Raw genomic sequence first — 135873 nt, 5'->3', positions numbered from 1 at the left:
TGAAGCGCTCAGGACCTCAGACTGGGGTGAAATTTCACCTTCCAACAGGACAACGACCCTAAGCACACAGCCAAGACAACGCAGGAGTGGCTTCGGGGCAATTCTCTAAATGTCCTTGAGTGTCCCAGCCAGAGTTCAGACTTGAACCCGATCGAACATCTCTGGACCTGAAAGTAGCAGAGCTTGAGATAATCTGCAGAGAAGAATGGGAGAAACTCCCCAAATACAGGTGTGCCAAGCTTAAAGTGCCATACCCAAGAAGACTCGAGGCTGTAATCGCTGCCAAAGGTGCTTCCACAAAGTATAGAGTAAAGGGTCTGAATACTTATGTAAATGTGATTAAAAAATATATAAGAATAATTGGTTACAAATCAAATCAAATCAAATGTATTTATATAGCCCTTCTTAAATCAGCTGATATCTCAAAGTGCTAGAGAGGAACCAGGCTATGAGGGGTGGCCAGTCCTCTTCTGGCTGTGCCAGGCGGAGATTATAACAGAACATGGCCAAGATGTTCAAATGTTCATAAATGACCAGCATGGTCAAATAATAATAATCACAGTAGATTTCGAGGGTGCAACAGGTCAGCACCTCAGGAGTAAATGTCAGTTGGCTTTTCATAGTCGATCATTCAGAGTATCCCTACCGCTCCTGCTGTCTCTAGAGAGTTGAAAACAGCAGATGGGGACAGGCAGCACATACGGTGAACAGGTCAGGGTTCCACAGCCGCAGGCAGAACAGTTGAAACTGGGACAGCAGCACGGCCAGGTGGACTGGGGACAGCAAGGAGGCATCATGCCAGGTAGTCCTGAAGCATGGTCCTAGGGCTTAGGAAAGAAAGAGAGAAAGAGAGAATAAGAGAGAGGATACTTAAATTCACACAGGACACTGGATAAGACAGGAGAAATACTCCAAATAACAGACTGACCCTAGACCCCTGACACATAAACTACTGCAGCATAAATACTGGAGGCTGAGACAGGAGGGGTCAGGAGACACTGTGGCCCCATCCGATGATACCCTCGGACCGGGCCAAACAGGCAGGATATAACCCCACCCACTTTGCCAAAGCAAAAACAGCAAGGGTGGTTCGTTGCTTCAGTGCCTTTCCGTTCACCTTCACACTCCTGGGCCAGACTACACTCAATCATTGGACCTACTGAAGAAATGAGTCTTCTGTAAAGACCTAAAGGTTGAGACTGAGTCTGCGTCACTCACATAGGTAGGCAGACCATTCCATAAAAATGGAGCTCTATAGGAGAAAGCCCTGCCTCCAGCTGTTTGCTTAGAAATTCTAGGGACAATTAGGAGGCCTGCATCTTGTGACCGTAGCGTACGTGTAGGGATGTATGGCAGGACCAAATCGTAAAGATAGGTAGGAGCAAGCCCATGTAATGCTTTGTAGGTTAGCAGTAAAACCTTGAAATCAGCCCTTGCCTTAATAACAGGAAGCCAGTGTAGGGAGGCTATAGCACTGGAGTAATATGATCAAATTTTTTGTTCTAGTCAGGATTCTAGTTACAAAGTTCTGCATGTGCTTCACATCGAACCACAGGGAATAGTATTTTTGTAATTTGCTATAGGCTGTTTTCAAGGACATGTTTTCAAGGACATGTAAATGTGGCTCATTTGGCCAATATCCCTAGTTTTTTGATGGAACTGTCTGCGCCAAGCAAATGGATGTCCTGTAAATTCAAATCTTCCCAGTCACGTTGTCCCGCGGCAAACTTTCCTGAAGGAAACCCAGAAATGTGCATATTGTTTTTTATGCAGGTTTGAATTTTTGCATGAAAATCTGTATCCAATTGGATGGAAACCTACAGACACCCTAAAGACTCTGGCAAGAGGCGCTAGTCCACTGTCCCTTTGATTATGTCTGCACATCATGGTTCAGAAGCAGCCCCAAACATCTAAACAATAAGCTACAGACTAGGGTTGAATATTTTCCAGGTGTTTTACAAATGTTCCATCCTGAGAAGAACCCAGCTTTGATTGGCATGAAAATTAATGTCTGATGCTAGCCTGTTGCGGTAGCATACTTTAAATGCATTTTATGAGCCCTACATTCCATACCTTTTATGAGCCTTACATTAAAGACATTTTATGACCACAAGCCCGAAAAGGCCCAAACGATTGTGTCCTTATCCAATACAGCCTACAAAAAATAAGTTGACCCCCGAAAGCCAGATGGAGATGTGTAAATTAGACATGCTTTCAGTCCTTATACTTCTGTAGCATATGCCCCAGCAAATGTAGGGACCACAATGGAAATAAGTCTGACTTTATTGCGTAATCACGGTCACTTTAAACATTTTTTTTTAGGAAATCAATAAAACAATCAATCAACCCAAATTGTGCAGAGGCAATTCGATGAATGGAAAGACATATCTGTTACAAAACACCAAAAAAGTTGAATGTCATTCAGAGATTGTCAAGCCAAACTTTCGATACTGATTAAGCCAACAAGGTAGGGAGGGATGTGTTTTCTGTTTGTCAAGATTGACATAGTCTATTTATTATGGTGTTGAAAATTTAAACCATGTCGGTATGTTTTGTTTATTGGTTGTGTGGTACATTGGCACAGAAACCTGTTGGTGTAAAATTCTTAGCATATATTTTATATAATAATTAATATAGCATCAACATGTTGAAAATCTAATTTCCCCCTTGTCTGCAACTGGCTCTGATCGTGAAGTAATGAAGCAGGCAGGGAGAGTGAGCTCCTGTGCCTTCTGACCAGTAGCCCTGTGTGGCATCGACTGTGCCACAAAAGCAAAGTAAATATCCATGTTTAAAAACACAGGGTTGCTACAGTTATTGTTACTTGTGGTCATAAAACATTATTTTGAGTTAATTCTATGAGGGGGGACGGTGTTCAATTTATTTTACAGTACAATGGGAAAATATTTTTTTAGGATGGATAGGGGGGGGGTGCATTTTTTATGACATCTTGAGTTGGACCAGCATTGTTTACATAGCAGGAGGCAAACTGTCTGCCTCGGGAGACTAACTAACAACAGGTGTTTCACAGGGCAGTTTCAAAATGTGCAGTAGAACCAAGGCCGATGAGTTTGTTATTGAAGTGAAAGACCATGCTTGGATGGATTAGCTGGATATTCCCTCGTTTCCCACAAGCAGTATATGTGTTTAATTAGATAGCTCCCTGAGGTATTATGCATCTCAGAAATGAGCTTAAGGGGGACCACAGTGACATAAAGGAAGCAAATGCTGTCTGTGGAACAACATTTTTTAAATTGTATTAAATAGGCTGTATTTTACAGTGAAATGGCAGATGGCCGGCTTGCCCAAGCACAATGCAGAAGGGGAATAAGCAGCTCTGCCCCCATCTGTTTGATATTCCACACACTTTTTTGCCACTCACTCCATAAGTCCAGCTCTGTGAAGTGTCATCTATGTGATAGTGATTATGGGCAATCCCATTTTGGCGTTGTATATTAGATGTACTTACTGGATAACTTTCAGACAAACCTATTCAATGTGAATTGTATATGCTATCATCTTGTATTCGATAGGAATACATATTGGTGAGCAAATAAGCATAGGAGGTAGTGTAGGGATAGATAGCCACACAAACTAAAAGGAGCTATACGGAAGGCAGTGCAGTGGACATTACACAATCTGCAACAGATAATAGCAGGTCAGAGGTGGACAAAGCTGCTGAATGTTAATGTATTCTGGACAGATGCTGGGTGGGAGCTTCGACTCTGCGGTCCCCAGGGGGGTGGGGGGGTCTAAGAGCAGTCTCTGAGTACATGACTCAGACGGTTCCAACTGCCAAGAGACTCCGCATATCAACAGCTTGCATTGAATGGATATCTGGCAGAACATACTACTACCGAAGTTGATTGTTCAGTTCTCTAATGCCCAATTGTACACCACCCAGGCCTATATTTCAAGCCGGAGAGTCACTTCGTCTTTGAAGAAACTGTCGGTGTACCAGTGCAATACCCATCATACCAATTATGGATGCAATTTCCTCTTTCAGATAGACCTAATCTTTTACAGCATAATACTCTCAGGTTTGTTTTGTTATTGGGAACATTTTCCTTTGTTTTGTTTGTTTTCGAGAGCTATAGCAGAGAGAACTCTATTGAATCACTTCCTATTTCACTTCATGGGTTTCAATTATAGGGAGTCACTGGGGTCGATTGCAACTGCAGTTCCTTATTATCCACTGAGTTGAAACAGAGATAGCCTAGATAAGCATTACTCTGCCCTGTCCACTCTGATTATGAACTCACTTCAGCTCAAAAATTGCAAATGGAAAATTGCATTGGGTTAAATGACCCATTGTGTCTGCAAATAGTACAGCAACAGCAAGTAATCCGTTTGAAACAAAATGGGAACATTACAGATGATGTCATTATCAAGCTGCTGCAAAGCCATTTCCAATGGCTGTAGATCAGACAGTGTGACAGGCAGTTTTTGGCTACTCTGGAACATTTTTAGTTTTTTCTTGTTAATCAGGCTGTTTAATATGCCCAATTCAACTTTAATGTCTGTTCAAATGATTACATGTTATAGCAAAACACAACTATTGAGGGGGGTAAATCCTTATCACTCATGATCCAGAGGTCAAATTGGACTTGCTTCTGATGTTAGAATGAACATGGATGAATATTAAACATGCTTCAGGCTATGTGTATGATATATTATGTGCTATATAATACATGCGTGATTCATTTATGACATTATTAATACAGACATGCAAGGAATAACATTGGGAAGCTTATGTGAATGCATATGTTAGAGACATTTTGTATGTGAAAGAAAATGTATTGAAGATATTTTGGAGCCTGCTAGATAGACTGCGAGTTAAGATACAGTTTTCAATCTTGCTTTTAATTATTTTAACTTTCTTTAAACTGTTTCATTTCATCCTTTTTATCTTGATAGTTTTTGTACCTGTTACCAATATCAGCTGGAACCTGTCTATGCATACCGGAAACCATTATTTATTTTACTACTCATCAACAAGGGACTGTGTGACAAACCTGGACATAATTTTTGCAAGAATGATTCGCTAGGATTGCAATGAACGAGTGAAGACTGAAGCCTCATTCAAATTACGCAGAAACACTGCATTACGTTGCGCCTGATGTCATGCATTTCGATGGGGACATCCACAACGGATTGGAAATGCAACGCCCCCCTTTCGGTTGAAGGCACGCCGCACACTTTTACATTTTTCAAACTGTGCGTTGTCCTCAGTCCAGCCAGAGTCCGTCGAAGAATAGGAAGTTACCAAACCACAGAAGAAAATGAAAATATGGGTTTTCGGTGATGGTTTTATGGGATAACTAACAACTTGTAAACAATTACCCATTCACCTTATTTAAGAACCCGGGAACAAAACAATGTCTGAACGTTCTGTTTTGTGGAGGGCTTCCGTTGTGGCGTTTTTGCCGTTTGCGAACGTTAGCTCGTTAGCTCAAAATTTCGTGGGATCATAATAAGAAGTTTCGCAGTTGCTCCATGTGTTTTCGAAGGTTCCAGATCAATTTGGGAGGGGATGTTGGTCAAAGTTCTGTGCAACTTCATTTGGCCATCTACACCAAAAAAATAAAATAAAGTTTTTGACCTAATTGTCACATAACAGCTAACCATACATTATTGAAATTATAACTATCAAACCTGCATTACAAAGACCACGCAGCTGAAGGTGTCCTGCTGCATTGTGGGAGTTATTTCCCCTCCTTTCCACTTTATGTCCACCCAGTTGTATTTTTCATGGCAGGATCTTCTCATTTTGAAGTATTCTCTTTTTTATGTAAACATAATGGAATTCAGATTAGTTATATGCAAATGAATACACAAGCCAAATGTGTATGCTGTTTTCCTTATTACTATAATCTGTCCAGTCGGGTCAACCAAAAACACTTGGCCTGATGGTTCATGCCGATACTGGGGAAGCAATATAGAAATGTATTGATCCCTTAAATGATTTTACTATTAAATGACCCATATCACAACCCTCATACCTCTTCACAAAAATGTACCTAAATCAATTTTGGAAAAAGGATTTTACTCACAAAAGAATTTATTTTCCCAGTTAGAAATAGTAGGCCATGCATCAAATAACTATTTTCATCAGGAAAACGAACCCTTGAATGCACTATTGCATTTTGTAAGTTGTCTGCAGGTGGCTTGTTGTGAATGCACTCAAATATCAAGTTATTTTCAGGTTATGTAAACTGCTTTCTAATACTCAACATAGAAGGATTTGTCTTAATGTACAGTATATGAAAGTGATGCTATGAAGGATTCTTTCACAATATCAAGCTCACGCTGACTGACAAATCACTGCCTATTACTGTGATTAAAAAGAGCATATGAAACATTGTTTTTCATGAGGCCTACCTGTGGGCCTTCCTTTAAGGACCTCTGTATGAACACCTCTCCTGTCCTTGATCCATACCACATAGAGCCATTTGCAGATTTTTTCAGTGTCCATGTGAAAGATAGTTATTGCGAACCTGGAACATTTGTTAACTTAAAAAAAATGTTTTTAACACCCATGTAAAATGAAGGCCTGCAAAGCTTACATATTTAAGTCCTGCAGGGCAGGGGAAGTCTTGCAGTTATTCAGCTGTAATACTATGGAAGGTTGCTAGCTCGCTGGCTTTTTATTTATCATTAACCCTTTCTATGACTGATACGTTTGACGTTAGCTAGTTACTTAGCTAGGTTGTGGATGTGTCACTGCAACCTTAAAGTTCCTAAATGATGTCACCATTGCCCTTGATTCTAATTTTTATTGACTTGGCCAAGGCTTTTGATACGGGAGACCATTCCATTCTTGTGGGCCAAAGCTTTTGATACGGTAGAACATTCCATTCTTGTGGGCCAAAGCTTTTGATACGGTAGAACATTCCATTCCATGGAGTATTTGTGTCTCTGAGGAGTCTTTGGCCTGGTTTGCTAACTACCTCTCTCAAAGAGTGCAGTGTATAAAGTCAGAACATCTGCTGTCTCAGCCACTGCCTGTCACCAAGGGAGTAACCCAAGGCTCGATCCAAGGTCCCACACTCTTCTTAATTTACATCAACAACATAGCTCAAGCAGTAGGAATCTCTCTCATCCATTTATATGCATATGATACAGTCTTATACTCAGCTAGCCGTTCCCCGGATTTTGTGTTAAACGCTCTACAACAAAGTGTTCTTAGTGTCCAACAAGCTTTCTCTGCCCATAACCTTGTTCTTAACACCTCAAAAAAAAGGTCATGTGGTTTGGTAAGAAGAATGCCCCTCTCCCCACTGGTGTGATTACTACCTCTGAGGGTTTAGAGCTTGTCACCTTATATATGTACTTGGGAGTATGGCTAGATTGTACACTGTCCTTCTCTCAGTAAATATCAAAGCTGCAGGCTAAGGTTAAATCTAGACTTGGTTTCTTCTATCGTAATTGCTCCTATTTCACCTCAGCTGACATAATAACCCTGATTCAGATGACCATCCTGGCTATGCTAGACTACAGAGACATAATTTATAGATCAGCAGGTTTTTTTTAACCTTTATTTAACTTGGCAAGTCAGTTAAGAACAAATTCTTATTTACAATGACAGCCTAGGAACAGTGGGTTAACTACCTTGTTCAGGGGCAGAATGACATATGTTTACCTTATCAGATTTGCCACCAATGCTCCTTATAGGACACATCACTGCACTCTATACTACTCCGTAAACTAGTCAACTCTGTATACCCGTCGCAAGACCCACTGGTTGATGCTTATTTATAAAACCCTCTTAGGCCTCACATCCCCCTATCTGAGATATCTACTGCAGCCCTCATCCTCCACATACAACACCCATTCTGCCAGTCACATTCTGCTAAAGGTCCCCAAAGCACACACATTCCTGGGTCGCTCCTCTTTTCAGTTTGCTGCAGCTAGCGACTGGAACGAGCTGCAAAAAAACCACTCAAACTGGGCTGTTTTATCTCGATCTCTTCATTCCAAGACTCAATAATGGACACTCTCCCTGACAGTTGTGGCTGCTTCGCTTGATGTATTGTTGTCTCAAACTTCTTGCCCTTTGTACTGTTGTCTGTGTCCAATAATGTTTGTACCATGTTTTGTGCTGCTACCATGTTATGCTGCTGCCATGTTATGTTGCTACCATGTTGTTGTCATGTTGTGTTGCTGCAGTGCTGTGTTGTGTTGTTGTCTTAAGTCTCTATTTATGGAGTGTTGTGGTGTTTCTTGCCGTGGTGTGTGTTTTGACCTATTTTTATTAACGTTTTTATTTATAATCCCAGCCCCCGTCCCTGCAGGAGGCCTTTTACATTTTAGTAGGTCGTCATTGTAACTATGAATTTGTTCTTGCCTAGTTAAATAAAGGTTACATTTTTTTTTAAGGAAACAGTGTAAACTAGTCAGCTGTGTACACCATGTAAACTAGTGTTCTGTACTGTAATTGACAATTCTAACAGTAGTATTTTGTTGAAGGTGCCGAATGCTGCGTATGGAGGATTGATAGGGGTGTCCTGTACAGATGAGCAATGCAGCGGGATTTTAGTTCCAAAAAGGTTGAGTGAGATCCGTTTCAAAGGTCACAAACCGAGTGACGAATTCTCTGACAGCACCCCAGCCACTTCTCCATCTCTACCTCCAACTCCTGCATACCACTCCCACAACACACTTTAGAATAGTTTGGATGTGGCCAAAGTTCCAGTGGGGAGCCTTCTGCACAAGTGCATCAAAGCTAAACCAAACAGTCATCAGGTTCCAGCAGCAGCCACACAGCTACAGCAGCCTCGTGGTGAACACGGCATCAACATGCAGTGTCAGAAATGCTCTCATTTTATGACGTTTATGTTAAGCCGGAGGAGTGTAAATGTGCCAGCTTGGAGGTCACTAAAGCACAGATTGCCTCCCATGCGTGGTATGGCTGTGCGCAAACTTCAGATCACTGCTAGCTCAGCAAAGAAGCTTCCTGTGCTCACCTCACTTCATCTCTTCCCCAGGTTCCATGGCAACTCTGCAACCACATATGGCAAGGAGAACGAGCAGGTGGATGGAGAGCTGTGGTTTTAGTGTGGAGAGTAGAGGCACAGTAGTGTGTCAAGGAGCCATGGCTTTCTGCAAGCCCAGATGGAGTGTTAAACTTTCAAGAACTATTAGAAATCAAATGTTCTGTTCTGAGTAAGAAGTGTGAGTCTCTGACTGAACTGTTCTCTGGCAAACTCACGGGGTTCCTCAGCGGCAACCTAATGGAGCCCGTGGGTACTACATGCAGGTGCAAATGGGCATGTTCTGGACAGGACTGGAGAGATGCAAACTGCTTGTCTGTGCTCCATCTGGGCAGATTGTTATTGATGTGCCTTTTGATGTGAAGTTCTGTGCTGATGTTATCTCTGAATTGTATTTCACACATATACTGCCAAGGACAGTAGATGAGTTCCTGTCAGGTAGTTACTGTCAGCCCCAAATATGTTAATCTATGTGGTATCTAGATGCCTAATACTTCTGTTTTTTTTAAATAGTTCATATATGTTGTGCCTTGTAAAGCTCTCTGTCAGTTCTACCTTATTATCTAAGCATAACTCTTGATTGGTGTTTTTTTAGTCTTGCACAGTTCTCTTCATATGCACATTTACCTGATTATATTTGCATAATTCTTGATGTTTTTTTAAATATCTTGCCTTGTACAGCTCTCTTCATTCATGTTTATCTAACTCCTTATGATGTATTAATATTTGTATTGTACCTTGTGTAGCTCTTTTTCATATTAAGGCACTTCATGAAATTGCACTTCATGCAACCAAATACTGTAGAGTATTGCTGGAATAATAGTGGCTTTCTGATGAGTGGTTTCAGAGCAGTCAATGATGCAAGTGGTGTTGGGGAACATCTCTTTAAAGCACTGAGGCATTGTGTTCTGGATCGTCTCCCTCTGCAGCCATGGAATGTAGTGCCTCATGGGCGGCAGCGTAGCCTAGTGGTTAGAGCGTTGGACTAGTAACCGGAAGGTTGCAAGTTCAAACCCCCGAGCTGACAAGGTACAAATCTGTCGTTCTGCCCCTGAACAGGCAGTTAACCTACTGTTCCTAGGCCATCATTGAAAATAAGAATTTGTTCTTAAGGTAAAATAAAAATAAAAGATGTGCTCTGCCATTGTGTCAATCCAGTTGGAAAGTATTCTGCTCAATACTCACTGGGACACAGTGAAGACTTCAGCAAGATCACCCTGGAGTACATTCAGATCCATCAAGGTTATCAGTATTTGATCAGTGATATGCATTTTGAAGTTAGCGGTGTAGAATTGCTGCAGAAACGCTACATGGCCAAAGACAACACTAAGAGGTAGGCCAGTATACAACTCTGAGCTAGTGTCATTCTTCAGGATGGTGTGGGTCAATGGCTCTGCACCACCACATTGGGTTTGCTTGTTGACTGGTTCTCTTGACACGTAGCTGTGATCAGTCAGTGCTGGAACCTCCCATTGAGTATCAGCATCTTTATGCTGCGGTGGCATTGGCACACAGATCAGACTCTGCATCACCACAGTTGTCTTCATCTGTCAAACAAACACAAGAGAGACCACAAGTTTAACACAATAAAATACACAGACAGCCTACTGGTCATGGTTAGGTCAAGAAAAAAGAAAATAGTTGAACATTTAATAATTTAGCTAGTTAGACATGAGCATGGCCAGTGGCATGTCAGCAATGATGGGGATACTCATGGCATGGGGGTGACATTGTCAGACAGAAGTTGTTTGATAGCTAACAATGTAGGGACTAACTAGCTAGGCTAGTTAGCAAACAAAACTGTTTCAGATGGGCTGTCCTCAAGCTAGCCAGCTCAGTGAGTAAGCTAGGCAACAGTTAGCTAGGTACAGTGTGTTTGGACTTAGGAGTGGCTACCAACTAGTAACATAATTAGCTAAGCTAGCTAACTTCTGCCCGATTCAGGACAACCATCTGTGACGATAGCTAGCGAGTAGGAGCTAGCTAACAGCTACCTATATTTGTTGATGTCCTGATGAGAGTATGTCACCTTCTGGTCTGTACTGGTCATAGCCCAGCCACTTCTCAGGGAAAGGATGCTCTTCAGTCGGCCTCTTGTCCACAAAGTGATAGGAACACACATAGGGTCGGTTTGGTGGTGTCTGTTTTAATACATAAAATGGTGAGGTATGTTATTGGTCACCCATGGCTTGCCACTGCTGTGATACGATAGTGTAAAGCAATGAATTTGAAGATCATCTGCACTGTATGTTTGTTAGCTAGCCAGCTAGCCAGACAGTTTTAGAGGAATGATTCCATACATTTTTCTAAATAATGGCCAATGTGCCAACATTGGGGGGTAGAGAGAGGAAGAAAGTGAGAAAGATAGGATGAAATTGAGAGCGGGAGAGAGAGGTGGGAAGAGAGTGGAAGACGGACAGAGAGAGAGATGAGAGAAAGATAGCAGTGCAAATGTACTTAGACTTGAGTATTTCAACAACTCTTCTCTTCCAACTTGTTAGGCAATCATATGTACCTAAGTGGGGAGGATGGCCAGCCACACAGGAGGATGATTTTTACTAAGGAGGAGAAAGAGGCCGTGCTGACCGAGATGCATGCTGGGCATTTCGGAGTGAAGCCAAAGTCAACCAAAGTCTGACAGGGAATTTTCAAGGAGTGGGACAGCTGGGAAAGTGAAATAACCTTTTGGTTATCAATCACATTCTATTATATCTGAAAATATTATGACTTCAATGAATGTCATATCAATGTTTCAATTTGTCACTTTTTGCTTAAAAGGTCAGCACCCTGTCTAGCCTGCCAGAATGTTGAGAGGGCGAAGACTGTGGCGCCGGAGTTGAAGCCCATCAAAGTTGTTTGCACGATGGCACGTGATCGGTAAGTGTCCCTGTGGTCAAAAAAATATTTGACCACAGCAGAGTTGAATATTATAGAATGTGTGTGTATGTGTGTCAGTATCCTTACAAATATGAAAATCTGCATACTGTATGACACAGATACGGGTAAGAATAACGTAATCTCTCTAACACTCTAAATGTTAGGGGTGGACTTCATCTGACCCTTCACTAAATCCAGGAATGGCAACAGCTGGTGTCTGACGGCGACCCATCACTTTACCAAGTGGATGGAGGCAACACCCATTAAGGCCAGTAAAGGAAGAGTACGTGCTTAACTCTAAATTCCCTTCTATAACCCATAAAAAAGGGTGCTTTGAACCAAAAATAGGTTTTCGTTTTGTATGAAACCCATCAAGGACAAGAGTGGCGAGGCCACCTCCAAGGCGATGATGGACTTCTTCAACACCCACAGTTCTCCTGAGGTCATGTTGAGTGACCGAGGTCATGAACGCTGGAACAAGGTACGGATGTTATAGGTTATATTCTGTCACCAGTGGTTTGTTTTATTTATTTTTTACAATTTGTTTTTGTTTTTCCATGGTACATAATCAGACATATTTCAATATTTTACTATTTTACATTGTCAATAAGTGTCGCTTTCCTAACCCCTCCTCCAGGTTTGGTGATGGACCAACCAGACTCTCAAGACTGCCATGGACAAGTCCCTTGATTGGTACCAGGAAGGGTGGGAGAACAACCTGAAGGTAATTATCTTGGCACACAACAAAAAATGTCCTGAAGCTAGTTTTAGTTTTCCTAACACTGATATTTTTGACTTTGTCTTCCTAGAGTTACCTCGGTTGAAGCCAACAATCTTCCCCAGTTGGAGCAGTTGGACGGTCGATCACTGAAAGCACTGACGCCCTACACCTCAAGAAAGCCCAATAGACAAAGTGTGTTAAGCTTCGGTTGACATTTGAGAAAGCAAGAAATGGTAGTTCTGCTGAGCTTGTAAAAATGCAATTTATCTCTCCAAATGACTTTAGGACAGACTGTCCGAGCCCCCCAGGAGGTATCCCACCCACCAGTGAGTTTAGATCAGTCTGATTCTCTGTGCTCTGAGTCGGAGGGTGACCAGCTTGAGGTAGGCTATACCTTCCAAAAGTGTTGAAAAGTACATATCTCCCATTTATAACACTGCACTAATCCATCAGATTTTCTCTTAGTAAAGTGTCATCTGTGTTTGCTTGTTTACGTCTCTGTCTCCTCCCCTGTTCCCTTTATCTCTGCTCCTGTTCTCCAGGACCTAGGGGTTCTACCCAACACCCAGACGTGGATCCACCTGATGTCCTCCATTACCAACCACCCTGCAACTTTTCATTACATCATCTACAGCTACTGTTATTGTCATGTTGTCATTATCTGCTAAGAATGTTTTCTTGCTCCATCATACTGGGCTCATCATATGTGAGATACACAGATGAATTAAAAACACTAGCACGGCAAACACTCAGAACAAAGAGAGCAGCAGTGCCTGGACTTTGCAGTCTCCCTCTTCACGTCCCCCTTCCGAGACTGGCTGCCTGTTGAAAACAAGTGACAGGCAGAACCTTCCACCCACACAGTAACCACCTCCTCCATATTCCACACACCAGAATTCAGTATTTCAGACTTTGATTGTGTACAACAAAAAAATCTGTGAAAATAAATGAATTACATAACTGTACCAAAAAATAGTTTATGTATTAAATCTTAAATATTGGCAGGTTGGTTTTCACTGCTGTTCCATATTATTCATTATTGTATCCTAGAACCTACAATATATACATATATATTCAACCACAAGAGTGTGCTAATGAGCTATGCGAGATAGGTAAAAGAAATCATAAAAGAGGCCTGCTGAAATGATATTATTTCAGTGTAGATAAGGGAATGGGAGGTTAAAATAAAAACATGACAGCCAGACAAGTCAGTGTAACTTTTACAGATGCACAACTGAGTGCATCCTGTCCGGCTATATCACCACCTGGTACAGCAACAGCACCGCCCGCAACCGCAAGGCTCTCCAGAGGGTGGTGCGGTCTGCCAAACGCATTACGGGGGGCAAACGACCACCCTCCAGGACACCTGGAGCACCCGATGTCACAGGAAGGCCAGAAAGATCAACCGGCCACTGCCTGTTCAACCCGCTATCATCCAGAAGGCGAGGTACAGGTGCATCAAAGCTGGGACCGAGAGACTGAAAAACAGCTTCTATCTCAAGGCCATCAGACTTCTAAACAGCCATCACTAACTTAGAGAGGCTGCTGCCTACATAGAGACTCATATCACTGGTCACTTTAATAAATGGATCACTTTAAACAATGGCACTTTAATAATGTTAACATATCTTACATTACTCATCTCATATGTCTATACTGTACCTTATACGGCAGGTAGCCTAGTGGTTAGAGCGTTGGACTAGTAACTTAATGAAAGGTTGCAAGATCAAATCCCTGAGCTGACAAGGTAAAAATCTGTCAATCTGGGGCAGGGGCAGGCTGTCATTGAATATAAGAATTTGTTCTTAACTGACTTGCCTAGTTAAATAAATGCCATCTATTGCACCTTGCCTATGTCGATTGGCCATTGCTTATTTATATGTACATATTGTTATTCCATCCCTTTAGATTTGAGTGTATTAGGTAGTTGTTAGGGAATTGTTAGATATTACTGGACTGCTGGAACTAGAAGCGCAAGCATTTCGCTACACTCACATTAACATCTGCTAACCATGTGTATGTGGCCAATAACATTTGATTTAATTTGATGCAGAAGCTCGGTAGAAAAACTCCCTAGAAAGGCAGGAACCTAGGAATAAACCTAGAGAGGAACCAGGCTCTGAGGGGGGACCAGTCCTCTTCTGGCTGTGCTGGGTGGAGATTATAACGGTACATGGCCAAGATGTTCAAATGTTCATAGATGACCAGTAGCGTCAAAAAATAATAGTCACAGTGGTTGTAGAGGGTGCAACAGGTCCACACCTCAGAAGTAAATGTCAGTTGGTTTTTCATAGCGGTGCATTCAGAGTTCGAGACAGTAGGTGCGGTAGAGAGAGTAGAAAACAGCAGGTCTGGGACCAGGTAGCACATCCGGTGAACAGGTCAGGCAGAACAGTTGAAATTGGAGCAGAAGCATGACCAGGTGGACTGGGAACAGAAAAGAGTCATCAGGCCAGGTAGTCTTGAGGCATGGTCCTAGGGCTCAGGTCCTCCGGGAGGGGATGGAGAGGACAAACCTGTTTCCTGTCTAACCAGTCTTCTCTTTCAGCCCAAGGACACATTCATACCCATCACCCGTTACATGAAGACCTTCACATAAATACACAAAGAAAGGGGAAACCTAGTCAGTTGCACAACTGAATGCATTCAACCCAACCCCTCTGAATCAGAGAAGTGTAGGGGGTTTCCTTAATCAACATCATTGGCAAACAGGGAGCAGTTGTTTGGGTTAACTGCATTGCTCAAGAACAGAACAGCAGATTTTTCTACCTTGCCGGCTCAGGATTCAAACCAGTAATTTTCAGTTACTGGCCCAATGCTCTTAACTGCTAGGCTATCTGCCGAAGAACATACCTTCGTTTATGATGATCCGACATTACATGGGTGACACAGTAAAAATGTAGTTTTGATCAATCTTGCTCGAGCTGCGGAAAATGTAGATATCAAAGAACACTGCTGTTTGCGGGCAGAGTGGTGGGTGAAACCATTCACTTCAGAAAAAGGTGTGATATTAATAAAGTTTCCTTTCATTATGTGTTGTCGAATTAATACAAATATTTGCTGGCATGTAGTAAGGTTGGCAATATGAGAGGTCTTCAGACGTAACATTTTTGTCTTATTTTCCTTGAAAGAACAACTAGTGGAGTTTTGAGTGCTTCTCCCCTATTTGGAAAGTTGGTCTGTCTGCTCTTCAGTCTGTGAGAGATATTCTGAGAGCAGGTTTGTATCTCCTTCTGTATGTAAAAACGGGTTTACAACTTTATAACAAAATAGTGTCTTTGGAAAACTGGTTCATATATCCCAAAGTCAATAGCGAATGTGAATATGTATATATTTATGTTCCCGTTGATGTATTTAAAGCCTATTTCGGAAAGTTAATCAAGTGTTTGCTGGCTAAGCTAGCCATGTTAATGACGAATTAACTCGCACCGTCAGTCAGTGCACTGTAATGTCACGCAAGCTATTGCTAGCAGGTGATTTATTCGTAATTCAAGACTTCTTTATTGAAATATTAAGTGAATGTTTATTTTCTTACTACCTTAAAGGGTTTTATATAAAAAGGGTTGTGCTCTGTATTTATGGATTAATGTCATTTCACATTGAGGGCATGTTACAGTGGGGGAGAGAGGCCTGTAAAATGTCATCATAGGTACACTTCAAATATGACAGACAAAATGAGAAGAAAAAAATCCAGAAAATCACATTGTAGGATTTTTAATTAATTTATTTGCAAATTATGGTGGAAAATAAGTATTTGGTCAATAACAAAAGTGTATCTCAATACTTTGTTATATACCCTTTGTTGGCAATGACAGAGGTCAAACGTTTTCTGTAAGTCTTCACAAGGTGTTCACACACTGTTGCTGGTATTTTGGCCCATTCCTCCATGCAGATCTCCTCTAGAGCAGTGACGTTTTGGGGCTGTTGCTGGGCAATAAGGACTTTCAACTCCCTCCAAAGATTTTCTATGGGGTTGAGATCTGGAGACTGGCTAGGCCACTCCAGGAACATGAAATGCTTCTTACGAAGCCACTCCTTCGTTGCCCGGGCGGTGTGTTTGGGATCATTGTCATGCTGAAAGACCCAGCCACGTTTCATCTTCAATGCCATTGCTGATGGAAGGAGGTTTTCACTCAAAATCTCACGATACATGGCCCCATTCATTCTTTCCTTTACACCGATCAGTTGTCCTGGTCCCTTTGCAGAAAAACAGCCCCAAAGCATGATGTTTCCACCCCCATGCTTCACAGTAGGTATGGTGTTCTTTGGATGCAACTCAGCATTCTTTGTCCTCCAAACACGACGAGTTGAGTTTTTACCAAAAAGTTATATTTTGGTTTCATCTGACCATATGACATTCTCCCAATCTTCTTCTGGATCATCCAAATGCTCTCTAGCAAACTTCAGACCGGCCTGGACATGTACTGGCTTAAGCAGGGGGACACGTCTGGCACTGCAGGATTTGAGTCCCTGGCGGCGTAGTGCGTTACTGATGGTAGGCTTTGTTAATTTGGTCCCAGCTCTCTGCAGGTCATTCACTAGGTCCCCCTGTGTGGTTCTGGGATTTTTGTGATCATTTTGCTCACCGTTCTTGTGATCATTTTGACCCCACGGGGTGAGATCTTGCGTGGAGCCCCAGATCGAGGGAGATTATCAGTGGTCTTGTATGTCTTCCATTTCCTAATAATTGCTCCCACCGTTGATTTCTTCAAACCAAGCTGCTTACCTATTGCAGATTCAGTCTTCCCAGCCTGGTGCAGGTCTACAATTTTGTTTCTGGTGTCTTTTGACAGCTCTTTGGTCTTGGCCATAGTGGAGTTTGGAGTGTGACTGTTTGAGGTTGTGGACAGGTGTCTTTTATACTGATAACAAGTTCAAACAGGTGCCATTAATACAGGTAACGAGTGGAGGACAGAGGAGCCTCTTGAAGAAGAATTTACAGGTCTGTGAGAGCCAGAATTCTTGCTTGTTTTGTAGGTGACCAAATACTTATTTTCCATCATAATTTGCAAATAATTTCATTAAAAATCCTACAATGTGATTTTCTGGATTTTTTTCTCTCATTTTGTCTGTCATAGTTGAAGTGTACCTATGATGACAATCACAGGCCTCTCATCTTTTTAAGTGGGAGAACTTGCACAATTGGTGGCTGACTAAATAATTTTTTTGCCCCACTGTATCATTACTGTTGCTCCTATCTAAAAGATACTGTATATTGTGTCCTACCTAACGAGTGAAGGTGTGGCTGTGACCGTCCTGTCAATGCCTGTCATCACTGTTTAAATATTTTTACTGCAGGTATGCATTTTTACACATGCACACATGAAGACTCACTCAATGACCCAAGTATTGTGCAGTGTATATCTATTGTCATTTTCTTTGGACTGTACTGAAATTGTTATTGTTTAGCTTCATGGCTGTCACAATAATGGGGGTTGTGTGTTAGAGCAATTTTGCATGTGAAAGAAGATGTATGACCTCCTCCTTTTCCGCAGCAACCAGTGATCTGGGTCAACAGCATCAATGTAACAGTATAGCTTCCATTCCTCTCCTCTCCCCTGCATGGGCTCAAACCAGGGACCCTCCGCACACAACAACTGCCTCCCACGAAGCATCATTACCCATCGCCCCACAAAAGCCGCAGCCCTTGCAAAGCAAGGGGAACAACTACTTCAAGGTCTCAGAGCGAGTGATATCACCGATTGAAAAGCTATTAGCGCGCACCCCGCTAACTAGCTAGCCATTTTACATCGGTTACACATACACTCAATTAGTATTTGGTAGCATTGCCTTTAAATTGTTTAACTTGGGTCAAATGTTTTGGGTAGCCTTCCACAAGCTTCCCACAATAAGTTGGGTGAATTTTGGCCCATTCCTCCTGACAGAGCTGGTGTAACTGATTCAGGTTTGTATGCCTCCTTGCTCACACACGCTTTTTCAGTTCTGCCCACAGAGTTTCTATAGGATTGAGGTCAGGGCTTTGTGATTGCCACTCCAATACCTTGACTTGGTTGTCCTTAAGCCATTTTGTCACAACTTTGGAAGTATGCTTGGAGTCATAGTCCATTACGAAGACCCATTAGAGACCAAGCTTTAACTTCCTGACTGATGTCTTGAGATGTTGCTTCAATATATCCACATGATTTTCCTACCTCATGATGCCATCTATATTGTGAAGTGCACCAGACCCTCCTGCAGCAAAGCACCCCCACAACATGATGCTGCCACCCACGTGCTTCACAGTTGGGATGGTGTTCTTCGGCTTGCAAGCCTCCGAGCGGCCTTTCAGGTTATGTCGATATAGGACTAGTTTTACTGTGGATATAGATTATTCTGTACCGGTTTCCTCCAGCCTCTTCACAAGGTCCTTTGCTGTTGTTCTGGGATTGATTTGCATCTCTCACACCAAAGTAAGTTCATACAGAACACGTCTCCTTCCTGAGCGGTATGACGGCTGTGTGGTCCCATGGTGTTTATTATTGCGTACTATTGTTTGTACAGATGAACGTGGTACCTTTAGGCGTTTGAAAATTGCTCCCAAGGATGAACCCGACTTGTGAAGGTCTACAATTTATTTCTGAGGTCTTGGCTGATTTCTTTTGGTTTTCCCGTGTCGCCAAACAAGAGGCACTGTGTTTGAAGGTAGGCCTTGAAATACATCCACAGGTACACCTCCAATTGACTCAAATTATGTCAATTAGCCTATCAGAAGCTTCTAACGCCATGACATCATTTTCTGGAATTTTCCAAGCTTTTTAAAGGCACAGTCAACTTAGTGTATGTACAATTCTGACCCACTGGAATTGTGATACAGTGAATTATAAGTGAAATAATCTGTCTGTAAACAATTGTTGGAAAGAGGCCCGTGTTCCTGACTTGGAATTCCGAGTTGGATGACTGTTCAAAATGTATTTTTCCAGTGGGAGCTAGTTTTTTTCTTTAACTTAATGAATTCTGAGATTTCCCAGGTCCGAGTTTCCAGTTGTTTTGAGAGCGGCAGAAGTCATGCTGGATTGACAGCATGGCCAATGTATTCAACCTTTTCTGGCCCATGGTGTTGCGTGTGAATGTTTATCCTTTTAAGCTAATATACCATTGCAATGCTTAAAAGCCAGATCAATGCCAGTGGGCTGGACAGACCATAATATTGTGACCATAACCACCAAGGTTCCAAAGAAACCCCCTAGGATTGTGGTCCAAATTTTTTTTAAAACATTTAATCATGAGTTATTTCTAAATGATTTAGCTGCTGTACCCTGGGAGCTGATTTATCTAGAGGATGATTTAAATCACACTACAGAATGTTTTATTGATTTGCTCATGGAGGTAATGGACTATCATGCCCCTGTAAGAAAGAGAACATCTTGGTGCCCGTCCATCTCCATGGATTGATGATGAACTGGGTGAAGCTTTTTCTCAAAGAAATATGGCAAAAGTCTTAGCAGCCAAGTCAAAATTAGAAATTGATGAACAGAATTATAGAACATTACGTAATTATGCAGTTAAATTGAATAAAAAGAAAAAAAAGTTTTTACAACAATGCTTTTACTGATTGTAAAAATTATTCTAAAAAGGTATGGAACACAGTTAAGGGCTTACTTGGTACATCTATCTCATCATGCCCATGTAGAGTGGAGGTTGACAGTAGAATAATAACAAAACCAGTTGATATTGCCAATCATTTTGCAGATTTTTTTTACACAGAAAATTAAAATACTAAGCAACAATGTAGACATACATTCTTCCAAACAAGCTATTGTCCAATGGATTGATGATCATATTATGAGCAATAAGATCTGCTCTTTTAGTCTACAAACGGTGTCAGTGGAGGAGGTGTTAAACCTGTTGAAGTCATTACCTGATGGTTTTCTGGGGAAAGAGAGGCGGACCAAAATGCAGCGTGGTTAGTTTTGTGCATCTTTAATAAAGATGAAAGTACAACAATCTACAAAAAAATAATCGTGAAAAACCAAAACAGTCCTATCTGGTGCCACAAACACAAAGACAGGAACAATCACCCACAAAAACCCAACACAAAACAGGCTACCTGTTATATACATATACAATTTTTTTTTACTGAACAGGTGGTGCTCAAAACACATGCCCTGAATGACGAGTCACCACTGACAATACCAGAGATATATATTTTTTCGGAGGGAATTGAATATCTTCAACTGCATTCAATGCATTCTGATCTCCAGGACTAATCAGGATGTAGATGAAAGTTACTTCAAAGCAGAAAAAAACAACTCCTCATTTCAGTGCAGCAAATCAGTAAATCACCATATAATCTGCCTGGGGGAAATCAATCTCTTTTTATTGATTGCTTTTCTGAAACTTTAGTACTTTAAATGGGTTTCATCGACGGCAGCATTAGATAGTGACAGAAGCAGTCTTTGGTCAAGGTATAACAGCAATCCATGCTTTGGTTTTGTTTCCATGGCACATTTTAGCATTTGTGGCACAAATTCATTAAAATTATCGTACCGAAATTAGCATTTTTCGCTAATATCCAAATCATTCGAAAGGGTCTAAAATTGATTTTGAAGCTCAACAAAGTCACTTATACATGATTTGAACATGATGCGCTTCAATGGGATTTGTGACACAAATGCTAAAACGTTGGCACGTGGGAACGTTGCCAGGGAAACTAAACCAAAACATGAATTACTATCATACCTTGTCCATAGACTGCTTACAGGGTAAGAAAAACAATATGAATTTTTGTAATTTGTATGAACCATCCCTTTAAAACATATTCCCTTATTTGAACACAGGGTATGGCTTGTAAAATAATGATAAAGAAGTTGTATTTCATGTTAAAGTACATAAAACAAATATTCAGTACAAATAGGCAGATATGCACATTTCATCCTGCCAGTACCAAACCTACAGTATGTTTATGGCTTTTTCTACCCTCTGCTGCCACCTCCTGGCCATGCTCATCTACTGTAGTGTGCGTGTGTGCGTGTGTGGGTGAGAGAGACGTTCCCAAAGAATTTGAGCAATGGTAAGAGTCCCTCGATAATTAACTTGTCGTACTGAGATGGACACTCTCAGCTCAACACCACTTTTCTCCACTGGATGTCACATGCTTAAAGGAGCTCTATGTGAGGCCTATCTCAAACCACTCTTAACTGGTTAGGGGTACAGACTTTGTGTCATGCATGACTAGTAATGTTAATTGGATACTTTTGCTTGAGCTTAACACTTATAGCCATTGCTTTTCCTTGACCCTAACATGACATTTCTCCCAAATCCTGGCAGACAGAGATGGGATCTGTGCTGCCACAAGAAGCCTTGCAGAGGACAGTGATTCTCCACAAAGGGTCCATGTCAAAGTCAAGGGACGCTGCACAGTAAAATAGTGAACGTTGTCTGAGAGAAAGCTCTAAGTACAGGCCACAGAATTAGGTTATATGCTATCAATCCATTCTTACTTCTGGTGGATATTAGCAATAGAGCCGACTGGATATAGACCAACAATATCAGTCAACCTATAGCTATAGATTGCATCAAATAAATTATCATTTTTAAAGTGTTCTCGTATCACTCACTCAAAAAAAATGAAGCCAACTGACATTTACTCCTGAGGTGCTGACCTGTTGCACCCTCTACAACCACTGTCATTATTATTATTTGGCCCTGCTGGTCATCTATGAACATTTGAACATCTTGGCCATGTTCTGTTATAATCTCAACCCAGCACAGCCAGAAGAGGACTGGCCACCCCTCATAGCCTGGTTCCTCTCTAGGTTTCTTCCTAGGTTCCGGCCTTTCTTGGGAGTTTTTCCTAGCCACCGTGCTTCTACACCTGCATTGCTTGCTGTTTGGGGTGTACAGCACCTTGTGACATCGGCTGATGTAAGAAGGGCTTTATAAATCAATCTGATTGATACATTGCTTTCCAATTTTACTAACACATTCACAATATAGATTATGGTGACAGTGTCAAGTGTGAATCAGGGCTATATCGAGATTCATGTATAACATTTCTATTTGCCGTCAGCGTGCCTACCTTGGTGCCAGCCAGTCTCTGTATGCGTCTCCTTTAAGAGTGTTTTATCACACGGTTGATGACGCTCTCTCGTGCTGTAAACACGACTCGCTCAGCTGCGTGGCGGAGACAGCTCATACCAAGGGCCCGAGGTAGGCTACTGTATTTAGGTAGACTGGGCTATTAAAACGCTGTTCACCTCCTCATATGATATCTGCAGAATCTCCTGTCTGAGGTGCAATGGCTCGGAAGACTGACATTCCTCCTTCATACTATGGTGAGTCGCCACGTTCGTCTTTGTTTAACGTCGGTAACCGTTCTTTCTTCAAGACATGACAAAGGATAGCCTACAACAGTATGCTTACTTTTGTTATTGGGTCGCTTCTGGCGCTTGCTCTGATTTCCAAAATCTAATATTGTAGCAAGATACAATACAATATTATGCAAATGTAACGCTCATATAAAGCGATACTTTGTTACAAAATTGGATGCCGAATTAACCATGCGTGTTGGCTACCAAAATAACATTGTTTTAATTTCGAAAGTTGGCCTACTGGATATAATAATGCCATGATATTGTTTAATTCACTCCAGCCATGCAATGTAACACAAGTGAAACTTTCTATTATAGTTTGGCTATGGAGCTCTGCTTTTGTTGATCACAGAATACAGTTCCCTCTTGGGGATTAACAGTTGGCGTGCAGTGTACACAAACACATAGGTACAAAGGTTATTGTTACAGTTTTAAACGCATACTCTGGTTAAATTCAACAATTATTATTAAACGTTTCCATTTTCCTGTTCAACCATTGACAATATGACTTAAATGTATTGTTTTGATTAAGAGAACAAGTGAATTTCATCTGAAAGCCAAGATAAACAACAATGCTCATAAACAATGTCCATTGTTATTTGGCAAATAGGCAAGCAATGTAAAGAGAATATTTGTTTCCCTTTGTCCCAAGGTGACAGTTTTCTGAATGGTTGACATATGGATATTCAATCTCTGGGCAGATTTACTGTCCATTAGCTGGTCCTCTTTGTTAGGTTGTTTATGAAAATGATATAATCCTGGACTCGTGCCAGATGCCATAGAAGCCACATAACTACAGTATTTCAAGTGTGAAATGACAGCTTTTATGAGCAATAATACGGTAATAACACAGTTTACCCCAGATTATTAGACAAAGGAGCACTGATACAGTATTGCAGGCAGAGCTATGTAAGCTCTAGCTATGGCTTATGTAATTACAGAGTAATAGTCAATACACTGAAGGCTATTTTACTCATGTCTGTTGTTATTACAGAAAGTACATGTTACAATGTCTTATAAGTCGTGATTTTACAGTCATGATTATAGGATGGCTTGACCCTCATTATAATCAATCGTTACTGTGCATGATCAATCATTATAATTGGGTCATCCTTATAATAGCTGAATGAGTCACAAAACCAGTGTGTGAGCCAGCCCAGTCCAAGCAGCTTATCGGAACACATACAGTATCGTATCCACAATGTAGTCTTTGAGACAACAGGCAAAGGTAGGCTACACTTCCCTAGTATTTATTTGGACAGTGAAGCAACATTTTTTAAATTTGGCTCTATACTCTATACATTTTAAATTTGGCTCTATACTTTTTGGATTTGAGATCAAATGTTTTCATGCATAGCTATCTGTTTTACCATTTAGAAATTAATGCACTTCATGTACTCTACATGACCAAAAGTATGTGGCCACCTGCTCGTCAAAAATCTCATTCCAAAATCATGGGCATTAATATGGAGTTGGTCCCCCTTTTGCTGCTATAACAGACTCCACTCTTATGGGAAGGCTTTCAAATAGATGTTGGAACATTTCTGCAGGGATATGCTTCCATTCAGCCACAAGAGCATTAGTGAGGTCGGGCACTGATGTTGGGCGATTAGGCCTGGCTCACAGTCGGTGTCCTAATTCATCCCAAGGGTGTTCGATGAGGTTGAGATAAAGGCTCTGTTCAAGCCAGTCACGTTATTCCACACCGATCTCGACTAACCATTTCTGTATGGACCTCGCTTTGTGCACGGGGGCACTGTCATGCTGAAACAGGAAAGGGCCTTCCACAAACTGTTGCAAACTGTTGTAACCTCTGTATATAGCCTCGCTATTGTTATTTTACTGCTGGTCTTTAATTATTTGTTACTTTTATTTCTTATTCGTATTTTTTTAAAGAAATGTTTTAAACTGCATTGTTGTTAGGGCTTGTAAGTAAGCATTTCACCTGTTGTATTCGGCAAGCCAGTCACGTTATTCCACACCGATCTCGACTAACCATTTCTGTATGGACCTCGCTTTGTGCACGGGGGCACTGTCATGCTGAAACAGGAAAGGGCCTTCCACAAACTGTTGCAAACTGTTGTAACCTCTGTATATAGCCTCGCTATTGTTATTTTACTGCTGGTCTTTAATTATTTGTTACTTTTATTTCTTATTCGTATTTTTTTAAAGAAATGTTTTAAACTGCATTGTTGTTAGGGCTTGTAAGTAAGCATTTCACCTGTTGTATTCGGCGCATGTGACAAATAACATTTGATTTGAAGTTGGAAACACAGAATCGTTTAGAATGTCATTGTATGCTGTAGCATTAAGATTTCCCTTCACTGGAACTAAGGGGCCTAGCCCAAACCATGAAAAACATCCCCAGACCATTATTCCTCCTTCACCAAACGTTACAGTTAGCACTATGCATTAGGGCAGGTAGCGTTCTCATGGCATCCGCCAAACCCAGGTTCGTACATCGGACTGCCAGATGGTGAAGCTTGATTCATTACTCCAGAGAACGCGTTTCCACTGCTTCAGAGTCCAAATGGTAGCGAGCTTTACACAACTCCAGCCGACGCTTGGCATTGCGCATGGTGACCTTAGGCTTGTGTGAGGCTGCTCGGCCATGGAGACCCATTTCATCACACTCCAGAAGAACAGTTCTTGTGCTGACTTTGCTTTCGGAGGCAGTTTGGAAATTGGTAGTGAGTGTTGGAACCGAGGACAGATGGAGGTTACGTTCTGTGAGCTTGTGTGGCCTACCACTTCGCGGCTGAGCTGTTGTTGCTCCTAGATGTTTCCACTACACAAAAACAGCACTTCCAGTTGACCAGGGCAGCTCTAGCAGGCCAGCTCTAGCATCCTATGATGGTGCCATGTTGAAAGTCACTGAGCTCTTCAGTAAGGCCATTCTACTGCCAATGTGTAACGGTTTTCATGCGGTGAAGGAGAGTCGGACCAAAATGCAGCGTGTAGATTGCGATCCATGTTTAATGAACAAACGTAAACACGGATCAAATACTACAAAACAAAGAACGTAATGAACGTAACGAAAACCGAAACAGCCTATACTTGTGTAAACTAACACAGAGACAGGAACAAGGACACTAAGGACAATCACCCACGAAACACACAAAGAATATGGCTGCCTAAATATGGTTCCCAATCAGAGACAACGATAATCACCTGACTCTGATTGAGAACCCCCTCAGGCAGCCATAGACTAACGCTAGACATCCTACAAAACCCCAAGACAAAAACACACCACAATAACCCATGTCACACCCTGGCCTGACCGAATAAATGAAGAATAAACATAATATATTTCGACCAGTGCGTGACACAATGGTTGTCTATGGACGTTGCATGGCTGTGTGCTCAATTTTTGTAAATAACAGAAATCTTGAGGTTTTGCTCACCTGAGGTAAAGTATCTCATGATAAGTTGTAGACCACACTATCTACCTAGAGTGTTTTCATCTGTATTTTTTGTAGCTGTTTACATACCACCACAGACTGCTGGCACTAAGACCGCACTGAATGAGCAGTATTCCGCCATAAGCAAACAAGAAAACGCTCACCCAGAGGCGGCGCTCCTAGTAGCTGGGGAGTTTAATGCAGGGAAACTTAAATCAGTTTTACCAAATTTCTATCAGCATGTTAAATGTGCAACCAGAGGGGGAAAAAACTCTGGGTCACCTTTACTCCACACACAGAGACGCATACAAAGCTCTCCCTCGCTCTCCACTTGGCAAATCTGACCGTAATTCTATCCTCCTGATTCCTGCTTACAAGCAAAAATTAAAGCAGGAAGCACCAGTGACTCGATCAATAAAAAAGTGGTCAGATGAAGCAGATGCTAAGCTACAAGACTGTTTTGCTAGCACAGACTGGAATATGTTCCGGGATGTTCCAGTCATTGGCTTCATCAATAAGTGCATTGATGACGTAAACCCCACAGTGACCAAAAGTACATACCCCAACCGGAAGCCATGGATTACAGGCAACATCCGGACTGACCTAAAGGCTAGACCTGCTGCTTTCAAGGAGTGGGACTTTAATGCGGAGGCTTATAAAAAATCCCGTTATGCCCTCTGACGAACCATCAAACAGGCAAAGCATCAATACAGGACTAAGATCGAATCGTACTACAGCGACTCTGATGCTCATCAGATGTGGCAGGGCTTGCAAACCATTACAGACTACAAAGGGAAGCACAGCCGAGAGCTGCCCAGTAACACGAGGCAAATAACACTGAAACATGCATGAGAGAACCAGCTGTTCCGGAAGACTTTGATCACGCTCTACGCAGCCGAAGACTTTTAAACAGGTCAACATTCACAAGGCCGCAGGGCCAGACGGAATACCAGGACGTGTACTGCAAGCATGCTGGCAACTGGCAAGGTTGAGAGCTTCAAGTTCCTTGGTGTCCACATTACCAACAAACTATCATGGTCCAAGCACACCAATAACGTCGTGAAGAGGGCACAACAAAACCTATTCCCCCTCAGGGGACTGAAAAGATTTGGCATGGGTCCTCAGATCCTCAAAAGGTTCTACAGCTGCACAATCGAGAGCATCCTGGCTGGTTGTATCACTGCCTGGTATGGCAACTGCTCGGCCTCTGACAGCAAGGCACAACAGAGGGTAGTACATACGGGGCCAAGCTTCCTGCCATCCAGGACATACCATGCAGTATCAGAGGAAGGCCCTAAAATTTGTCAATGACTCCAGCCACCCGAGTCATAGACTGTTCTCTCTGCTACCGCACGGAAAGTGCTACCGGAGCGCCAGTTCCAGGTCGAAGAGGGTTTTAAACAGCTTCTACCCCCAAGCCATAAGACTCCTGAACATCTAATTAAAAGGCCACCCCAGACTATTTGCATTGCCCCCTCCCCCCTTTACACTGCTGCTACTCACTTTGTTATCTATGCATCATCACTTTAGTTAATAACTCTACCTACATGTACATATTACCTCAACTAACCGGTGCTCCTGCACATTGACTCTGTACCGGTACACCCTTATATATTGTCTCACTATTGTAATTTTACTGCTGCTCTTTAATTACTTGTTACTTTTATTTCTTACATTTTTTTGTTATTTTTTTAACTGCATTGTTGATTAGGGGCTCGTAAGTAAGCATTTCACTGTAAGGTCTACACCTGTTGTATCCGGCGCATGTGACTAATACAATTTGATTTGATTGAGTGTTTGTTGCAGCTCGTTCCAGTCGCTCGCGACCCAGGGACGTGTCGGTGTGTCCAAACTTTTGACTAATACTGCACATATTCTATTCTTATTAACAATAAAAGTGACTCCAATATGTCACAATATCTTATTGTGCTTTGAGGACAATACAGTGCCACTGACACGGCCTGCAACGAAAACATGCGGACTCTCCTTCACTGCAGCCAAGGTGAGAAAAACATTTAAACGTGTTAACCCTCGCAAGGCTGCAGGCCCAGACGGCATCCCCAGCCGCGGCCTCAGAACATGCACAGACCAGCTGGCTGGTGTGTTTACGGACATATTCAATCAATCCCTATACCAGTCTGCTGTTCCCACATGCTTCAAGAGGGCCACCATTGTTCCTGTTCCCAAGAAAGCTAAGGTAACTGAGCTAAACGACTACCCCCCCGTAGCACTCACTTCCGTCATCATGAAGTGTTTTGAGAGACTAGTCAAGGACCATATCACCTCCACCCTACCTGACACCCTAGACCCACTCCAATTTGCTTACCGCCCAAATAGGTCCACAGACGATGCAATCTCAACCTCACTGCACACTGCCCTAACCCATCTGGACAAGAGGAATACCTATGTGAGAATGCTGTTCATCGACTACAGCTCGGGATTTAACACCATATTACCCTCCAAGCTCGTCATCAAGCTCGAGACCCTGGGTCTCGACCCCGCCCTGTGCAACTGGGTACTGGACTTCCTGACGGGCCGCCTCCAGGTGGTGAGGGTAGGCAACAACATCTCCACCCCGCTGATCCTCAACACTGGGGCCCCACAAGGGTGCGTTCTGAGCCCTCTCTTGTACTCCCTGTTCACCCACGACTGCGTGGCCACGCACGCCTCCAACTCAATCATCAAGTTTGCGGACGACACAACAGTGGTAGGCTTGATTACCAACAATGACGAGACGGCCTACAGGGAGGAGGTGAGGGCCCTCGGAGTGTGGTGTCAGGAAAATAACCTCACACTCAACGTCAACAAAACTAAGGAGAGGATTGTGGACTTCAGGCAACAGCAGAGGGAACACCCCCCTATCCACATCGATGGAACAGTTGTGGAGAGGGTAGTAAGTTTTAAGTTCCTCGGCATACACATCACAGACAAACTGAATTGGTCCACTCACACAGACAGCATCGTGAAGAAGGCGCAGCAGCGCCTCTTCAACCTCAGGAGGCTGAAGAAATTCGGCTTGTCACCAAAAGCACTCACAAACTTCTACAGATGCACAATTGAGAGCATCCTAGCGGGCTGTATCACCGCCTGGTACGGCAACTGCTCCGCCCACAACCGTAAGGCTCTCCAGAGGGTAGTGAGGTCTGCACAACGCATCACCGGGGGCAAACTACCTGCCCTCCAGGACACCTACACCACCCGATGGTACAGGAAGGCCATAAAGATCATCAAGGATAACAACCACCCGAGCCACTGCCTGTTCACCCCGCTATCATCCAGAAGGCGAGGTCAGTACAGGTGCATCAAAGCTGGGACCGAGAGACTGAAAAACAGCTTCTATCTCAAGGCCATCAGACTGTTAAACAGCAACCACTAACTTTGAGCGGCTGCTGCCAACACACTGACTCAACTCCAGCCACTTTAATAATGGGAATTGATGGGAAATGATGTAAAATATATCACTAGCCACTTTAAACAATGCTACCTAATATAATGTTTACATACCCTACATTATTCATCTCATATGTATACGTATATACTGTACTCTATATCATCTACTGCATCTTTATGTAATACATGTATCACTAGCCACTTTAACTATGCCACTTTGTTTACATACTCATCTCATATGTATATACTGTACTCGATACCATCTACTGTATCTTGCCTATGCCGCTCTGTACCATCACTCATTCATATATCTTTATGTACATATTCTTTATCCCCTTACACTTGTGTATAAGACAGTAGTTTTGGAATTGTTAGTTAGATTACTTGTTGGTTATTACTGCATTGTCGGAACTAGAAGCACAAGCATTTCGCTACACTCGCATTAACATCTGCTAACCATGTGTATGTGACAAATAAAATCTTATTTGATTTACCAGTAATTTATATTGGGCACAACAGCATCTGAAACACAACCAAAACAACTGCAAATGCATCCAATGAGTTTATAGAGTCACAAGCTTGATGTAGTCATTGCATGCTGTGAGTATGGACCCAAATACTAAACCTTTGACTAAATTGAAAACACTAAGTGAATGTGTGTATATACAGTGGCAAGAAAAAGTATGTGAACTCATTGGAAATACCTGGATTTCTGGATAAATTGGTCTTAAAATGTGATCTGATCTTCATCTAATTCACAACAAAAGACAAACACAGTCTGTAGACATTCACAGTGCAGGGTGGGAAAAGTATGTGAACCCTTGGATTTAGTAACTGGTTGACCCTGTTTTGGCCACTCCAGGAGGCATATTTTCTTTTGTTGAAGCGTATTTTCTTCTGTTGATTTACTTCTGTGATTTGGGTCGTTGTCCTGTTGCATCATCCAACTTCTGTTGAGCTTCAATTGGCGGACAGATAGCCTCCTGCAAAATGTCTTGATAAACTTGGGAATATATTTTTGTGTCGATGATAGCAAGCTGTCCAGGCCATGAGGCAGCAAAGCATCAGCAAACCATGATGCTCCCTCCACCATACTTTACAGTTGGGATGAGGTTTTGATGTTGGTGTGCTGTGCCTTTTTTTTCTCCACACATATTGTTGTGTGTTCCTTCCAAACAACTAAACTGTAGTTTCATCTGTCCACAGAACATTTTGGTAGTAGTGCTGTGGAACATCCAGGTGCACTTTAGCAAACTTCAGACGTGCAGCAATGTTTTTTTGGACAGCAATGGCTTCTTCTTGTTTAGTGTTTTACGTATTGTAAACTTGTCAACAGAGATGTTAGCCTGTTCGAGAGATTTCTGTTAGTCTTTAGCTGACACTCTAGGATTCTTCTTAAGCTCATTGAGCATTCTGCGCTGTGCTCTTGCAGTCATCTTTGCAAGACCGCCACTCCTAGGGCGAGTAGCAACAGTTCTGAACTTTCTCCATTTATAGACAATTTGTTTTACCATGGACTGATGAATATCAAGGCTTTTAGAGATACTTTTGCAACCCTTTCCAGCTTTATGCAAGTCAACAATTCTTAATTTTAAGTCTTCTGAGATCTCTTTTGTTCGACGCATGGTTCACATCAGGCAATGCTTCTTGTGAATAGCAAACTCAAATTTTGTGAGTTTTTTTTATAGGGCAAGGCAGCTCTAACCAACATCTCCAATCTCGTCTCATTGATTGGACTCCAGGTTAGCTGACTCCTGACTCCAATTAGCTTTTGGAGAAGTCATTAGCCTAGGGGTTTGCATACTTTTTCCAACCTACACTGTGAATGTTTAAAATAAGTACCCAGTATAGACAAGAAAAATACAATAATTTGTGTGTTATTAGTTTAAGCACCCTATTTTGTTTGTTGTTGGTGTGAATTAGATGAAGATCAGATCAAATTTGATGACCAATTTATGCAGAAATCCAGGTAATTCCAAAGGGTTCGGATACTCTTTCTTGCCACTGTATAGTGAATCTAGTCCCCCCATTAGAATGTGTCATATAGTGTATTCAATTGAATCAAAAGTGTAGTATTTGGGCCCATATTCATAACATGCAATGACTACAATAAGCTTGTGATTCTATAAACATGATGGATGCATTTGCAGTTGTTTTGGTTGTGTTTCGGGATTATGTTGTGCCCAATTGAAATTAATGGTAAGTAATGTATTGTGTCATATTGGTGCCACTCTTTTATTGTTAATTAGAATATAATATCTTTCTGAACTCTTCTACATTAAAGGGATACTTCGGGATTATGAAAATTAAGCACTTTATCTACTTACCCAGGATCAGATGAACTTGTGGATACCATTTTTATCTCTCTCTGTACAGTTTGAAGGAAATTGCTAACTAACTTTAGCACAATGACTGGAAGTCTATGGTAAAAGCTAGCAGGCTAGCTTTACCATAGACATTGTCATTGTGCTAACGCTAGTTAGCCTTGGCTCGCCAAACTTCCTCTAACGTGATTTATACTGGACGCAGAAACATTAACAATGTTATCCACCAATTCATCTGACTCTGGTGCAGTAGACAAAGGGCTTCATTGCCAAAATCCCGAAGTATCCCTTTAATGTGGATGCTGCCATCATTACAGATAATCATGAATGAATTGAGAATAATGATGAGTGAGAAAGTTATAGATGCAGAAAGGTCATGCCCCATAACATGCTAACCTATCACCATTACCACCAACTGGAGAGGTTAGGATTGTCTTGGTTGTATGATATTTATGCATCTGCTACTTTCTCACTCATCATTAGTCACAGTCTTTCAGGATTGTCCTTAATCATGGCAGCATCCACGTTAATGTAGAAGTGTTCAGAAACATATTCTATTCTTATTTACAATAAAGGTGACTCCAAAATGACACACAATACATTATTTGCCATTCCTTTCTATTGGGCCTAGCATCATCTGAAGCACAACCAAAGCAAGCTGCAAATCCATCCAACAAGTTGGTCGAGTCACAAGCTTGATGTCGTCATTGCGTGCTAGGAATACGGGACCAAATACTAGACGTTTGACTAAGTGCAAAACACGATAAGTGAATTTGTCCAAATACTTATAACGCCTTCAAATGGAAGGACTAGATACTTAAAGTGCTTTCATTTCTAAATGGTATAAAAAAATGATATGTATGTATGAAAATATCCTCAAATAAAAGGTGACATTATGTACCATCACCTCATAAAACAAAATGCTGGAGTATAGAGCCAAAGTATAGAGACAAGTTCTAAATAAATATGTAGGGGAGTGTATATAGTAAAACTAATTGTCATTGTTAGTGAGTGTCATGGTCCGTATATTCAGTATGACTTCATGGGAAAGTTGCAGTGTCTGTCATCTCTCTCCACACTAACCCTGTGTATCACTCGGTTCCCATGACTCCAGGCCCCTGCCAATCATGTTTCTAGCATGTCAGCTGGAGTTTGACCTCTTACCCCAAACTCAGGATTCAGCCCACACTTTAACGGGATAGTTCGGGATTTTGGCAATGAAGCCCTTTATCCGCTTCCTCGGAGTCAGATGAACTTATGGTACCATTTTTATGTCTCTGCGCCCGCTGCTAACTAGTGTCAGCGCTATCTTAACGCAAAGACTGGATGTCGTCGGGAAAAGCTAGCATGTCTTTGCGCTAAGCTAGTTAACGAAGTCTCGCAAAACTACCTCCAAATTACTTCATACTGGACGCAGAAACATAAAAACGGTACCACATGATCATCTGACTCTGGGGAAGTAGATAAAGGGCTTCACACAAAATCCTGAACTATCCCTTTAACACTGTGATGAAGCAGAGCTAGAGAGAAAGCTTTACTACGACATTCTGAACATAAAGTTTCAACATTTGATTGTATGCTTATGGTGTAAACTACCTGATCACTCCAATGCAACACGTTGCTGTAATTATCTAAAGAAATGGGAATAAGCTCCTCCATCTGAGAAGGGAATTGAGGCTCTGCGTCTTTAAATGCAACCTGGGCAGTTGGAGACTTAGTCAGTGGCGCATGGAATGGAGTTGTGCTGACTCCCCATGTTTAGGTCAGCTGATCTGTCCAAATGGCCTCTCTCTGGCGCTGTTGCTCAGTCAGCCAGCCTGTCCAAATGGTCTTTCACTGGCAGAGAGGGATACTAGGGGTAAAAAGTCTATCGTCCTCCCCAACCTGCCTTTAGCAAAATGGAAATGGATGAGATGGTCACACACACACACACACACTAGGCAAGCAAGCAACAATACACATATATTTGATACACACTTGCAGATATGCTCAGTTTGTGCACATTCTATCACACACCAACTTTCACACTTCCAGTGCTTTTTCACAGACAATCAAAAAACCGTTATTAAGTGACAATTTAGATAGAGTAGCGTTCACCGTCAAAAAATGATGAGCTGGGCACCTTGATAATTAACACATTTCTCGCATGATCAGCTTGCCTGAGTGTGGCATTTCTACACCCATGATTGGCTTTTAAGTGCCTCGGCGCTCTGCTACCACTCACTCCATATGAAGACTGATGGTATCACAGTGTGGTACTCCTACACACCTTCGTTTACTCTGTCTTGATGCTCGTACTCATTATTTTGAACGAGGTTATGTTCTTCCCCTATGAAATGCCTCAGCACTTTCCTCAGACTATTACAGTGGTGCCTATCACGGTTGCCTGAAGTTTCGGAGATGATGACAGACTTGAGTCAGTTAAAAACTTCCACAAGCACACATTGTACCAAGTCAGGCGAACATGAACTGCCTTTTCTTGACCCTGCGCAAATTGAACAGAGTTGGCTCTAAATGGACAACTATGTCTCTTTGTTTCAGGCAACGCTATGCACACAGGCATTGCTTCAATATCCAATTTGCAGCATGGATACAGTCCCTCTCTGTGTTGGACTGCTGGGCTAACTTACAACGACAGTGATTTATTAAGCACAACCCAAAGACAGAGTGAATGAGACGGCTGCAATCACAGCATGCAAACAGCTTCAGGTCTTTGTTTGAGTCTGTGATACTGTGAGGTCGGGGATCATGATGACGGTGGTGGAGCATACACTGTGTCGAATGATTCAGGTCCGACAACCGATTCCACACACAGCTGGATCATTATCCTGAGATGAAAGTCATCGATTGTTGCTCCCGTGCTATTTATTCTGTATGTGGGGCTGCAGAGGTAGGGCCTTTATGTAAAACATTTCAGGGATATGCTATTATACTGGGTTCTCAGCCAACTCCACACTGATGTGAATTAGAAAATGACTGAGAAATAGAGAGAGGAGAGCGAGAAAGGAAAAAACGCTAGAGGCATAGGCTTATGAGAATCCCTGAGCCTGAGGATAAGCACCAAGAGGTTCTAAATTAACATTAACCACATTAAGAGGCTGGCCCTCCCTCAAGGCCCCCAAATCAAGTGTTACTGTCACTTAATCAATTAAGTTAACTAAGTGATTGTTTTGGGTACTGGCTGTAACGCCACATGCAACTTTAGTCAAATTGGCAACAGACTGATATTAGAGAGTTGTTGTGCATGTCATTGAAGTGTCACATTTGATTAGATGGTCAGGATTCTTATGGCTTGGGGGGTAGAAGATGTTTAGAAGCCTCTTGGACCTAGACTTGGCGCTCTGGTACTGCTTGCCATGTGTATTGCTGTGAATTGTTAGATACTACTGCGCTGTTGGAGCTAGGAACACAAGCATTTCGCTACACCCGCAATAACATCTGCTAAATACGTGTATCACATATGATTTGATTTGATCACTGTATTAGGGAGAGAATTTAGTCTGAAATGCAATGTGTAGTGTTAATAACAATAAAGGAAGAACATTGCATGTGTTTGTGTGTGTACTTGATTTAGCATTTAAGCTGTGGTGCCTCACCCCAAACCTACATATTACACAAGCCCCCAAAGGTGAATCGAGATTAATAAACAGGCGACATTTCCCGCGTCTCACCCCTAAAATCCATATAAACCCAAACCAAAGCCAGTTGAGCCTGTCACTGGTCCAGAATGAGACTCATTTCACAGGAAAACAGGGCCACTAGTGACATGCCTAGGGACCTAGCTCCCCCCCCTCCCATCACACCCTGCTACATCAAACAAGTAGCCAAGGTCACAGTCCCCCAAACACACTGCCTGCTTGCCGCTCTTTCTCTCTACTCTGGCTCTGTCTGCTGCAGGCTAGCTGTCAGAGGCTGACACTAAAATGCTAACCCTAACCCCCTGGGGGAGCCCACCCTGTGCCCTGCTGCCTCTCTCCTCTCTACAGAGTGGATGTCAGTGTGGTGTCTTACGGTTTTGGAACAGGGGGCTGTTTAAATATTGCTCCTATGTTGAAGTCCACTCCAGATATGCCAGCCACAGTGCATCTGTGGTTCTGGTGGCTCAGTTGGTTGGAGCATGGTGGTTGTTAAGCCAGAGTTGTGGATTTGATTCCTGCATAGGCAGAGGATCTATTGGGGGGAATTGAGTAAAGCTGAGTGAGGACTCAGGAGTCTGTGATATAAGTGCAGACATTTGGGAGTTCTAGTTTGGAGAGGATGGACTTTTCCAGGTGTATGTGACATTAGTGAGAGCGAGAGGGAACAGTGCTGAGAGAGAGTGAGAGAGAGAGAGTGGTTGTGTATGCATGTCCTAATAAACTAAAATATAATACAGCCCTCTAGAGTGTTTAGACCGCTTTGATTTCTTCTGTGATGGATTCCAAATCCTTTATTTAGGTTGGGCCATAGCAGGGAGAGTGGGTAGTGTGATCAGCATGCTGCACCCAATGTGAGGCTCAGCGCGGTTTTATGTTAAGGCAGTTCTCACTGTGTGTGTGTGTGTGTGTGTGTGCGCATGCTCGCACGTTCAGTGGGGTTTACTAATATCTAATATACTAATAACACTTTGAAGCTGAAGGTCTGCCCTAAAGACCCGCTCTCTTGACCCTTGGTGTCCCAAGCTTGAGATAAGTTGGGTTTGGTGGAGTGTTATGACAGAACACAGACGGACTGGGTCGATACAGTATACAGGCCAGAGAGAAGAAGATGAGCCTTAAAAAACTGCTACGGTTTTCAAATCAAATCAAGTGGAATTGTATTTGTCACATGCACCGAATACAACAGGTGTAGACCTTAGCGTGAAATGCTTACTGACACGCCCTTAACCAACAATGCAGTTTTAAGAAAAATAAGACTTAAGAAAATATTTACTAAATAACCTAAAGTTTAAAAAAGGAACACAATAATGAGGCTATATATACAGGGTGTACCGGTATTGGCTAGCTGTCTAAATCGCCGTGACCCCCAACCAACCTCTCCACTCACTGGACCCTTTTGATCACTCGACTAAGCATGCCTCTCCTTAATGTCAATATGCCTTGTCCATTGCTGTTCTGGTTAGTGTTTATTGGCTTATTTCACTGTAGAGCCTCTAGTCCTGCTCACTATACCTCATCCAACCTATTAGTTCCACCACCCACACATGCAATGACATCTCCTGGATTCAATGATGTTTCTAGAGACAATATCTCTCTCTTCATCACTCAATACCTAGGTTTACCTTTACTGTATTCACATCCTACCATACCTTTGTCTGTACATTATACCTTGATGCTATTTTATCGCCACCAGAAACCTCCTTTTACTCTCTTTTCCAGACGTTCTAGACGACCAATTCTTATTGCTTTTAGCCGCACCCTTATTCTACTCCGCCTCTGTTCCTCTGGCAATGTAGAGGTGAATCCAGGCCCTGCAGTGCCTAGCTCCACTCCTATTCCCCAGGCGCTCTCTTTTGACGACTTCTGTAACCGTAATAGCCTTGGTTTCATGCATGTTAACATTAGAAGCCTCCTCCCTAAGTTTGTTCTATAAGTTTGTTCTCACTCTGCCAACCCGGATGTTCTAGCTGGGTCTCAATCCTGGCTTAGGAAGACCACCAAAAATTCTGAAATTTTAATTCCAAACTACAACATTTTCAAACAAGATAGAACTGCCAAAAGGGGGCGGTGTTGCAATCTACTGCAGAGATAGCCTGCAGAGTTCTGTCCTACTATCCAGGTGTGTACGCAAACAATTTGAACTTCTACTTTTAAAAATCAACCTCTCTAAAAACAAGTCTCTCACCGTTGCCTCCTGCTATAGACCACCCTCTGCCCCCAGCTGTGCTCTGGACACCATATGTGAACTGATTGCCCCCCATCTATCTTCAGAGCTCGTGCTGCTAGGCGACCTAAACCGGAACATGCTTAACACCCCAGCCATCCTACAATCTAAACTTGATGCCCTCAATCTCACACAAATTATCAATGAACCTACCAGGTACCTCCCCAAAGCCTTAAACACGAGCTCCCTCATAGATATCATCCTAACCAACTTGCCCTCTAAATACACCTCTGCTGTCTTCAACCAAGATCTCAGCGATCACTGCCTCATTGCCTGCATCCGTAATGGGTCAGCGTTCAAATGACCTCCACTCATCACTGTAAAATGCTCCTTGAAACGCTTCAGCGAGCAGGCCTTTCTAATCGACCTGGCCGGGGTATCCTGGAAGGATATTGATCTCATCCCGTCAGTAGAGGATGCCTGGATATTTTTTTTAAATGCCTTCATAACCATCTTAAATAAACATGCCCCATTCAAGAAATTTAGAACCAGGAACAGATATAGCCCTTGGTTCTCCCAAGACCTGACTGCCCTTAACCAACACAACAACATCCTATGGCATTCTGCATTAGCATCGGACAGCCTCCATGATATGTAGCTGTTCAGGGAAGCTAGAAACCATTATACACAGGCAGTTATACAAAGGCAGCCAAGACTAGCTTTTTCAAGCAGAAATTTGCTTCCTGCAACACTAACTCAAAAAAGTTCTGGGACACTGTAAAGTCCATGGAGAATAAGAACACCTCCTCCCAGCTGCCCACTGCACTGAAGATAGGAAACACTGTCACCACTTATAAATCCACCATAATTGAGAATTTCAAAAAGTATTTTTCTACGGCTGGCCATGCTTTCCATTTGGCTACTCCTACCCCGGTCAACAGCACTGCACCCCCCACAGCAACTCGCCCAAGCCTTTCCCATTTCTCCTTCTACCAAATCCATTCAGCTGATGTTCTGAAAGAGCTGCAAAATCTGGACCCCTACAAATCATCCGGGCTAGACAATCTGGACCCTTTCTTTCTAAAATTATCTGCCGAAATTGTTGCCACCCCTATTACTAGCCTGTTCAAGATTGGAAAGCAGCTGCGGTCATCCCCCTCTTCAAAGGGGGGGTCACTCTTGACCCAAACTGCTGCAGACCTATATCTATCCTACCATGCCTTTCTAAGTTCTTCGAAAGACAAGTCAACAAACAGATTACCGACCATTTCGAATCTCACCATACCATATCTGGTTTCAGAGCTGGTCATGGATGCACCTCAGCCACGCTCAAGGTCCTAAACGATATTTTAACCGCCATCGATAAGAAACATTACTGTGCAGCCATATTCATTGATCTGGCCAAGGCTTTCGAGTCTGTCAATCACCACATTCTCATCGGCAGACTCGACAGCCTTGGTTTCTCAAATGATTGCCTTGCCTGGTTCACCAACTACTTCTCTGATAGAGTTCAGTGTGTCAAATCGGAGGGTCTGCTGTCCGGAACTCTGGCAGTCTCTATGGGGGTGCCACAGGGTTCAATTCTTGGACTGACTCTCTTCTCTGCTGGTGAGTCTCTGATCCACCTCTACGCAGACGACACCATTCTGTATACTTTTGGCCCTTCTTTGGACACTGTGTTAACAACCCTCCAGGCAAGCTTCAATGCCATACAACTCTCCTTCCGTGGCCTCCAATTGCTCTTAAATACAAGTAAAACTAAATGCATGCTCTTCAACCGATCGCTACCTGCACCTACCCGCCTGTCCAACATCACTACTCTGGACGGCTCTGACTTAGAATACGTGGACAACTACAAATACTTAGGTGTCTGGTTAGACTGTAAACTCTCCTTCCAGACCCATATCAAACATCTCCAATCCAAAGTTAAATCTATAATTGGCTTCCTATTTCGCAACAAATCATCCTTCACTCATGCTGCCAAACATACCCTTGTAAAACTGAACATCCTACCAATCCTCGACTTTGGCGATGTCATTTACAAAATAGCCTCCAATACCCTACTCAACAAATTGGATGCAGTCTATCACAGTGCAATCCGTTTTGTCACCAAAGCCCCATATACTACCCACCATTGTACGCTCTCGTTGGCTGGCCCTCGCTTCATACTCGTCGCCAAACCCACTGACTCCATGTCATCTACAAGACCCTGCTAGGTAAAGTCCCCCCTTATCTCAGCTCGCTGGTCACCATAGCATCTCCCACCTGTAGCACACGCTCCAGCAGGTATATCTCTCTAGTCACCCCCAAAACCAATTCTTTCTTTGGCCGCCTCTCCTTCCAGTTCTCTGCTGCCAATGACTGGAACGAACTACAAAAATCTCTGAAACTGGAAACACTTATCTCCCTCACTAGCTTTAAGCACCAACTGTCAGAGCAGCTCACAGATTACTGCACCTGTACATAGCCCACCTATAATTTAGCCTAAACAACTACCACTTTCCCTACTGTATTCAATTAATTTATTTAATTTGCTCCTTTGCACCCAATTATTTTTATTTCTACTTTGCACATTCTTCCATTGCAAATCTACCATTCCAGTGTTTTACTTGCTATATTCTATTTACTTTGCCACCATGGCCTTTTTTTGCCTTTTACCTCCCTTATCTCACCTCATTTGCTCACATCGTATATAGACTTGTTTATACTGTATTATTGACTGTATGTTTGTTTTACTCCATGTGTAACTCTGTGTCGTTGTATGTGTCGAACTGCTTTGCTTTATCTTGGCCAGGTCGCAATTGTAAATGAGAACTTGTTCTCAACTTGCCTACCTGGTTAAATAAAGGTGAAATAAAAAAAATAAAGAATTGTAATATGTACATGTAGGTAGGTAGGGGTAAAGTGACTATGCACAGATAATAAACCGTGAGTAGCAGCAGCGTAAAAAAACGGGGGGGGGGGTCAATGCAAATAGTCCGGATAGGCATTTGATTAGCTGTTCACCCATCTTATGGCTTGAGGGAAGAAGCTGTTGAGGGGCCTCTTGGACCTAGACTTGATGCTCCGGTATCGTTTTCTGTGCGGTAGCAGAGTAGCTGGATTCTTTGGCAATTTTTAGGGTCTTCCTCTGACACTGCCTGGTATAGAGGGCCTAGATGGCAGGAAACCTGGCCCCGATGATGTAATGGGCCGTACGCACTACCCTCTGTAGCGCTTTGCAGGATAGAATTATGGTAAGGGCAACGGAGAGCTTTGTACACGTCTCTGTGTGTGGAGTAAAGGTGGTCTAGAGGTTGTTATTTTTCAGCAATCTACACACAATAGCCCATAATGACCAAGAGAAAACTTTTTTTTTTTTTTGAAATGTATTAAAAATAAAAACAGATACCTTATTTACATAAGTATTCAGACTCTTTGCTATGAGACTTGAAATTGAGCTCGGATGCATCCTGTTAACCTTGATTGTCCTTGAGATGTTTCTACAACTTGATTGGAGTCCACCTGTGGTAAATTCAATTGATTGGATATGATTTGGAAAAGCACACACCTGTCTTTATAAGGTCCCACAGTTGACGGTGCTTGTCAGAATAAAAAAGAAGGTGACCAAGAATCCGATGGTCACTTTGACAGAGGTCTAGAGTTCTTCTGTGGATATGGGAGACCCTTCCAGAAGGACAACCATCTCTGCAGCACTCCACCAATCAATCAATCCATCAATCAAATGTATTTATAAAGCCCTTCTAACGTCAACTGATGTCACAAAGTTCTGTACAGAAACGCAGCCTAAAACCCCAAACAGCAAGCAATGCAGATGTAGAAGCACGGTGGCTAGGAAACACTCCCTAGAAAGGCCAGAACCTAGGAAGAAACCTAGAGAGGAACCAGGCTATGAGGGGTGGCTAGTCCTCTTCTGTCTGTGCCGGGTGGAGATTATAACAGAACATGGCCAAGATGTTCAAATGTTCATAGATGACCAGCACGGTCAAATAATAATAATAATCACAGTGTTTGTCTAGGGTGCAACAGGTCAGCACCTCAGGAGTAATTGTCAGTTGGCTTGTCATAGCCGATCATTCAGAGTATCTCTACAGCTCCTGCTGCCTCTAGAGAGTTGAAAACAGCATGTCTGGGACAGGTAGCACATCCGGTGAACAGGTCAGGGTTCCATAGACGCAGGCAGAACAGTTGAAACTGGAGCAGCAGCACAACCAGGTGGACGGGGGACAGCAAGGAGTCATCAGGCCAGGTAGTCCTGAGGCATGGTCATAGGGCTCAGGTCCTCCGAGAGAGAGCATTAGAGAGAGCATACTTAAATTCACACAGGACACCGGATAAGACAGGATAAATAGTCCAGATATAGCAAACTGATCCTAGCCCCCCGACACATAAAGACAGGAGGGGTCAGGAGACACTGTGGCCCTGTCCAACGATACCCCCGGACAGGGCCAAATAGGCAGGATATAACCCCACCCATTTTGCCAAAGCACAGCCCCCACACCACTAGAGGGATATCATCAACCACCAACTTACCATCCTGAGACAAGGCTGAGTATAGCCCACAAAGATCTCCCCCACGGCACAACCCAAGAGGGGGCGCTAACCCGGACAGGAAGATCACATCAGTGACTTAACCCACTCAAGTGACACACCCCTCCTAGGGATAGCATGGAAGAGCACCAGTAAGCCAGTGACTCAGCCCCTGTAACAGGGTTTGAGGCAGAGAATCCCAGAGGGGAACTGAAGAGAGGGGAACCGGCCAGGCAGAGACAGCAAGGGTGTTTCGTTGCTTCAGTGCCTTTCCGTTCACCTTCACACTCCTGGGCCAGACTACACTCAATCATAGGACTTCAATAAAATAAAGACTTAAAGGTTGAGACAGTCTGCGTCTCTCACATGGGTAGGCAGACCATTCCATAAAAATGGAGCTCTATAGGAGAAAGCCCTGCCTCCAGCTGTATGCTTAGAAATTCTAGGGACAGTAAGGAGGCCTGCGTCTTTTGACTGTAGCGTACGTGTAGGTATGTACCGCAGGACCAAATCGGAAAGATTAGGCCTTTATGTTAGGCCTTTATGGTAGAGTGGCCGGACGGAAGCCACTTCTCAGTAAAAGGCTCATGACAGCATGCTTGGAGTTTCCCAAAAATCACCTAAAGACCCACAGACCATGAGAAACAAGATTATCTGGTCTGATGAAACCAAGATTGAACTGGAGGAAACATGGCACCATCCCTACGGTGAAGCATGGTAGGGGCAGTATCATTCTGTGGGGATGTTTTTCAGCGGCAGGGACTGGGAGACTAGTACGGATCGAGGCATAGATGAATGGAGCAAAGTCAAGAGAGATCCTTGATGAAAACCTGCTCCAGAGCACTGAGGACCTCAGACTGGTGTGAAATTTCCCCTTCCAACAGGACAACAATCTTAAGCGCACAGCCAAGACAACAAGGCAGGAGTGGCTTCGGGACAAGTCTCTTTATGTCCTTGAGTGGCCCAGCCAGAGCCCGGACTTGAACCCGATCGAACATCTCTGGAGACCTGAAAATAACTGTGCAGCAACGCTCCCCATCCAACTTGACAGAGCTTGAGATGATCTGCAGAGAAGAATAGGAGAAACCGAAAAAGACTCAATGCTGTAATTGCTGCCAAAGGTGCATCAACAAAGTACTGAGTAATGGGTCTGAATACTTATTAAAAGTGATATTTCAAATGTCTAAAACCTGTTTTTGCTTTGTCAATATGTGGCATTGTGTGTAGATTGATGAATAAATAAAAACATCTAATTTAGAATAAGGCTGAAACGTTGAGACACCTATGGATCTGCTGAGGGCTTTGCCTCATCAAATATGAATGAAAAGAGAAGTTCTCTCAAACCTGCACGCTGTGCTTGCTTTGCTAAGCTGTTGATATTTGCAATGCGGAACGTTGAAGATTGTTTTTCTGCAAGCCACCATGCTGAAAAAAGGGTGAAAGGGGTTGAGAAACACCCGACCCTCAAAGATGAGAAACACCCGACATTCTGCAGCCAGCCACTCCGTCTAATTATGTTCATGAATGGGCAGAATGGAAAAGGCCAACTGAAAGGCGTCTCAGCTCCAACCCAGGCGCTGCACCTGCAGTAGTGGAGCCGTTTGCCTGGCCACCCTATGAAAGAAGCCTGTGTTACATAGTGGAACATGAGGACACTGGTGCCTGTGTCCGCCTGTGTTGTTGTGTCTGTGTACTGGATGTGTTTATGGGGAAAGGCTGAGAAAGTCAGAGGAGGAGGAGGGGAGAGAGATGAGAGCAGGGGGAAACAGTGTCATACTGTACTTGGGTTGACATTGACAACAGTGTATATGAGGACAACCAAAAATACAAAAGCCCAATATATATCTCCATAAAGAGGCATTTAATCAAGGAATATACTGCTGTTTTTGTGGCCTTAACTCATCCCTGAATAATGATTTTATAACAGACACAAATACACTGTCTGGCATCCCTTTCTAGCCTTTTTACAAAGCCTCTTCAGCCCTATCACAGCCCTCTACCAAGGACATCCAGTCCGACCAAGGATAATGACACAATTCAGTTCAGTAAAAGGTCACATTTACAGTGATTTGAAAAGATCTTCGCCAAGTAGTTTTTTCTCTCTCCCAGTAATAAGATGCATTTTATTGTCTGCTATATCTACGTCGCTCTCACATGGAACTAGACTAAGAACTGACTGAATGAATTGTTATATTATCCAGAATCAGACAGACTATTTGCCTTGTGAATCAGTTTGGGCACGAACTGTCTCCATAACTCATAAGTCTACACTATTCCAACCAGCCCCATCAGGAGGGCTCCAGTAGAGGGATAACAGCATTATATGTTCTCTTCCACCAAAAAACTTGAAATACAACATGATGAAAAACACCCTCAAATTATTTTCCCTGAAGCGCTGAGCTTTATCACTCCACGCCGGGCTGTTATGTTTGGAAAGGCTCCAGCACAGGCATTTTGAAGTTGCTTCCCACCACTCAGCCTACTGTTTGGAATCGGCCTGACTGAAACAAAGACTGTCTAGTTGAGGCTCTCCTATAATACTCACCGGACAATAATTTTTTTAGGTACTCCACCCCGTTTAGGAAAATGGCTGTGGCTTGTTATATAAAGCAGGCAGACCGGCATCGAGGCATTCAGTGACTGTTCGACTGAATGTTAAAATGGGCAAAACAAGTGACCTAAGCAACTTTGCGGTATGTGGTATGATCGTCGAATCCAGTATCTCAGAAACGGCCGCCCCCCTGGGCTTTTCACGCACGACAGTGTCTAGGGTTTACCGAGAATGGTGCGATCAACAAAAAACATCCAGTTAGCGGCGGTCCTGTGGGCGAAAAACAGCTCGATGATGTCAGTGGTTGAAGGAAAATCGCAAGAATCGTGCAAGCTAACAGGCAGGACACAAACAGACAAATAACGGCACAGTACAACAGTCGTGTGCAGAAATGCCTCTCGGAATGCACAACTTGTCAACCCTTGTCACAGATGGGCTATTGCAACTGACGACCACATTGGGTTCCACTCAAATCAGCTAAAAACAACAAGAAGCGGCTCCAGTGGGCACGCGATCACCAACACTGAACAATTGAGGAGTGTGAAAACATTGCCTGGAACATGACAGTGAGTGGCCTGCGCAGACCCCAGACCTCAACCCAATAGAGTATCTTTGGGATGAGATGGAACGGGCTGTTTGCAGCATGAATGTACTGCCGTCCAATCTGCAGCAACTGCATGATGCCATCGCGTCAGCATGGACCAACATCCCTGTGGAATGTCTCCAACACCTTGTAGAATGTCCTGTAGAATTCATACTGTTTTGGAGGCAAGGGGGGGGGGGGTTATAACCCGGTACTTGATGGGTGTACCTATCTAGTAAGTGTATATCTTCAAGGACATCCATTGATTAACCACTGAATGATTGGAATGTGGAATTTGTGGGGAGTGACACAACTTTGTTAAACCATCAATCTGTTATGTCACGGTCAATGATGGCAGGTCAATGCTGTGGTGTAGATTGACCCATAATCTTTAGCTTTGGTAGACAGAGGATGCAAATAGGATTGGAGTACAATGATTTGTGATATGTAATTCCATACCCAGTCTGCTCTCAATGCCCCAGAGAGTAGCTATAATGACCAGTTCATTTGCATTGGATGATGAAATCTCCATTGGATGATGAAATTCTCCTACAAACATTGCTAACATTAGACATGAGAGATTTGCTGAGCCTTGTTATTTGCTTGGATAAATAATGGCCCCTAGCCTCTGTCTAGACTACGGCATCTGGCTTCGCAAGACTAACCCCTCACTACAGCACACATCACACATACTTGCAAACTGTACATTGCATTTGTGTATACATATTGCTAACATCCTCATTCCATATTTAAACACTGTAAACACAAACCAACTACAGACATATACTACCTACAGATAACTACAGACTAGAGGTCGACCGATTAATCGGAATGGCCGATTTAATTAGGGCCGATTTTCAAGCTGTCATAACAATTGGAAATCGGTATTTTTGGGTGCCGATTTTATTTTTATTTTTTTACATTTGTATTATTTTTTATTTTTTATACCTTTTATTTAACTAGGCAAGTCAGTTAAGAACACATTCTTATTTTCAACGACGGCCTAGGAACGGTGGGTTAACTGCCTTGTTCAGGGGCAGAACGACAGATTTTCACCTTGTCAGCTCGAGGGATCCAGTCTGGCAACCTTATTTAACTAGTCCAACGCGATAACGACCTACACTCCACAAGGAGACTGCCTGTTACGCGAATGCAGTAATCCAAGGTAAGTTGCTAGCTAGCATTAAACTTACCTTATAAAAAACACTCAATCATAATCACTAGTTAACTACACATGGTTGATGATATTACTAGATATTATCTAGCGTGTCCTGCGTTGCGTATAATCTGACTGAGCATACAAGTATCTGACTGAGCGGTGGTAGGCAGAAGCAGGCGCGTAAATATTCATTCAAACAGCACTTTCGTGCGTTTTGCCAGCAGCTCTTCGTTGTGCATCAAGCATTGCGCTGTTTATGACTTCAAGCCTATCAACTCCCGAGATGAGGCTGGTGTAACCGAAGTGAAATGGCTAGCTAGTTAGCGCACGCTAATAGCGTTTCAAACGTCACTCGCTCTGAGCCTTCTAGTAGTTGTTCCCCTTGCTCTGCATGGGTAACGCTGCTTCGATGGTGGTTGTTGTCGTTGTGTTGCTGGTTCGAAGCCCAGGGAGGAGCGAGGAGAGGGACGGAAGCTATACTGTTACACTGGCAATACTAAAGTGCCTATAAGAACATCCAATAGTCAAAGGTTAATGAAATACAAATGGTATAGAGGGAAATAGTCCTATAATTCCTATAATAACTATAACCTAAAACTTCTTACCTGGGAATATTGAAGACTCATGTTAAAAGGAACCACCAGCTTTCATATGTTCTCATGTTCTGAGCAAGGAACTGAAACGTTAGCTTTCTTACATAGCACATATTGCACTTTTTCTTTCTTCTCCAACACTTTGTTTTTCCATTATGTAAACCAAATTGAACATGTTCCATTATTTACTTGAGGCTAAATTAATTTTATTGATGTATTATATTAAGTTAAAATAAGTGTTCATTCAGTATTGTTGTAATTGTCATTATTACAAATAAAAAATAAAAAATCGGCCAATTTAACCGGTATCGGCTTTTTTTGTCCTCCAATAATCGGTATCGGCGTTTTCAAAATTCATAGTCGGTCGACCTCTACTACAGACAACATATTTGTCTGTGCCCTACGGGCACAACATGCACCGTCATCTCTAATTTCATACGTAAAGTCTCTATGTGAGAGACTAGCACAGTGTCAGTAGAGGGGCCGAGCAGACACCAGTCGCCCTTACAAGAAAAACATATTTTTGTACATATTAGAAAATATGATGAATTGGCCAAATCATATATTTATCAAAAATGTATTTAATACATTGAAATACATCTGGACATTATAAACACCTGCTCTTTCCCTGACATAGACTGACCAGGTGAATCCAGGTGAAAGCTATGAGCCCTTATTGATGTTAAATCCTCTTCAACCAGTGTAGGTATAGGGGAGGAGACATGTTAAAAAAGGATTTTGAAGCCTTGAGACAATTGCATTGAAAAAAACGTGTCTGATAAATGTATTGAATATATTTTTAGAAAAATATATGATTTGGCCAAATCTTTATATTATCTAATGTATTGTGGAAATGGATCTAAAAATATCTATATTTTAAATGTAACATAAACTAAACACACTGAGTTACTTCTTAATCTGTAAATATTTTATTTAAAACAATTCTAGAACTGAATATGGGTTGTTGATTGACTTTGGTGGGTTATTTCATCTGATTTCATAGCTGTACAGAAAAAAATTAATGTTGAATCAAATTGAGAAATAAAATAATGTATATTGCTTGAGCGTTTATTGAACAGATATTCCATTTAAGTTCAATCTTACCTTCAAATAGGATGCTGCTATCATAAAGACATCAGGCAGGCACCATCAGTTTGCAACATCAATGTGTTGGGTAGATGTTTAGGGGGTAGAACTGCTTTAACATTGCAGACAGATTGTGGCTTCTGTCAATGTAATTATCTGCATCATATTATTGTTGGGTAAACATTTATTTTAATATATTTTCCTTCTTTATTATTTTACCCTAACCCTATCGTCCCTCCCCTAATTTGAGTAAACTAATAGACAACAATACTTGGGCTTCTACTTCCAGCTTATACATACCTTTTTTATTTTACATACACATATTTTACATTAGTTATGTTTTTTGTTACATTGTTTTTTTTACTCTGAACCTTCAGCTTCTATTAGCCATATATTTTTCAATTGTGCTAGACAAAAGTGTTGCACCTTTCTATTCTCAAAGTTTCTACAGATTGTAAATTAAAGATACAATGTTTTGATAAGAGTATTATATTATTGATTGGTTGATTATGTCTTTTCAAATCCCCTAGTAGTGCTATTTGCAGAGTTAGCTAAACCTTCAGCCATTCCTGAACCTGTGACCAAAAACCATCAATGTTGGTGTGGACAGTGGAATTAGTACTTAGGTGTATTCATTGCAGATCAGCAATTTAGAATTTAAAATGATGTGCATTATCCTGAAAAAGGATTGCATGTCTTAACATTTTTCTTCCACATTTAGTCCATTCCCTTCGACAAAATTCTTAGCATTGACTCACAATTCCAAGCCTTTATTCACCTCTGCTTAGTGCTTACACATACAGTATGATCTTCAGGGCTGCACAGAAATTCTCCATTAACTATCAGCCTTTGGAAACAAAATGGGACAGACACATTTGAAGACATTTCTTGAAGTAATTAGTTAGAAACATGACAGTCAAAGCTTAGAAAATCATGCAGTTATAAATGCTGGTGAATCAAATTTGAAATAATTATGTTACTTGACTGTTTATTGAACACCTTATTTAGCAAAAGTTCAATATTTACCTTCAAAAATGATACTGCTATCTTTAGGACATCAGGCACCATCAGTTTGCACCCTCGATGTTGCTGTGCACGGGTTCAACAGAGCCAACACAATGATGTTATCTAACTGCCACAATATGCCTCGCAGGCATTTTCCACATTTTGTTGACTAAAGCCCTTCGTTCATCCTGACCCCAGCAACACATCACACATCCACTACTCTCTTTGCACTGGCCAAGTCTAAGTACAGTCATCAACCAAGGCCAAGTATACTGGTGGTTCAGTGTTACTGGTGAATGTCGGGCCCGCCGGTAATGTATAATGGGTCTATAGTCAGTTTTGTGAACCAGAGTAAAGCTCAGAGGCCTTCTGAGAGGAGGAAACGCTAGGCTACCGTGGTGAGTACACCAATAAAGCCAAGCGGTCAGGATTCACAGGTTGTGCCCAATAAGCAAATCCTGGTTTAGTGTGTTTGTACTGATGAAAATCTAGTGAATTTCAGCCACTCATGTTGTTGATTAATGTTGTAAGAGTACTCTGGAAACTTGCATTTAAGTCTGTGAGTATATGCACCCAATAGTATGGTAGTAGTAAGACATTGATCGCCAAGCTGGTGACCGCTTTTTACACCCTAACAAGAGGCTGATGCCCACGGCCCCCATTGGTTCCCCAGTAGAACACACTGGCGGGTCTCTGCATGGACTTACTGAGTGTTCATCACTGACATAGAGACAGAGCGATATCTCAGGCTCTCCCAAGACAATTTCCTCCTGCCCCTTGCTGTTGCGCAATCTGTCCTCTTGCCGTTGGCTTCCCTTCATCTCTGTATGAATTCCCATCCTCAATCCTCCCCTTGATACCGACCCGTCTGTTTTCACCACGATGGCTGACAAAGACCAGGGAGCACTCAGTCGCTTGAAATATTCACACACCATAGCAATATCTATGAAAAAATGTTTTCTGTCTATTTGCATTCTGCCTGGTTGCTTGAGTTCCGGTCCAACAGATAGCCAGCTCACAACCCCCGGCAGCTGGAGCTCTAATTAGCTCTGATATGAGTTAATGTGATGCAACCTGCCAGCCACCGGTTTGTAAGAACATCCACCGGGATATAAAAACAACTTAAGGCAACTAATGATGCATCACAGAAAGGTAGCAAGTTTCTATTAGTATCATACGCCTTGCGGAAGTGCCGACACAGATCCAACCAATCTCCTACTGCACAGGACCCACTTTCAATATCTACTCTGAAGCCATATACTGTAGGAATTGTCAATGGCGAATCTGTTTGGCCAATAGTCATTGCCAGTTACTTGAGCTGGCTGTGAAAGTTCTGTTGGAAGCGTCTATAGCAGAGGATTTCAAACTTTTCTTGCCCAGGGACCCCCCACACAGGCAAACCGGCAACCCAGGGACCCCCATCATGTTATCAACAACAAAAAAGTAATGTCTTATCTTGTCGTGAATGTTAATGGCAAATAAGTAATCAACATTTCAAATTAATAGATTTGGTAGACAGTGTCATTATTTTGACCCGCCCACAGTTCATTGGAAGAGGAAGTGGAAACTAACATCTAAGTCTATTAGCTAGAAAGGTATCTTTGCGGTGTAGAGAAAATGTTGCTGTTGTAAAAGATAATTTCCAGCAATTCTAAACAGTTTGGCATGGAGCTGAGAGACAATTTTGCATTTTTAAAGCTAATTTCCAGCAAGTCTATGCATTTTGCCATGGCTACTGCTATGTTTCTCCGCTTTTGATTCTCCCCGAGTGTCTAGCTTTTATTTGATTGTAAAGCCTTATCCTTATTGTCAGTTAGAAGTGACTCAAATCATATAAAAATAAATCATATTCATTTCAAAACTGTTCTCTTTCCTGAAGTCTGAACAGCCAAAAAGCACATGGAATCTGATATTTTAAGCCACATTTTAAAACCACCTTCATGGGTTATTTGAAGTCAGATACAAATCTGATTCTTGGCCAATTGGATATATTTGTTATTTGGCATATCTTGTTGCTTGCTAGCTACTCTGTTGACAGTTTGACAAGGACATGTGGTAGCTAACTAGCTTGTTAATTGTCCACAAACAAATAGGGAATCTGCTAGAAAGTGAAGCAGCTACCTAGCTAGCTAGTTGACTGCCTTGGCTAGCCAAAAAGGACTTGTTTTGTAAGTCAGATCATTATCACACTACGATTTTGAACATTCAAAGCAACTGGGAAATGTCCATGGCAGGCATTGTTGTCACCTTAGCTTGCTACATAACTTCTGAGTGACAGGAAGCACGAGCACCACAATAAATTAGCCTACACCACTGTGCACGGACCCATCGTTACCATGTCAACTAGCGTAGCCATGTCAGCAAAGGACTTTTGTCAGAGCACACACATACGATTTGGTCACTTGTAAGACAACCGATTTGAAAAGGACAACTGATTTGAGCGTTAATAAGGCCTACAGTGTGAACGAGGCTTTACTTTTCAAAGATAGTAATGTTAACTTGACACTGAAACAGATTTTCCATTCTTTAAAATTAACACTTAGATGGCCTGCCTAAGAATTTTCTATACAAAAAAACAAACTTTGCTCCAATGACTGTAATTTCCTGGATGCAGAGACATAAAAAGGGTATCCGCGAAGGTATTCTGTTGCAGCTAGTGATGGTCATAAAATAATAATGTTCCACACAAAAAATCCCCCCCCTCCCAAATAAAATCATGGACCCCCTGCAGTACCTCATCCGCGGATCCCAGTTTGAAAACCCCAGGTCTATACCTGGTGCAGGTGTCCTGGGTCCCATTCCAACATCTTGCACTGATGTAATGCCAAGTTGTTGTTTTTTCTGCTTTTGCCTGAGGAAATAGATGTTGTTGCTGTCATGACCTTCACGTCTTGGAACATGGCAAGCTAAAGCATACTGCCATAGTACAGTAAAAGGCATTTCACTGCATCATTGATGTCTCGTATCTTTATAGCATCAATTTGCATCCGTGTCTCAATCATATCGATGTAGTTTGCCAATCAAAATAAGTAAATGTGCTGTATAAGGCAGTAACACACTGGCCTGGTCCCAGATCTGTTTGGGCTGTTTTGCAAACTCATGTGGTCATTGTCATGCAAAACATGACCAGGCTATTAACACACGTCAACTATGACTGCACCTGGTCCTGTGTCTACGTGTCCTCGGCTGAGAGATGCAGATTTATCCAAGAAAATCTCCAAGGTCCCCATCTTTTTATTTAGAATCAAAACACAACAGCAGTACAGAACAATAGGCTCCATACTCAGTGGTTTGGATTATAGTGTTTCTGTCGCAAGGGTTATGGGTTCAATTCCCTTGGATCTGATACATTCTGTACATCGCTTCGGATAAAAGCATCAGCTAAATAACTAATGACTCTTCCGAATGTTATGCTAATTAACTAATGACTCTTCCGAATGTCATCCCTGAATATCCTAACAGTGCCGCTCAGAGAATGTCTTCAACCAGAAATGATGAACATCACAGCCATGGGATTGATCATCGACATAAGAGCGATTCCATGCATCTTTCTCACTCTCTCTCCGTCTCAGCCAATGACATCCAGTGATTAATGAGTGCTCAGTTAGGAGGCCCAGTGCATAGTACAGTATCCATGGTGCTGGGTTCTGCCAAGTGAGCTGTATCTCTCAGAGCAGAAGCAGGTCTTCAGAGACAGGCAGATGGGAGATAAGCCCACTCATGCTGCTCTGAGAAATTACACTCTGTGTGATGATGAATGTGCTCACAGGAACCGTTCATACTGCAACTCCATGGGGGCACTAGCAAACCATATGCATTATGCATACACACACGTGTGGGCATACACGTCGACACACACACACACAAGTATACAGGCAACAGGCACACACGTGCGCATGCACACACACACACATATACACACACACACACACACACAGAACCAGATTTTTAGGAGGGCCACGTGGGGTGGTGTATAGTGGGTTTAAAGTGGGACTGATAACATTTACAGGGTCAAGTGGACATTCCTGTGCATTGACCCAGATATGCCTTCTGTGCTTCTGTGTAGTTAAATTTGATGATTTATATACCCCCAAAGGCTCTGTGTGAACACAGAACTTTCTGTTATCTGTAGCAGTGGTTCCCAAACTGTGGGGTGGGACTCAGTCCGGCTTTCAACTTACTCTTGAAAATTGTAATAGTAGAATGCACAAGGTGCAATTTTGAAATTGGGTAATGCATCATCAGTTTTCCTCTTGTCATTGCATACCTTAAAGAGCTATTTATAACTTGTCAGAAATGTCCAGAACCACTAGCCTATGCCAGCTAATGTTTTTTCTTTTTCTGTTTTTTTCTTTGAGTCACTCAAATATCACATGAATACACATACGACATGGCAAAATGTATATAATTACAAGACAATTAGCTTTAAAACTGGAAAATGCTCTGTTCACCCTATGACAAAATGTGTAGGATTGCAGGAAATAAGCTTTCCACCAACAAGAGGCTTGTGTACAGAGTATAAGACAGAAATAGACGTGGGATGTTCCACCGTGCTGAATTTGGGAACCCCTGATCTATAGTAGCTTGGCATCATGTTAGCACCTCAGTACAGCTACAGAGGATGTGTCCCAAATGGCACCCCATTCCCTACATACTCCACTGCTTTTAACCAGAGCCCTATGGGTCCTGGTAAAAAGTGGTGCACTATATAGGGAATAGGGTGCCATTTTGGACACAGACACAGAAAGGACTTGTGAACTGAGATAATTAGTGCCCTCCCAGGCAGTTGCATGTTATGTTTATTGCAGGACAGGACCAGACACAATGTTATGACTAATGGTACATGTGCTGTTGTTTTACTCTCTCATTGATCGCCATGAGCATTCCTGTCAGTAATGCCATGTGCAGTTATCGTATGTTTCTTGAGGGCAGTTTCTGCTCTATAGTCTAAGTCTACATGCAATAACTTATAATTTGCTCTCTTACATGTCACTTGTCTGGTTATTGGAGATTTACTCTCGATGTTCCTGTTTCTAAGCCTTGTAGTTCACCAAGGGCACAGTTGTTTTGCATGTTAGAGGCTAACCATGCAATGATCTGCTTCGCTTACAGGTGAGCCACGCAAGTTTGACCCGGGCTTCAGAGGACCTATCCATAACAGGTACTGTATCCTCTGGTCTCCTCCAACTTCCCTTGCACGAAGAAGCAATAGAAACATGTTCAGTAATGCGCTTGTAATTGACTCCACGATGGACGTTCAACAGCGTACTGATAGTTGTTCCCCAAAGGCTTCTTTTTCTCTCTCTTTTTGATTTGCGCCAAAGATGGGCCTATCGTCTTCTTCTCAATCTGCCATAGAATGGAATTGTGCATTCTGTCAAAACCACTACACATCTTATATTATTCTTCTTCTTTTTTCTCCAAATAAAAATATTAAACTTATTGTTTCATAAGCTCTTTTGCACGTCACTCTATGTGTTGACGGATTGATAATTTGCCAGGCACTGTTAATGGAGAGGGAGGCTGAGTGCTGGCAGCTGTCTTCGCTACATCACACAGATCAATAGCTATTAGTCACACGATCGGCTGGCGTTAACCCAATGACACACATTGTTAACCAGCCTGGGAGACTGGAGGAACACAAACTCGTATATCACAGGGAAGCAGCCAATTTAAGTACTTCTTTCCAACATATACCTTTCATGTATAACCTGGCTATGTCCTTTTTATTTGAATGCCTGGCTTTATCTAGTACATATACCAATGTCCTGTTGCTATGCCTTGTTTAAATTTGTTTGGATTGTCATTGGCTCTCACTGGAGTCCGCCATCCCACAAGACAACATCGTAAACAAGATTTCTCAATTACCAATTTAGGATGCAGCTGTGTATGTCTTATAGCCTTTCAACTTTGTGGTTTTAGTCTTTACACCACTAATTTCTGCCCTGAAGCGTTTCATTACTTCATACTGTAGAATAGACATTCAGGACCAGCTTCATATACACTGGTGGGGAAAGCATGCCCCCCCCCCTCCCCCCGAGCCTTAATCTCACCCTCTCCAGTTCGTTTTACTCCTACAGCTGTGGACTAAAGTGAAGACACTTTGATGTTTATCTGGCTTAGAGGTTTAAAAAAAAAAAGAACTGAGAGAGGACTGACTCTCCTTCGGTTGTCTTTTTTTCTCAGAAGCTCACCGCCTAAATTAAGTCTGTATCTGTGGTTATTGAACAGTCCTCTAAAAGAGTAGAGAAAATGGAGATGCATTGTAGCTCTGAATAATTCCGGCTTCCATTATGCTGCGGTACGGGTGATATATCAATCCATAAAGTACATCTGAATAATGTATGAATTGAATGATGCCATTGACTAGGGCCGGCGCGATACCAGTATCGGGATTCCCATTAGTATTGTGGCAAGGAAACAAAATGTGAAGCAGATTTAAATTCTTTAGGAAAACAGCCCTAATGTTGGAAACCAACATCATTATGTTGTCATCCAGAGTCACATTTGATTTATTTTCCAAGCTACAGCACACAATATTTTACATACAGAAGGTCTGCTTTGTTTTCATTTTTGCCTTGAAAAAAAATATCCCGATATTGGTATCGTCCCGCCCTGAATAGTGGACTGCACACCTTTTAGTCAAGACACATACATGGACTGTAAATTTGTCCTTGAGACTTCTGCAGGGAAGTTGCAAAACATTCTATCCCCTGTGCCTTCCACTTCTATATCTATTGGCTCTCCAGACCTTGAGAAACTTCCCGGTGTGTTTCAACATGTGAGAATCCATTATCTCTACCCCTCTCTCCCAAACTTTCTCCCTGTTAATTCCCATTGTGTGGTGGAAACAGTCGGCCAATGGTGACGCACAAGAATTGCAGCCACGCTATTCTGTGGCAGTGTCGACCGGTCATCACCACCACAGCCATGGCACCAATGGCTCCCCAAGTGGAGTCAGCTTTACGAATAGAACACTCTGTCACAGAGCTTCACATGTCACTGACAGGAATGCCAGCCGTTACCCACTGCCTCACAGCACTTAGAGTAGCAGCACACATACATACCCACCCAGCAGGGGAAAGGAAATGGTTCTAGCCGACAGATTTTGGTTCAGCTATGGAGATCTAAGACTTTTAGACTATGACTGGGATTTGGCATTGGACCACATTTGCAGTTGGGCTGCGTTTGCGTCACAGAGATGAGAGAAAGATACCTAGTTTTTTGTGTGTCTCGTTTACCAGCTTCTTTTCAGCGTTCACCTGACACAAAGGTTGTTCTATGTTAGCTCTGTAGTGCTAGCTTTGCCTTAATAGGTAGTCTCTGTCTAATGTAGCCTATTTGAAATGATGAGCGCTTCTTACAGTTACCTTTCCTGTTACTTTTCATTCAAGTCGTACAGTTTGGTTTCAATACTTCAAAACCAGATGGGAGGTCCAGGTAGTCACAAAAATAGATGGGTGTTGGTTAAATTGGGATTTTAATGAATCGAACACATTTGGAGTGTCATTTTTACCCCCCTGTGAGCGAGGAGCGGTTTTTCGCGGTGCAGTTGGAAAGGACTTGGCGCGCTGGAAAAGCACCACTCCATGAGCGATAAGAGGGATTTCTGACTGCTCAACTCCGCTCACATACTCTGCTGAGTACCACTCTTCATATTTTCAGTATGGTGATGGCTGCATCATATTATGGGTATGCTTTTCATTCAGCGAGGACTAGGAAGTCTCTAGGCCCTGGGGGTTTGGGTAGAAGACAGTGGAGACTCACTTCACGGTGAAGAGGTGAAGAGTTGACAGAAGGTCTGCGTCAGGGTCCCACCCCCTGGATCTCATAGACTAATCACCCATGATTCCTAGCTGCCCTCTGGTCCGCTACCTGACTCAACTCCTAATGGACACTGAGAAATTCAGTCCTCACCATGGCAACCTCGACAGCTCTTGTTCCTTGTCTTTTGAATGAAATGAAAAAGTAGTCCCTCGTTTGCCTCTTTTTAATACCGTGTTTAATATCAGAGCCGGCAGTGCCTTGGGCACACCGCAGGTCCACTTCACACTGTATCACACTGTCTCTACAGGAATGTTGTCAGTGTAAGGATGGAGACATTTTCTGCCTCGGCTCCCTTGGACTGGGTTTGTTTGTGAAATATGGCTTAGCCTTTGAAGTCTCAGTTCCATAACCATCATGTTATAGACTTGTGTCATTCCTTGAGTCTATGCCATCAAATATGATTTACGGTCAGGATTTTTGTGGGTAATGCAGATCTGCACAGATGGTCCATGGGTCAGTTATTAGCTGGAGGGGATTTATGGGCAATGTAATTTGGTGAGATATCTCAAATTGGACATTCACAATTAAGTATCAGGTCTTAATGGGAAAATTGCAATCACTGATGGCCACTAGATTATCACCAGCTGATCTCTCGTTAAACCATCATTACGCACTGAAATCACCCGCACAGCTGATGTCAATTGCGACCATCATCCGTCACCGATTTACCACTCCGTAACGTGGATTTCTGAATTGGAAAGAAATGTGGTTGGGAGAGTAATTTCTTATTATTTGGAAATTGTTATCTTAACCAAAGAAACCGTTGCAAAGTGCTTTGTTTTATAATTACATTTCAATTGTCTTTCAATGTTGTTGCATTCCATATAAAGTATGTGAATTTGGCTATTTAGTGGATTCGGCTATTTGAGCACACAGCCATGCAATCTTCACAGACAAACATTGGCAGTAGAATGGCCTCACTGAAGAGCTTTGTGACTTTCAACGTGGCAATGTCATAGGATGCCACCTTTCCAACAAGTCAGTTTATCAAATTTCTGCCCTGCTAGAGCTGTCCCGGTCAACTGTAAGTGCTGTTATTGTGAAGTGGAAACGCCTAGGATGTCAGGTAGGAAGGTAAGACCCAGATGCAGACCACGCCGAATAAACAATAGTTTAATATTCCAACAGGGGCAGGCAATAGACAGGTCAAGGCAGGCAGGGGTCAGTAAACCAGAGGCGGGGCAACGGTACCGGGCGGAAGGCAGGCCCCGGGGCCATGGCAAGGCAGAGGTTGGTAATCCAGAGGGGAGCAAAGGTACAGGTCAGTGGCAGGCTCAGGGGCAGGCAGAGTGATCAGGCAGGTGGACTTGGAGTCAGGACAGGCAAGGGTCAAAATCAGGAGGGCGAGAATAGAGAGACTGGGAAAAGCAGGAGCAGAGACACAAAACCCTGGTTGACTTGAACAAACAAGACAAACTAGCAACAGACAAACACAGGTATAAATACACAGGGGAAGATGAGCGACACCTGGAGGGGGGTGGAGACAATCACAAAGACAGGTGAAACAGATCAGGGTGTGACATAGGAGCAACAATGGCTCAGCCTCGAAATGATAGGCCACGCAAGCTCACAGAACGGCACCGCCGAGTGCTGAGGCGCATAAAAATTGTCTGTCATTTGCAACACTCACTACAGAGTTCCAAACTGCCTCTAGAGGCAATGTCAGCACAATAACTGCTCATCGGGAGCTTCATGAAATGGGTTTCCATGGCCGAGCAGCCACACAAGCCTAAGATCACCATGTGCATTGCCACAAGTCCTCAACTGGCAGCTTCATTAAATAGCACCCGCAAAACACCAGTCTCAACATCTGCAGTGAAGAGGCAACTCTGAGATGCTGGCCTTCTAGGTAAAGTTGCAAAGAAAACGCCATATCTCAGACTGGCCAATAAAAATAAAATATGAAGATGTGCAAAATAACACAGACACTGGACAGAGGAACTCTGCCTAGAAGGCCAGCATCCTGGAGACGCCTCTTCACTGTTGACATTGAGACTGGTGTTTTGCAGGTATTATTTAATGAAGCTGTCAGTTGAGGACTTGTGAGGCGTAAGTTTCTCAAACTAGACACTAATCTACTTGGCCTCTTGCTCAGTTTTGCACCGGGGCCTCCCGCTCCTCTTTCTATTCTGGTTAGAGCCAGTTTGCGCTGTTCTGTGAAGGGAATAGTATACAGCGTTGTACAAGATCTTCAGTTTCTTGGCAATTTCTTTCATGGAATAGCCTTCATTTCTCAGAACAAGAATAGACTGGTGAGTTTCAGAAGAAAGTTATTTGTTTCTGGCCATTTTGACCCTGTAATCGAATCCACAAATGCTGATGCTCCAGATACTCAACTAGTCTAAAGAAGGCCAGTTGTATTGCTTCTTTAATCAGAACAACAGTTTTCAGCTGTTTAAAAAAAAACATTTTTTAACAGTGCTAACATAATTGCAAAATGATTTTCTAATGATCAATTAGCCTTTTAAAATGATATACTTGGATTAGCTAACAACGTGCCATTGGAACACAGGTGTGATGGTTGCTGATAATGGGCCTCTGTACGCCTATGTAGATATTCCATAAAAATTCTGCCGTTTCCAGCTACAATAGTCATTTACATTATTAACAATGTCTGCACTGCATCTCTGATCAAGTTGCTGTTATTTTAATGGACGAAAAAAATACTTTTCTTTCAAAAACAAGGAAATTTCTAATTGACCCCAAACCTTTGAATGGTAGTATACCTGTTTCAAGCAGAACACCATAGTTCCTGTGTCCAAGAAAGCGAAAGTAACCTACCTAAATGACTAGCACCCAGTAGAACTCACGTCAGTAGCTACAAAGTGCTTTGAAAGGCAGGTCATGACTAACATCAACACCATAAACCCAGAAACCCTAGACCCACTCCAATTCGCATACCGCCGCAAAAGATCCACAGATGATGAAATCTCAATCGCACTCCACACACAGGAACACCTATGTGAAAATACTGTTAATTGACTGAAGCTCAGCTTTCAACGCCATAGTGGTATATTTCACTGGTCATCCCCAAAGCCAACACTTCCTTTGGCTGCCTTTCCTTCCAGTTCTCTGCTGCCAATGACTGGAACGAATTGCAAAAATCACTGAAGCTGGAGTCTTATATCTCCCTCTCTAACGTTAAGCATCAGCTGTCAGAGCTGACCTGTAGTATTCGGCGCATGTGACAAATACATGTGGATTTGATTTAAAGGAATCCAGCATTAACCTGCAGGAGCATGCTAAGTTCTGACTGTTTGTTGCAATCAAGCCCATGTAATTCAGATGTGATTGGTAATAATAGGCCCATTTTAATTCAGCAGTGAGAAATGTGTTTATTATAGGTACTGTAGTTCTGGATTTCAGCCATTTTTAACTGTGAAGAAATCTAAATCTTCACTAATGTTGAACTCAACAAGCCCCATTTTCACCAATACATCTCATTAGCATGGAATGCAAATGCAGTTGCAATTACCTACAGTATTTATGTAGGGCTATGATCATTCTGCTTAGTAGCAACAGCACTTGCAAAACAATCCTGGATCATTTGTGATGCAAAGATTGAACTGTGCAACTCCCTCAGTCTAAATCAGTTTAAGAGCCATCCTTGGTAACCTAAACGTTCTTGCATGTGTGTTTGTATGTGTATACAGCATATTTGTTTCTGTGTATTTCTCTATCTAAGTAGTTTATCCCTTTTAATATCCATTGCAATGAAATTGATATTCTATGTGCATCTGTGGCCTGAGCTCCGCAGGACCATCTGCTATTTAATCACAAAAATGGTGTTCGGAGGCTCAAAAGCAATGTGCGTATGTGCTGCTCGTGGAGTCTATGGTGGCACCACGCTGCATACAAAACAAGGACAAGCAGCTACCTCAAAGGAGCGCCACAGCAGACCTGCCTCTGGCCTCCACTCGACACTGGCTTTCTTCCTGGGGATGAAAGAGGAGTGTTTAAAACACAAGGGTCTTACTTTCGGGTGTGTAGTTCCTTAGTGTAGCCTTCACAGGGCATGCTCTGTATGATAAAGTTCAGACTTGGATTGTACTCGCTCTGAGGGGACATAACAGGGTGGAAGTTGGGGAGGGTTTTAGAGGAAGGGGCCCTGGCGGGGCAAGGCTGACAGCTTCTCTGGGGGTGAGAGAAGTGTGAGTGACGAGAGAGGACTTCTTATTTGTGGACAGGAGGAGAAACCCCAGCTGTGAGAGAGAGAGCCTCCCCTCTCTATAGCAGAGATGTAACATACTATTGTGCAATCCAACCTTCAAAACCTCTGTTGGAGGGATCTCTGTGGAGAGCATAGACTCTGGGGGTTGGAGCGTGTCTCATTAGAAATTGGAGCTCGGAATGTTTTTCTCGGAGCCCTGTGTCTTGAGATGCCACCTGGTCTTGTCAGGTGGCAAATGCTGCACCCAGCTTAGGAGCTCAAGTACAAGCCCACTGTCAGGGATGCCATGGCAAGGGCAGAGCCCTTGGTACTAGGCTCATCTAATTGACACTCTTTCTCTCTTAACTCACTCCTTCTGTCCCTCTCTTTCTCTGTCTTCTCTCCAGGGGCTGCACGGATGTGGTGTGCTGTGTCGTATTCGTCATCTTCATCCTCGGCTACATCGCTCTGGGCACCGTGGGTGAGTTGTCATGTTGCTGCTTATTTCATCAGACACGTTGGTTTCGTAACACCACAGCCCACCCTATGATGATGCTCCACGTTGTGCGAGTCGAAGTCCCATGTACATGTAGAGAGAGAGAGTGTGTGTGTGTGTGTGTGTGTTCATAAGTTTCTGCTTGCCTAGCTCTCATCTTGACAAAGTCTTTGGGTGGGAAAGGGAAATGCATTCGATCAAAATGTGTCTTCTGCATTTAACCCAACCCTTCTGAATCAGAGAGGTGCGTGGGGCTGCCTTGATCGATGTTCACGTCATCGGCGCCCAGGTGGCAAATTTTTTCCACCTTGCCGGCTCGGGGATTCGAACTGCGTTCCACCGACTGCGTTGCCATTTAAATGCTAGATAACGTTTTGTATTGGATCCCGTTTTGCGTTGGGCAACAGAGCCTCTGGTGTTGTGAAGTGTGTGGGAGGTGGAAATATGAGTACTTGAATTTCCCCAGAGTCAGACCCATTCCTTAATGAGTGGGAGTCCGCAACATCAGAGTCTAATGATTTTATGTGAGTCACTTTCTGTTTCTGAGGTTATTGTATGGCATCTCCCTAATCTGTGTGTCTAATCTCTTGATTGGGGGTTTTGACCATGTTCTCCAGGGTTATGGGTGACATCCTCTGGCCTCCATTCCTTTTAAGGGATTTAGAGAAGTTGTGCGTGACGACGTAAACGCAGCCTTACTGCAGTGTGCTCCTCTCAGTAGATTGGAATCAATCATGTGACTCTCCTCACACGCACACACCTCAGTCTGTACAGACACAGACATGCATGCTTAAACACACACACACACGTGCACACACACAAACACATTTGTTTTACTATTCTTGTGGGGACCAAACAATTGATTCCCATTCAAAACCCGATCTCCTAAACCTTACCCCTAACCATAATTCTAACCCTAACCTTAAAGCTAACCCCTACGCCTAAAATATATTTTTTTCCTTGTGAGAACCAGAAGGATAGTAAAACCAAACACACACACACACACACACCCCTCCCCCCCACACACACACCCTAAATGAGTCAAATCAACTGTCTTTTCTCAAAGTGCAGTCCCACTGACTCCCGTGTGCAGTGGAGTCACGTCTCAGTCTGGGCAGAGGAAGGACTGTCTGTTGCCCAATTACTTTAAGAGAGCCAGAGCCATGAAAATGGAGGTGACTTCAAATAGACGCTGGCGTGTTTGCAATTACGTGAACAGCTTTTCATTCTTTCTCCTCGCCCGTGGTCTTCATCATGCATAAACTCTGTTTCATCCGGACTATTGGGTGAGGCAGGTACAGTGTTGTTGGCTAGAAAGGGAATAGAATGCCTTGTCCTCTAACAGAAAATAATTACTTTAATGTCTGAAACAGGTTAGAAAAACAAATTTGCAGCTTGGATTGAATTTCAGAGTAGTCTCAGAAGATACAGACTGGCCTTGGAACGACACCACCAACAGAACCATGAAAAGAGTGCATTTTGCATCACTTTGATATTTAAAATAGAAATTGTGCCCCAACATTGAATTGTAAAAGACTTTGAAGTGCCATTTTTTATATAGTGGCCTTTTTAATATAGACCACAAGGAAAATTCAACAAATCAGATTTTTTTATGTGAATAAAGACTTGCTAAAGTGCCACATTTCAGCATTTTTACATGTCCCTCAGGGGCCCCTTCTGTGACTTCCAGGGAGAATTGAACCCACTTAATCCCAAGATTTCAACAAGTTTTCACCATTGTTATACCCTAGTTATTTTGTTGCCTTGACAGTCATTTCTAAATTATTATTATTTATTTATTGTGACTAGTGACTCATTTACGTATGTTCCTCATTTTAAGTTCAACCCTGTTACGTAAGCAGAACTCTCGATTTTATATGGGTAAACTATTCCTTTTTAAGTATTATTTTCTAAAGAAACATTGAACATCTAATAGTCAGATCATAGTGTAAAAGCAGGTGAGCTGGTTTTACCCTTTTTGGCCATGTTCTGGTGTTTTGTGATGGAAAACAGACCATAATATGTAAACCCTGTAACCCATAGGCTGTTTACTCTACAATTAAATGTATTGCATTCAATTGTCTCTCCCTGTTGCACAAATCAAGCTTCCATTCCCCCTGTCACAAGGGGATTTTGGGCTGTTAATTTATATGGCACTTAAAAGGCACTTACTGAAGTCATTTTTTAAATGTAACCTCTTGAGATGGGAAAACTTGTTTTTTTAAAGAAGTTAAACATGTGCTCTTTATGACAATGTTAAAAGTAGTTGAAATCAAAACGTTTTATACTAGGTTACACTTCTCAAAAGGTACCTAATTGGTGAAACAACCCAGTGGTTTTCACTCAAATGATCTCTCTGTATTCTGTAAGGGTAGTCTCAAGGTTTTCAGGTTGTCCTGTAATTGCTGAGCGGCCAGCTCTCGCTAATCTTTTCATATCTGGCTTTTCTGATTGTGATTCATAATAGGAGTCTTGCCTTTGATCCCGTTTGACCTGCTTCTTTAAATTCGGAAGTGATTATGTTAGTGTGCGTTACAGGCGGGCAGAGTATTCGCATGCACACACAGCCAGGGAGGTCCTGTCACTGACTCATAAATGCCCAGAGTGATTGACAGTTGAAGGGGCAGGGAATGAGGCTAATGATACGGACGTTTTTTGTCTGGTTGCAGCCTGGATCCATGGCGACCCCAGGAAGGTGGTCTACCCCACCGACAGCCACGGACAGTTCTGTGGACAGCAGGGGACCCCCAACGCGTGAGTATAAAGACAGATGCCAATCTTTTAGTGCACTTGGAAGAGATACCAAAGCTGCTTGGGAGGTGTGTCGGCTTGAACACTTTTGACACCCGCAATACGGCACAAACTATATGAGAGATATCATAATGCAGAGGAACTGCTATTTCCTACGATTTAATACCCGGCCTCAGCATGTCAGTTGTATTAGTCTCAGTGAGTTGAGGACAGTGGTAGGTCGGTCATTTACGGTGGTAGGTCGGCCCTCTAAATGGCAGGTAAACCAGTAAAGAAAACAAGTAAGTGGCCAGTATGATGCAGGAAAACCTTTTTTTTAACTATATGCAAGTTAGATTTATAACAATACAAATAAGGAGCAACGTTGCCTGAAGAAGACTATAGTTGAAACACAGTTGCAGTTGTGCGTCCTGTTATGACAATCACAGGCTGATCTGCTCCTTACACCTATTCTTTGTCAATATAATTTGAGTATAGCTTTTCTATGGGTTTTCCTGCACCGCACTGGCTGCCTACTAGTTGTATTAGTCTGTAATATTTTGTTTATTGAGTGCTTTGCGCACCGTATATGAAAAACGCTTAATAAAGAAGCATTGACAACCGCCACGGACCTTTCTGCAACAACCGCCACGGACGTTCCTGCTCCCTGTGTTTTCACACACTGTTTGACAGATGGATCAATCTGCTGTTAGATTTTCCATACCACGTTTGTTCTCCGCGTTCTCTTAATAAAACTGTCATTGTTTTCGTGTTGGGAATCTAATGACTATTCTCTCCATTTCCCTGTGGTTACAGCAACAAAGCCATATTATTCTACTTCAACATATTGCAATGTGCCAATCCTGCCGTTCTCATTAACCTCCAGTGCCCTACAACCCAGGTGAGTGCTGCCTCTTAACGCTGCAGACATTATGCTATTATGTTCCCACTCGTTTTTTCTCGCTTGTTCTCTGTCACTAAGCGTTGATTTGATGTTTGGCTGTCCCTTTCTCGTCTCTTCCCAGCTCTGCGTCTCCAAGTGCCCAGACAGATTTGCAACATACCTCGACATGCAATACAACTACAGGTACAACAAGAGCTACTGGGAGTATTACAGGCAGTTCTGCAAGCCGGGCTTCGACAATCCAAGAAAGGTACCGAGACTGATGCCTCCAGTCACTCACTTATCAAGTCGTTGAGTGTTCTATCTTCTGTAATGGTTATTGCTCTATAAGTCTGTGGAGTACTCGCATCCACTGCAGCCATTTTTTTTCTCACAATTAAAATATTTTCTATGGAGCATTTAAGTACATTACTGTGATTTGTTTTAAATTAAAATGGTCAAAAAGAAACAAAAATAGCTTCCTAGAAAAGAGCCAAGCAAGAATTTTGCTACGACTGTCTGGGAGTGGTCAGAGTGGGGAGGGGAAAATTGATAACTAGCTGTTATTGGCAGAAAGGTTTGGAACTCTCTTTCGTATTGGTCTATTAACTAATTTACCGCCTAGTGATGTCACCAGACAGGGCAAAACTCCATCTCACCAAAATAGGCAGAAATTTCAGGCAGTCTTTTCAGACAGCTCTTACACAATTCCACAGTATTATTCCAATTGGGGCTGACCCCAATTAGTCTACTGGTTGATTGTTTGGTCGATAGGCTGTTGGTCGACCAAGATTTTTTTTTGAGCAGTAGCAAATATATATATTTTTATGGCACACGAGAAACCTGTGGGATTCGCATCCATCTCAGTAAACAATTCCATTGTGGAGGCTGTAGGGATGGCACAGCCCAAGAAGAAGGGGAGTGTGGCTAAAATGCACAATGCACATCTCTCTGCAGAATGCGCTCTCTTCCTACAATTTGTGCACATTTATTGTTTCCTTCGTAACTTCATTTTGTGAATTTTTTGTGTTGGATGGTTAGTGTATATCAATTCCCCATTACATATATCACCAGTAGTACATTTATCATGAATTCCTATCATTTCTAATCTACAATGTTACGGTCATTTCTGTTAATGCATTCAATATATTATTATTCCAGTCTTTTACCGTTCTCGTTGTCGGAGTGGACACTTTTTGTTTGCAGAACACACAATATATGCTTGTGAGAAACAAGTTTTGGTTGATTTCATTCCATTTCCGAGTTTTGTCAATTTAGTCATTTTTTATTTGGAGCCCTCATGTCAATGTTGAGTAAGGACGTGCACCTGATTAGGCATAGAAGTAGGCTTATAGGCTACAATTGTAGGCATGTAAAATGTGCCCATTTTTGGATCTGATAGTATTTCTGATTGACTTAACGCACCACCTCTAATGAGTTGTGGAGCTTCTCAAAGTAATGTTATTTTCACCTTAAACAGCAAGTAAACAAAGTCTTCTTTTTTTTTCATCCGTTGAGAATGACAATAGTTCCTCAATGTATTAGAAACGTCTCTCCAGCTCTTCCTTTCAATAACCACTCGGCATGAAAGGGGAAAAAAAACATCATGCTGTGATCCAGTGGAAACATCATGAAACAGGCCTGCCTAATGACCTCTTATCCCTTGCGCAAAATAGCCTACAACTGTGTCTGTTCTGAGCTCACTGCTGCAGGAAACAATAAGCTCCCAGGATATTTTATACGATGTTGCAAGTTTGCTAGCACAAGCTTTGAGACTGACCCAAGTTGATACAATGCTTCAAGTTTGTTGCAGACAGGCCATGCATTGCCAATGTGATTTATATGATATTTATTTTTATCGGGATATTTTCTACCTGCAGGCTGCAATGTTTTTGTTTGTTGGCTTTATGTGGGCTTTTTTTTTACATTGTTTGTTATGTAGACACAGGGAGTCAGGAAGCAAGTGCGGTTGGTAAGTTTACAAGGAACATGAAGATATACAAAACCAATACTGCCTGAAGACTGAGGCTAATGAGGGCTAAATAAAGGTGAAGTAATAAAAGTAATGATGATGTCCAGGTGTGCATAACGATGGGGAGCAGGTGTGTGTAATGATTGTTGCCAGGTGTGCATAATGTAGGTTGCAAGGACCGGTGGTTAGTAGTCTGGTGGCGTCAAGCACCGGAGCGGGAGTAGGCGTATCATCATTGGCAATGGCAACGAAGGTTATGTTTTAGGTTTGTGTCACTTTTTCATTTAGATTTGGATAGAATTTAGATTAACCACTTGACAATGATTTTGAGATATGAAGACGTTATTACGAATGAAATGAAACAGTTCCACGAAAATGTGCATATGAAAACCATAACTGGAAGGCAGATGGGTAGAAATGGTAAGCTAAGTTGGCATTCCTTATGAGGAAGGTTGTCAAATCCTCGTGTAGCCTATTACCAGCATCTTCAGGAGAGTAACGGCAGAATCTGCGAAAGCGAGCAGGAGGGAGAGGAGGATGATCGGGTCAGGTTAAGTTTTTATTCTTTTTCTTGTTATTTGGCTCTCTTGAGTAATTTGTGTCTTATTTCATCAAACAGTGCGCTGAAAGCATCAGATAAGCTCAATACATATAGTTGATTTTATTTAATCGCACAAGGTGTGTCTATACATGGAAAATACACATTTTAATATTTAGACCAATTTATTAGTCAAAAGAACAGGTGACTCTTGGTCGACCAAGATTTGTTTTAGACGGGGACAGCCCTAGTGGAAATATATATACAACACAGGCGAATCATGATTTTGACGACACTGGGCGTTTAAACAAACTTTTGTTTTTGGAATTAAAATAAGATCAATAATAGTGTTCACTAGTAGCGACCGAGGCCCTTCCTCTTCAGGAATTCAAATCTTATTGGAGTCAGATTGAGTCATTTAGTTGTTGCATATAATATATCTTGTTGTATAGAAATTATACAAAGTAATATCATTGGATGTGTTTTTCTGTAAGTACTGGGCCTAATGTACTATGTAAAGGAAACATGATGAGAATGTCATTTGAAAGTCCTGTGAGAGAAAAGCGTGAGGCATCTGCTGATGTCACTCACAGCTCTGACGAGTTGGTTTGTGGGACACAGACTGTGATACTGGTCCATGTTCGTCAGACATGCTGGCATGGCACCTCAGATGAGACTTAGAGAGACAGAAAGAGAGGGAAAGGGGGGAAGGGAGAGTGTGCGAGATGATGTGTGGGAACTCATAATCACACAATCACACTGTTACTGCTGAATCGTTGGTTCTCCCACCCACACTGTGTCTACTCAGTCAGTACCCAGAGCAGAGTGCTAAACTGAGGAATAGAAGATAGAGCAGAAAGGGTTCCCTACCAGTCTGTTCTATACTGTATGACAGACAGTCGTCTGTTCCTAGTCAACTCAGCCACACGCCCACTCTCCTCATGGTCCTGTTGGATAATGGCAAAGTCATAGGATAACCCAGTCATCCTAACCTAAAATACACGTTTTAATATTCCGACCAATTTATTAGTCGAAAGAACAGACGACTTATTAAAAAAATCAAGATTGAGGCTTTGACGTCACACAGTGGGTATTGTTTGACTTCTTCTCCCTCTCGCCTTTTTTCTGTTTAGTCCGTTGCACAAGTCTTGAGAGATGAGGACTGCCCTTCCATGATAGTGCCAAGCAGACCTTGTAAGTGAATCCGAGTTCTGCACACAGTTCATCCGCTATCCTTATTGTGACTTTCATACGGTCTATTCCTAAGACTTAGTGTAACGGTTCTCGTCTGTCGAAGGAGAAGCGGACCAAAATGCAGCGTGGTGGTTATTCATGTTCTTTAATGAAATGAACTAGACATGAAATAACAAACAAAACAAAACAAAAAACGAACGTGAAAACCTATACAGCCTATCTGGTAAACACAGAGACAGGAACAATCACCCACGAAACACTCAAAGAATATGGCTGCTTAAATACGATAAACGATAAACGCCTGCCTCTGATTGAGAACCACTCCAGACAGCCATAGACTATGCTAGATACCCCCACTAAGCCACACACCCAACACCCAACAAAACCCCAAGACAAAACACACCCCAATAAACCCATGTCACACCCTGGCCTGACCAAATAAATAAAGACAAACACAATATACTTTGACCAGGGCGTGACAGAACACCCCCCCCCAAGGTGCGGACTCCTGGACGCACATCAAAACAATAGGGAAGGGTCCGGGTGGGCATCTGTCCATGGTGGCGGCTCCGGCGCGGGACGTGGACCCCACTCTATCAATGTCTTAGTTCCTCCTCCTCGCGTCCTAGGATAGTCCACCCTCACCGCCGACCATGGCCTAGTAGTCCTCACCCAGAACCCCACTGGACTGAGGGGCAGCTCGGGACTGAGGGGCAGCTCGGGACTGAGGGGCAGCTCGGGACTGAGGGGCAGCCCGGGACTGAGAGGAAGCCCGGCACTGAGAGGAAGCCCGGCACTGAGAGGAAGCCCGGCACTGAGAGGAAGCCCGGCACTGAGAGGAAGCCCGGGCACTGAGAGGAAGCCCGGCACTGAGAGGAAGCTCAGGCAGGTAGTTGGATCCGGCAGATCCTGGCTGGCTGGCGGTTCTGGCAGATCCTGGCTGACTGGCGGATCTGGAAGAGTCTGGTTGACTGGCGGATCTGGAAGAGTCTGGTTGACTGGCGGATCTGGAAGAGTCTGGTTGACTGGCGGATCTGGATGGGTCTGGTTGACTGGCGGATCTGGAAGAGTCTGGTTGCCTGGCGGATCTGGAAGAGTCTGGCAGATCTGGAAGAGTCTGGCAGATCTGGAAGAGTCTGGCAGATCTGGAAGAGTCTGGCAGATCTGGAAGAGTCTGGCAGATCTGGAAGAGTCTGGCAGATCTGGATGAGTCTGGTTGACTGGCAGATCTGGAAGAGTCTGGCGGATCTGGAAGAGTCTGGCGGATCTGGAAGAGTCTGGCGGATCTGGAAGAGTCTGGCTGACTGGCGGATCTGGAAGAGTCGGTCTGACTGGTGGATCCTGGCAGATTGACGGATCTGGCTGCTCCATGCTGACTGGCGGCTCCGGCAGCTCCATGCAGACTATCGGCTCTGGCAGCTTCTTGCAGACTGGCAGTTCTGGCGTCTCCTTGCAGACTGGCAGCTCCATGCAGACTGACAGCTCTGGCTGCTCCATGCAGACTGACAGCTCTGGCTGCTCCATGCAGACTGGTATCTCTGGCTGCGCTGAACAGGCAGGAGACTACAGCAACGCTGTAGAGGAAGAAGGCTCTGGCTGCGCTGAACAGGCGGGAGACTCCGGCAGCGCAGGAGAGGAGGAAGGCTCCGGCAGTGCTGGAGAAGCGAGGCGCACTGTAGGCCTGATGCGTGGTGCTGGCACTGGTGGTACTGGGCCGAGGACACGCACAGGAAGCCTGGTGCGGGGAGTTGCAACCGGAGGGCTGGTGTGTGGAGGTGGCACAGGATGGGCTAGACCGTGAAGGCGTACTGGAGATCTTGAGAGCAGTGCTGGCACAGGACGTGCAAGGCTAGGGAGGTGCACAGGAGGCCTGGTGCGTGAGGCTGGCACCATCTTCACCAGCCGACTAACACGCACCTCAGGACGAGTATGGATCGCTGACCCAGGTGCCATCAAATCCCGACACGCTCCGTCGGGCAAATTCCATGCTTAAAGCACCAACACAGCAACTCCCTCATTTCTCTCTCCTCCAATTTCCCCATTAACTCCTTCACAGTCTCTGCTTCGCTCACCTCCAACACCGGCTCTGGTTCTGGTCTCCTTGATTCCTCACGATAAACAGGGAGAGTTGGCTCAGGTCTGACTCCTGACTCTGCCACACTCTCCCTGAGCCCCCCCCTACCAAGAAATTTTTGGGGCTGACTCTCGGGCTTCCATCCGCGTCGCCGTCGCCTCTCCGCATTCCCCGCCTCCAGTTCTTCTTTGGGGCGGCGATATTCTCCAGGCTGAGCCCAGGGTCCTTCTCCGTCCAATTCGTCCTCCCATGTCCATTCCTCTCTTTGTTGCTCCTGCTGTTGCTGTTGCCTGTTACCACGCCGCTTGGTCCTGTTGTAGTGGGTGATTCTATAATGGTTCTCATCTGTTGAAGGAGAAGCGGACCAAAATGCAGCGTGGTGGTTATTCATGTTCTTTAATGAAATGAACTAGACATGAAATAACAAACAAAACAAAGAACAAACGTGAACCTATACAGCCTATCTGGTGAACACAAACACAGACAGGAACAATCACCCACTAAACACTCAAAGAATATGGCTGCCTAAATATGGTTCCCAATCAGAGACAACAATAAACACCTGCCTCTGATTGAGAACCACTCCAGACAGCCATAGACTATGCTAGATACCCCCACTAAGTCACACACCCAACATCCAACAAAACCCCAAGACAAAACACACCACAATAAACCCATGTCACACCCTGGCCTGACCAAATAAATAAAGACAAACACAATATACTTCGACCAGGACGTGACACTTAGGTTCACACTTAGGTTCTGTGGGAGGGGAGGGTATGTGACTGGTTGGAAAAGGGATATATATAACCATAATATATATCACAGTGTATGAAATTGAAATACCAAGTTGTCAAAATATTTGTTTGTGGGTTTCAGTCCTCCAGCGGTGCTTCCCAGACTTCATCACCAGGAACGGGACGCTAACTGTCGCCAACAAGACAGTCTTCAAAGACGGCTTAGGTAAAACAAGGAGCGTGATCGATCTCCGAGACGCTGCCAAGTAAGTCCTGCTCTCCCCAATGTCGCTCTGCAGAAGCCTTTGTTGTTGTCGAAATCTTGGAATTTCTGCCGAGAGAGACTATGGGATGAATTGTGTAAGTGGGAGGCCTATTAGGGGTGGTGGATTCACATGGTTGAATATATTTTGACCAGTAGACCTGAAAGATGAATTAAAGCTGTACAAATCTGTTCACTGTGGCTTCATTGATGCATTTAAACTATTATATTGTCATAGGGATTCTAACTTGGAACCCAGAGTCAACTGGACAGCTATTGCAGGGTAGGACAACTGGGCCATGATCCCTCATGCCCAGTAGAGTGTGGATCATTCATGCACATTGAAATCCGTCTATGCATGTTTGCATGGAAATGCAGCTCACGCTGTAGCTTCAGAGTAGTACAGTTAAGTGACTTTCCTCATGCTATGCATATACAGTCTATAAAAAGATCAATACGTATATGGATTAACTTGTGGGAGAGATAAGAGAACAGCAATTAAGACCGATGCAGGGTCTTGATCGTTTTGTGTTAACGAGCTGCCATCATTAGTACATCATGTTTGCCTTTGAAAGAAGGATGTTATGACCAGTTGAATGCTTTTTTCTTTTTTTAGCCAAGTTACCGCCATGCAGCAAGGAGTGGAAAGGTCTCAAACTAATTACAGTATTTTAACCTTGAACCGTAACCTTCTGTAGCCCCGAGCTCACTGTCTGCAAACTAACCTTCCCACCTGACTGTGCGTCATGGGTAATCTGCTGCTGTTCCTCTCCGGCTTGTGGCTGTGGAAAGGAAAGAGGACAGATTACCTTCAAATGTTGCCCTGATGTGGAGCTAACATCCATATTGAAGCCCTAGCAAAGACGAGTAACCACTTGGCTTACAGTTAATGTACTATATTGATCTTTAAAAGCTGAGAGTTACGTCACCCCCTAGCTTTCATCAACATCTTCCTTCAGTGGTATTTTCTCATCATAATGTTTGCAAAGATTTTATTTGTTGAAACTGGATAAGAGCAGTATCAGATTAATGCAGTAATTAGCGTTATTACCACAGTAATTACCACAAGATATATATATATATATATGCCTACCTCTGACTTTCATAGACTATATTTGAACACAAATAGAGTTCCACAGGTGTCATCTAATCTAATGTCATCTGCATTGTTATGACTGGTGTAATGCTTTTGTTATGACAGGTGTAATGCCATCTTTCATCTCGCCCAAACTTTGAGCTGTGTATGTCCTCAGCATCTGTAGTTGATGACTGCGCCATCATTTCCTATTAGAAATTATAGTCTTTGCAGAGGTGCGTTTTTGTCAAAGTAAAAATAAAATTCTCTCCAGCTATTATTCTGTTATGCCTGATGGTGAACCCTCAGGCATGGCTAGGCTCATCTCACCCTCACGCATGATTTGTCAACAGCCCACCAGTGCCTTTCACATATTTTCCCCTGAATGCCAAGCACTTCAAAGAGTTGTCCAAGGACAGAGCATTTCCTTCCAATTACACTGCCTCCAACCAAAACCTTTAACAAAGCATCAATTATTTTGTTTTCGACAGATTCGGCCAAACTCCATCTGTTATAGCCTGGTCTGTGGAGTGCGTTAGGCACAATAGCACAGCACTTTCGTTTTCAGTGGTACATTGGTAGGGTTTCATTCGTATTACTAGGACTCCTTTTTCAGAACAACATGAATTACTTGAGTAGGTTGCATTATGTGCTATTATAGCTGTACAGTCATGGGCTTTTTAGAGAGATATGATGGTCCAGATGAAATTAATGCCTAGAGTGAGCTTTCCTCCTGACGTGTGGTAGCTGTCCTCATAAAACAGACCGAGATTGGTGCTCCACTCACGAGACATTCTGCACAGCTCCAGGGGAAGGTTGGTTCTAGTCTCTCGCTACTGCAGTTCACCAGTCCCGTAGAGGCTGATAATATAGTGAGTAAAAGCACCAGGGAATACTTTGGGTCTGACGTCTACAATAACACTCTAGGAAAAAAAGTTTCCAAATGGGTTCTTTGGCTGTCCCCACAGGATAACCCCTTCTGGGTTCCAGGTAGAACCCTCTGTAAAATGGTTCTACTTGCAACCAACAAGGATTCTTCAAGGGTTATCCTATGGGGACAGCCGAAGAATACTACGGTTCTAGATAGAGCTGTAGGTACAGTGGATCTGAAGTATTCCTGGTGATTTTTGCCATCAGCTCTTTGTCAAGCTTGTACTGTACATTGAACTGTTACCATTTTCTGCTTGTTCATGTAGTTATGACAGAAAGAGATGCCTACAGGAATAGCTAAGCTTCAAGACTCATTTGTATGTATTTTTCCTGTTAATAATGCTCGTTCCTGAGGGTCCCTTTGCTACTGTGGTGGAGTAGTAACCTGCTGCTTCAGAGTCATAGAGAGCATTGCTGCTTCCTAGCGCTTTGATAACACTAATATGTTGACGTGTGACACATTTATAAGGGACGCCTGCCTACAACCTGTGCCGTCTCCCAGGGCTGTACAGCCCCCTCATAAACTGCAGTGTGTCGTGGCCCTGTGCTGTGTGTGCAAGTGAGAGGGATTGCAACACAACACAGGCCAATGTTCTCTCCGTAAATGAGCACATTCTCATTCTTTATTTCTCCCTCAATCTTTTGCTCTCGCTTCTCCTCTCCCTCCCCTCACAGTGGCATTACCAGTCTGCTAGACGCCAAGGAGGTTGGCATGAAGATCTTTGAGGACTATGCCAACTCTTGGTACTGGATCTTAATGTAAGACCGACACACGTGTGTCCTCATGCATTCATGCATGTATTTTTGTATGTGTATACGTTTTACTGTGGTCCTCACTCTTACACAACAGGTGTGTTTGTGTTTCTAGAGGTCTGGTGATAACCATGGTGGTCAGTCTGGCCTTTATCCTGCTGCTGCGGTTCACAGCCGGAGTGCTCCTGTGGCTCACCATCTTCGGAGTCATCGCTGTGGTGGGCTACGGTTAGTAATGCAGTACGCTCTCCGTCACTGACCCAAAAGCTACTATAGCCTCACTAAAAGAGCACAATGCCATCTTTAGCCTGAGTACATTATCCACACTTCACCAGCCCATGCTGTACTGAAGGTCAACATGCCGCTACTGTATGTAGATTTGTGTGGGAGACCGTGTCCACATCTTCTCACTTCCAGCTGTCAGTCAACCCCTGTGTTGTCATGGCAAGCTAAATGTAGCAGATGTACAGGTGCAGTATCTCAACGTGTCACATCTCTTTCTTTCTCTGTCTCTCTCTCTCCTCTGTCTTTCTCAGGGATCTGGCACTGCTACTGGGAGTTCAGTACACTGAGAGGGAAGCCGCACGGGGATGGTGACGTCACCATCTCTGACATCGGCTTTCAGACGGACTTCCGAGTCTACCTGCAGCTCAGTCAGACCTGGCTCATCTTCAGTGCGTGGCCATCCACTTCTCCCATCTATTTGTTTAGCACGGGAACTACTAGCCTAGCACAAGGCTGTCGACTCAGTTTTACTGTGTTTATCACAAGGTGCAGAGTCTCTTGGACTTGCCGTGAAGCAGTTGGGTGCGACGCATGTCTGCTGGTTTTGCTTTTGCTTCTCAATCAGTAGATGAATTAGAGATGGGGAAACCATAGGATTTCCTGTTAACCCGTGTGCAACCTGATATTGCTTAAATGAATTGGGCAAACGGCAGGAGAGTCTATGGTCTGAGGAATAGCACCTTTTTTCTTCTGCTTAATTGTTATAATTTGTATTGCAGTGATCTGCCTGTCGGTCATTGAGGCGGTCATCATAATAATCCTGATATTCCTGAGGAGGAGAGTACGCATTGCCATCGCTCTGCTGAAGGAGGGGAGCAGGTGAGTGGCCATCTTTTCTCAGGGGAGTGACCTCTGACCTTCTCTTGTTGTGTCACTTTGACTAGAACCCGTCGTCTGTGTGCTCTGTGTGGGAAAATGAACCTAACTTTTAACTACTACCCCCCCCCCCCCACACACACTTTCTCTCCATTCTCTTTCTCTCTCTCTTCTCCAGGGCCATTGGCTACATCATGTCCACTCTCTTCTACCCGATCATCACTTTTGTGCTGCTGGCCATCTGCATAGCTTACTGGGCGGTCACTGCTGTGTATCCTCTATATATTTACCAAGTCTCATCCTCACTGTGCTATGTGTACACTTTACACAGTTATCTTGAAATGCAGCGTTACCTACGGGTGAAGCATTCTGAGCTATCACCCATGGAGTCATAGTGATTGGAATATACTTGAACTTGACTGGAATTGAATTGAACCTAATAAAACTGCTGAGCCCTTAGTGGAAATCCCAATATTGATGGCTCATAGGCAGGTACAAATTGTGATGCTTGTTTCTGCTTCCATTCCTCTGTGTTGCCCTTTACTGGTTTTGCCCTCAGCTTCTTGGCGTCTTCCGGCGATGCTGTCTACAAGGTCATGTCGACGCCAGACAAATGCGTGTATGCCAACCTCACCTGTGATCCAGAGGTTTGTTTTTCTCTCTACTCTCTTCCTCTTTACCACATTGGTGTTTTATAGCTGTATTGAAAACTACTGTATGCTATTGGCCTTGAAATCCTGAACAGGAGTACACATCATTCAGCTGTGAAATAGCTAGCCAGTGACAACATCTGTGAGCTCTGGCTACATTCGGTCTTTCATGAAATGGCACCCTAGTCCCTATTCTAGGGAAATGGAGAATGGGAGAAGGGTGCTGTTGTATGCTCTGATCAGAGGGGAGTGCTCAATATAGGGAATTGGGTGGCATTTCCTTCTAACTGAATAACTTCCCCTATCTCTCTAGACCTTCAGTCAGACCAACGTGACCAAGGTGTGCCCTGGCTCCCAGTGCACCTTTGCCTTCTACGGCGGCGAGAGCCTCTACCACCGCTACATATTTGTGCTGCAGCTGTGTAACCTGCTGGTGTTCCTGTGGCTGGTCAACTTCACCATCGCCCTGGGACAATGCACCCTGGCCGGGGCCTTCGCCTCCTACTACTGGGCCCTGAGGAAGCCCCAGGATATACCATCCTGTCCACTGTTCTCCTCCTTCAGTAGGGCTGTAAGGTAGGCTTGCTCAAATAATTTCACTCGACAGAAAACGCCCACGTTCATTGAATGGGGCGGCAGGTAGCCTAGCGGTTAGAGCGTCGGGCCAGTAACCGAATGGTTGCTGGATCGAATCCTCCGAGCTGACGAGTTTAAAAAAATCTGTCGTTCTGCCCCTGAGCAAGGCAGTTAACCCACTGTTCCCACGCACGCCAAAGACGTGGGTGTCGATTTAAGGCAGGCCCCCGCAACTCTCTGATTCAGAGGGGTTGGGTTAAATGCAGAAGGTCGTACAACTGACTTTCCCTTTCTCAGTTATATGGGATTAGCACATAAAGAGGAGGGGGTTGAGAAATCCTAGTCCTGCACTAAAAAGCTATATTAATGGAGAGTCTCTATTAAGCATGCCTTCTCGTCCAGGACTACTCTTAATCTGTGTCCAGGAAACTGGCCCTAAGTGTGTTTAGGTGTTTAAGCCTATGATTTGAAGGGGGAAGTGTGTGTGTGTATGGTGGATGGGTACAGTGCATTCGGAAAGTATTCAGACCCCTTGACTCTTTCCACATTTTGATACATTACAGCCTTATTCTAAAAAAAAGGATGAAATAAAAAAAAATGTCATCAATCTAGACACAATATTCCATAACTATAAACTGTTTTCACTTTGTCATTTAAAAAAAATTTTTTGGGGGGGGCAAATGTATAACAAATAAAAAACATACCTTAATTACTTAAGTATTCACACCCTTTGCCTTTTGACTCGAAATTGAGCTCAAGTGCATCCTGTTTCCATTGATCATCCTTGAGATGTTTCTACAACTTGGAGTCCACCTGTGGTAAATTCAATTGATATAGACAGGCACACACTTGAGCAAAAACCAAGCCTTGAGGTTTAAGGAACAGTCCGTAGAGCTCCGAGGAAGGATTGTGTCGAGGCACAGATCTGAGGAAGGGTACCAAAACATTTCTGCAGCATTGAATGTCCCCAAGAACACATTGGGCTCCATCATTCTTCCAGAAGGACAACCATCTCTGCAGCACTCCACCAATCAGGCCTTTATGGTTTAGTGGCCAGACGTAAGCCACTCCTCAGTAAAAGGCACATGACAGCCCACTTGGAGTTTTCCAAAAGGCACCTAAAGGACAGACCATGAGAAACACGATTCTCTGGTCTGATGAAACCAAGATTGAAGGAGGAAACCTGGCACCATCCCTACAGTGAAGCATGGTGGTGCAGCATCATGCTGTGGGGATGTTTTTCACCTGCAGGGACTGGGAGACTAGTCAGGATCCAGAGAAAGATGAATGAAGGAGGAGGGTGTTGGGAAGGTGCTCACCTTCCAACAGGACAACAACATTAAGCACATAGCCAAGGCAACACAGGAGTGGCTTCGGGACAAGTCTTTGAAGATCATTGATTGGTCCAGCCAGAGCTCTGACTTGACCTCGATCTAACATCTCTGGAGAGACCTTAAAATAGCTGTGCAGTGGTGCTCCCCATCCTGACAGAGCTTGAGAGGATCTCAAGAATGGGAGAACCTCCCCAAACACAGGTATGCCAAGCTTGTAGCCTCATACCCAAGAAGGCTCTAGGATGTCATCGCTGCCAAAGGTGCTTCAACAAAGTACTCAATAAAGGGTCTGAATACTTAGGTAAATGTGATATTTCAGTTTTTTTTATTTGTAATATATTTGCAAACATTTCTAAAACCTGTTTTTGCTTTGTCATTATGAGGTATTGTGTCTAAATTGATAAGGTGGGAAAAAAAACTATTTAATCAATTTTAGATATAGGCTGTAATGTGGAAAAAGTCAAGGGTCTGAATACTTTCCAAACGTACTGTAAGCAAAATGTTTTCAACAAACACACGAGCAGTTTGGTAATAGAGTGTATGGTGTCTCTTCCAGGTACCACACAGGCTCTCTGGCGTTTGGATCTCTGATTCTGGCTGTAGTGCAGATGTTCCGCATTGTTCTGGAGTATCTGGATCACAAACTCAAAGGTAGGTTTTGTGCTCATACTAAACCCACTGCCTTTTTTATATGTTTATATACAGTGGTGTACATTTATTTGATCATGGTCGTCATGTCTTTTCAGGTGCGCACAATGCTTTTGCCCGCTTCCTGATTTGCTGTCTCAAATGCTGCTTCTGGTGCCTGGAACATTTCATCAAATTCATGAACAGGAACGCCTACATCATGGTGAGTTTGGGACGGTGCTGAGTTAAATCTCTTGTTTTCAGACATTTACTTTCGATACTATTCCTTCAAGAACAGCAGATCAGGCAGTTCTGATAACCATCTTACGCAAACTGTTGGAATCATGAATACTTTCTGGCACCAGATCGCGATATATGGGAAGAACTTCTGCACCTCGGCTAAGGATGCTTTCTTCCTCCTGATGAGGAACGTAGTGAGGTAAGGCACTGTAAAGCTTGCTTTCCATTAGAATAGAGTGAGTCTGTCTATCATGGGGGTGACTGTCTGTCTCTGGGCCTCTGGGCTTCTCCAATGAGTTTCCTCTCCTCTGTAGGGTGGCAGTGCTGGACAAGGTGACAGACTTTCTGCTCTTCTTGGGAAAAGTGCTTATTTCAGGAAGTGTTGGTGAGTTCCCTGTCTTTCCCACACACTGGGGAACTGACTATGTCTAACCACTGTATGAGTCACGATACACAAAGGGAAGGAGTACTTTGAAACAGTGACACTGTGCATGCTTGAGTTCAGGCGTCTCTTTGAAAGGCACTATTTGTATTCTCGTTTTTAGTCGTTCATTTTTCTTTTGTTATTTTTCCACCCCCCCAGGTGTTCTAGCATTCTTCTTCTTCACCCGTAAGATACCAGTTATTCAAGAAGAAGTGCCATCACTAAATTACTACTGGGTCCCCCTGCTGGTAAGAAATATCATTACATCAAATGTAGTTTGGGTTAGCATTGCTTGTTGCTATGTGTGTTCACGGACTTTGACTCTTCTCTCATTGACAGACGGTGATATTTGGATCCTACCTGATTGCCCATGGCTTCTTCAATGTCTATGCTATGTGTGTGGACACCTTATTCCTTTGTTTCTGTAAGTACACCATTCATCTCTTTAAATACAGCCCAGCCTGGGGGTGCAAGGGCATTTTATATGATACAAAGACACAGGGGTCTGTGTTTGAACGTCATTGGTGAATTGAAAGGTTGTCCATGTCCTATGACCCTATTAGTGGTGGACCGTTTTCTTAAATAAGTCAGGCAAAAGGTTATTCTTGCGTTTTTTTTAAAGTTTTTTTTTTACACTAATTATTGTTTTACCAATTAAATTGTTTCTATCACGTGTTCTTACATTGAAGAACTAGTGAAGACTATTAAATTATTTGAATTGTATGGAGACAGTGTTATTTGCATGTCCCATGTCAAACCTTGCCTTGGCTGCACTCTAATCACTGAACTAGATGGTTATAATTCACTGGCCATTTTGGCTGACTTGAACCATCCTAAACTTTTCTCCTAATTAATTTTGCAGCTTGACTTTCTAAATCGTTTGGCTCTGCTAACTCCTTTCTCTCGTATTCTCTCTTTCTGCCTTCCTACCTACATGTTGTCTGCTCCTCTCCTCCTTCTCCTCTGTGGCAATGCTTCCTATCCCGTGGGGCCCGGTTAAGGTGAAGACCTGGAGAGGAACGACGGCTCGCCCCTCAAGCCCTTTTACATGTCCCCTCAATTGCACCGAATCCTCCGCAGAGAGCAGGGCTCCAAACTCTATGCTGCCTCCTGATAGGCCACCAGGCTGAACATCTGCCTAGTGACAGGCCAGAACACTGACTCGCTGAAGGACTGGCCCATTTACCGTCTGTGTGGGAGTGTTTGTGGTCTGGAGCATACTAGAGCAGAGCCTAATGGTTGGGCTGGACTCCAGACGGGCCAGGACTGACCAGAGAGGCCTTGGCAGGACATGGCAGGGCTCAAGAGGGTGGTGTATGTGGGTGGGGGTTGTGTCTATTCAACTTCCTCCCTCTCGCCGCCACCGCCGTTGATACTTCTGATACTTGCCTTTTTTCCTCTGTCGTGCTTCTGTCCCTTTCTTTCTCTGCCGTGCCGACACTGCTGATCTCTGCCTTACTTGGAGAGCGGTGCACAGTGGACGTGTGTGTGTGTGTGTGTGTGTGTGTGTGTGTGTGTGTGTGTGTGTGTGTGTGTGTGTGTGTGTGTGTGTGTGTGTGTGTGTGTGTGTGTGTGTGTGTGTGTGTGTGTGTGTGTGTGTGTGAGACAAGGGTGAAATTGCCATTAGCCCAACACATAGCAAGAGGCACACATACTGCAAAAGGAGATCTCTGTATTTCGGATGCAATTGGTGTACTTTTTCAGATGGTCAAGACATTATGGAGTTGTGGGGTGGCACAGTACAAGGGCACCCCCTTCTGACACTACTGTGTTTGTGCAACGGTTATATGTACTGTCAAGTAAGGTCATGTTTAAGGTGAAGTTTCCCTTAGACGCTGATCTTGGGTTGGTCTGTTTAGCGTTTTCCTCACCAGTAGTTAAGGTTAGGATTGGGGGAGGTTTTACCCAACCTCAGAGCTGTTTTAGGACCTTGTGTGTGGAAAATAACCTCGAGGTGGCTTTTCTGTCAAGCATGATTGTTGTTTTGGCTGTTTATGCTTAACATTAGGTGAAGAGGCACTTTTGGTCCACCATATTTATTGACACTGTTACAGATACTTCTACAGAGTCCTGGGCACAAGAACACTGCTCCAAACTTAACGTGTGACGCTTCATAGATAAACCCGAACGCACCCACGAGTCTACAGAGTCACAGACACTTGTAGGACGGTTTGGTTTAACAATCCTTGATATGCTGTAATTGACAGATATAATGTTGACCAACGAAGGTTCAAGACATCTTGTACACACGGATGCTGATGCTAAGAATGAGATTTGAATAGACCCTGACACGTTTCAGGAATTTCCGAATGCAGTTGCTAGTAAACGTGCCTAATTCTACATGGGAGAAATGTTCCTCTTTGTTGGTTTTGTGGTTTTACATTCTAACGCCGAGAACCGTTTCTAAAAGAAATACCGTTTCTACAAGGATGTTAAAGCCATTTTTAGTCCTTTTTATATGGAATAGTAGTGCTGTTTTTAATACTAGGTACTGTAACTCGCATCTGTTTTGGAGGGTTTTTAATGTTTTTGTACAGCGGCACTCTTTTGTATCGATTACTTTTTTTTGGGGGGGGGGGGGTGTTTTTGTGAAAGGTTAAATTATAGCACAACTCTTGGGTAATTGATATCTTAATTTGTATTAAACAGAGGGTTTATGAAATATTTACATTGACACTGGGTTTGTGGTATTGCACAGGATTTGGGGAAGACCTGTTGTCAAACAATGGTAATAAAAGATGGTTTGGTTGGAATCAAGTGGATTTTGTGAAACTGTGCTTTGAGAGTAAGTATGAAAAATGAGTTTGGTATTTCAAATAGATTTGTAGGAATATGACTGTTAGAGAATGTTTAATGGTAGGTTAAGGGGTATGTAACATAGTGTCTGTGGTATGTGACTGGCTGTGTGTTCCTGTCCTTAGTGGTGGATCTGGAGGTGAACAGCGGCTCTGCTGCCAGACCTTTCTACATGAGCAGCACCCTGAGACAAATTCTCGACAAGAAGAACAGCAAGAGGAGGAAAGACAAGCGAGAGCGGGGAAGATGAGAAGAGAGGAACGGATACAGGGTGACTGGAGGAGACCGAGGCAGGAGAGGTGATGACGGTTTGGGGGGAAGGCACCGGTGCATGATGTAGAGATGGAAGACAAGACTATTCTAATCCTGGTCCATATTGTACCTGATACCATTATTATTATGCTTTTGGACATAATATGTGAATTGTCTTATCTTGCCTTACAGTACTTGGATGTACTAACAAACTATCACCACGAATGCACAATGACAACCGTGCAGTTAGCTTAACTGTGGCCAAATCGTGCATTTAAAGGCAATTGCAAGTTCTTGGTTTTACCAATGTACTGTGAAGCACATACTTGAGGGAACAGCGACGTGTACATTTGTGTAATAATATTTTGCACCACATGCTTCCTGTCAGCAGGCCCATGTCACTCTGTATGCAGGAACTCAAACCAGCCACAAGATGGCACTCTTAAGGTGGACATCTTAAAGGTCCAGTACAGCGGTTTTTAATCGTGATATCAAATCATGTCTGGGTAACAATTTAGGTATGTTATTGTGGTTTCAATTAAAGTGGTCAAAGAGAAACAAAAATAGCTTCTTAGCGAAAGAGCAACTTCTCAAGCAAGAATTATGCTAGGACTGTCTGGGACTGGTCTGAGTCGGGAGGGGGAAACCAGCTTTTATTGGCAGAGATGTTAGGAACTCTCGTTCTTATTGGTCTATTAGCTCATTTGTCACCTGGTGGTGTCACCAGGCAGGCCAGAACTCCATCCCACCAAAACAGGAAATATAAATGTTGATTTGCACTGGGCCTTTTAAGAAACCTCCCAGGAGGTTACACCAAGACAGCTGAGTGAAGGGCTGCTTGGGTTAATACTGTACATGAAATGTCCGTCGTTACCATGTATAATTATGCTCTTCAAGCTCCTTGGAGCACTAACTTTTATTTTCTCCTATTGAGAAAGCTATTTGCCATACATTGTCCATTGTGCTAATGTCTCGTTGTAGCAACCTTCTAACTTGTCCAATTGTAAGAATGTTATAGCCCTACAATTAGGTGCTTCAGTAAGTGCCAAAGAGCAACGGAAATCAGCAGGAATGCAGCGTCGAGGACCCTTACCTGTATGTATTGGATTCTAGCCACCGTTGACCATAAATCACAGTGTTACAAATGATGTTTCCCTCTTGTATGCCATTCAAAGTTTTTGGTCTAAGGTCTTCGTCCCATTCCTTCTTTGTGCAGCAGCACTGTGGGGACAGATCATGTGCCATTACTACGTCTGTCCCATAGTGGCATCACTGCCAGTATTAGAGCTGGAGCATCCTTTCCTACTGGTATACAGTACAGTAGCACATGCCCATACATGCACACGCCAATACCATTTTTGTTATTGAACTTCGACCTGTGTAAGGGCACAACAACTTTATGATCGTGTAAATATGGAAGTAATGCACATCCGATAATAATTTGAATGGATTACTACAGGCGTCTGTGTTTTCTTCTCTCCCTGTTATTGCCATGAAAGAACAGTCCCGCTTTAATGCAACGATGCCAATAAACTATCTATGCCTATGCTATAGTATGTACAGTGCCTTCAGACAATATTCACTTCCCTTGACTTCTTCCACATTATGTTGTGTTACAAAGTGGGATTCAAATGGATTTAATTGTCATTTTTGTCAACGATCTACACTAAATAATCAGTAAGTGAAAGAAAATTTTGAGAGAATGCCAAGAGTCTGCAAAGCTGTCATCAAGGAAATGGGTGGCTACTTTGATATCAAATATATCTTGTTTTGTTTAACACTTTTTTTGTGGTTACTACATGATTCCATATGTGTTATATCATAGTTTTGACATCTTCACTATTATTCTACAATGTAGAAAATAGTCAAATAAAAGAAACTCTTGCATGAGTAGGCGTATCCAAACTTTTGACTGGTCCTGTAAGTGAATTATTGCAGACAGGATGCATGTTTTGTAATATTTTTTTATTCTGTACAGGCTTCCTTTTCACTGTCATTTAGGTTAGTATTGTGGAGTAACTACGATTTTCTCCTATCACAGCCATTAAACTCTGTAACTGTTTTAAAGTCACCATTGGCCTCATGGTAAATTTCCTAGCGATTTCCTTCCTCTCCGGCCACTGAGTTAGGAAGGAGGCCTGTATCTTTGTAGTGACTGGGTTTATTGATACATCATCCAAAGTGTAATGATTAATTGCACCATGCTAAAAGAGATATTCAATCTACCAATAGGTGCCCTTCTATGCCTGGCATTGGAAAACCTCCCTAGTCTTTGTGATTGAATCTGTGTTTTAAAATTCACTGCTCGACTGAGGGATCTTCAAGATAATTGAACGTTGGGGTACAGAGATGAGGTAATCATTAAAGTACATTTTTACTCCTGAACTTTTTAGTTTTGCCATAAGAGGTTGAGTACTTATTGACTCAAGACATTTCAGCTTTTCATTTTTTATTAATTTGTAAACATTTGTAAAAACACAAGTCCAATTTGACATTATGGGGTATTGTGTGTAAGCCAGTCAATTTGACATTCCGGCTGTAACACAACAAAATGTGGAAAAGGCAAGGGGTGTGAATACGCTCTGAAGGCACTGTACAAGATGACAGAAGAATATACCGTCTGTAGAGTCATATCTTTCTACTCACCCGTTCATTTCCATCGCCGTCTGGTAGAACACTACCTTTTAATAAATCGGGCGAGGTCAATAAGAGGAATCCCTCCCTCTTTGGGATGTGAATTATTTTTGCTTTACCACCGTCAACGAGTAGACGCACGTAAAAGCTCACGGTTAGTGTGTGCCTTATATTCCCCTCTACCTCTCAAGGACGTCACGTGGACGGATCACAAACAGCACGGCGCCAAAAGACTCAGAGTGCCGGACATGTCTGTGACTGATGCATACACTATGCCTACTGTATCTTCTCTCAAATGGTAGATTCCTAACTTTGTTCAGTGATGTTTTTTTTATGTAAAGAATTTTGCATATCTATGCTTTATTTTAAACAACAGTGAGTATGTATGAATGTTTGGACTGTATATAAGCATATTATTTAATAACAAGAATATTTGATTGGGGTTTGCTTTTTTTCTTTTTTTTGTGAAATTGATGCTAATCAACCATTGGTGCCTTATTGAATATATAGAGGGGCCTTCCATGCCATGTATCAATCTCAAAAAATGTACATTACATTTATGACGTTTAGTCCATTTTCCCCGTTTAGCTCGGCTTCATTGTGGTTGTTGTTGTGAGTCGAAACTGGTCACTATTCTATAAAGTCATTTTGTCAATAGACATTTATTTTCTTAATCACATACAATAAATACATGAAACAACAATTTAAAATACTGATGTACAAATAATGAATCGTTTAAGATAAACTTCACAATGGTTTGTCAATGGCAGTCTAGTGTCCCCCCCCCCCCCCCTTAGATAAAAGATCAGCATCAAACTGTGGCCCTTTGCAATAAATACACACAGCTCTGTACACACTACAGTTATCCAACTGATGTATAATGTATGACACAATGGTTGTGATGCAACTCATATTTGTATTGTACAAAAAGATGTTTGTACGCACAAACCTGTTTCCTCAACCATTGTACTTGTGTGTATATTTTTGGAAGTGAAAAAAAACTGCTGTATCAAACCATTGTGACCAATGCATTGAACATCAATTGTACAACTTAAGTGTGTATGGGGCCCCTTTCAGACAGATAAGGCTTCTAACATGACCTTTACTGACAAGTCACATGAAATGTTACACTTAATTAATTTGTTAAGAAGAAACCTACTAGGCTGAAGATCCCTGGTGGTGTGTGAGGCTCTGGCAAATTGTGTGTGTGTGTGTGTGTGTCTGGCTCAGGCGTGGGTCACAGGAAGGGAGGTCATGGCGTGGGGGGGCAGCAGGGGATGGAACAGCATAGACTGAGGGGAGTGCACTGTGGAGATAGAGGATAAGCATGAGACACTAATAATACATCCATCACTACTTCATAGTGGGGCGGCAGGGTAGCCTAGTGGTTAGAGCGTTGGACTAGTAACCAAAAGGTTGCAAATTCAAATCCCCGAGCTGACAAGGTACAAATCTGTCGTTCTGCCCCTGAACAGGCAGTTAACCCACTGTTTCCTAGGCCGTCATGGAAAATAAGAATTTGTTCTTAACTGACTTGCCTAGTAAAATAAAGGTAAAATAAAAAAATAGTGCACTACTCTGGTCTTATAGGGCACATAGAGCTCTGGTCAAAAGTAGGGGCACTATATAGGGAATATGGTGCCATTAGGGACGCATCCCATATTGAAAACAAATGTTTCGTCAAAGCCCTAATATCTCTATTAAATCTGTTTCTATAATTTCAGAAAACCAGAACTAAAATCTTGAGTAATTGGGTCAGATACTCGACCCATTCCGAAACGTTAAGCTTGAAATCATTGCTAGAAATACCCCATCCCACTTGAAGCACCACCATCACCCAATCCTGATACGTCCAAATAACCAGTGGCAGAAAACCAGAGCACCGGAGATACTGTCTCTTTTAAGTCATCGCAACCCACAGTCTCTTGACAGACAACTTTAAATGATACCATTTATGTTCCAGTGTGTCCAGAAGAGATTACTGCTCCTATAACTCTATTTGACTGCTAAACACACTGCAGCCCAGAGATATACTCATATGTCTTTCTATATGGCTCTGGTGCAGCCTATTGTATGTCCCAAATGGCACCCTATTCACTTTATAGTGCACTACATTTGACCAGGGCTGATAGGGCCAAAAAGTAGTGCATTATAAAGGGACTAGGGTGCCATTTGGGGTGCAAGCTATCTCGCGGGCTATCTCGCAGCTTACCATCGATGTAGGAGTGCAGCGCGGTGAGCATGGAGCCCTCTGGAGTGCCGTAGGCTGTGTACTGCAGCTCTTCTGGTGCCGGGGTGGGCTGAGAGTGGCGACCGGGCTGCAGGGAGGACAGGGGGGTGGCTGAGGAGTGGTTGGGGCTCACATGCTTCTTATGGCGCGCTCTGCAGTTCTGGAACCAAACCTGGATTGGATATAAGAAGTGTCATGTTTTAGTACTGGCATTCAATAGTGGCACACTTAATTAACCCTCATACTTACTACCTACCGACTGAGGGTCATTTTAGGGTGGTTTGTTTAATCACTCAAATTGTTCATGACTGTGTCAATCAACTTGTTCTTAATAAATCCAAATAATTGTTTAGCGTTTCTGTATCAATATGGACCTTTGGGGTAATTTTGACCCCAGCCAAAAGGACCGAATTCTGCCTTTACACTCTTAGCCCCGTTTTTTCCCTAAGTAGAACCATACAGGGTTCTTCAGTTTGTCTCCATAGGGGAACCCTTTTTGATGCTGGGTAGAATCCTTTGCAGAGGGTTCTAAAACCCTATATGTAGGGTTCTTCAAATAACCCCCTTTATATGGTTCTACCTAAAACACTCTAAGAAGGGTTCTAACAAGAACCCATTTATCTTTGGAGAGTTCTTCCTAGAACCCTCTATAAACGGTTCCACCAGCCTTATTAGCCTTTAAAATTGTATTATTTATGACAATACATTACATACTGTACTGTATGTCATAAGGCCTTTCTTTGAGGGCCTAGTTATACCCTAACACAGAGGTGTTAGGAATCCCCTGGTTGACAGGCCACATCGGGCCTGCAAGTCACATTGTGCTGGCTTTCAAAGTGACGTGTAATTCCTATTGGAATCCAGCCAGAGTTAGGGTATCCAACAAGTGGATTTGTTAATCACCCACAACCTGCAGTCAGAATGACTGCTACGGTAGGGAAGATTAGATAATTGAGGTAGTCTCAGTATTCAAACTGTAACAACCATCTCAGTAACTGGTGCAATAAATCCAATTACTAACAGATTGGATTAGTTTAGAAAACGGTATGTTATTTATCTTTGTGTAGCATTAAATGAATCAGCCAATCAATGTGCATGGAAAAACACAGCTATTACTTAAGCAATAAGGCTAAGGGCTGTTCTTATGTACGACGCAACACGGAGTGCTAGGCCACAGCACTGAGCCATGGTATATTGGCCATATATCACAAACCCATGACGTGCCTTATTGCTATTATAAACTGGTTACCAATATAATTAGAGCAGTAAAAATAAAACTGCTGTCATACCGATGTTATACGATCTGATAAACCCCAGCTTTCAGCCAATCAGCATGCAGGGCTTGAACCACCCAGTTTACAAAGTAAAAGAAAATCTCCCTGCAATAGAGCATGCTGGGAAATATAATTCATGGTTCTATGTGAAACCCTTCTTCCCTTCCAAACCTACCCGAACCACCGCGTTTAACCATGGAAAGAGGTCTGGGAATATGGATGAATATAAAAAGTGTAGTTATTCCCTCCGAAAGGCAATCAAACAAGAGAAAAGCCGGTATAGGGACAAAATGAAGTTGCAATTCAACGGCTTAGACACGAGACGTATGTGGCAGTGTCTGTCTACAGGGAAATCACAGACTACAAAAATAAAACCAGCCACGTCACAGACACCGACGTCACGCTTCCAGACAAAATCAACACCTTCTTTGCCCACTTTGAGGACAATACAGTGCCACCGTCGCGGCCTGCTACCAAGAACTGTGCCTCCCCCCTCCCTCCGTGGCCAACGTGAGTAAAACATTTAAACGTGTTAAACCTCGCAGGGCTGCTGGCCCATATGGCCTCCCTAGCCGCGTCCACAGAGAATGCGCAGACCAGCTGGCTGGTGTGTTTACGGACATATTCTATCGCTCCCTATCCCAGTCTGCTGTCCCCACATGCTTCAAGGTGGCAACCATTGTTCCTGTACCCAAGAAGGCAAGGATAACTGAATTAAATGACTACCGCCCCGTAGCACTCACTTCTGTCATCATGAAGTGCTTTGAGAGACTAGTCAAGGATTATCACCTCCACCTTACCGGCCACCCTAGACCCACTTCAGTTTGCATACCGCCCAACAGGTCCACAGACGATGCAATCGCCATCACACTGCACACTGCCCTATCCCATCTGGACAAATGGAATACCTATGTAAGAATGCTGTTCATTGACTACAGCTCATCATTCAACACCATAGTACCCTCTAAGCTCATTATCAAGCTGGAGGCCCTGGGCCGCAACCCCACCCTGTGCAATTGTGTCCTGGACTTTCTAATGGGCCGCCCCCAGGTGGTGAAAGTAGGAAACACCATCTCCACCTCGCTGACCCTCAACACTGGGGCCTCACGAGGGTGTGTGCTCAGCCCCCTCCTGGACTCCCTGTTCACCCACGACTGCGTGAACACGCACGTCTCCAACTCAATCATCAAGTTTGCAGACGACACAACAGTAGTGGGCTTGATTACCAACAACGACGAGATAGCCTACAGGGAGGAGGAGAGGGCACTCGGAGTGTGGAAAACAACCTCTCACTCAACGTCAACAAAACAAAGGAGATTATTGTGGACTTCAGGAACAGTAGAGGGAGCACCCCCCTATCCACATCGAAGGGACAGCAGTGGATAAAGCTGGAAGTTTTAGGTTCCTCGGTGTACACATCAACGACAAACTGAAATGGTCCACCCACACAGACAGTGTGGTGAAGAAGGCGCAACAGCGCCTCTTCAATCTCAAGAGGCTGAAGAATTGTGGCTTATCACCCAAAACCCTGACTATCTTATACAGATCCACAATCGAGAGCATCCTGCCGGGCTGTATCACAGCCTGGTACGGCAACTGCACTGCCCTCAACCGCAAGGCTCTCCAGAGGGTGGTGTGGTCTGCAAAACGCATCACCGGGGGCAAACTACCTGCTCTCCATGACACCTACAGCACCCGATGTCACAGGAAGGACAAAAATACCATCAAAGACAACAACCACCCGAACCGCTGGCTGTTCACCCCGCTACCATCATGAAGGCGAGGTCAGTACAGGTGCATCAAAGCTGGGACCGAGAGACTGAAAAACAGCTTCTATCTCAAGGCCATCAGACTGTTAAACAGCAACCACTAACATTGAGTGGCTGCTGCCAACACACTGACTCAACTCCAGCCACTTTAATAATGGGAATTGATGGGAAATGATGTAAAATATATGACTAGCCACTTTAAACAATGCTACCTAATATAATGTTTACATACCCTACATTATTCATCTCATATGTATACGTATATACTGTACTCTATATCATCTACTGCATCTTTATGTAATACATGTATCACTAGCCACTTTAACTATGCCACTTTGTTTACATACTCATCTCATATGTATATACTGTACTCGATACCATCTACTGTATCTTGCCTATGCCGCTCTGTACCATCACTCATTCATATATCTTTATGTACATATTCTTTATCCCTTTACACTTGTGTGTATAAGACAGTAGTTTTGGAATTGTTCGTTAGATTACTTGTTGGTTATTACTGCATTGTCGGAACTAGAAGCACAAGCATTTCGCTACACTCGCATTAACATCTGCTAACCATGTGTATGTGAAAAATAAAATTGGATTTGATTTGATTTGAAGTAACAAAGCCTACCATCAGTAACACACTACGCCGCCAGGGACTCAAATCCTGCAGTGCCAGACGTATCCCCCTGCTTAAGCCAGTACATGTCCAGGCCCATCTGACGTTTGCTAGAGAGCATTTGGATGATCCAGAAGAAGATTGGGAGAATGTCATATGGTCAGATGAAACCAAAATATAACTTTTTGGTAAAAACTCAACTTGTCGTGTTTGTAGGAAAAAGAATGCTGAGTTGCATCCAAAGAACACCATACCAACTGTGAAGCATGGGGGTGGAAACATCATGCTTTGGGGCTGTTTTCTGCCAAGGGACCAGGATGACTGATCCATGTAAAGGAAAGAATGAATGGGGCCATGTATCGTGAGATTTTGAGTTAAAACCTCCTTCCATCAGCAAGGGCATTGAAGATGAAACATGGCTGGGTCTTTCAGCATGACAATGATCCCAAACACACCGCCCGGGCAACGAAGGAGTGGCTTCGTAAGAAGCATTTCAAGATCCTGGAGTGGCCTAGCCAGTCTCCAGATCTCAACCCAATAGAAAATCTTTGGAGGGAGATGAAAGTCTGTGTTGCCCAGCAACAGCCCCAAAACATCACTGCTCTAGAGGAGATCTGCATGGAGGAAAGGGCCAAAATATCAGCAACAGTTTGTGAAAACCTTGTGAAGACTTACAGAAAACGTCTGACCTCTGTCATTGCCAACAAAATGTATATAACAAAGCATTGAGATAAACTTTTGTTATTGATCAAATACTTATTTTCCACCATAATTTGCAAATAAATTCATAAAAAATCCTACAATGTGACTTTCTGGAATTTTTTTTCTCATTTTGTCTGTCATAGTTGAAGTGTACCTATCATGAAAATTACAGGCCTCTCATCTTTTTAAGTGGGAGAACTTGCACAATTGGTGGCTGACTAAATACTTTTTTGCCCCACTGTATTGTATTTTCTACCATCTATTGCACCTTGCCTATGCCGCTCAGTCATCGCTCATCCATATATTTTTTGTACATATTCTCATTCACAGGTAGTTGTTGGGGAATTGTTAGATAACTTGTTAGATATTACTGCACTGTCGGATCCAGAAGCATAAGCATTTTGCCACACTCACATTAACATCTGCTAACCATCTGTATGTGACCAATAACATTGGATTTGATTTTAAATACTCCTTCTTGCCTTCCAAAGAATCATCAAATAACCTTTTTTTCTTCTTCCAAAAACAGTTCTTAATATGTTAAAGTTCCTAGTAGAAACCTGTGCCTTACAAAGAACCCTTGACTTCCAAAAAGGGTTCTTCTGATCAAAAATGTTATTGGTAGAACCCTATCCCTCCACAAAGAACCCTTACGGGAGATATTTTTACGAAGAGTGTAGTCATTTGATAAATAGGACCTTTATGTGAATCTAGGTTACTCAAGTTATCCATACCATCAGAGGGTGGAGGGGGACCTGTATCAGTGAATTTGACCAGATAGACCAATCATCTGCCGAGATATAGCACACCATGTACTCTTGTCTGACATTGTACTTTTCTATACCACATTTCGTACGACTGTGTACAAAAGAAAAAGTAACTTTTTTTTGCAATAAAAATCTGTCAATGGTATAAATATTTGATAGAACTGCACTACAGAACTCAGAAACACTCTGAATCTACAGAGAGTTGTTTTGGTGTGTTTTCTCTGAAAAGTAGTTATTCTAGGCCAAATTTTTAAAGTATTTTTTTTTTAAATCCAGGTTTCTTTGGAGACATAACATTCAGTTATACATATGGTATCATCAGTGGGTGGAGGGGGCCCTGTATCAGTGATTTTGTCCAGATAGACAGATCACCTGCAGATATGGAGCACCTTATGTACTGTCCTATAGTTATACCAAGTTATAACTATGTATGACACTGTACAAAATCACCTTACATACAGTGCCTTGCGAAAGTATTCGGCCCCCTTGAACTTTGCGACCTTTTGCCACATTTCAGGCTTCAAACATAAAGATATAAAACTGTATTTTTTTGTGAAGAATCAACAACAAGTGGGACACAATCATGAAGTGGAACGACATTTATTGGATATTTCAAACTTTTTTAACAAATCAAAAACTGAAAAATTGGGCGTGCAAAATTATTCAGCCCCTTTACTTTCAGTGCAGCAAACTCTCTCCAGAAGTTCAGTGAGGATCTCTGAATGATCCAATGTTGACCTAAATGACTAATGATGATAAATACAATCCACCTGTGTGTAATCAAGTCTCCGTATAAATGCACCTGCACTGTGATAGTCTCAGAGGTCCGTTAAAAGCGCAGAGAGCATCATGAAGAACAAGGAACACACCAGGCAGGTCCGAGATACTGTTGTGAAGAAGTTTAAAGCCGGATTTGGATACAAAAGGATTTCCCAAGCTTTAAACATCCCAAGGAGCACTGTGCAAGCGATAATATTGAAATTGAAGGAGTATCAGACCACTGCAAATCTACCAAGACCTGGCCGTCCCTCTAAACTTTCAGCTCATACAAGGAGAAGACTGATCAGAGATGCAGCCAAGAGGCCCATGATCACTCTGGATGAACTGCAGAGATCTACAGCTGAGGTGGGAGACTCTGTCCATAGGACAACAATCAGTCGTATATTGCACAAATCTGGCCTTTATGGAAGAGTGGCAAGAAGAAAGCCATTTCTTAAAGATATCCATAAAAAGTGTCGTTTAAAGTTTGCCACAAGCCACCTGGGAGACACACCAAACATGTGGAAGAAGGTGCTCTGGTCAGATGAAACCAAAATTGAACTTTTTGGCAACAATGCAAAACGTTATGTTTGGCGTAAAAGCAACACAGCTCATCACCCTGAACACACCATCCCCACTGTCAAACATGGTGGTGGCAGCATCATGGCTTGGGCCTGCTTTTCTTCAGCAGGGACAGGGAAGATGGTTAAAATTGATGAGAAGATGGATGGAGCCAAATACAGGACCATTCTGGAAGAAAACCTGATGGAGTCTGCAAAAGACCTGAGACTGGGACGGAGATTTGTCTTCCAACAAGACAATGATCCAAAACATAAAGCAAAATCTACAATGGAATGGTTCAAAAATAAACATATCCAGGTGTTAGAATGGCCAAGTCAAAGTCCAGACCTGAATCCAATCGAGAATCTGTGGAAAGAACTGAAAACTGCTGTTCACAAATGCGCTCCATCCAACCTCACTGAGCTCGAGCTGTTTTGCAAGGAGGAATGGGAAAAAAATTCAGTCTCTCGATGTGCAAAACTGATAGAGACATACCCCAAGCGACTTACAGCTGTAATCGCAGCAAAAGGTGGCGCTACAAAGTATTAACTTAAGGGGGCTGAATCATTTTGCACGCCCAATTTTTCAGTTTTTGATTTGTTAAAAAAGTTTGAAATATCCAATAAATGTCGTTCCACTTCATGATTGTGTCCCACTTGTTGTTGATTCTTCACAAAAAAATACAGTTTTATATCTTTATGTTTGAAGCCTGAAATGTGGCAAAAGGTCGCAAAGTTCAAGGGGGCCGAATACTTTCGCAAGGCACTGTATATGCTTAGTTGCAGTCAAAACAGCTCATAAAAGTATTTCAGTGGTATGAATACTTGGTAGAACTGTAACACAGAAACCAGCAACCCTCTAAATGTATACAGTGCATTTGGAAAGTATTCAGACCCCTTGACTTTTTCCACATTTTGTTACGTTACGGTCTTATTCTAAAATGTGTTAAATACAAATAAAAATCCTCATGAATCTACACACAATACCCCATAATGACAAAGAAAAAACTGTTTTTTAGAAATGTTAGAAAATGTATTACAATTAAAAAACAGAAATACCTTGTTTACATAAGTTTTCAGACCCTTTGCTATGAGACTCGAAATTAAGCTCAGGTGCATCCTGTTTGTTTCTACAACTTGATTGGAGTCCACCTGTGGTAAATTCAATTGACTGGACATGATTTGGAAAAGCACACGCCTGTCTATATAAGGTCCTACAGTTGACAGCGCACGTCAGCGCAAAAACCAAGCCATGAGGTCGAAGGAATTGTCCATAAACCTCAGAGACAGGATAGTGTCAAGGAACAGATCTGGGGAAGGGTACGAAAAAGTTTCTGCAGCATTGAAGGTCCCCAAGAACACAAGAAGTTGAAGGTCCCCAAGAAGTTTGGAACCACCAAGACTCTTCCTACAGCTGGCCAACCAGCCAAACTGAGCAATTGAAGGAGAAGGGCCTTGGAAGCATTGAAGGTCCCCAAGAAGTTTGGAACCACCAAGACTCTTCCTACAACTGGCCAACCAGCCAAACTGAGCAATTGAGGGAGAAGGGCCTTGGTTAGTCGAGGTGACCAATAACCCAATGGTCATTCTGACAGAGCTCCAGAGTTCCTCTGTGGAAATGGGAGAACCGTCAAGAAGGACAACCATCTCTGCAGCACTCCACCAATCAGACCTTTATGTTAGAGTCGCAAATGCATGCCACTCCTCAGTAAAGGCACATGACAGCCCGCTTGGAGTTTGCCAAAAGGCACCTAAAGGACTCTCAGACCATGAGGAACCAGATTCTCTGGTCTGATCAATACAGGATTGAACTCTTTGACCTGAATGCCAAGCGTCACGTCTGGAGGAAACCCGGTACCATCCCTACGGTGAAGCATGGAGGTGGCAGCATCATTCTGCGGAGATGTTTTTCAGAGGTAGGGACTGGGACACCAGTTGTGATTGATGGAAAGATGAACAGAGCAAAGTACAGAGAGATTCTTGATGAAAACATTCTCCAGAGCGCTCAGGACCTCAGACTGGGTCGAAGGTTCACCTTTCAACAGGACAACGACCCTAAGCACACAGCCAAGATAACGCAAGAGTGGCTTCATGACAAGTCTCTGAATGTCATTGAGTGGCCCAGCCAGAGCACAGAATTTAACCCGATCGAACATCTATGGAGAGACCTGAAAATAGCTGTGCAGCGACACTCCACATCCAACCTGACAGAGCTTGAGAGGATCTGCAGAGAAAAATGTGAGAAATTCCCCAAATACAGGTGTGCCAAGCTTGTAGCGTCATCTCCAAGAAGATTCGAGGCTGTAATCGCTGCCAAAGGTTCTTCAACAAAGTACTGAGTAAAGGGTCTGAATACTTTCGTAAATGTGTTTATTTCAGTTTTTTATATTTTTTATAAATTTGCAAACATTTCTAAACCTGATTTTGCTTTCTCATTTTGGGGAATTGTGTATAGACTGATGAGGGGGGAAATTATTTAATCAATTTTAGAATAAGGCTAAAATGTAACAAAATGTGGGAAAAGTCAAGGGGTCTGAATACTTTCCAAATGCACTGTACATAGTGCTGAATTGGTATTTACTCTCTGGAGAAAAAAAAGTTATTATTTGGGAAATGTTATATAAATACCAGACTTCCTATAATATTGTCCTATATTCTATATGTACAACTTGTTATGGTATTTGGGTTGCTGTAACATTTGGTTTGAAGTGACTTTTAGGATTTGGGCATGATTTTTGAAGCATCCTGCCATAGGTACTATGCCATAGGTACTACTGCTGGCTGTGGGGTAAGTACTTAAAGAAAACTATGCCATATTCATGGTCCTTGTCTCTCAGGATCAATGTATGAATAAATGTTTGTCAATAAAATTAAGTATATTTTGAATTTTGGGGTTGTTTTTACCACATAAATATGACGTAATTAGTATTTACTTAAAAATTCTAAAAACGTAATGATACTACAATGAACTGATGCTAAATCTGATTTTTTTTGTACTGACAGTGCCTTCGGGAAGTATTCACACCCCTTGACTTTTTCCATATTTTGTTGTTTTACAGCCTGAATTTAAAATGGATCAAATTGAGATGTGTTGTTACTGGCCTACACAGAATACCCCATAGCGTTAAAGTCGATTTATGTTTTTCAAAATTTGTACAAATTAATAAAAAATTAAAAGCTAAAAAGTCAATAAGTATTCAAACCCTTTGTTATGGCAAGCCTAATATGTTCAGGAGTAAAGATTTGCTTAACGTTTCACATAATAAGTTGGACTCACTCCGTATGCAAGAATAGTGTTTTAACATACTTTTTTTAATGACTACCTCATCTCTGTTCCCCCACACATACGATTATCTTTAAGGTCCATCAGTCGAGCAGTGAATTTCAAACACAGATTCAATCACATAGACCAGGGAGGTTTTCCAATGCTTCGCAGAAGGGCAACTATTGGTAGATATATAAACATTTTAAAAAGCAGACACTGAATATCCCTTTGAGCATGGTAAAGTTATTCATTACACTTTGGATGGTGTATCAATATACCCAGTCACTACAAAGATACAGGCATCCTTCCTAACTCAGTTGCCAGAGAGGAAGGAAACCACTCAGGGATTTCACCATGAGGCCAATGGTGACTTTAAGACAGTTACAGAGTCTTTCAGGATAAAAAAAGAAATGGAATGGAGCAAAGGACAGGCAAAATCCTAGAGGAAAACCTGGTTCAGTCTGCTTTCCACCAGACACCTTTCAGCAGGACAATAACCTAAAAAAAACAGGCCAAATCTACACTGGAGTTACTTACCAAAAAGACAGTGAATGTTCCTAAGTGGCTGAGTTACAGTTTTGACTTAAATCGTCTTGAAAATATATGTCAAGATCTGAAAATCGTTTTCTAGCAAGGATCAACAACCAATTTGACAGAGCTTGAAGAATTTTGAACAGAATAAAGGGCAAATGTTGCACAATTCAGGTGTGGAAAGCTCTTAGAAACTTACCCAGAAAGACTCACAGCTCTAATCGCTGCCAAAGGTGATTCTAACATGTATTGACTTAGGGGGTTGAATACTTATCTAATCAATATATATTAGTGTTTTATGTTTCATTAATTGTTTACAGATGTTAGAATTTTTCATCCACTTTGACATTAGAGAGTAGGCACTGTATGTGGATTGTATATATGACATTAGAGTATTTTGTGTAAGTTCAGTATTTTGTGTAAGTATATATATATATATATATATATATATATATATATATATATATATATTATATATATATAATATTTCCAAAGTACAATCAACATACAGTGCCTTCAGAACATGCAGTGCCTTCAACATTTTTTAGTGTTACAAAGTGGGATTACAATTTATTTAATTGTCATTTTTTGTCAAAGATCTACACAAAATACTCTCTAAGGTCAAAGTGGTAGAATATATATATAATATATATATATTTCCAAAGTACAATCCACATACAGTGCCTTCAGAAAGTACTCACACCCCTTTACCTTTTCAACATTGTGTTGTGTGGGATTAAAATTGATTTAATTGTAATGTTTTGCCTTTTAAAATGATAAACTTGGCTTAGCTAACACAACGCGCCATTGGAACACAGGAGTGATGGTTACTGGTAATGGGCCTTTGTAAGCCTATGTAGATATTCCATTAAAAATCAGCTGTTTCCAGCGACAATAGTCATTTACAACATGAACAATGTCTACACTGTATTTCTGATCAATTTGATGTTATTTTAATGGACAAAATATGAGCTTTTCTTTAAAAAAAGACAAGGACATTTCTAAGTGACCCCAAACTTTTCAACTGTTGTGTATATATTATATATGATTTTTTTGTTTGAACAAAATATGCTAATTAACTGTACTTAACTTACTAAACAGTCTGTTTTCATTAATTTTTTTATTGCTGATTTTTACATGTCTAATGGTGTTTCTTATTGGGTCAAAATGACCCCAGTTGGTAATCCATTTATGTAAAATATGTTGGTAGTATGAGGATTAAAGGGGAAATCTGAAATTCAATTAACAACAACAAAGCAGCCACCCTACCACTTGTTTTGGTAAACAGATGTACCAATCCCAGAATGCTGTTTTTGAGGAAATTTCGGGAAACCCAGAAGGGTGTTTTTCATAGGTTGTTTTTCAACGTAACAAATCCTCAAAAATATTACGAATGAACTGCAGAAATGCAGTCATATCCTATGCTGATTAAGGCATGCGTTGATTAGAACTGTGTATGAATATCTAACCTGTATGACTCTCCTACTCAGGCCTGTCTGCTCTGCCAGCTTCTGCAGGGTCTGGGCATCTGGGTTGTTGTCCTGGGCAAACTGGGCCTGCATCACCTGGAGGGGTCATAAGGTCTAAAGAGGTCAATCACATGTGGTCATCCATTGTTCCTCACTTGGCCTGAACCCATTGACTGGGAACAGTCAGACACTATTGACAATTGATGCTTGCCAAGCAGAATTTATGCTCCCATTAAGATTTGAAATCTCAATAGAACAAACCTGTGGCATTAATCCATATTGAACCAAAATGCAATATCCAGCTATCTCACAATGCTATGTAATATATATATTGTGGCTATGTTTGGGAGAGATTGACAGTACGGTGATACTCACCTGTAATTGGTCAGCGGTGAAGCTGGTACGTGCTCTTTTCGACGGCTTGGGCTGATTCACTTCCTGTTCTGTTGGCATCGCCCCCTCTAGGTTCACACCACTTCCTGATTAGAGATGATGGATCTTCTTAATTAATGAGCTCATAATCATGATACTCGACATGGCAATCATAAGACAATAATATTAAAGCTTATCTTGTTTATTGACATCTATACACCAAATGGCTTCTTATCTGAGAAATGGGAAGTTACTTTTGTTCCCTATCAGAGACAATAGGCAGTTGTTGTTTAAAAAAAATCAATTGACAATCTAATTTAGGCTGTTTTATTATAAATGTCAAGGGGCTTTATATTTTGGTTGATGTATTTTACAGTATAGTAAAGGTATACATATATATGATCAATTTGACCAGAAATGATGAATCAAAGACAATGCATTCATCGTATTATTATTTCCTCAGTGGTTTCCAAGAACGTATTAACAAACATAATACAATATACATTACTGGTGCTCCGGGAACCACATTAAGCATTGGTTTATTCAGGAACAGGTGGAAATATCAGATATTTAAGTAAGAAACCCATTGAACATCATCTATGTTGTTAGTACTACTTATTTAGACTCCACCTGACCTATGTTGATAATAAATAAACATTAGTACATGTTTGAATTGACAAAGATTGCTGCTTTTCGTAATGGTTATTCGATTTATTTTCCAACATAATTAAGGTCGCTATACCAGCATAAGTTGTTCTAATATTTGTATTACTCTGCTGCAGAATGCTCACCTTTCTCCACGGCGCGTTTCAGGTTGTCCAGCATACAGTCGTAGTGGACACGACACAGCACCTTCTCCTCCACCAGGGCAAACTCTTCCCCCGTGGACAGCTGCCTCTTACAGGAGAAACAGGCGAAACACGCCAGGTGGTACACATTGCCCTTCGCCCGGCGGACCCAGTCTGTAGAGTGGATATTTCGACCGCAGCACGCGCACCATGTTCCATATCTTCTGTAATAAATAGTCTACAGGTTTTAATAGTCAGGCAAATACTCGCCATTTCGGTTAGATGGTGGTTTAGCCGTGGAATTAAATGCTAAAACAAATAAAAGGACATCATAAATAGCATATTGACTTATCCCACCCCCCCCCCCCCTCTCAGCTGTAACTATTCCCAAGGTCGTTGCTGTAAATGAGAATGTGTTCTCAGTCAATCTACATGGTAAAATAAGGGTAAAATATATATTTTTTAAATGTAGCCGCAACATGCTATCCAATCTTGTAAATAACATGCTACAAATAAATTATTATAATATGTTTATTTATTGATGTATTATTTAGGCCAAATACGATGATGTGAACACGCATAGAAATGCCTTACATTCAAAACAAAAAAACTCGATTGTATCGTTTATGTATTCAAGAACAATTGCAAGTACCTAAAGTAGTCCAATTTGCAAAAGACCTCTTTTTCTTTGATGTAACAACTTGTATGACTGCCAAGCGATGTTTGGCACACGCTACAGGAGAGACAACGCACATGCCAGCACAAGTCGTTAACCTATGAAAAGAAAAACATACAGTTATGAAATAACAAGAATATTCTTACGTTATTTAGTAGAAGGCTAATGCTAATAGAAAGGGTAACTATTGTTGTACAGTAAGTCGACTAAAATCAATACAAAAAGGTACAAGCTATGCACGAAAATGACCACCCCAAGAAAATGTGAAACGTTGCAACAAGATGCAATCACACATGTTACCTTCAGCAAGTATTTATCCAAAATGTCCTCACTGCAACTTGCACAAACAGTTCTACCCAACAGAGGTGCAGACACCATCGCCTGTAGCGACGGGGAGGATGAGCCGAGGGAGCAGGAATCGTCACCCAAAACTTCCACCGGTGTGCCCTGAATAGAACATACCGCGGTTAAGACGCAGGTTCTGCGGAATATTACTTTATACACCTGCTAACAAAAACGTTGGCGCAAATTACGCATTAGTGCCAGTTACTAATGCGGGAATTAGACGTCTCAGGTTATCCGGTTCATTCCAATTATTATTATTATTTGCTAAATGACTTTTTTTTACATTATTTTGACAGGCTCATGCGATTGAAACAAAACAAACAAACAAACAAACATCTCTACCTTTATAACTTAAAAAATAATCGCATGTGAGTAGCCTAGTGCATGGTGAATTTGTAAGCAAAACATGTTTTAGTTTTCAAATTATTCATTAGATCAAATTAGGAAATTTTACCATTCGAATTTCTCTCCTGCCCTCTCTCCACCTACTGATAACCTCTACGTCGCCTTTGCAATCTTCACACATGACTACAAGCTATAGGAACAGGGGATTTTGGTCTGTCACACTCAGCGACTTTTAAAAAAACCTCCCCAAGCTACATCCCATAACTATCATCCTCTTCACCTTTTGACATGGCAACCCCAGCGATTATCAAAATTACATTTAAAAAGGGAAGGATAGCCATTACTTTAAAAAAAAACAGGCGACACTTGAGGTAATAGTTATCAAATGTGCATTATGCTCTTGAGATTTGCATTTGGGGATTTTGAACTGCTTAGCACATCGCTTGACTCCCCAACGTATCAATTTCGCATGTCAATCAAAACCAGCGCGAGGTAGACGGGGAAAGGGATTTGATTTATTTAATAACACCAATTAATTTTGACACAAACGTTTGCCTGGGACAACCTAAAGGTGAAGAGGTCTCATTAACTACTTGAGTAGTCTTAATTGCTGAATATTTAGGAAGTGAAAACACTGAACCTGCCGCTATATAAGACGGACAATATAATGTTGACAGGTATAATTGGCAAAGTAATTTCAAGCAATTCTATTTCAACCCCTTTTGTTATCATTTTGCGCACTTTTTTTTACAATACACCTATAGCTATATCTTTGCAGGCTGCGGGGAAAGGATGGCCCAATTCTTGTTCCGATGAAAGCAGAATCTGTGACCCATCCTTTTCTTTTTTAAGTAGGTTAGTCCTAGGCTAGAAAAGCAGAACTTACCCCATCGTTGGAAACGTTTTCATTCTCGTCAACAACATTGCAACATTCTAATTTCTGTTCACTTTTCCAGTGCATTTAAAATGTAATTATCGGTAGTGCGCTAAACAACCCAACAGCAACTTCCTGACAGTTTCAAATGTCAATATCCCTTTCAAGAGTAGTTAAATTTGTGGTACGATTATTCCTTTTGTCTCCTTCGACTCCGAGAATAGCCTACTTATAGATTTAGCCTATACCAACCCAGGAGGTTTTGTTTTCTTGAGGGAGGGACATAATTCATATTTCCCTGTCTGCTTTGGCCGCGCCTACTGTCAAATATTCACTATCGTTTAAAAAAAAAATATAGGCCTACTGTATAAGCCTAGGAGGAGGAAAATGCCATTCAATGGCATATAATTAACCTCAATGGAGTATTCCAATTGGTGCCATTGTTTTTGAGTATTTGATAGCCTATGTAAAGGCATGTAAGTGTATGCCCAAGTGGTTATTTCAAATTAATTCACTTTCGATTCAAATTCGTTTTTTTGAAACGGCACAGAACATTTTGAGCACAAACAATGAAACGACAGGCTAGGCAGTGTGCGTATTTATAGCATGGGCATTTGACAATACAACATTTATTTAAATTAATTGGTAATGAAAGGCTGGTTGTATAGTATCTGAATATGATCATTAGACTACCTCATTTATTTGAATAAAAAGATGCAACAAAATGTCACTTAGTTCCAGCCTGTATCTCGTGTTTCATAACAAATGCTTTATGACAACATCTCACAAGATATTGAAATAGTAGTTCTACACGAAGCTTGCTAGAGTGTTGAGTGATGTTTCATAGTCAATGCTCGTTTTACTATCAAATTCAACATATACCATCAGATTGTGAAGAATTGCCATCTCAATTTACCCTCAAGTTCTTTTCAGCTCAACCTCTATATTTTTATTTGTCGTGATGAAGGAGAGTTATAGCCTGTCTGTTGTGCCATCATGCCACTCCTTGCCATTCCAGGACAAGGAGTTGACAGGATAGCACATGTCCGGTACTAGGAATTTTTACCTAATTGTCATATACTGTATTACCTTCAGTGAAATTCATTTGCCCTCTTATGTCGCTTTTATGGCACACCCAAGGCTGGAAACATGCTGAAGTCGGTTAGAATGTCATGTTTTTTTTCAGGGTGTTATTTTCCATTCATTTTATTGATCGTATGTATTTATTTTCATCGTAAAACGATTATTCATTCATTGATTAAATTAACGATTGGGCGGTTCCCTTTATTGTTTTTTGTCGGTGAGTCCCTTAGGTTTTGATAATAAACCACATGCAAAATAAAAATCTCCATTGCACTTGAATTGAATTGACTGTCTCCATAGAAGTCCATTGAGCAAGCTCACATGCTCCTTCAGATGAGGACAGTGTTTCTGCATTACTGAGAGGTGGCTATTGGAAAACATGTTTTATGACTATTACCATACTTCATAAATCAGCATGCAAATCATCAACATATCCACCTCAACTCATCTTATGATATGGGGCTATTCATTAAATGTTACTATCATACAAGACTCACTACCAATTTTTCTTTCACCTCAAATTGACCGGATTGAGCATTTGTCAGTGATGATGATAACAATACATGTGAGATAAGGGGAAGGGGTGGGAGTGAGGAATAGGAATTCTGTAAATATCTGCCTTGCAAGCAGATACACACATGCAGTGTTTTGCATTCTCTCTCTCTCTCTCTCTCTCTCTCTCTCTCTCTCTCTCTCTCTCTCTCTCTCTCACTCTCTCTCTCTCTCTCTCTCACACACACACACACACACACACTCGAAAAAAAACATGCACGCACACACATGCACCTACGCGCACATTCGCTCTCACACAAGGAGAAAGGAGACCTGCAGTGGAATGAGCAATGTGCCTTATCATTCCATCTAAGTTCCGCTGCAGTGGTGAATAAAAAGGCCTAGCGTGCTTCCATCGAGATGCGTCCTGTTTCGCCTTCTGGAGATGAATACTCTCCTATCAGAAGATTCATCTCAAGCATGGCGCATTGTAGCAGACAAACACTTTTGGGGGTGGCATGAAAATAGCGGCCTGGGGCAAATGCAATGTGTGTCCTGCACCCCTGGACATGCACCCCCAAAATTCCCATGGCTCGGAGTGCCTAATATAATCTTCTCAGATATCTAAACACAGAACCAAACCAAGAACATTGACTTCTTTACCTGATTCACATCACATTACAAAATCAATATCAATAGGATATTTAACTGATTTCAAGTGTTGCATGTGTAAGGTTTGTACCAGGAACTAAAAGTTCTAGGCATTTGCATGGCTGAGTGAATCCCCAAATGTATCGCATGATGCGGACCAGACAAAACATGAGAGATAAGAGAGAGGGTAGAAGTGCCTCCTCTATCAACATGCCAAGGAACTGATGTTTTTTTTTTTGGGGGGGGGGGGTTCCAGCTTTTGTCTTGCCACCACTGCCTTACTGTCGTGGGTGAGCTCTGGCGAGGTCTGGGACCGGTTTCCAGATAGCGATGGAACTTAGTCCTACGAGTATCTTAACGAAGCATCTTTCCTACAACGGCCGAAGATGTATCACTCTTTTCCCAAAACGCCACGCAGAGATAACGGTCGCTGAGTCCGTCGTTGGAGCATGTGTCGATGGTGATGGGACGGAAAGAGAGCGCTGCTCTTGAAGCGACTTATTCTAATGCTTAGCCAATATAAATTCACAAAATCACCAATTTGACAAATCATTGCACACGTCTTAGGCTGCACATCATGAATTATTTTGAGACAAATTACAAACAGCCTACAAGTACCAAAATAGAACCCAATTGATTGAACATGAAATGTATTTCAATATGATTGAAATAGGCTCAGTGGCGACCCGTCATTCAGGGCAGGAGGGGCTCTTTTGAGCCCCTCATTTTCAACCCCCCCCCCCCCAAAAAAAAATAATATATATTTAATATAAATATATTTTTTGGCGGTGGGGGGGCTTGCCAGTTTTGCATGTTATTTTGGCATTAATACGTGTCACATATCAATTTGCAAACAATTAAAAAAAAAATATATATATATATATCATTGAGTTAATAAAGCCGCATACAAGCATGGTCTCTTTTTTATTTTCTTGAGTGAGGCAGCTCCAGAATGCAGGTGTTTCAGCCTAGCTCAGTGCTTTCTGTGGTGGTGGTGTGAGCCAGCAGAAAATAAGAGCATTGCTCTGTGATTGGCTCAGTGTTCTGACACTCATGGGGACAGTACGTCATCGCCAAATTTAAGTCCTTAGTAAGTGTAGACATCCAAAATTTCAGCCCTTTGGGTCCTGCCATAGAGTTATATTACAAGTTCCCTTCCAAGAAGGCTCAAGGTCATTGGCCACAGATAAAATTACGTCAAACCACGTTATATGTACAGTAGCTTTGATTGGACTGATCATGTCAACATCTTACTTTCAAAGTCTTATCTAGCAGTCATCATCAGCAATGAAGTTGACAATCTACTGGCAAATCACTTTCAATCCTTGTCATATGAAGAGAAAAAAATGAAGAGAAATTATAGAAACGTATCGATGCTCATCGGCCATTGGACATAAAGATTACACAACAAGTTGGAAATAAATTCAACAATGAGGACTCAGTGGCTAACTGTAAGCATTGCATAGCAACCACTAGCCTGCTATTTAATAGAGTGGCTGTGTGTTTTAAATCCAGGGAATACCAGACTTTGATGACAAAATTTGCCCACAAAGGACCGCTGCACCACCTTCACAAGGGGAGTCCAAAAATGTCTTGTATGCCGCTGCATAAATTATGTCATATGCAAGGGAGATGTGTATACTGCAGCTAAGAAAGTAATACTAAGTTTATGTTGTGTAGTAAGCTGTTAGCAGCCCATGTGCCTGGTCTATTTGGATCTATTTTCACCAGCGCGGTATTGTAAACACATCTTTCGTGGCCGGTGTGTGTTTGATTGCAAACTTATTTTTGTACAGCTTTGACAGTGCTACTGATAGTAGTGGTGACGCTTCGCTTGCACGTGCACATTCAGCATACCCAACATTCTATTTTAGAATTGTGTTATTTGACGTGTTAAATTAAAATATTATTTTAATGCGTTAAATAGTGGTATATAACGTGTATCTTTTTTGACACGGAAAGACCCAAACGGTGCTCAATGTGCCTCACCCTAATAATTTGGTTTATTTTCACCTATTACGTTCGCCTACTGTTCAAACTTGGTGGGGCACATGTAGCCTATAACCTGTTTTAGAGAAATGTAATCATTGAATATTGCAAGAGCTTTCATTGTCTCTTTTTATATGCCCCCTTTATTTATCCTACGGTTCTGATTTGTTGTACAGGGAGTAAACTGTAAGAACGGCCCATGTTCTAAATTCTGTCACTGTATATTTCAAAGTGCTGAACAATTAGTTATATTAACTACTTCCGCTCGCTCATTAATGTCTTAATCGAAATTAAGGATTTCCTCTTATCCACTTGTCGTCCCCATATGCCATAGTTTGTACATCTCAATTGTCAGCACCAACCAAATTTGTTTAAGCAAGTCAGCCATATCAGCTATGTTTTTCTTAATGCCAGTAAATGAGGCTGAATGAACAGTTTCGCTGCCAGACAAGGCTCCGCTGAAAGCAAGGGGTAGCAGTGGTAAGGTTTTGGGACTGCTGTTGGAACTCTGCTGTTGTGACAGCTTTATGTCGGCCCTAACAGTTTGTTGGCACTTTTTGTCACCGCTTTAGTGCAATTAATGTATTGTTTAGTGTTGTGTTGTGTAGTGGCTTTGCTGGCATGCAACCAACTTTTCTTTTTTTTAGCCCCACCAAGATTTACATGCTGAAAATCGCCACTGAATAGGCTTGTAGCTTAGGCCTACTGTTTATATTTTGATGCGATCCTCTCGGTTTTCATTTGAAGCTTTTTTTTTATATGCCACTTGTTTGTATCAATTTCAAAGACATTGGCAACTGTGTGTGTGTATATGTTGCTTGTTTGAATCAATTGCAAAGACACTGGCAACTTTTTATTTGTCGTCAACTTTGTTCTGTAGTTATCTTGGTCACGGAGAGATGGATAGGCTAAACCACGGGTAGGCAACCCAGGTCTTGGAGTGCCGCAGGCACTTCATGTTTTTGGTTGAACTGAACTGGAAGACCAGGTGTGTTGAATTTAGGCAATCACTGAACTGATCAATTTGCTCAGTTGGTCAGTTGAGGTACCGAGCTGGAACAAAATCCTCACTCCAGGGCTGCAGTCCAAACTTAAAGTAGTGGATCAATGGTATCTACAGTATATATATTTTTTAGCAAGCTAGAATCATAATTTTGTCAGACATGCGGAAAATGCAGCAGTGTTGGTTAAATTTTACACTTCATGGTCACCGGAGTTTGACATGTGACTACAGTTTGCATTGAATTGTGGATCATATCAACCCCACAATTGATTAATGCTCTTCAATAGCTTCCTAGCACTAAATCGAGGGCCAAGGGGACAACATTTATGAATTGGACTTTGACTGGGATTCCAGAGTGAAAGTAGCTAGTACAAGGGCTGGGGGGATAAAACTAATGTGTTTGGACTGCAGCTAATGAACAGGGTTGCCTACCCCTGAGCTAAACCATGTGATTCTATGTTTAGCAGAGATCTTCTGTGTATAAAGTGACTCGGGAGGGCACTTAGCTGTTCTACGGCTGTGTCTACACTTGACACTTACATGGGATATTGACCTGATATCATAATACGAAGAAAGCATAAAAACTACAGGTCCAGACAAACAAAAGTTGCATTGTGGTTGGATTGGGTTCAGATCTGGCTGACCATTTCAGGTGAACAGGGACACATTTTGTGCAGATTTCTCTTCAGTCTGGATCAGTGGAGATTTTAGCTTGTAAATCTTGGTGGGGCAAAAATATCACTAAAAAAACATCACTATAACACTAAACAATACATTAATTACACTATAACTGTGACAAATGGTGCCCACAGACTTTCAGGGCTTACATAAAGCTGTCACAACAGCAGTCCCAACACCTTACACCTGGCTATCAGCGAAGCCTTGTCGGCAGTGAAACAATTAATTCATCCTCATTTACTGCCTTTAAAAAAAACAGCTGATATGGCTGATTTTCTTAAACAAATGTGGTTTCTAATGGCCATTAGAAAGGGGACGACGAGAGGATAAGAGACAATCCGCAATGTCGATTAAGACATTAATGAGCGAGCTAGGAGGGACGTAGTCAATATATCTATTTGTTCAGCACTTTTGAGATGAACAGCGGCAGAATTCTAAAGATGGGCCGTTTTTACAATATTCTCCCTGTACACCAAGTCAGAACCGTAGGATAAATAAAGAGAGCATATGACCAGACAATGGGAGCTCTTAAAATATTTGATGATTACATTTCTCTAAAACAGGCTATAAGCTACATGTGCACCACCAAGTCAGAACAGTAGGTGAAATTAAGAGGGGAAAAGGGACCAAATTATTAGGGCGGGGAACATGGGCTACAAACAGCTTACTACACAACTTACAATAAATATGACTTTGTTAGTTACAGTGTACATATTTCCCTGGCATATTACATCATTTATGCAGCAGCATGCAATACATAATTGGACTCACCTTGTTGTGCTGTTCTCACTTGAACAGGAAGGTGAGGTGGCGATCCTTCATGGGCAAACTTTGTCATCAAACATCAAAGTCTGGCATTCTCTGGATGTATGGTGCTTTCAAGACAACTGGGGAAAAAACATGGTCGAATCATGATGATGTCAGTGATCTTCAGGTCGGAGCTCTAGAAAGAGGCCCGATTTCCCGGCTTACAATTTCAAAATGCATTTTCCCAGTCAGAGGTTGTTTTTTCCAGAGTTCCCAGTTGTCTTGAACTCACTGAAGTCAGATTTCCCAGTTTTGAGTTTCCAGTTATTTTGAGCAGAAGTCATGCTGGACAGACAGCATGGTCAATGTTGAATGTTTATCTTTTTAAGCTTGGAAAAGAGACCTTTAAACCCATACCTGGGACCACACACTCAATCCACTGAATTGCAGGCTAGTGATTGCTTTGCAATGCTTTCAGTGATTCCTTCCAAACCACTGATTGTTGAATTCGCGATTTCCAACTTGTTGTGTAATGTTTATGTTCCTATAATATCTCTTCATTCTTTTTCTTTATATGACAATGATTACAAAGGATTGTCTGTTAGATTGTCGACTTCATTCATGATGACGACTGCTGCTAAGATTTTGAAAGTATGATGTTGACATGTTCAGTCCAATCAAAGCTGCTGTAGATATAATGTGATTTGACATCATTTTTTCTGTGGCCAATGACCTTGAGCCTCCTTGGATTGGCACTTCTAATGTAACTCTATGGCAGCACCCAAGAGGCGCAAATTTTCGAGCTCTACCCTTAGATTTGGCAGTAATGTAGTGTCCCCATGAGTGACAGAACACTGAGCCAATCCCGGTTCAACTAGAGAGCATTACCAACCCCTACGCTCCATATTTTCCGCTGGCTGCCCCACCACCACAGAAAGTACTGAGCTTGGCTGAAACACCTGCATGTTTGTATGCTGCTTTATTAACTCAATGATTTTTAAAAACTTTTTTTTACATGGTTTGCTAACTGATATGGGACACATTAATGCAAAAATAACATGCACAACTTTTTTTAGGCTAAAAAGGAGTGTCTCAAAACAGGTGAAGCATGAATGATGGGTTGCCTTTGGTCTGGATGCAATCAGGCTACCAAAAGTGCTTATAGTGTGCGATGTCAGCAGCACTCTGCCCACAAGTCTCCAGAAAATGTGTGTTTTGGGAGCAAGAGGTAATTTTTTTTCATTAAATGTTGGAGGAGATACGTTCCTAGCGTGTGAGGAACGTGTTTTCTGGTTTCATAAATGATAGCCAGTTAGATTATTTTGAAAATGTTATTGTTGTTGTTTGGCTAGGTTTATGTTAACATGCTTGCAATCCCTTTAGCTTTGCTAGCTAGCTTACTGGCTAGTTACTGAAGTTAGCTGGCTAGATAGCTACAGTAGTTGTCTACTGCCATCAAGTTGTTGTTGTGTTATCAGATTTAGCCTGTTCCACCGTTAGCAGAATAGGGTGCGTTTCCATTTAACTATCTTGTGTCGACAAAAACAGCTGGACGTAATGACGTCACACCTATATAAAAAGAAAATCCCGCAAAAACCAAGTGTGTAATAAAAATGTAGTGGTTGTAGTCTTTCCATTACCCTTGGAAACACTTCAACCGGTGATTTAGTGCATTTGTATTGGATGCGAAGTAGAGTAAGCTGCCTCAATATTTGCAGACTAGGTGGTAATAGCCTATCTCTCTAAGAGCTGATCCGCAGTCAGTATTGTGAAATAATTGTAATTTTAAAGTAAGATTTGAATTGAGAAATATTATCTGAGAGCAGCACTGCCTTTCTTTCTCAATTCAGCTCCTAGATAGATACTCTATTACTACCAGTGGTGTAAAGAACTTAAGTAAAAATACTCTAAAGTACAGCTTAAGTATTTTTTTGTACTTTACTGTACTGTACTTTACAATTTTTTATTTTTTATTTTTTACTTCACTACATTCCTAAAGAAAATAATGTACTTTTTACTTCATACTTTTTCCCTGACACCCAAAAGTACTTGTTACATTTTGAATGCAGGATAGGAAAATTGTCAAATTCACGCACTTAAAGAGAAAATCCCTGGTCATCCCTACTGCCTCTGATTTGACAGACTCATTAAACACAAATGCCTTGTTTGTAAATTATGTGTGTGCCCCTAGCTATCTGTTAATTAAAAAACAAGAAAATTGTGCTGTCTGGTTTGCTTAATATAAGGAATTGTAAGGAAGGAAATGTATTCAGACAAATTACAGACAGTAGCCCAAGTAGAAAAATAGAACTCAATTTATTGAACATGAAATGTATTTCAATATGATTGAAACAGAACTATAGCCTACTGTATCTATATTTCAATGCAGTCTTCTCAGTCTTCATTTGAAACATTTTTGTATACTTTTCTTGTTTGTATCAATTGCAAAGACATGGGCAACTTTGTACTTGTAGTCAACTTTGATCTGAAGTGATGGCGGTCGCAGAGAGATGGATAAACCACGTGATTCTAGGTTTAGTGGAGATATTCCATATGTAAGAGTAACAACGCACTTAGCTGTTCTATAGGCGGTCTGAGGCAGGTGTTGGAATAAGATAGTGTTCAAGTGCAACGTTTAATAGCGATGGTTTTGGTAAACGTCTTGGAGATTTAACGATGCTCTAGGTTCTAAAGATGAATTTAGCCCTAAAATGTGTTATGTCTCTGACTATGATTAAATGAGATGACAGGCTATTTTATCAAATCGATTACCTAACGTTTAATTGATTACATGATTTTTAAATTATTATTATTATTTTTCACTTTTATTTATCCAGGTAGGCCAGTTGAGAACAAGTTCTCATTTACAACTGCAACCTGGCCAAGATAAAGCAAAGCAGTGCGACAAAAACAACACAGAGTTACACATGGGATAAACAAACATACAGTCAATAACACAATAGAAAGCTGTATTGAGTGTGTGCAAATGAAGTAAGGAGGTAAGGCAATAAATAGGCCATAGTGGTGAAGTAATTACAATTTAGTAATTAACAGTTGAGTGATAGATGTGCAGATGAGGATGTGCAAGTAGAAATACTGGTGTGCAAAAGAGCAGAAAAACAAATAAAAACAAATATGGGGATGAGGTAGGTAGTTGGTTGGATGGGCTATTTACAGATGGGCTGTGTACAGCTGCAGCAATCTGTAAGCTGCTCTGACAGCCAATGCTTGAAGTTAGTGAGGCAGATATGTCTCCAACTTCAGCGATTTCTTTTTGCAATTCGTTCCAGTCATTGGCAGCAGAGAACTGGAAGGAAAGGCGGCCAAAGGAGGTGTTGGCTTTGGGGATAACCAGTGAAATATACCTACTGGAGTGCGTGCTACGGGTGGGTGCTGCTATGGTGACCAGTGAGCTGAGATAAGGCGGAGCTTTATTTTTTTCTTTATTTTTATTTTTTTACCTAGCAAAGACTAGGACCTGGAGCCAGTGGGTTTGGCAATGAATATGTAGCTAGGACCAGCCAACAAGAGCATACAGGTCGCAATGGTGGGTAGTATATGGGGCTTTGTTGACGAAACAAATGGCATTGTGATAGACAGCATCTAATTTGCTGAGTAGAGTGTTGGAGGCTATTTTGTAAAAGACATCTCCAAAGTCAAGGATCGGCAGGATAGTCAATTTTACGAGGGTATGTTTGGCAGCATGAGTGAAGGAGGCTTTGTTGCGAAATAGGAAGCTGATTCTAGATTTAACTTAACTAGATAGGAGAGGCTTGATATGAGTCTGGAAGGAGAGTTTACAGTCTAGCCAGACACCTAGGTATTTATAGTTGTCCACATATTCTAAGTCAGAACCGTCCAGAGTAGTGATGCTAGGCGGGCAGGCGGTGTTGGCAGCGATCGGTTGAAGAGCATGCATTTAGTTTTACTAGCAGTTAAGTGCAGTTGGAGGCCACGGATGGAGTGTTGTATGGCATTGAAGCTCATTTGGAGGTTTGTTAACACAGTGTCCAAAGAAGGGCCAGATGTATACAGAGTGGTGTCGTCTGCATAGATGTGGATCAAAGAATCACCCGCAGCAAGAGTGACATCATTGATATATACAGAGAAAAGAGTCGGCCCAAGAATTGAACCCTGTGGCACCCCCATAGAGACTGCCAAAGGTCCGGACAACAGGCCCTCTGATTTGACACACTGAACTCTATCCAAGAAGTAGTTAGTGATCCAGGCAAGCCAGTCATTAGAGAAACAAAGGTTGTTGAGTCTGCCGATAAGAATATGGTGACTGACAGTCGAAAGCCTTGGCCAGGTTGATGAAGACGGCTGCACAGAACTGTTTCTTAGCGATGGTGGTTATGATATTGTTTAGGACCTTGAGCGTCTGATTGAATTAAACCATGCAACAATTAACTCATTAATAACCTTGGGCACCACGGAAGCATGTTTATAGAGCTGCTGTCTTCCGAATAAAAACCTTGAGAAGCTATGCTACCATAAATACAGAATCTTATGCATTCTAATACCCGCAAGGAAAATGCAAGATATATATTTACTCAGAGCTGCACTTCGATATATGAAAGACTGGTTTGCCCAGCAGAGATCGCCATTGTCCTTTAAAGAATCTTTCTGGTCGTAGTGTTGTAGAGCGGATACATTGAAGTACCTCGTCGTTCTTATGAGATTGCCTGTCCTTTCCGAGGCCACGTGCGTTTACAGCTGCAGCTGATAATGCAACGTCTAGGATCTATAACTTCTTCTTTAGTGAATATGCCATAACCAGCTTGTGCTGTATTCTGGCTGGTCTAGTCGAAATTCACCATTTTAGCGTGGAGATCGTCACCTCCACAATTCGCTCTTCTAAACATTCGGACAGCAGTCCTCACATTTCTGGAACTAAATGTTAATGATCGTTACCAAGGCTTTTGTACTGGGGAGGAGAAGGGGCATGTTTCACCCTTCTAACCAACATCTGTGCTCCTGTGGGTGGGGTTACTGATTGAGCATAAGTTAGCTTATGAAACAATTCTCTCATTTAGAAGCTAAAATCACATTTTATCTTCTCACAAATAGTTTAATGTTTAATCACAAAATTTGCAACATTTTGATGTAAATCTGACAAGTAGAATGTGTAGACTTTGAAAGATACAATTCTGTCGTCCTATCATCAGCAACAATCTACCAAAACAATGACTGATCTGACACCATATTCTTTAAGTACCAACGGACCCTTCCATTACAGAAATATTGTATCATTGTTCAAATGTGTGATGTTACCATCATGTAGTCTTTCTCTGTGGTAACAAAAGGGCTTTCCAAAAGTCCATTCTGTAGAGTGGAGAGAGAGTTTCAGTATTTATGATAGGTCATAAACTGGTGGGGGGTTATGACCCTCACCCAACAGGGCAAAGTCATGACAGTCCCCCTCTGTTGGGTTCAATCTTGCGATTATCCTGCAAGAAGCAAACAAACATAAAAAAGACAGTGGGTTGTCCTGGTAGTGGGTCATCGTTGCTGTCCCCCTCTGGTGGTTTACCTTGGTAGATTTTCTGGATGTTGCAATGTACCACAGGGATGGCCAGGGGATGTTAGGCTTGGTTTCTGTCCAGCACTTTGTGACATCAGCTGATGTAAGAAGGGCTTTATTTATAAAGAAATTTGATTGATTGATTGATGTCCGGGTTGGGGATCGCCGTTCAGGACCTGTCGTCTGGTCATCCAGACTGGAGGATCTGGGCAGTAACTTAGGCAGATGTTAACAACACACACACACTCACAAAATATATAATTATGTTTCCTCCCAAATGAGCGGCGTTGTGGCACTAACTGATGGTTGTATGGGGAAGTTGTCGATGGCTCTATAACTTCCTAAGTGTCAAAGAAAATGAAAGAAAATGAATAAAAGCATAAACAAAAGATAAATACAAAATGTAGTCATCACACCTTAATCATTTAATTGGACTGTATTCTATATACGTCCGAGGTCTTGGCAAAATGACTATCATGGCATTGTTGCTAATGTCATGTCTAGGGTATACCTAATTTGCAGTGTGTTGCTTAGGACACTATCCTAAGTTGATAACTAAATGTTAAGTCTACAGCTGTAAGGCATTAGTTTTGGGCAGTCTACAAGACCTATGGACTTCTGGGGAGAAACTGGTGAGTACGGTGGCAGTAGGGTCAAAAGCCTCAGGGTAAATTTTCAATTTTACCCAGGCTGGTGTTTTGCTTAGACCCTTAAGTGATCCTAGCCACAATCCTCATTGAATGTACCGTTGTACATGTGCGTTTATGCTTGCACAAGCGTGCATGCCAAGGGAAGAAAAACCAAGTATCCTGGTCTCCTACAACTTGTTCAGAATGAGTCTGACGCAATCAGGTAATTTTCAGGTCAATGCCTGGAGGTCAGTCAGAATTGGTGTCGAGGGAGTCTGTAGTGGTTTGACTACAAGTCACTGTGTCTTCCACTATTGTAGGGGCGATAGGTATGAAGAAGTCTATTTCATAGCTCTGTTATCCATGGAGGAGTTAACCTCACGACGGAAGTACTCTAAGCACTGAACCGGTCGTACGAGGTGTGATCATGGTTCATGACTTTCCTCCTGAATGGAGGGTTCTATTTATTAGTGGCATGTGTGTTAACCACTGAGAGAGTGCTCTGGAGATTCCCTTCCATGTGTTGCAATCTGAGTGACTCCTAACTACTCTGTCGCTGTTGTCAAGCTCAATTTGATTTGTTAGGTCTCTAACCTTCTTACTGATTGTAGCTGGACTAACTGTTGCTGGCATTGGTACTGGTACCCGCCGGAATAAATGATTAGAGCACTTTACCAGTTGCATTGTAGTGGCTACTACACATGGCAAATAATCATTATTGTTGCCATTTCTTTTGGAGTTGGAAAGGTCCACTGGACTTCTTTTACGACCAGTGTGTTACACCTCAGTGATATCTCAGATGTGTTCTGAGTTATCCCCATCGAAGGGCCTATCCGCTCCTCTCTGTTCTCATGGGAAAGTTTACAACAAGATTTTTTTCCTGCTCTGGCGGCCTTGTACGGTGCTGCACATATTCTCGACCTTCCCCCTAGCGGCCTCGAGGAGGCTCATGGGTCTGGGCTGGTATTCCCCCCGTTGTGTCTCAGGACCCCCCCCCACCACCAGCGGTTGTTGTGGGTATCCGAGGTACAAATGAAAAGGTCGGACCCTGTGTACAAGTTGTCAGCAGCCACGTAGGTTGTAGATTGCCTGTCACCATTCAACCAAATCTCCTGGTGTTTTTGCTTCAAAACGCTCAGTGGCTGTCGAGGCCTGTCAGTCACCACAGCGTCCGTGTGTAGCGACCGTTCCAGTACCTGCGAATCATCGGGTCAGTTGCAGGACTGATGCCGTTCGATTCATTGTACAGGGTTTCAGTCCCCCTCAAATCGGAAAATGTATCATCGGATGCAGAGTACACTGCGCGTTGATGCTTTTAATCCTGAGACGCCCGCAGTGCTTGTGGAAGTGTCTGGAGGACAAGAGAAGTTCATCTCAGCAACAGTATTGCACTTTTCAATCAGGTTTGCTGATTGAAGGTTACGAGATATCATAATATCTCCTTGGGTCAGATACAGCAACAAGAAGTGTCGAGACATCTTTTTCAAATGGGGTCCTTGTAATAGATGGTTCTTGTGGGTGACTGTGTTGCAGTCAGCGGTTGGAGACGACAGTGTGGTCGGTGGAGACTGCACAGTTGCCTGGGACCATACTTGGTTGGTCTTCCAATCCATCAAAGGGATCAAATGATCCATCAGGTCTGTTCCGAGTAGCAGTGGTTCAGATTCGAGGCTGGTAACATACACAGGGTGAACAATCGATACGTCTTGGAAAAGTAGTTTCAGAATGATTTGCGTTGTGAGAGGCGAGGTAGCCTGAGTGACACCTCAAAGGAAAGTATTGCATTGTTCTGTTCATTTTTGAGATCATCGAACAGCGTTCGATGAGTGATATAGTCGAGCCCGAATCAATTAGCACAAGACAGTTTATTAAGCAGTCCTCCAGGACTGTTTCCAGGTATGGGCGCCTTGAGTTGCGTTTTGTGGTCATGTAGCCCACAAAGTGGGGTGATCGTTTGCAATGACGTGGTGTGTCGTTTCTGTTCATGGTGAAAACAGATTTACTTCTCGGGTTTCGAGTGGAATTTGATCCTGCAAAGTTTTTGACCTTTTTCCTTCGCAAACTTTTTATCCGAGTCTATAGACAAAGCCTGCGTGCTTGTGTCTTGATCTAGCTGGCCCTGGATAGGGTCTTGAGTGAGAACGGGGGTAATTTGATTGTTAACATCCTTGCTAAGGGTGAAAACTTTGGTGGACCTGTTGTCCGGCAATTCCACGTCTCGTCATAGTGACCTGTCTGGGTTATCAAATTTTTTCAGCTTCTTCACTTCTCTTCGCAGAGCTTTTAGAGAGTATTCACGTATGTTTCAGTCGTTATTGAACCCTTCGTCTCCTTTGTGTTCTGACACTTCGGGTGGATGTGGTGCAGGAACGTAGTGATCCAGTCGATTGTAACGGTAGCCGTTTCGTTGGCGACGCACCTTACAGTTATATCCACCACAGTGGGTATTAGTATTGTGGTTTCGTGGTAGAACCTGTTGCTGTGTGTCATCTCTTGACGCTTCAATACCTAACAATGCACCCTGTAACTGGAGTGTGTGCTCCTGTTCAAACTTCAGAACTGGGATGTCAGGGCTCTCAGAGCTGCGCACTTTTGATGCCTCAAAAGCAGTACGCGTAAGCTGCCTGAGTTCAGAGATTGGCAAACCAACGTGGGCGGTAAGACCCAAGTAGGTAATGAAGTTGGGATACATGTTCAACGGAAACATTTGTTTGAATGGTAACAGCTCTTCCATTCCTGTTTCTGTAAGTAGGCCAAAGTAAGCTGAACGAAGCCTATGATCGTAAGCTTGTGGGTGTTCATTCCGAGCTTGTTTGACAGTGTTAGCCAGTGAGCTGTAATTTTTGCAAGTCGCAGAACCACAGAATTAGGCTGAGAGAGTCTGGACTGATGGCTTGTAGGCTTGTTGTAAGGCAGGTCCTCACCAGACATCACCGGCAACAATGTTGCCTATGGGCACAAACCCACCGTCGCTGGACCAGACAGGATTAGCAAAAAGTGTTCTTCAGGTTTTGTCTCACAAGGGGTGGTGGTCGGATTCGCGTTTATCGTTGACGGAATGAGCGTTACACAGAGGTCTGTACTCTGGAGCGGGATCGATTTGGAGGTGGAGGGTCCGTCATGGTCTGGGGCGGTGTGTCACAGCATCATTGGACTGAGCTTGTTGTTGTTGCAGGCAATCTCAATGTTGTGCATTACAGGGAAGACATCCTCCTCCCTCATGTGGTACCCTTCCTGCAGGCTCATCCTGACATGACCCTCCAGCATGACAATGCCACCAACCATACTGCTCGTTCTGAGCGTGATTTCCTGCTAGACAGGAATGTCAGTGTTCTGCCATGGCCAGCGAAGAGCCCAGATCTCTATCCCATTGAGCACGTCTGAGACCTGTTGGATCGGAGGGGGAGGGCTAGGGCCATTCCCCCTAGAAATGTTAGGGAACTTGCAGGTGCCTTGGTGGAAGAGTGGGGTAACATCTCACAGCAAGAACTGGCAAATCTGGTGCAGTCCATGAGGAGGAGATGCACTGCAGTACTTAATGCAGCTGGTAGCCACAACAGATACCGACTGTTATTTTTTATTTTGACCTCCCCTTTGTTCAGGGACACATTATTCCATTTCTGTTAGTCACATGTCTGTGGAACTTGTTCAGTTTATGTCTCAGTTGTTGAATCTTGTTAAGTTCATACAAATATTTACACACTGTTTTTGGCTGATTTTAAAATGTGCAGACTTTCAAAGATACAATTCGGTCGTCCTATCATCAGTACCAATCTACCAAAACAATGACTGATCTGACATCGTATTCTTTAAGTACCAACGGACCCTTCCATTTCAGAAATATTGTCTCATTGTTCAAATTTCTGATGTTACCATCCTGTAGAGTCTTGCTCTGTGGTAACAAAATGAATATGAACCAAACAGAATATGACAGATGCTTTTGAAATACCAGTAGATGGAACTTCAAGCCAATTTATGCTTGATCCAAAAATGTGGTTGAACACTCCATATGGAGGATGTGATGCAATCGTGGAGCTCTGGAGGCATGCAGTGTCCAATTAGAGCTCCGTACCGCACCGCCGGGCACCTCCCAAATGTTATAACAATGAAGAGGGCTCGCGATAGCTCCACATTGACATGACTGGTTGACGGTAGGTGAGGGCAGAAGGTCCTGTATAAACACAAACTCACTTCTTTACAAGAGCTCTGCACCGTTTTAATCTCCTGCCATCTGCAGAGGCCATATCAATTAATTTCTATTTTCAGTTTAAGGGCTTTATTGGCATGGGAAACATATGCTAACATTGTCAAAGCAAGTGAAGTAGATAATAAACAAAAGTGAAATCAAAATTAAGAGTAGACATTACACTCACAGAAGATATTTCAAATGTTATATTATGTCGATATATAGTGTTGTAACAATGTGCAAATCGTTAAAGTACAAAAGGGAAAATAAATCAACATAAATATTGGTTGTATTTACAATGTTTGTGCTTCACTGGTTGCCCTTTTCTTGAAGCAACAGGTCACAAATCTTGCTGCTGTGATGGCACACTGTGGTATTTCACACAGTAGATATGGGAGTTTCTCAAAATTGGGGTTATTTTTCAAATTCCTTGTGGATCTGTGTAATCTGAGGGAATATGTGTCTCTAATATGGTCATACATTTGGGAGGAGGTTAGGAAGTGCAGCTCAGATTCCACCACATTTTGTGTGCAGTGTGCACGTAGTCTGTCTTGTCTTGAGAGGCAGTTCTGCCTACGGCAGCCTTTTTCAATAGCAAGGCTATGCTCACTGAGTCCATACATAGTCAAAGCTTTCCTTAAGTTTGGGTCAGTCATAGTGGTCAGGTATTCTGCCACTGCGTACTCTGTTTAGGGCCACATAACATTCTGGTTTTCTCAGTTTAAAAAAATATTATTTCCAATGTGTTAAGTAATTCTCTTTTTGTTTTCTCATGATTTGGTTGGGTCTAATTGTGTTGTTGTCCTGGGGCTCTGTGGGGTTTGTTTGTGTTCGGGAATAGTGCCCCAGGACCAGCTTGCTTAGGGGACTCTTCTCCAGGTTCATCTCTCTGTAGGGGATGGCTTTGTTATGGACGGTTTGGGAATCGCTTCCTTTAAGATGCTTGTAGAATTTTGATAATTAACGGTCGTCTGCTTAATTCTGCTCTGCATGCATTATTCTGTGTTTTATGTTGTACACAGGATATTTTTGCAAAATTCTGCATGCAGAGTCATTTTGTGAATTCTTGGTTGGTGAGTGGACCCCAGACCTCACAACCATAAAGGGCAAATTGTTCTATAACTGATTCAAGTATTTTTTTTAGCAAGATCCTATTTGGTATGTCGAATTTTATGTTCCTTTTGATAGCACCCTTCTTGCCTTGTCTCTCAGCTCATTCACAGCTTTGTGGAAGTTACCTGTGATGCTGATGTTTAGGCCGAGGTATGTAATCGTTTTTTGTGTGCTCTATGACAATGGTGTCTACATGGAATTGTTTTTGTGGTCCTGGTAAGCGAACCTTTTTGGAACACCATTATTTTTGTCTTACTGAGATTTACTGTCAGGGCCCAGGTCTGGCTGAATATGTGCAGAAGATCTAGGTGCTGCTGTAGGCCCTCCTTGGTTGGTGACAGAAGCACCAGATCGTCAGCAAACAGTAGACATTTGACTTCAGATGCAAGTGGTTGAGGCAGTGTGCTGCAGACTGTTCTAGTGCCCTCGCCAATTTGTTTATTTATATGTTGAAGAGCGTTGCATCTCTGTCTCACCCCACGGCCCTGTGGAAAGAAATGTGTGTTTTTTTTGTTGCCAATTTTAACCATTTTTAAATGTTGTTTGTGTACATGGATGTTATAATGTCGTATGTTTTCCCCCAACACCACTTTCCATCAATTTGTATAGCAGACTGTCACGCCCTGGTCTTAGTATTTTATGTTTTCTTTATTAATTTGGTCAGGCCAGGGTGTGACATGGGTTTATTGTGGTGTGTTTTGTCTTGGGGTTTTGTTAGGTATTGGGTTTGTGGCTTAGTGGGGGTATCTAGCATAGTCTATGGCTGTCTGGAGTGATTCTCAATCAGAGGCAGGTGTTTATCGTTGTCTTTCATTGGGAACCATATTTAGGCAGCCATATTCTTTGAGTGTTTCGTGGGTGGTTGTCCTTATGTCCTTAGTATCCTTGTTCTGTGTTAGTTTACACAAGTATAGGCTGTTTCTGTCAGGACCCGGTTTCGAACCTGGGTCTCCGGAGTGAGAAACAGTCACTTAACCAACTGAGCCACGAATAGACAGCAGAACCCAGGAGATGAGGCAGACACAGCAGTACTTAAGACGGTGTATTTAATAAAGAAAAACTCCTAAAATAAAAAATGGCAAATCCAAAAGGTGGTAGGAAAAACACAAAAAAAAACCTAAAAAGAAACTCACTAAAACTAAACAAAAACAAAAAAAACAGAATACTACAAGAACTTCACCCGGAATCGACAAGAGCACACAGAACACTAGGGCAGGGTGCCAACATACAAACACAGAGCACAGAACTGAGGGAAACAAAGGGTTTAAATACAATCAGGGGAAACGAGACACAGGTGCAAACAATAATGGGGATCAAGGGAAAAACACAGGGACAAAAAGCACAATGGGGACATCTACTGACAAAAACACGGAACAACCCTGGCCAAATCCTGACAGAATCCCCCCCCTAGGAACGGCTCCTGACGTTCCTACCAGCTCTCTCAGGGTGGAGGACCCTGAACTGACGAATGAGGTCAGGGTCCAGGATGTCTTTGGCAGGAACCCAGGAGCGCTCCTCAGGACCGTAGCCTTCCCAGTCCACCAGATACTGCCAGGACCGCTGCACCCGGCGGGAATCCAGTATCCGGTGGACGGTATAAGCCGGCTGGCCTCCAATGACACGAGGCGGAGGGGAGGTCTGTCTGCCGGGACAAGGGGAGAAAAAACAACAGGTTTTAACAAAGACACATGAAATGTGGGATTAATCTTAAGGGATCTGGGTAAGTGTAGGCGATAAGAAACTGGGTTAACTCTCCTGGCAACCTTGAAGGGACCGATGTATTTTTGGGACAGCTTGCGAGACTCCACCCGTAGAGGTAAGTCTCTTGTGGAGAGCCAGACTCTCTGGCCGGGGCGCAGGGTAGGCCCGGGACGGCGACGTCTGTTGGCTTGTTGTTGATACCTCTGTGAGGAACGCATCAGATTAAAACGGGTCTTCCTCCACATAAGCCGACAGCGTCTGACGAATCTCAAGGCTGAAGGCACTCTGACTTCTGCCTCCTGGTCCGGGAACAATGGAGGAGCATAGCCAAACTGACACTCGTGCGGGGACATACCAGTGGAGGAGGAGCGCAAGGTGTTGTGCGCGTATTCGGCCCAAACAATAAAGGATGACCATGTGGACGGGTTGTCACGAGTCATACATCGGAGGGTGGTTTCCAGCTCTTGATTCATCCTCTCTGTTTGGCCGTTGGACTCCGGATGGTACCCTGAAGATAGACTGGCAGAAGCCCCCATGAGTTGGCAGAAGGCCTTCCAAAACCTTGAGGCGAACTGGGGACCTCTGTCAGAAACCACATCTTGAGGAATGCCGAAGACTCGGAACACATGATTAATTACCAACTCAGCCGTTTCCTTGGCAGAAGGTAACTTAGTCAGAGGGACGAACCTGGCCGCCTTTGAAAACCTGTCGATTATGACTAGGATAGTAGTATTGCCATGGGATGGAGGAAGTCCAGTAATAAAGTCCAATGATATATGGGACCAGGGTCTGTGGGGAACAGGTAAAGGGTGAAGGAGTCCTTGAGGGCGGAGGTGAGAAGATTTGCCCTGGCAGCACACGGGGCAGGCATTGACGAAAGTGGCAACGTCTTCTCTTATGGTAGGCCACCAGAACTTACGCTGGATGAACTCCAAGGTGCGACCTACGCCCGGATGACAGGTGAGGTGAGAGGAGTGCCCCCACAGAAGGACCTGAGTCCTCACTGCCTTGGGGACAAACAACCGATTGGCAGGACCTCCTTTAGGGTCCGGTTCGCTAGCTTGAGCACGTCTCACGGTATCCTCAACTTGCCACGAGATCGGAGCCACAATCTTAGCAGCAGGAAGGACAGGCATGTCCGTGTCATCTCGAATGGCAGGAGCGTAGACTCGGGACAGGGCATCCGGTTTGAGATTCTTCGACCCGGGCCGATAGGTGAGGATAAACTGGAATCGATTGAAGAAAAGAGACCATCTAGCTTGTCTAGAGTTCAATCGCTTCGCCTGCTGGATATACTCCAGATTCTTGTGGTCCGTAAGCACTTGAAACGGGTGAGAAGCCCCCTCGAGCCAGTGTCTCCATTCCTTCAATGCCATCTTAACCGCTAGGAGTTCACGATCCCCACATCGTAGTTCCTCTCAGTCGGGGTAAGCCGGTGTGAGAAGAAAGCGCACGGATGAAGCTTCTTGTCTTCACCCCTCTGAGACAGGACAGCTCCAACACCAACCTCTGATGCGTCTACCTCCACCACAAATGGTTCATCCGTAGTCGGTAGTATCAGGATGGGAGCAGAGAGGATGCGCTGCTTGAGTCCTTGGAAGGCCGTCTCAGCTTCTCTTCCCCAAGAAAACCTTGCATTGCCACCTTTGGTTAAAGCTGAGAGAGGAGCTGCCACCAAACTGAAGTTCTTGATGAACTTGCGGTAAAAGTTTGTGAAGCCCAGGAAACGCTGAACATCCTTAACGGATTTGGGGGTGGGCCAATCCGCTACCGCCCCTACCTTCCTAGGGTCCATTTGGATTCGACCGGGTTCCACTACAAATCCCAGGAATTGTACTCGGGATGAATGGAATTCACATTTTTCCGGCTTAACGTACAGATGGCTGTCCAGGAGGCGTTTGAGTACTTGTCTGACATGCTTAGTGTGTTCTTGAAGGGAGCTCGAAAAGATGAGGATGTCATCCAAGTAAACGAACACAAATATGTTAAGCATATCCCTAAGCACATCGTTTATGAGCGCTTGGAACACCGCTGGGGCGTTGGTCAGGCCGAAGGGCATCACCAAGTATTCATAGTGACCAGTAGGCGTGTTGAAAGCGGTCTTCCACTCGTCACCAGGTCTGATCCGCACAAGATGGTATGCGTTCCGCAGGTCAAGCTTAGTGAAAACAACTGCTTCCTGGAGCAGCTCGAAGGCTGTGGCCATAAGGGGTAGCGGGTAACGGTTACGGACGGTTATGTCATTGAGTCCCCGGTAGTCGATGCAAGGACGTAACCCACCGTCTTTCTTGGCCACAAAGAAGAACCCTGCTCCCGCCGGGAGGTGGATGGACGCATGAGGCCTGCTTCCAGAGAGTCCTTGATATAGGTATCCATAGCAGCTCGTTCGGGTGGAGATAGGGAAAAGATCCGACCCCTGGGGGGGCAAGTGCCCGGAAACAGGTCGATGGGGCAATCGTAAGATCTATGGGGTGGTAGCATGGTGGCCCTCTCTTTGCTAAACACCAGTTTGAGGTCATGGTAACACTCGGGAACTCGGGTCAGATCGATGGATTCTAAAGACTCGGGAGTAGAACTCGGGGAATTCTGGAAAATACAAGTAGCTTGGCACGTAGGACCCCACTGCTTGATAGTGCCCACAGACCAGTCGATGTGAGGGTTATGGCTGTGAAGCCAGGGGTATCCAAGGACGAGAGGGAACTCGGAACAGGAGATCAAATGAAAGTTCATCAATTCCTGGTGTTGTGAAACTGAAAGTCTCAAGGAGGTAGTGACATGAGTGACAAGTCCAGATCCCAAAGGGCTTCCATCCAATGTAGTAACCCTCATGGGGTCACTTAGAGGTTCAGAGGGAACGCCATTCTTCTTCGCCCAGACACCATCCATGAAGTTACCTGCGGCTCCAGAGTCTACCAAGGCTTGAAGGTGAAGCTTGTGGTTGTCCCAGGAGAGGGTGACTGGAATGAGCAGACGGGAGTTGGACGGATGGGAGGAGGTTATGTTTCCCGTTACAGTTCCCCCGGTCTGTACGGGACAGAGCGTTTCCCTGGAGCCTGGGACACGTGGAACGGAAATGGCCCGGTTTGCCGCAATATAGACAGCGTCGCTCCCTCATCCGGCGGTCTCTCTCAGCCTGGGAGATGCGTCCAATCTGCATGGGTTCCGGTGGAGCCAGTGATGATAAAGGTGGGGACTCGGAGCTGGGACTGATAGGGGCTAGAGGTCTACGGTTGAGTTCTCTCTCTCTCAGACGCTGGTCAATGCGTGAGGCCAACTTGATCAGGGACTCGAGATTGTCCGGTGGTTCCCGAGTGGCCAGTTCATCTTGGATAGTGTCGGAAAGGCCTTTCAGAAAGCACACCGTGAGCGCCTCGTTGTTCCAGCCACTCGCTGCTGCCACCGTGCGGAACTGGATGGCATAGTCCGTCACGCTGCGCCAACCTTGATGGAGAGTCAGGAGCTGTTTGGCTGAGTCAGAACCACTGCTTGGGCCTTGAAACACTCGTTTGAATTCCTCAGCAAAGGCAGAGTAGCTGGCACAGCAGGAACTATGGGCATCCCACACAGCAGTAGCCCAGGCCAGGGCTTTTTCCGACAGCAGGGTGATGATATATGCGATCTTAGACCGGTCGGTGGGAAATGACGAGGGTTGCAGCTCAAAGGAGAGAGAACATTGAGTGAGAAACCCTTTACAAGCACTTGGATCACCTGAGAACCGTTGGGGAGGTGGAAGACGAGGTTCAGCCAGGGGGTTAACTGCCATGGGTACGTGAACTTGAGGTACTGGGACGGGAACTGTTGCCGGGGTAAGTCGATCAGATACTTGCTTAATGGAAGTCAGCATCTCCGACAGAAGATGAGAATGTCTAGCCATTAAGGCCTCTTGCTGAACCAGGGCGGCTTCGTGGCGTTGGACAGTCTCCTGGTGGTGGGACAGCGTGGCAAAAAGGTCCTGGGAACTGGCTGCCTCTGGGTTCATTTTTGGCTCTGTGTTTCTGTCAGGACCCGGTTTCGAACCTGGGTCTCCGGAGTGAGAAACAGTCACTTAACCAACTGAGCCACGAATAGACAGCAGAACCCAGAAGATGAGGCAGACACAGCAGTACTTAAGACGGTGTATTTAATAAAGAAAAACTCCTAAAATAAAAAATGGCAAATCCAAAAGGTGGTAGGAAAAACACAAAAAAAAAACTAAAAAGAAACTCACTAAAACTAAACAAAAACAAAAAAAACAGAATACTACAAGAACTTCACCCGGAATCGACAAGAGCACACAGAACACTAGGGCAGGGTGCCAACATACAAACACAGAGCACAGAACTGAGGGAAACAAAGGGTTTAAATACAATCAGGGGAAACGAGACACAGGTGCAAACAATAATGGGGATCAAGGGAAAAACACAGGGACAAAAAGCACAATGGGGACATCTACTGACAAAAACACGGAACAACCCTGGCCAAATCCTGACAGTTTCGGTTTTCGTTACGTTTATTGTTTTGTAGTGTTCGTTTTTAGTGTGTTTGTCATTTAAACATGAATCGTAATCAACACGCCGCATTTTGGTCCGATCCTTGCAAAACCTCTTCGTCAGAGGAGGAGTTAGAAGAAAACCGTAACAGAATCACCCACCACAACAGGACCAAGCGGTGTGGTAACGGACAGCAGCAACAGCGGCCAAAGACACAGGACTCTTGGACATGGGAGGAAATCCTCGACGGGAGAGGACCCTGGGCTAAACCAGGGGAGTGTAGCCGCCCCAAGGTGTAGCAGGAGAAGAGGCATCAGGAGCAGCTCAAACAGGAATGGACATGGGAGGACGAACTGGACGGTAAAGGACCCTGGGTTCAGCCTGGAGAATATCCCCGCCCCAAGGAAGAACTGGAGACGGTGAAAGCGGAGAGGCGCTGGTATGAAGAGGCAGCACGGCGACGCGGATGGAAGCCCGAGAGTCAGCCCCAAAAATGTATTGCGGGGGGCTCACAGGAAGTATGGCGAAGCCAGGTAGGAGACTTCCTGTGGTTACCTGGGGGCTCGAGAGACCGGGCAGGCACCGTGTTATGCTATGGTGCGCTCGGTGTCCCCGGTTCGCCTGCATAGCCCAGTGCGGGCTATTCCACCTTGCCGCACTGGCAGAGCGACCGGGGGTATTCAACCAGGTAAGGTTGGACAGGCTCGGTGCTCAAGAGCTCCAGTGCGCCTGCACGGTCCCGTCTACCTAGTACCACCTCCACGCACCAGCCCTCCGGTGGCAGCTCCCCGCACCAGGCATCCTGTGTGTGTCCTCGGCCCAGTACCACCAGGGCCAGCACCACGCATCAGGCCTACAGTGCGCCTTGCCTCTCCAGCGCTGCCCGAGCCTTCCTCCTCTCCTGCGCTGCCGGAGTCTCCCGCCTGTTCAGCACAGCTAGAGCCTTCCTCCTCTCCTGCGCTGCCGGAGTCTCCCGCCTGTTCAGCGCAGCCAGAGCCTTCCTCCTCTACAGCGCTGCCGGAGTCTCCCGCCTGTTCAGCGCAGCCAGAGCCTTCCTCCTCTACAGCGCTGCCGGGAGTCTCCCGCCTGTTCAGCGCTGCCAGAGCCTTCCTCCTCTACAGCGCTGCTGGAGTCTCCTGCCTGTTCAGCGCAGCCAGAGCTGCCAGCCTGCATGGAGCAGCCAGAGCTGCCAGCCTGCATGGAGCAGCCAGAGCTGCCAGCCTGCATGGAGCAGCCAGAGCTGCCGGCCTGCATGGAGCAGCCAGAGCTGCCGGCCTGCATGGAGCAGCCAGAGCTGCCGGTCTGCATGGAGCAGCCAGAGCTGTCGGTCTGCATGGAGCAGCCAGAGCTGTCGGTCTGCATGGAGCAGCCAGAGCTGTCAGTCTGCATGGAGCCGCCAGTCAGCATGGAGCAGCCAGAGCCGCCAGTCAGCATGGAGCAGCCAGAGCCGCCAGTCAGCATGGAGCAGCCAGAGCCGCCAGTCAGCATGGAGCAGCCAGAGCCGCCAGGATCCGCCAGTCGGCCAGACTCTTCCAGATCCGCCAGACTCTTCCAGATCCGCCAGTCAGCCAGACGCTTCCAGATCCGCCAGTCAGCCAGACTCTTCCAGATCCGCCAGTCAGCCAGGATCCGCCAGTCAGCCAGACTCTTCCAGATCCGCCAGTCAGCCAGGCTCTTCCAGATCCGCCAGTCAGCCAGGCTCTTCCAGATCCGCCAGTCAGCCAGGCTCTTCCAGATCCGCCAGTCAGCCAGGATCTGCCAGAACCGCCAGCCAGCCAGGATCTGTCAGATTCAACCACCTGCCTGAGCTGCCCATCAGTCCCGAGCTGCCCCTCAGTCCCGAGCTGCCCCTCAGTCCAGTGGGGTCCTGTGTGAGGACTACTAGGCCAAGGTTGGTGGCGAGGGTGGCCTAACTAAGGACGCGAGGAAGAGGGACTAAGACTTTGTTAGAGTGGGGTCCACGTCCCGCGCCGGAGCCGCCACCATGGACAGACGCCCACCCGGACCCTCCCCTATGGTTTTTGGTGTGCGTCAGGGAGTCCGCACCTTGGGGGGGAGTTTCTGTCACGCCCTGGTCTTAGTATTTTGTGTTTTCTTTATTAATTTGGTCAGGCCAGGGTGTGACATGGGTTTATTGTGGTGTGTTTTGTCTTGGGGTTTTGTTAGGTATTAGGTTTGTGGCTTAGTGGGGGTATCTAGCATAGTCTATGGCTGTCTGGAGTGGTTCTCAGAGCCAGGTGTTTATCGTTGTCTTTGATTGGGAACCATATTTATGCAGCCATATTCTTTGAGTGTTTCGTGGGTGATTGTCCTTATGTCCTTAGTGTCCTTAGTGTCCTTGTTCTGTGTTAGTTTACACAAGTATAGTCTGTTTCGGTTTTCGTTACGTTCATTGTTTTGTAGTGTTTGTGTTTAGTGTGTGTCATTAAACATGAATCGTAATCAACACGCCGCATTTTGGTCCGATCCTTGCTACACCTCTTCGTCAGAGGAGGAGTTAGAAAACCGTAACACAGACCCTCATGCCAAATTGAGTCAGAAGCTTTTCTGAAATGAACAATGTATGAGAAGACGTCGCCTTTGTTTTGGTTTGATTGTTTGTAAATTAGGGTGTGCAGGGTGAATACGTGTTCTGTCGGACGGTAATTTGGTAAAACGCCAATTTGACATTTGCTCAGTACATTGTTTTCACGGAGGAAATTAACTAGTCTGCTGTTAATGATAATGCAGAGGATTTTCCCAAGGTTGCTTTTGACACATATCCCACGGTAGTTATTTGGATGAAATTTGTCTCCACTTTTGTGGATTGGGGTGATCAGTCCTTGGTTACAAATATTGGGGAAGATGCCAGAGCTAAGGATGATGTTAAAGAGTTTAAGTATAGCCAATTGGAATTTGTGGTCTGTATATTTGATAATTTCATTGAGGATACCATCAACACCACAGGCTTTTTTGGGTTGGAGGGTTTGTATTTTGTCCTGTAGTCCACAATGTAATTGGGGAATCCAGTGGATTCTGGTAGTCTTTAATAATTGATTCTAAGATTTGTATTTGATCATGTATGTTTTTGCTGTTTGTTCTTTGTTATAGGCCCAAAAAGATTGGAGAAGTGGTTTACCCATACATCTCCATTTTGGATAGATAACTCTTTGTGTTGTTTGTTTCGTGTTTTTCAATTTTCCTGAAGTGGTTAGTGTCTATGGATTCTTCAAATACATTGAGCTGATTTCTGACGTGTTGTTCCTTCTTTTCCGTAATGTATTTCTGTATTGCTTTAGTTATTCACCATAGTGAAGGCTCAGGTTTTCTGGGTCTCTGTTTTTGGTTGGATAGGTTTCTTATTTTCTTTCTTGTTTTTTTGCATTCTTCATCAAACCATGTGTCATTGTTGTTAATTTTCTTAGGTTCTGTTTGACATTTTCAGATTTGATTTTCTATTTTTATTTATTTTTATTTAACTTCTTGCATCGAGCAATCCGGGATTCTATGTATAGCCTCAAGCTCATTAGCATAACGCAACGTTAACTATTCATGAAAATCGCAAATGAAATGAAATAAATATATTTGCTCTCAAGCTTAGACTTTTGTTAACAACACTGTCATCTCAGATTTTCAAAATATGCTTTTCAACCATAGCTAAACAAGCATTTGTGTAAGAGTATTGATAGCTAGCATAGCTATAAGCCTAGAATTCAGCCAGCAACATTTTCACAAAAACAAGAAAATCATACAAATAAAATCATTTACCTTTGAAGAACTTCAGATGTTTTCAATGAGGAGACTCTCAGTTACATAGCAAATGTTCAGTTTTTCAAAAAAATATTATTTGTGTAGGACAAATCGCTCCGTTTTGTTCACGTTTGGCTATGAAAAAACCCAGTTATAGTCTCAAGCTCATTAGCGTAACGTTAACTATTTATGAAAATCGCAAATGAAATGAATGTGCTAGCTCTCAAGCTTAGCCTTTTCTTAACAACACTCATCTCAGATTTTCAAAATATGCTTTTGAACCATAGCAAAACAAGCATTTGTGTAAGAGTATTGATAGCTAGCATAGCATTAAGCCTAGCATTCAGCGGGCAACATTTGCACAAAAACCAGAAAAGGATTCAAATAAAATCATTTACCTTTGAAGAACTTCGGATGTTTTCAATGAGGAGATTCTCAGATACATAGCAAATGTTCAGTTTTTCCTGAAAGATTCTTTGTGTAGGAGAAATCGCTCCGTTTTGTACATCACGTTTGGGTACCAAAAAACCCCGAAAATTCAGTCATCAAAACGGCGAACTGTTTTCCAAATTAACTCCATAATATCGACTGAAACACGGCAAACGCTGTTTAGAATCAATCCTCAATGTGTTTTTCACATATCTCTTCATTGATATATGTTCGTGGTAGTCTCCTTTCTCCGGTGAATCGATTGGAAAAAGACAGACGGAGGACACTGGGCGGACACCTGGCAAATGTAGTCTCTTATGGTCAATCTTCCAATGATATGCCTACAAATACGTCACAATGCTGCAGACACCTTGGGGAAACGATAGATCGGGCAGGCTCATTCCTTGCGCATTCACAGCCATATAAGGAGGCAATGAAAAACAGAGCCTCAAAAATCCTGCTCATTTCCTGGTTGAAGTTTCATCTTGGTTTTGCCTGTAGCATCTGTTCTGGGGCACTCACAGACAATATCTTTGCAGTTCTGGAAACGTCAGATTGTTTTCTTTCCAACGCTATCAATTATATGCATAGTTGAGCATCTTTTTGTGACAAAATATTGCGCTTAAAACGGACACGTCTTTTTATCCAAAAATGAAATAGTACCCCCATAGCATCAAGAGGTTTTAACCTTTATTTAACCAGGTAAGCTAGTTGAGAACAAGTTCTCATTTGCAACTGCGACCTGGCCAAGATAAAGCATAGCAGTTCGACACATACAACAACACAGAGTTACACATGGAATAAACAAAACATAGTCAATAATACAGTAGAACAAAAAGTCTATATACAGTGAGTGCAAATAAGGTCAAATAAGGGAGTTAAGGCAATACATGGGCCATCGTGGCGAAGTAATTACAATATGGCAATTAAACACTGGAATGGTATATGTGCAAAAGGTAGGGAGGCTAAGGTCAAATATACAGTTTAGGTTATCTACTGCGAAGTTTACACCTTCACTATTACATCGGAACATTTTGTCCAGGAAGTTGTCTAAGGGGATTGAATTTATTGTTGTCTAATTGTTTTCTGGTAGGTTTCCACACTACTTTCCATTGATAGCATTTCTTGATATTACTCAGTTCCTTTGGCTTTAATGCCTCATGATTGAGTATTGCTCCGTTCAAGTAGACTGTGATCTTGCTGTTTTCTGATAGGGGTGTCAGTGGGCTGACTGTGAACGCTCTGAGAGACTATGGGTTGAGGTCAGTGGTAAAGTAGTCTTCAGTACTACTGCCAAAGGATGAGCTATAGGTGTACCTATCATAGGAGTCCCCTCGAAGCCTACCTTTGACTATGTACATACCCAGCATGCGACAGAGCAGTTGCGCCTAGAGGGGCATATGGGGGAGGGAATGTTGTGACCTCCAGGTAGGTGTTCTTACCCCCTGTGTGCTGAGGGTGTCAGGTTCTTGTCCAGTTCTGGAATGTATGTCGCCACAGACTAGTACATGTCCCTGGGCCTGGAAATGATTGATTTCCCCTCCAGGATGGAGAAGATGTCTTCATTAAAGTATGGGGATATTAGTGGGGGGATATACTGTAGGCAGCACACAGGAGGAAATTTTTCTCTGTTGAAATAATTTGCTTTTCAATTTCTTGACAAATGTATAATGCTCCTGTTTTGATTCATTTAATAGAGTGAGTTAGGTCTGCTCTATAACAAATTAGCATACCCCCTGAGTCCCTTCCCTGTTTCACACTTGGTAGTTTGTTGGATGGGACTACCAGCTTTCTGTAACCTAGAGGGCAACCAGTGGGTCCCACAGGTCTCGGAGAGTGTCTCGCTGGTCTGGGCGGGGTGTCTATTGATCTGTTGCTCCTGTGTGACGTGTTGGGACTGCGGTTAAGGCTGATGTCCTTTAGGGACCGGACGAAGGTGGGCACTGCTGCCTTGTATAGGTGGACCAGCGTGGAGCCAGGTAAACATTCGGTTTTGAGGCACAGTCAAGGGAAATACTTTCTCAAGAGAGAGATTATCCTGCTGAGCTATCTCTTTGATAATGTGAACGTCCAGCTGAAACCTTTTGGGGTTTCCCTGTACCTTTACTGTTCCAGATGTGTACACGTTCACATTTGCTGACTCATTGAGTCCTCGTTGTCTAGTATCCGGAGTTTCCACCCATCGGTAACACCTCCCCTCTCAACAGAGGGGTTGTGTGTTGATAACATTGTCTGTGGGGATGGTCTGTGTGGAAGATTAAGTTGCTTATGTTCCCATTTTTATAACAGTCAGCAAAAAGTGTCTCTTGATTTTCCATAAGGAGTTTCATTTTGTATTCTTTTTGTGACTTATTGTTTTTTTTACATAGAGGGTAGTGCATTTTAATTACCTCTGAACAGCAGAAAGGGGCTTCAAAGGCCTCTGCATTTGGTTGGGGCAGGCTGTGCGACTCTCCTGCCATTGTTGGGCTCAAGGGCTTTGACACCTCTCACTTCCCACGTCAGTGCTAAATTAAGTTGTATCTCTTTGTCCTACCAAGCTTGGTAGCCTTAACTTAGCATTCAGTTCTTATAAAGTAAAATATATCATTGTAATGTATTTTTCTTCTAGGCTTTTGAAAATAAAAAATAAAACAAAAAATAAAACATTACTCACTCAGTTCCAGGTTGGATGGTGTTTTCAGGTTTCTGTTTGTTTGCCAGAGCATTTGCTGTATAGCTTGGGAATAATAATCACTGGTATTAGGAAGCCTTCCAGGTAATTCCGTCCAGTTGATTTCTTCAAACCAAGCTGCTTACCTATTGCAGATTCAGTCTTCCCAGCCTGGTGCAGGTCTACAATTTTGTTTCTGGTGTCCTTTGACAGCTCTTTGGTCTTGGCCATAGTGGAGTTTGGAGTGTGACTGTTTGAGGTTGTGGACAGGTGTCTTTTATACTGATAACAAGTTCAAACAGGTGCTATTAATACAGGTAACGAGTGGAGGACAGAGGAGCCTCTTAAAGAAGAAGTCTGTGAGAGCCAGAAATCTTTCTTGTTTGTAGGTGACCAAATACTTATTTTCCACCATAATTTGCAAATAAATTAATTTAAAATCCTACAATTGTGATTTTCTGGAGAAAAAAAATCTCATTTTGTCTGTCATAGTTGAAGTGTACCTATGATGAAAATTACAGGCCTCTCTCATCTTTTTAAGTGGGAGAACTTGCACAATTGGTGGCTGACTAAATACTTTTTTTGCTCCACTGTATGTCCCTTCCAAAAAATCTAAGTTTATCTAACTCTGAATATATATTTTGGTAAAAACATGCTGAAAATGTTGGGACCTCATCTGCTCTTCACCGTAAATGCAAAATGCTAATGCGGACATCCGATTGACCCTGCAACGCCTTTTAGGCTGAAAAGCGCTACACGGCCAATCCAACGTTTGCATCGTCCGTGCAGCATTCATGGTTATATGGCCTCTGCAGACATTGGGGTATTCAGACTTATTGTGCTTAGCCAAGCAGTGCGGAGCTGTTGTGAAGGGAGTGTCAAGGAAGTGAGTTTGTGTTTATACAGGACCTCCCCGCCCTCACCTACCATCAACCAATCATGTCAATGCGGAGCTATGCAGAGCAAGTATACAGAGCAAGTGGGGCGGCAGGTAGCCTAGTGGTTAGTATTGGCTAGAATCCCCGAGATGACAAGGTAAAAATATGTTGTTCTGCCCCTGAAAAAGGCAGTTAACCCACTTTTCCCCAGTAGTCCGTCATTGTAAATAAGAATTAGTTCTTAACTGACTTGCCTAGTTAAATAAAGGTTCAATAAAAAATAAAATTATGCAGTGTCGATCGCGCAACGGAGCCTTCAAACCCAATGGCCTACTGATGATAGATCAGCTCCTAGAGCAGTGATATTCAGAGTTGTAAAAAAAGATTAAGAGTACAGATTATTCTATGGGACAATGTTATTGAGAAACATAATTTCAGGAGAAAAAATTATATTGAGTAAATGTATTTACTGGTTTCTTTGAGATGAAAATGCATTAGAATTAAATGATATTTGTTGATGTAAAAAAATCGACAAATACCAAAATTTGCCAATTTTTTGATTTGGGTTGGGGTGGGGAGAAATTCTTGTGGATATAATGGGGTCCTCGGAAATTCTGGCGCCAAAAAAAGAGGTCACTGCTGAAAATGTTTGAATACCACTATTCTAGAGAAATATTATCATCTATGGTTACAAATATTGAGGCTTATTCTAATGCTTACCCTATAATAATGCACTAAATCAAAATTCGGCACATCATTGCGCACATGTTACACATCATGAAATAAAGTGCCTTGCGAAAGTATTCGGCCCCCTTGAAGTTTGCAACCTTTTGCCACATTTCAGGCTTCAAACATAAAGATATAAAACTGTATTTTTTTGTGAAGAATCAACAACAAGTGGGACACAATCATGAAGTGGAACGCATTTATTTTTTTCAACATTTAAGTTCGGACAGAAAGTAGATGCGACAATTGCCTGCATGCTATGGTG

General features: G+C 42.9%; 2 protein-coding genes across 6 annotated transcripts; one reads left to right on the top strand and one right to left on the bottom strand.

Moving 5' to 3' along the window:
* Positions 1-22691: 22691 nt before the first annotated feature.
* Positions 22692-86290, top strand: LOC135512571 (choline transporter-like protein 5-B). 3 transcript variants are annotated; one of them, XM_064934725.1, is made up of 23 exons: positions 22692-22865; positions 54438-54486; positions 61710-61783; positions 64468-64552; positions 65345-65429; positions 65554-65682; positions 69055-69115; positions 72069-72192; positions 72427-72471; positions 74869-74952; positions 75062-75174; positions 75483-75620; positions 75951-76050; positions 76226-76318; positions 76607-76694; positions 77011-77273; positions 79164-79258; positions 79354-79457; positions 79600-79673; positions 79789-79859; positions 80058-80146; positions 80238-80322; positions 82820-86290. In XM_064934725.1, exons 1-23 carry the CDS (start codon positions 22829-22831, stop codon positions 82942-82944), a joined length of 2211 nt encoding a protein of 736 aa, XP_064790797.1. In that variant the 5' UTR covers positions 22692-22828; the 3' UTR covers positions 82945-86290. The 3 variants fall into 3 exon arrangements, with proteins under 3 accessions (XP_064790797.1, XP_064790798.1, XP_064790799.1); XM_064934726.1 differs by lacking the exon at positions 82820-86290 and adding an exon at positions 80900-82660; XM_064934727.1 differs by lacking the exons at positions 72427-72471; positions 82820-86290 and adding an exon at positions 80900-82660.
* Positions 86291-86423: 133 nt separating this feature from the next.
* On the bottom strand, positions 86424-103190 carry LOC135512572 (LIM/homeobox protein Lhx8-like). 3 transcript variants are annotated; one of them, XM_064934728.1, is made up of 8 exons: positions 102941-103190; positions 101665-101811; positions 101341-101462; positions 100692-100912; positions 99904-100007; positions 99529-99624; positions 87793-87982; positions 86424-86886 (listed from the first exon to the last, which is right to left on the bottom strand). In XM_064934728.1, exons 1-8 carry the CDS (start codon positions 103013-103015, stop codon positions 86807-86809), a joined length of 1035 nt encoding a protein of 344 aa, XP_064790800.1. In that variant the 5' UTR covers positions 103016-103190; the 3' UTR covers positions 86424-86806. The 3 variants fall into 3 exon arrangements, with proteins under 3 accessions (XP_064790800.1, XP_064790801.1, XP_064790802.1); XM_064934729.1 differs by having other exon boundaries at positions 100692-100909; XM_064934730.1 differs by lacking the exon at positions 102941-103190 and adding an exon at positions 102164-102233.
* Positions 103191-135873: the final 32683 nt, after the last annotated feature.

This window comes from Oncorhynchus masou, chromosome 24 (assembly GCF_036934945.1).
Source record: "Oncorhynchus masou masou isolate Uvic2021 chromosome 24, UVic_Omas_1.1, whole genome shotgun sequence".
NCBI lineage: Eukaryota > Metazoa > Chordata > Actinopteri > Salmoniformes > Salmonidae > Oncorhynchus > Oncorhynchus masou.
The sequence above is the reverse complement of the archived record's forward strand: the minus strand, read 5'-3'. Positions and strand labels throughout refer to the sequence as shown.

Coding starts and splice junctions, on each gene's coding strand:
- LOC135512572 (XM_064934728.1), bottom strand. CDS start 103,015: ATGCACTGGAAAAGTGAACAGAAATTAGAATGTTGCAATGTTGTTGAC. Junction 99,625..99,903: donor TCACCGCTGACCAATTACAG/GTGAGTATCACC, acceptor TGACCCCTCCAG/GTGATGCAGGCCCAGTTTGC. Junction 86,887..87,792: donor GCTGCACTCCTACATCGATG/GTAAGCTGCGAG, acceptor CTATCTCCACAG/TGCACTCCCCTCAGTCTATG.
- LOC135512571 (XM_064934725.1), top strand. CDS start 22,829: ATGGCTCGGAAGACTGACATTCCTCCTTCATACTATG. Junction 72,472..74,868: donor AACTGGACAGCTATTGCAGG/GTAGGACAACTG, acceptor CTCCCCTCACAG/TGGCATTACCAGTCTGCTAG. Junction 79,259..79,353: donor TCTGGATCACAAACTCAAAG/GTAGGTTTTGTG, acceptor ATGTCTTTTCAG/GTGCGCACAATGCTTTTGCC.